Genomic DNA, 116,159 nt, shown 5'->3' on the forward strand with positions numbered 1-116,159 from the left:
TTAGCCACAATCTTTAACTTCAGTGTCGCTTTTTTTCTTACCGCAAACAATAAATATTGAAGAACTCATAAATTATGTTTCCCATAACAGGATGGAGATGTTATAGGATGATAGCCTGCTTTGGCTTTAGCTCCTCTCACACTAGCTGCTAGCTTCCGACTCCGTGACCAAGTAACCTGGAACTGGGCGACATTTACTTATTTTTATGGACGCTGTCCCTTTCTATAAAACAGAACAGAAAAAATTAAAATGAAGACATGAAAAGAGTTAGCTATTGCAGGTAAGATATAAAGTGCTTATAATATCTCAACAAAACCTCTTTAAAAAAAAAACCATTAGCTTGGGAATAGTGTATCTTTTGGATTTGCTTTTATTACCTTGTCACTTTATAGATATATTATGTAGTTTGTGCCATTAAAAATTCATATTTTAAGGTTGAAAGATCCTTAAATTCTTCACATTTTGCATTTGATTTAAGTGTTTGATTTTGTTAATGTGATAAACGTTGACGGGCTGCGGATGAAAACAGTAAAAATGCCTTTTATGAAAGTGCCAAATAATTTTACTCCGTTAGGGTTTGTAGAAACGAACCGACCGCAGCGTGTTGCTCCCCCCCCCCCCGTGATGTAGTAAAGGAGATAAAGGAAAAGCAGGAGCCGGTGTGCGGCTCTCTGTGCATAGCATATAAACTGAAGGCATCACCGTTTCATCGGGTTATATTTTGGGTCTCCATCCGTTTATGAACTGCATGAGCTTCTTCACTTGCAGCTTGCTCAGCTGAAAGTCTTCAGACAGAATCTCCTCGGTGAGCTGCAGGAGGAGATTCCCGTCGATCTTCTCCGACACGAAAAGAGAAACTATGTCGTCCGGCAGGCCGATGAACTTCAGACATTTGGATACCTCTTCGATGGAAATGCCGGACAAGTCTGGAGGCGGCTGCCACTGCGTGGTGGCAGAGAGAAAGGGGCAGGTTAGAGCTACAGAGTTGGACCCCATCTCATTGGTGCCCAGCTCAGTTGGAGTGACGGCGCCCTGCGGGGCGTCACAGACAGCATCTGGATCTGGGCACTTCTTGATCATGCTGGGTTTAGGTGTTCTTGGTGGTAAGATGGGGCAGGATAAGCTCTGTTTAGTGTTTGATTCTTTTATCGGCTTGTTTCTGTACATCTCAGAGTTATAACTGGAAGATTTGGTGCACGTCTGGGTTAGGGCTTCTTTCTGCGAGCTGAACTCTCCGCTGCGGTGTGCGTGCTCTCGCCCGTCGAAGTCGTCCAGGCTGAAGGTGCAGGTTTTCGCTGAACTCGGGGTCCTCTTCCTGGGGTAGCTGAAGTAGCTGCGGCAGCTGGCGGGGACGAACTCCTCCGTGCAACGCGAGTCTCCTCCGGTGAAGTTGTTGGGCCAGGACAAACGGGACGACACGCGGTCTGATGGCAGGCTTCCACAGGGAGAAGCCGCTCTTTTCTCTGCGCTGGCGGATTTCCCCCAGCTGCAGGGGTAGCAGACGGCGCTTTGCTCCTGCAGGTCGCCTCCCTCTAGCTCAACTGCTCCGCTGATAAGCAGAAATACAGAATTCATTAATTATTCTTTCCATAACCCTGAAAAAAAACAGAATGTTTGAAACCCTTACATGTTGTGGAGCCCAGAAGAATAATAGGAAAGCGTCGGACTTGGAGACCGAGTGTCCTGCTGGCGGGGCTTGGATGGGATGGGCAAAGATGGCAGCTGCTTCATACTTCTAGGAGGGATGGGGGGAGCATTCAGAAGCCGACATTCCTCCCTCACCTAAAGGCATCAAATCCATTTAAATCATTCTGAAATATAAAAATTTTTAGTTGACAATCATTTGAAGATCTAGGATGCAGTATGAGGGGTAGGGATGTGCCGATACCAGATTTCTTCAAACCAAGTACGATTACAAGTACCCGGTACTTCAACTTCAGTACTTGCCGATGCTGAGTACCGATACCGAGTAATATTAAGTGCCATTAACTCCTCAGAATTAATTTGAAAATTTTTTATTTTCATTTGGCTCAAACAGAAATACACTTGGTGTATTTTAATTGTATACATCTGTCCTCTTTTTATATTTTAAGACATAGAACATCACTTTTAGTCTAACCAACCCTGTTAGTTTAACATAGATTTTAACATTTACTGAATAGTTTTAACAGCCTTGTCACAGTTTTTACCTATAGGCAAATTAAACATAACTGAACATATAATGAACACAAACTGTGAATGTGCAACTGATTATTACATAATGCTTTTTGTAAAGCTTGTCTTTTAGGTTGGAACCTATTTTAAGAAAGTGAGGGGCAAGTTTTTCTTGATGAAAAGCAACATCTCTGCATTTGCTGCACTTAATCTGTTTCTTTCTTCATTTATGATGTGTGAAACTGAGCTAAAAAGTCTCTCACTTTCTACACTGGTACATGGAGCTGAGAGGTACCTCTGGGACATTTTAGCCAAAGCAGGAAACCGAATTTTATTAACACCCCAGAACTGCAGTGGGTTTTCTTCTCGAGCAATTGTAGTCTCTCCAAGGTAGGTCTCTAACTGAATGGCAGCACCCACTGGGGTGGCATGGCTTGTTGAAGATGACTGTTGTTCTTCCGTTATCTCCTCAAAAACTCTGTCCAGACTGCTGCTAGCTTGTGTCATACGAAGCCTTCTGGCGGGTGGCTCTTCAAGATTCTCCTTTGGCTCTCCTGTATTCACACTCTGCAACTCCACCTTCAGCATTTCTTTGGCATCCATGGCAATGTTGACGTTTGAGAAAAAACGATCTTTGTACCTACAACAGAAAAAAATAAAATAAATTTCCTTTTTATGGATAGGCTAGTGTTTAAATTGTTAGGTAAAAATTTGTAAATCATATAATGTAACTTAAAGTAAGCTTATTGTGTAGTATGTTAAATACCATAAGTGCAATTGCATTATTCTAAATAAATGTTTAATTACATTTTTCAAAACGTTTTAGCTTAATTGATTCTGTTTTGATCATATTCTAATATGCTAAACAAAAATGGGCAGACTTTTACCTTGGATCCAGTAGAGTTGCAATGCAGTAGAGGGGGATCTTCTCCATGTCAGTGAAGCGCCTCTTCACAGCTGCAGCTAAGGTCGACTTCATTGTTTTGATACCCTGATCATCATCAGTTTCTCTGTTCAGGATTCTGAGAAGCACAGTCACAGCAGGGATCACATCTGATGCCAATGCATCAGAGCAGCTTACTTTTCTTGTAAGCTCTTCAAACGGAGCCAGAACAGCGACAGTTTTTTCCAAAAGTGCCCACTGGTGAGCGGCGAGATTCTCTGGAAGCTCGTTTTCAGATCCATATATTCCAAGAGCACGCTTCTGCTCAATGAGAGACTGTATCATGTAAAATGTGCTGTTCCAGCGGGTCTGTACATCCTGTTGCAATCTTTTTGTTGGTTGGTTGAGCTGCAGCTGAATATCTTCCAGCCGTGAGTAAGCTAACGTGGAGTGTTTAAAATGTCTTACGATTTTCCGGCCGATAGCGACAGCATCAGTCACACTCCTCTGGACCAGAAGCCCTTCGTTAACCACCAGCTGGAGTGTGTGCGCGAAACATGGAAGGCTCTGAAGTCCGGCATCCGTCATGGCTTTTATCATGTTTTTAGCATTGTCACGTAGCACAACATGAATCAAAGTTTTAGGAACGCCCCACTTCCGGAGCATCTCATCAAACACATCCGCGATGGCTTGGCTAGTGTGTGATCCCCGAAATTGTTTTGCATGCAAGACAGCCCTCTGCAGGGTAAAATCTTTGTCAACCCATTGCGCAGTTAGGCTAATGAGTGACACCGGGCTAACGCTGCTCGTCCAGATATCAGTTGTCAAGCTAATCGCTGAGACATCTTGCAAAAGGCTTTGAATATGTCTTTTCACAAGGTCGTATAGTTTCGGCAGCTCCCGGTCAGTGATGTATTGGCGACTAGGAATTTCATACCTCGGCTCCAGTACACTCAGAAGACGTCGGAATCCAATATTTTCAACGACGGATAATGGCTGGTCATCCAGGGCAATGTATTGGGTAAGAGCTTCTGTTATCTTCATTGCGTGTGGATTGTCTCTGGACATCTTCTCCCGCTTCTTCAGCGTTTGCTGCAAAGTTGGTTGTTGTAGTTTCCCACCGCCGTGAGAGAACTCCTTGTATTCGGCATCATGTTGCGTCTTAAGATGTTTTATTAGGTTACTTGTGTTGTAACTATTAGGGTTTGTTCCTCCCCTTGAAAATTTTGATATGCATATTTTGCAAACAGCCTTACTTTTGTCGTCCTCGTTCACTTGGAAATATTTCCAAATAGCGGACATGCTAACTCTCTTTTTGTGTTCGCTCCCTCCTTCTCTATACTCAGTCTGGCGGGTTCTTGACGTCACACTGCGGTCTTCTTCGCTGCTTGAAATGTATGCTAGTATCCGGCCCTGTAGTATCGGTACACATTTACCGATACAAGTACGAGTACAAACACGTGGTATCGGCATCTGCTCTGCAGATTCAGGAGGATCTCTTCCTTCCTTCCTCTCCTGAACTTCTTCCAAAGATCTGATCAAATCAAACATTTCTTATATGAAATCTATTACAATGATCTGCCATCAGCTCTATATTGCTGGATCCAAATCAAGAAACACATTGCAAACTCCCTGCAGCGTGAATATATCAGTTATTAGCCTATGAAACCGAATTCATGGTACTTAAAGGTCTGTGGTTTTTGCTCTTTAGTCTTCATCCTCATTTCTGCAGAAGCTAAAACCTCCTAAAGACCAAAATTAGACCTTCTTAAGGCAAAACTTGGAACAGATCAAAGCTGCCTCTCTCTCTAAAATCAAAGGCTGGGTTAAGCATGACGTGCCGAAAGCAGCGAATGCAGCATATAAACTCTGTGCTGCTTCCCCCCCCGTACCTTATTCTATTCTGATAAATACATATTCCAGACATATTGAATCTATATTAATAAAGACATTTGTAATTTCCATTTCATTTTTTTATTCAAGTATTTAACATGAAGGATTTGTTTGATTTTTCTTTACCGTTTCTAAGCTATGGTTTGGCTAAGGTTATTTTTAGCACCGCTCCATTAATCTATAGCTTGAGAAAATGTTTTATAACTTCCTCCTGCTTCAAATATCTCCAAATTTACCTTTGACCTCTGTGCTTCTTTGATTGGATTTATACAGAGGTTAAATCAAAGACCTGATGCAACCATGAGCATATTTTAAAAACCAGGAATCCTTACCATCCTGGTTATATACTGCCTTTTATTGATCAATAACTGAGAATGCTTAACTTTTCTCTTATCGAAGTGTTTCAGCCTGATCTGTGGCCCCTTATATCAGGGACAGCGCTGCAGGGTTGCAAAGCAAACTGCACTGATGGCTGCTGAAGGTGTTGAAGAGCTGAGAAATCAGGATGCAGGAATTAGTGACGTTTAGGTTGTGGAAAAAAAATAAGATTTCCTCTCTGGAACACAGCATGACTTGTTCACTACAGGAAACCCGATTATAGTACCGCTTATTAGTAACCGACTGCTTTATATAGAGGTTTCAGCATAGATTGAGCAGGTTTTCATTATGAACACTGGAAAAACGATCTAGAAATAAGTAAAAAAATTCTTAAACTAAATGTATTTACTCTTAATTTGAGTAGGTAAATGAAATAGTTTGCCAATTAAATCAGTATTTTTACTCTTAAAATAAGATATTTAGATAAATTGCACATGAAATAAGACAATACGATTGTGTTTTCTTATTTTAAATGTAAATTGTCTTGTTCCATTGGCAAAATATCTCTTTTACCCTCTCAATTCAAGAACAAATGCACTTATTTTAAGAAAAATTGACTTATCTAGAGAGTTACTATTCAATCATTAACTCTTCATTAATCAAACAAGCAGAAAGGAATCAAAGGTTTATCTCTGATGTTCAGCTACCACTGAAATGTTGATCAGAGAAGATATTCAGGTTTCTTTTCAGTGATTTGCTTGATGATTACAGAGCATAACAGCACCGTGGGTTACGCTGCATTTTGTTGGCTCCATATTAAAAGATAAAAACTCTACCTTCAGCTTCTAAGATAAAACATTTAATTAAAACAAATTGTGATTTATTGCTGACCATTGTCACCGAACAATAAAAACCGCCTTGTTTGTAACGCGAGTGTGGATGAGAGGATGGATGGAGCTAATTAAAAGGCAAAAACTGGATTAAAACCTACTAAAGCAGGCCAGTGACTATGAATATACTGCCAGAGCCATGATGGAAAGGTTTATATCAGAGCGTATCTGTGATTACGGTCAAAGTCCAGAAGGAAATCCAAGTCAGACTCTTTGAAAACCAGATGAGCAAAGCTACTGCAGACGTTCTATTAAAACCAGTTGATTGCAATCTTTAAAAAGCTCAGAAGACACCTGCAATAGTTCAATCTTTTCTTGAATAACATCAATCAAGTAACCATTAAACAATTAAAACTTATCAAGCAACTGCTTTCAAATATGAACCATTCGTGTGACTTATATTTACAGTTATTGATTAATAGTTAAAGATCAAAGTTTAGAGGAATTACAATGGGTAGAGTTAGATAAGAATGATGGATCAATATCGGCTGATAATAACCCATCTCCCATAATCTGATCTCTTTCTAAACGAGGACTCGGTGACCGATGTGCTTCTAAATAATTAGGATCTTAGATTATACTCACAGCTTCAGACTTGGGTGGGACAGGTGGAGGAGTAAGAGGAACATCTAAGCTTGTTATGGCACCAAGAGGACATGTGACTGGATACGATGGCGGCGCTGTTGTTGCGCAGTCGCTGTTTGTGGCTCTTATGGCCTCACCAGGAGAGGGTTTTGCATTCTGCCCTCTCAGGTGATCCAACCACAGCTCCTCATAGGGAACGTCCAGCTTGTTGAGATTTGCATGTTGGCTCGTGCAGTCCAACAGCTCGGGGAACGAGTGTTCGTTTTCCCCGGATTCGAACTGGCTGCTGTCCGACGGCAGCAGGGCCCAATCGCCGCACAGCGTCATGCACCCCTGCAGGTTGACTTCGCTGTTCCCGTGCAGGTTGCTGCCGTAGACGCACACGGAAAGCCGGTGGAAAGACTGCGTGAGTTCGTCCCGGGCGTAAGTCAAAGAGCTGGGGACCCGTTTGTGGTTGGGACAGCCGTTGGGGCCGCCGCTCCCACCGTTCCCTCCGCAGCTGCCGTTTCCGCTGCTTTTCTTTGGGCTTTTGCCGTCGTCGTTCCAGTCGGCCCGCATGTCGCGGACGGCCCGAGAGTAGTCGTCTATGTCGAACTGCTCCTGGCAGAAGGAAAACCAGCGGTGCACCATGGTCTCCAACCACAGCTCTCCCAGCAGCAGCTCCTCTGGGACGATGAACCTGGGCATGGCCATGTGGAAGGGGAAATGGAAGGGGATGATCTTGTTGCTGCGCAGGATGCAGCACACAACCACCGTTTTGGTTTGGATGTTGACCAGCTTGTAGCGATGGCCCTCCCGGATGAGGTGCAGGTCGTACTGGTTGCGGGGCGGGGTGCTGGGCACCACCACGTTCACGGGGAGTCTGGTTTTCTCCACGATGTTCCGGATGGTGTGCTCGCCGTCCTGCATCTGGAGCTCCAGCGGGCTGCAGGTGCTGAACCAGCCTTTGCACTGGAAGGGCAGGCTGATGCTCTCATTGGTGCGATGGTTCATGCAGATCAAACAGGGCATCTTCCCTCGCCCGATCTTACTGATAGAATTCAGCTTGCCGATCTTCTTGAAAATCGTATTGAGCCTGGACTTTTCTTTAGAGCTCTTTGCATAAAGGATCTCAGCCTGGCCCATTAACGTCAGTTCATCCCCAGTGCTTAGCGTTATGTTATAAACTTCTGTGTCTTCGTTGCATTCCCCGGATGCCATCTGCCAACAAAGTAAAGCAGGAGACCAATAAACCATACAAATTTAAATGTTTATACACGCTTTATGAAAACATCACCTTTTCTACCACCCAATATATCATATCAGGAAAGCTTGTTCTTGTTTTAGGTTGGTTAGGATGACTAAAGTTATTTCCATTTACTGACAGGCAGAATAAAGAAAACCTTAATCTCAAAAGCATTTGCTTTGTATCTTGTACAATTATAGTTTAAATTGCAAAAGTCAGACAGAGCCAAGTTTACAGACCACTTTCCTCCATAAACCATTGATTACCATCTCTGCCCAAGCTTCACAATCCTTACGAATGTCTTATTGCATCATCGTCTCCTCATCATGTCTGCGTTTTTCTTGTTTTTGTTTTTTTTTAAGTCAACTGCTCTGCCCTGCAGTAAAAACTCCAGACCATGATGCTGCCACCCCCCTATCTCAAAGCTAGAAAAAAGGTTTGCAGTCGTCCTAATTTCACCTTGACTACATAACTTTAAATATTAAGGCCTTTCTTCCAGATGCAATTTGCAAACTGGAATCAGGATTTAAGTTATTTCTAAAGTACTGTATTCTTTCCAATGGGAGGTTCTGACCCCTGTACTGAAAGCAAACACTACAAAAATGTTAAATATAAGTCCATTATTATTATAAAAAAAAAAACACAAAAAAACTATTATCTCAATTATCTTAAGTGGAGAATATGCAATTATCTTATTTAGAGGACAGAAATCTTAATTCCTTTGGCAGAAAATTTTTTTTTATATGCACAGTTTAAGGACAAATATATTTATTTAAAATTTGCACTGAACTAAGAGGCGTTGATCTAACAGTCTAAAAATCTTAAATCTAACCATAAGGTCTTTTTGAGATCGTTTTGTGATTAATATCGTTTTTTTGTTTTGAGAATATATCATTAAGTCAAGAAGTTTTACGAAGTCCAACTGTCCTACTTCATCGCAAGATTATTTCATGTATTTTTAAATTGAATATTTAAAAAAAAATAATATGATTCAACAGAATCATATTATTGATAAATTTAGCCTAGAACAGCCGCAGCTTCTTCCTCTCAGGGTGGCTTTTCAGCATAGATTTCACTGTGACTAAGGCTACGTTCACACTGCAGCCTGAAGTGACCCAAATCCGATTTTTTTGGCCCATATGCAACCTGGATCTGATCTTATCATGGCCCTCTGAACAACACAGATCCGATTTTTTCCAACACGACCCAGGCCACTTGGCTATGTGGTCCTGAATCCGATACGAATCTGATCTTTTCAAATGCAACCTGTGTCTGAAAGGCCAGGTCGCATCTATCCGACCTGGACGTCATTAATCCCTGACAAAGGTTGCTATTCTGCGTCTTGCTACGCAGAAGCGGCAAGAAAAACAACAACCATGGCAGATGATGATGCGGAGAGCAGTATTTATGTTTAACCATATTGAAAAGATTGTGTTTTTATGGTTGGAAAAGACCGCTAGAAGCGCTCCGGCACGGACAGCCATGTTTCCTTCCGGAAAAAAAAGAGCATGCTGGCCTGGGACGTCATTGCGTCCACTACTGCGCATGCGGGTCACTTACTTTGTATGACTGCAGTTCACACAGGAGCTCGCATACAAGTCACATATATTTGGAAGTATGAACGGCAACGCAAAAAAATCGGATTTCGCAAAAAAATCAGAATTGAGCATCAAGGCCTGCAGAGTGAACGTAGCCTAATTCTCCTTCCATCTTGATACATGATGCACATTTCTTTTTTTAACGTCTCCCTGGCTCAGTGCCTCTGCTTGAACATAAGTGAATTGATAAATATGGCACCATGGAGCCTCTGGGATGTGCATCCAAAGACAAACATTCATTTACAGATACCTTGGCTTACATTTTTTCTTTCTTTCCATCGTATCATATAAGAGAAGCAGTGTGTTTAAAAAGGTTATGTTTAAAATGTTGTTCCTCCACATCATTTAAATATTTTGAATTAACAAATTAGATGTTTGCTCGGCTGTGAAAAACATCATCCCAGAGCATTGAAGGGCACAGTGATCTTAGTTTTTGTACACATCTGAATATAAAGTAAAAAAAGTTGTCCCCTCAAAAAACAAAATAGCTTTAACATAAATCTAACAATAAAATGATGATTTTTAACATTTTGTCAGGAGGAATCAGCCGGAGTTACTTGCTGCCTGAAGTTCACAGAATTGCTTAAGAAAGTATTTTTAACTAAAAAAAATGTAACAGGCGACACTTTTCTATTGTTCAGGTGTCAGCCTTTACAGTGTGCAGGTGTAAACCAGTGCAGCCGACATTCCTTAAAGGTAACTAGTTAATGGTATGAGCTTATTTTGAGTATCTAGCATCACAAAAAGCATCCGGCAGAAACTGGCTGATTTACTTGAAGCTATTAAAGCTATTTATTGTTGGAGCCAAGGCAGCCATAAATAAGCTCTAAAAGGAATGCTGCTCTTTGTGTAGCTTCATAGCTCCTGCTAAACATGGGCAGGTCATCAACATCCAGGAAGATTAAGCCTTTGAAAAGGTTTGTTTTAAAAGGGAAAATATTTCCTGTTGTTTTAATCTTATGGTTGAATTCCAAGAGCAGACAGTGTGCTGCGGTCGTGGTTTTCTCACTTTCTACAGAACATTGTAATGAAGGGCTGAAACAATTAAATGTGGTAATCGATTACTGAAATTATCGTCACCTCATTTAGTAATCAATTAATCATTTCATGGAGTATAGAGACTCTAAAACACGCCTTAACTGACAGAGCAACCTGGTTAGTACAGTAACTATACCAAAACTGTAAAAAAAAAATGTATATATATATATAGATATATATTTATTTATTTATTAGGGATGGAACGGTTCGGTTCGCATGTGTTGCGCTTGGTTCATGCGCTGCTCCTTTTTCTCATAGGCGAAGCGTTTACACTCCAGAGCAGAAGGTGGCGGTACTGTGACCAAAGCCAACCACCAGTGGTAAACAAGAAGAAGAAGAAGCGAAGCAGCATAGCCGGGTGTAGCAAAAAAAAATCAGTTGTTGTGGAGAATTGTGTGGCGAGTGGGAAAGAACAGGAGTTGGAAGACGCGCCAGCAGCACTTTATAGGTCTGCTGTATGGGACCACTTTGCATTTAGAGTGACCTACGATGACGGTGGAAATAAAGTGGTGGATAAAAATGCAACATTGTGCAAGCATGACCAACATGTCATGCTAACCCCGAAATCCCACATACTCCGTCAGCGCTCCGCCCAACTGCGCTCCAGACCGCCTGCACAAAGCAAAGCATACGGGAGCCACAGTGGAGGCACTGTGGCTCCCGTCCGCTCCCCTCTGAGTTCCTTGGAGATCGTAGAGGGCATGCGCCAGATGATTAAATTCAAAGCAGCAAAACATGCGGAAATGATCCATGGTTTCCGCGAATCATTAAAAATAATTACAATTCATTATTTTTTTGGGGATTTTTTTCATTAATTTCATTTTTTTTTTAAATTCATAAATTTTTATTATTATTTATAAGTTTTTTAATTTTTCGGTGTAACAATAAAGGATAGTTAGGATTATTTCTTCCTGACAGTTTTATTTTGTTTTTAATCATTACTTTTATCAGTTGATGATGCTACATTGTTCAGGGCAGCAGCTCGAGTTTTTAGCAGTCAGTTAATCTATTGTTTATTTTTCTGAATGATCCAAAAGGAAATAGCTAAAATGAACATTCCACAATTAAAAAATACTTTTTACAATTAAGATCCAGTCGGATCAACAATCAAACGTTGATCAATTATTGATTGTTCACTAAGTTACAAATCGTGGATTAATAATTTGGTAGCAAAAGGTGCGTATGATGATTTTTTTCCCAGGATTTGAACCAGGGGAAACTAAAACTACAAAATAAGATCATATTTATTGCACAATGTTGTAATTTTCTCTGGTATGTTCCCAAATGAAGAGGTATTCCCACCAGATGACGCTGCTACTTAAATGATTCACTCATGGTGATTAAACTCATGGTGTGTTTTAGTCTGTATACAAAAGTTAAAGATTTTATTTGATCACCAAATTAGTTGAAGATCATGTTTGCAAGCTTCAGTGACTGGTAATGTCTATAAATAATGAGATATTTGTTGTGACCATATATTCCAGCTTTTAAGTACAGACTGAATGTACCTTAACATTGAAAGAGATTTCCTCCATGACGTAGACTCTTTCAGGGAATGCTTTGGCCACCTCCTCCACGCTGCTGAAGTACTGCACAGGCTCCTTGACATCTCTGTCCTGCTCGAGTAGCTTAAACTGACCTTAAATTGATATAAGAGAGAGAGAAAAAAAAAAAAAAAATTAGTTCAACAAAACAGGTCAAGCATGCTATAAGACATCCACAACAGTGTTTGAGTAGCAACACCTTGTTACTTTTCCATGGTGATAGAGAAGTACAAAAAAAGTACAAACTGCAGCGGTGTGGTGACAGAGAGATACATGAAAAATGCGGATCATTTCATACTTTGGCAGAATTGTTCATTTTTATTTTAACCTTTTAGTGGAAACTACCACAGCATCTAATCATTTATGTAAAGCTTAAGCTGCGCCTTTAGTTTCTGGTGTAGATACATGCTAATCATTGGTGTTGCATCGATACCAATACCAGTATCAGGCCCTGATCTAGCACTAAAATTGAGTACCAACAAATAGGGCACTGATACCATTTTGAGAGCCAAAAGTTTATTCAACTATTGTCACCCATTCCAGGTAGGCAATAAAAAGTTCTACTGGATTCACCTTGTATTAGTCTTTTTCCTGCTTCACAAAGGTAGGCAGCAGCTTGACAAAGCCATGATGGTGATTATTTTACATCCAAGTAGTATGCAGTTTTTCATATAAACACACACACACATCAATTTCAGACAGATGGCACCGGTATCGGCCAATACTGCACAGTATTATTAGCCAGGTATCTGGTATCGGGGCCAAAAAAATGGCATCAGCACAACATTACTAATCATTAAGCAGAAATTAAAACATGCAAGTTGAGCATTTCTTTACACGTTTTGTCCAACAATTCTCAAAAGTACTTAGTTACCGATAACAATGAAGTTGTACAATAATTTCATATTACCACTGTCCTCAAATTATCAGTGTGTAAAACAAAGCAACTTTTAAAGGAAGGTCTTTAGTTTGCATTTTAAAGCTCTTTAAGCTCACTTGGATTGACTTAATGTTGAAATCGGGCATAGATAGTGATGACAAAGATACTGAATTGCAACGATATTTTAGACCAAAATTATAATGGGGTAAAAGAAAGAAAGTGAAAAATTTTGCATTTCTATTTCAAGTATGTGAGAGCATTTTTTTCTCTAAAAAAGTTATTACATTGATGCAGATAAAGACAAAATAGTTCCTGGTTGGTCTAAAGTAGGGGTGTAAATAATAATCGTTTGTATCGATGAATCGATCCAACAGGTGACGATCCAATGCATCGACACGTCCGCAAGAGTATGGATTCATGATTCCTTCCGGTCTCTTTTTATCCATTTGCTCAAGGAACAACTTTGCAATTTCTGTTACTATAACGATATTACAGCTTTCATTGATTTATTTCACATTTGTAAGGCTTAAAAAAAAAAAAAAAAAAAAAAAAAACAATTAATCAAATCGTGGCGTTTTCTTGAGTATTGAAAATAATCAAATCGTTGATGCGTATGATTTACACCCTTATAACAAACTGTTGATATGAATAAGTTAACCTACATGGATCCATTATGCAACCATGGATTTAGTTGGAGCTTACCTTCATAATGAACAGGGATCTCTATTTTGGGTCCAATAACGTAGTGTCCCTCCTCCAGGCTGTGAGCAGTTATAGTTGTCCACTGACGGCAGGAATGAATCAAGAGGTAGTCATTGTCTCGAAGCCCTTCCACCAACTGACCTGCACAAATTAAAAAGTGACAGATATTCAGGATCTTCAGAGCAGACAATTTTCCCCTAAAAAATAAAACCTTATATGATTCAAATTGCCCTGTTGAGAAAAAAGTTTTCTGTACTGAAACAAAGGTTAAAATAGCAGCCTAAGTTGCATTTTGTGTTTAATCCATCAACATTATTCCTGAAATAACTAGCTTTAACACAAGTTAGCTTTAATTATGTGGATAAATATACAGCAGAACAATTGTATCCTTCACATTAAGATAAATATCCTGTGTTATTATATTGTTACCTGTCTACTAGCTGCCTATTTTAGAATAATTAAACAAAAAATGTCTAAAAAATGGGTTGTAAACAACTAAGTCTGGCAATAAGTATAAAGCATAATAATTTGTTGCTAACAAGCGCAAAGATAATAGCTTGAAAAGTCTCAAGGCTACTCACCGTTATCCAGCCTGACAATCTGTGGCAGCTTATATGCACTGACCAGCTGGTCTAAAGGTAAGGATGTGGTGCTCCATGTAACATCTTTTAGATTGTTGTACAACATTGTTCCAAGGTCCATTTTGCTACAGCTAGCTTCCATTAGCCAACTGTGGAGCTAGCTGCATGTAAACACGGCTACGGAGAGGCTCTGTGGGAAAAACAAAGCAAATATACCGCCTTTCTTACGATATAGTGTCATATAACAACTAACATTTCGCGTTTTATCTGTTGCATGTTTTCCCTTTTTGATGTTTGCCTACGTATCATAAAGGTCCGTTGTCCGAAAAAGTAGCAGAGCCATGTTTGTTCAGCTGACGACTGGCTAGCGGAACAGAGTATCTACTCTTTCAGAATAAGATGAGGGCTTATTTAAATCTAAAGAAAGAAAATAGTTTTTACTGTTTGACAAATTTATATACAATAAGAATATCTAAAAAATTTATATTATATTCTCTATCACACTGGAACGAAGCGTATTTTCTTAAATATGACCTCTGGTTGTTTTCATGTGATTTACTTTGAAAGGTATAAACCAGATGTTGTGTTTTATGCAGTAAGTTTGGCACAGTAGCGATGATCTACTGATCTACTTGGGAATAATGGATTTTTAAAGCATGGGCCCCGCTGAGTTTAATCACCTTGAGTGGGACATTGAAGTAGCAGCTTCATCCATGCGAATACATCTCATATATATATATATATATATATATATATATATATATATATATATATATATATATATATATATATAGCTAGGGGAAATTAAAATCAAAATCTAATCAATCTGTTATTCAGAAAAAAATATTATTATTAGCTGTATAAAATTAACAAATAAATATATAATGCATTCGGCTTTCTGTTCAGTATCTGTTCCCGGGACATGAATGCCAGAGAAGAACACTGTCCTATCATATCATACTGATATCAACATTACTCTCTCAGTAAATTCATTTGCAATAATAATAATATGTGGACAATTTAAAAGAGCACTCGGTGCTGCTGTGGTGGTTGGAAGGGTCTTCAATCAAATTTGTCATAGGAACCCAAATAATGTTGATTTTGCTCTGGATTTAACTCCTTTTATAAATGCTCTTAATATAGAAGCAATTCTTTGACTAGTTGTGGTGCAGGAAAATACTCAACACTAACATGTCATCACACTTCCTGATCTCACTGGTACAAATCAAAGAGCTTCCCTAATTCGGTCTCAGTGTGTTTGCAGCCAGCGAACATGTCTTTCGTGGACACTCTGCGGCAGTGGGATGAGGCTGTGACCTGTGCTGACAAGCAGGACTGGTCGGAGGCTCTCAGCATCTTCCTGTCCATTCAACAACCAAACTCCAAAATTTGTTTTGACATCGGCTGCCTCCATCTTCTCAATCAAGACCTGGATGCTGCAGAAAAGGTACATCTGAGAGAAATATCGCCCATTTCTCTCCAGCACAACACATTTTTTTTCACAGTGTTGCTCACATGAGGCAGTAAAATCCTCCAGATTCAGCTGGTGCACCTGTGAGATGAAACAAACACATAGACTGGTGTCTGAAAGTGCAAGTCACCCCGAAAGAAGAAGTAGTTCCCCATTCTTCTGTTCTTATAGAGGAAGTTATAGTGTTTTCTGTTGTTTCTCAGGCGTTTGATTGCAGCATACGTAAGGATGAGCATTTGGCAGTTGCCTTTTTTCAAAGAGGAATAACCTTCTTCAAAAAAAAGAGGCAAGTAACTCAACGTTTCTCAATAAAAGGCCCTCCTTCCTGCTGTTTTATTTATGCCTGAGTCTAAAAAAATGCTTGGCACAGTTTGCTTTTTTAATGCTGAGCACCAATTATAGATTTAGCTGTCGACTATCATGTCTAATGGACTTGCTCACTTTGTCTTAAGGTACGAGGAGAGCTCAGCTGATTTTCAGAGAGCTTTCAAAGCACTCAGAAACAACCAGCTGATAGATTACAAGGCACTCGGGCTCAGATACATCCTATATGCATGCGAGGTAAGCAGTTTTCTAGATGCAGCTCAACCCTTGTCAAACAGAAATTACTGGAGCTCAGCTCATTTCCAGAAGACAGGCAACCAGTATTCAAGAACTAGTTATAATCTACATATAAAGTTCTTTTAATCTTAGATGTTTCTGAACCTAATGATAAAAATCTGTATAGTTATACACTTATTAATAGATATCCAAGTATTTGTTAAAAGAAAATAGTCGTTTAAAACCTAGAATAAAGGCTATAAAATGGTTGGTAATTAATCTTTGGATCATTTATCTTTTTAAAAGGGGCTTCAAATCCCCAATTCAGAACTTGAATATTAGAATAAGGAGCTCCAGCCATCTTATCTAGTGTTTTTGGAGCTGTCATCACCTTAAAAATGAAAAGGGTGCTTAAAGATAAATGATAGAGTTGCATGTTAAACTTGATTACGTGATGTGAGAGGAACAAATATTGATCAAAATCCTCCCTTTGTTACTTATAACCTCCTGATGACATCTTGTTGGGTAATTGTGAGCCAACTAATGCTGAATAATAGAGGAGTTTGGGACTGATGAGGCTGTGAAACACTTTGCATCATCATCTGCCTCTGAGCTGGATTCTATTTATACGGAAATTCAGCTTTTCCAACCGGATGACTTGTTGCACTGTTTGAGATTCTAGAGGGAGAGGCACCACCAAGATGTCGAGGCTATACCACAAACCTACAGCCTTTCAGCTTTAGTCTCCTTCCTATGCAGATAGGAAAGCTGTCGAAGAGGAGACTGATATCCCTCCATCTGAGAGAAAGAAAAGAAGTAAAAGAACTAGAGCAAAAATCCATGATGGTTCCTAGAAGTTAAACACCATCTTATCCCAAAAGGTCCTCCTCTCTTTCCCAGAGTAATGATCGCAGCAGCTCTGCTCAGTTTCTCTTTTTGGAATTCATGGCCATCCACATACATCCACATGTTTGGCAAGACCATTAACCAGACAAGCACATGAGAAGCCATTGATAAACCTTTGGGGAGCTTAGGTTGAAGAATCAGTCGACACATTTAGGGAACTAAAAACCAGTAATAATGTAATTAATTAGATAAAAGTATATCTGTGTATGCCAACCAAAATCTAAAAAAAAATATGTTGCGATGGTTGAAAAAGGCGTCCATAGACATTCTTTCCAATCTGACTGAGCTAAGGCTATTTTAACGAGAAGAATAGAATAGAAAAGAATTTGACTTAATCGTCATTACATTGTCAGAAGGTAACGAAATAGTTTGCATCTATCCAAAAGTGCTATACAGGATATACATATTTATTTACTTGTGCATAGAGTCTACGTTTGCATCGGCTATTAACAGAGAGTAATTGTAAGAGGCTACAGATAGAGATTATACAGGGAAGTTCGGATATGGATTATATATACTATATATATTAGTGAGGTTATAATACAGGACGGTCATAATGTACTAAGCTGGAAGAGGCAAACTGTCATTTGTAAGATTAACAACTCTGTAACATGGTGTTGGTCTATATTATCCAATATCAATATACAGAACAAGTCAATTTTGTGTTGGTAATGTGACAAAAAAAAAGCTAATAAAGATGGTTTTAGAAACCAATTATCTGATATGCTTCCCCAAAAAAGAGCTTTAAACCAAAAAAAAAAAAAAAAGAAAGACAAGTGACTTAGTGGGCGGACATTGATATTTGATTTCACAGGTTCTCCACAACATAGCTCTGGCTGAGGCTCATTTGGGTAACTGGGAAGAAGCCCAAGAAAACCTGGCGAAGGCCCTGGACTACAAAACAGAGGCCAAGCTCAGTATCATCGACAAAGCCCTGCAGGTGACTCTGGTCAGTCCACAGTTATCACTGTTACAATCACAAACTACTCGTCTTTAGTCTTTTCAAATGTACTAGACCGCATGTGCAGCCGCATATTCCTGATGCTCGTGGACTATTTTCAATTGCTCTCCTTTATTTGCAGAAACAAAAGCTTTTCAAACTAGTCGAGTTCCCATCAAAAATACTGTTTAAACCAAACAAGAACTACGTAGCAGAGCTGGAGAAGAAGGACTACCTGGGAAAAGCAAAGGTATCATCACATGGATGAGTTACAAACAGAAAAGTCAGCTACTTCTGCTTTTTTTATTTATATTTGATTAACTTGTGTTAAAACAATATGGTCTCTGTTGCCATTAAATTGAAAGAAAATAATTCTATTATGTTCAAAAGTGATATCTAAACCCTGCTGTTTAATAAATCCTCAGGTTGTTGCTTCTGTTATTCCACAAGACGAGTTTTCTGGGTTCGCTCCGTTGCAGCCGCAGGTGAGACAAGGGTTCATATAAAAATTAGAAGCCAATTATGTCTAATAAATCTGGTTTGTATTCACAAAAAATGTAAGATTAGCTCAATATGATTGAGGAGACCAGGTAGAGGCTGGTGTGAAATTCTCACTGCTTTAAAATCTTACTGTTTCAATCACACACATGCGCAAACACCAACATGTGCTTAAAGGTTATGTTAACCCATGGAAAGCAATTCACAATCTCCAGATTATAGAGCATGCAACAAGCATAATAGGAAGTGATACATTCATCTTTACCACAGCTGAAGCTTTAAGACAAAAAATGGAAAATAAATGACAGCTAAATATAGCAACAGTTTGCATGTACAGTTCTGCTCTTTCCAATGAAGGACTTATCCAAGCAAGTTATTTTATCTAGTTATTGGTCTATTGAGGTTTTAGTCACTGAAAGAGAAAACAAGCTATTTCAAGTTTAACATTTAAATCATGCAATCTGAAATCCAGTTTGAAAAGCATTTTCTAATTGCACATTTTAAAGAGGAATCGTGAATTGTATTTATTACTACATTATTAAATGTATTTTCAAAGTCCACTTCTGGGACCAGAAGGGTCACGGTAAAGGTAAACTGAACTGATAATTCATAAAGAAAAAGCTATTTCAAGAAGGATTTGAAAAGGCAAGTTGACAAAGAAAATGTAAATTAGATCATTTTGTTTTTTAAATTTTTTTATTTAGGGATAGGATTTGAAAATGCATTTTAAATATCCACTATCTAACAATGCATTACTTAATGCAGTTTGCAATTCACCATTATTAATTAAACTTAAAATTTGCAATAAGAAAATTGCTTTTCAAATGTCCTATTGGTCTGGACAGCAGCTATAGCTGCTTTAGTAACTAGCCTGCTACTCTTAGCGTATTGCAATTACTTTCATTTTAAGGAAAACATGGGAAAAATTATAAAAAAAAAAAAAAGGTTTTTCTAGTTGTCTGACAGTGAGCAGCCATACAGAGAGGGTTGTTGCTTCATTACTCAAGGCTTCACTGAGTCATAGTAAATTACAGTCTTCTTGGAATCTTCTTGATTCCAAGTAATGACATTTCTAGAAATAGAAAAAATGTCATAAAAATTTGGTGATTTTGAAATACTGATGACCAACCCATAAGTAAAAGAGACCATGATTGCTTCCTCTTATTCTCACATCCTGCACATTGGTAAGAGCTTTCAGAGGTGGGGTGGAGTACTCTGAAAGTCTAGTCAAGTCCCGACTAACTAACCATAACATCTAACGTTTAAAATAATTTTGATAAAAAACAGGCCAAAATGTAAAGTTTTGTTCAAATTCTGACATTTTAAAGACTATAATAAAACAATTAAACGCAAATATTGTTACCAAAAATAACAACTGGAAACACGCCAATTTTCTCTCTAAGATATATAAGCATGTATATTAGCATGACCTCCAAATGTTGCCGTAAAATCAAACAAGCCTATGTACAAAAAAGACAACTAATTTTGACATAAACATGAACTGTTTCTATTTAGAATAGAAAAGAAAAATACCTTTATGGTCCCACAATGGGGAAATTCTGGTGTTCACAGTAGCAAAAAAAGTATAGAAAAATTTTTTTACACAAATGTGGACCTTTGAAAAATTTATAAGAATAACTTGATAGTGAAGAGTTACAATATAAACAATAAAATACTGTACTGCTAAGTGTTTTAACAAAATCAAAATGTGCACCTGGAGAATAAATAACCAATATCCAGCTATGGACATTTTTACAGTAATGGATATTGGATAATAGCAGCAGCATCAGAGATGTGGAAAAAGCAGCAGCATGTTATTTAACTGACTAAGGTAGCAACTGTGCAAAATCAGCATGAATGTAACAACTTATTGAGGTTGGTGGGAACACTAATGGTTATAAAGTCTAACAGCTGTTGGGAGAAAGGATCTGTGATAACGCACCCTGGTGCATTTAGGGTGCAGCAGTCTATCACTGAAGCAGCTCTGCAGTTCTGCAGCAGCTTCATGCATGGGATGGGAGATATTATCCAACAGAAATGTTAATTTAGTTAGGATCCTTTTGTTTCCCACCTCCTGCTCTGAGTCCAGAAGACATCCAATCACAGAGCTGGCCTTCCTGATCTGCTTCCAGCTGTTTACTCTCAGCTAAAGATAAGCTGATGCTCCAACAGACAGCTCCATAGAAGAATCTTTTGGAGCACTTCAAAAAAGAAAAAAAAGCTTGTTTTTTATTCAGTGAACTTACTCACACTGTATGAAGTATCCTAACATTTTATATATTGGTATAAAATATATATATTCTCATGATACTCTAAGTTCCAGTCAAATTTGATTAGTTTAATAATTATAAAGTTATTTACTTTGCTAATGCAGTTTACAACCCTTCATATAGATGAGTGTGAGTTTAATGAATAGTATGTTCATCACCTGCTCAAATGCATAATTAATCTGTCTAACAAGCCACACTGTGACCTAAACGTTTATTATTTAATGACTGCATGATGTGACGTTAACTTAGAAATAGAGAACTTTTATTTTTAAGTTTATACAAAAATGAATTTTATTTTGTACAGCTTTCATAACATTTCCATTCCTTAAATTGCAAAATGGTGCTAAAAACACATTCATATGAAAGTTCAGAGCATTAAATACATATGGTGCAATAAATGCAGTGTTTTGGTTTGTTGTCAGGGTGATGCAGATTCTGTGACTTGATTTAGAGTTTTTGTTAAGCTAATTCTGGTTCATCCAGTCTATGATCGAATTATCTATGTTCTGACTGAAGGTTGAAGACGGTCCAGCTGCTCCTAGAGAACCAGAGACTCTGAGGTTTGTAAATTACTTTTGATTTATCTAATTTCATATTTCTTTCATACTTTTCTTTTCATACAATTTGAATTCCAACAAAATGATGGTGACACCATTGTTTTTTGTTGTTTTTTTTTTTTTGCAACTTCAGGAAAATAATTTTATTAAACTCTCTTTTTTTTTTTGGAGGTAACATAAAATCAACAAGTAAAAAAGTAGATTCATAAAGTAACATATTTTCTGCTGCATCTTTAGTATATTTTTCTTTTAATGGGAGAGTACCTTTGATGCCATGTGGACGCTGTGTTTTCACAGAGCTTTGGAAGGGGAGGCCCACACTGTGCTGTTTGAGTTTGTTCCTGAAACCAGCAATGAGTTGGCTGTAGTGCCAGGCAACATTGTGTTTGTGTTACAGAGGGGGGCCGACAACTGGGCATATGTGGTCTTCAATGAAAGGGTAAGACCCCAGACCTTCAGTCTTTGGTTAAAGGGCCGTTTGTATTCAGATTTGGTTCTTTTGAATGCATATAAAACATCCTCTAGGTAAAAATGTGTAAAAAGCTTTAAATGTTGTAAATAAATCTAGAACATATAGATAAAAAAAAAAAAAAAAAAAGTTTGATCAGTGGAGTTTGGGAGGTATGCCATTTGGAGAAATACCAGTAAAACTGGAAATAAAATGAACAAGGTTGAGACAAACCAGGCTTAGTTTTCCACCACATACAGAGTAAAAATCCACTGATACTGATTGTTTTGTAAATTTGATGCTAACTCTGATTATTTCTTAATATTACTCTATCATTCCAGCCTGTCAAAATCAAAAATGCAACAGACTGGCATCCCGTTAAAAAACATTAAATGACCTCACTCTACATTTACTTAATGAAAATTTTTAAATAAGTGTATTCTTTGAAAATAACATTTAAATATTGAATGTGTTTTATTATATATATATATATATATATATATATATATATATATATACACTCACCGGCCACTTTATTAGGTACCCCATGCTAGTAACGGGTTGGACCCCCTTTTGCCTTCAGAACTGCCTCAATTCTTGTTGGCATAGATTCAACAAGGCGCTGGAAGCATTCCTCAGGGAGTTCGGTCCATATTGACATTATGGCATCACACAGTTGCCGCAGATTTGTCGGCTGCACATCCATGATGCGAATCTCCCGTTCCACCACATCCCAAAGATGCTCTATTGGATTGAGATCTGGTGACTGTGGAGGCCATTTGAGTACAGTGAACTCATTGCCATGTTCAAGAAACCAGTCTGAGATGATTCCAGCTTTATGACATGGCCCATTATCCTGCTGAAAGTAGCCATCAGAAGCTGGGTACATTGTGGTCATAAAGGGATGGACGTGGTCAGCAACAATACTCAGGTAGGCTGTGGCGTTGCAACGATGCTCAATTGGTACCAAGGGGCCCAAAGAGTGCCAAGAAAATATTCCCCACACCATGACACCACCACCACCAGCCTGAACCGTTGATACAAGGCAGGATGGATCCATGCTTTCATGTTGTAGACGCCAAATTCTGACCCTACCATCTGAATGTCGCAGCAGAAATTGAGACTCATCAGACCAGGCAACGTTTTTCCAATCTTCTATTGTCCAATTTCGATGAGCTTGTGCAAATTGTAGCCTCAGTTTCCTGTTCTTAGCTGAAAGGAGTGGCACCCGGTGTGGTCTTGTGCTGCTGTAGCCCATCTGCCTCAAAGTTCGACGTACTGTGCTTTCAGAGATGCTCTTCTGCCCACCTTGGTTGTAACGGGTGGTTATTTGAGTCACTGTTGCCCTTCTATCAGCTGGAACCAGTCTGGCCATTCTCCTCTGACCTCTGGCATCAACAAGGCATTTCCGCCTACAGAACTGCCGCTCACTGGATGTTTTTTCTTTTTCGGACCATTCTCTGTAAACCCTAGAGATGGTTGTGCGTGAAAATCCCAGTAGATCAGCAGTTTCTGAAATACTCAGACCAGCCCTTCTGGCACCAACAATCATGCCACTTTCAAAGTCACTCAAATCACCTTTCTTCTCCATACTGATGCTCGGTTTGAACTGCAGGAGATTGTCTTGACCATGTCTACATGCCTAAATGCACTGAGTTGCCGCCATGTGATTGGCTGCTTAGAAATTAAGTGTTAACGAGCAGTTGGACAGGTGTACCTAATAAAGTGGCCGGTGAGTGTATATATATAATGAGATATGGATTACATCTAAAAACACTGTTTGCAGAATGATTAGGCAAGCTGTATTTTTTAGGATTATTTATATTATTTGGCCACAATTGTGTTCTCAATCAACCCAAAAAACTCCTTAATATCAAAGTTACGTATTTTTGGGAAGCTGATGTGTTTTTTTTGGCAGGTAAATATTACGGTGCAGAATTATTAGGCAACCTTATAAAAAACAAACATATACCCCTCTCATGTGTTAATTTTCACCAGGTAAACCAATATAACAACTCAAAATTCAGAAACAAACAAAGGAAAGGAAGTTGCCTAATAATTAAGCACACCTTATATAGGGTGTTTATGTCATTAGACCGCACCCCTTCTCATTACAGAGATGCACACCACCTGATTTACTTAATTGGTAGTTGGCTTTCAAGCCTATACAGCTTGGAGTAGGACAACATTTATGAAAAGGATGGTGTGGACGAAATACTAATTTGCCTAATAATTCTGCACACAGTGCATATTTATAAAAAAAAAAAGAAGAAACCTTAAATTTTAAAAATAGAAAAAAATATTCTAGTTATTCAATGGGATTCACATTTCTGTATTCCATATACTTAAATTTGTGTGAATACGCATAATCATCATTTAAGAACCCCTGGTCTAACCGATATGAGCTGCTGATTTGTTGGGACAGATTTTTGAAGCCATGTTATTTCTTCCTCTTCGTGATGAAAATCACACAATCATCACAAATGTCAAACTAAATTGTGAACAAATTGACCCAGAAAGGAACAATGGATAGCAAAATGAAGGGAGCAGCAATGTGTGCACTTCAGGTGACCTCAAAGCATGGCTGCTGAGAAAAACACACAAATTAACACCCAAAGCATCAGCTGGTGGATGTATTGGTGTCTAATCCAGAGAGGCGGGTGGGTTACGTTCTATTAAATCATGCTACAACTAGAAAACTTTACAAAACTACCCTTAGCAAAAAGTAGTATACTTGAAGTAAATTCTTTGGGATTGCCCAAAGATTAAGAAATTCTGGGAGGGAATTAGAGAGGAAATTTCAAATATCTTGCATGCTGATATTGATTGGAACCCCCGGATCTTCGTTCTGGAAATTCCACCAAATAATTTAAGTAAAGAAGAATAATACTTATTTGGTATTCTTGTTCTCGTAGCCAAAAAAATGATTACAATATGTTCGTATAAACCTTCACCCCCTACTGTAAATCAATGGAAAGAGAAACTAGTGAACGTTTTTACGATGGAGAAAATAACAGCAAAATTAAACTTGTCCACTGGTTTATTTGAGAAAAGATGGAACCCTTTGAATACATATTTCCAGTTAATATTGTAGTAAGATAAATGTAAACACACATATTTTAAAGGCATACTTAACATATATCTCTGTTATGAGAAAAATAAAAGTCACTCGAGATTTTTCCTTTATTTGATCCCCCAAAAAAAAAAAAAAAAAAATATATATATAAAATAAAAACAATTATAATAATAATAAAGAAAAAAAAAAGAAAAAGAAAAAAAAAACATGGATTTTCAGCTCGCCGAATTGTTTGGTTATTGTTACTCAATTGTTTGTATGGTTGTATTGGAAGTTGTTGTTTCTGGCTTATTGTATTAAGCATTGATTTTGAATATTGATCTGATAAAATAAAATATTTGTTCAAAAAAAAAAAAAGAATACTTAAATATAAGTTTAGAAAGTATACCGAACAATGTACTTTTTACGTACTTGAAGTATTACTAAAGTAATACTTCTTCAAACTAAATTCGGAAATTTTTAAGTTTAGTAAAGTATACTTAAAGTATGCTTTAGTAAATAGTATAGACAAGTACACTTGACAATACTATTGTTGAGTATATGAAATATAGTTTAGAATAAGTAAACTCTAAGTGCACTGCCTGACTTTAAGTATGAAATTAGTGCCCTTTTAGTATACTTGAACAAACTACTTTTTGCTAAGGAGATGGTCATCTTTACAGCTGTGCCAATGATGGCTGAAGATGCTGTTTAATTAGCCTAATAAATTAATAAATAGTCAATATGTCATTTGCAGAGGGGACTGGTTCCTTACAACTACCTGGAGCGTTTGGACATCTCCCTCGGTCCAAGAGAGATCAGGGTATAAATATTACATTTTAATGACTTATTTACTGTGATGTTTAAATGTATTTTGACAATTTTACACTAATTAATTTATCTTGAATTGACCCAATTAGCTGAAAATATCATTAATGGTAGATTTGACATTTCTGTTTCGTTTTCAATGGCTGTTATCAGGGTGTGTCTAGACTTCACAGCCGAGATGCTCCAAGCAGACCAGAGACGAGTCAAGGTAGATGTTCTGATTAAGCAAACCAGACTATAAAGACCTTCTTTAATATGGATGTAAATAGTTATTTCTCATTCTGTATATGAAGGTCCTGCTATGGAAGACAGCAGCAGCAAGAATACTCAGCACCAGGTTCAGAGGAAACCTTCAATAATCTGCCCTCTGCTAGAAGAAATGTTTGGATATTTTCATTTATTTTTACTCCCTTTATTTGCAGATCAAGCAGCCAACAGAAACCTCTTATTTCATCAAAATCTACTTCACCTTTAACTTCGCGGTCTCTGTCCCACACGGGTCTCCTTATGAGGTTCTGGAAGAGAAAATCAGTAAGAAGCTGAATCTCCCCTCCGCAGCCATCTCTTTGAGGTAAAAGCTTTATTTTAATATTTCATCACTGTGATTTTGGGCTTCTATTTAAAAAACGGTTTTGTTTTTTAGCTCAGATGCTCAAGGAAAAAAGATGATTGATAAAACAAATATGAAAGAAGTATGGAGGCGTGCTCAGGATGGACGCATCTCACTGTGGTGCACGGCCAAAGAGGTACGGTGGGAGAGTTTCTAGGGTTCTCCTTCCCTAATGTTTGAATTAAAAATTAAAAATCAGTAAGAATCTTATCAGATGTTTCTACAGAGAAGAACCCTAAAATAATAAAGTCAAATAAAAAATGTCACCACAACGTTATGTTTGTGCAGGATACAAGTAGATTTTGATGTGACAAAAAAAAAGATGAATTTGATTTATTTCTGTTAAAATAATTTGTTTTTTAATGACAGCAAATTGATGGAAAGTCACAGAAAGAGATTTACTTGGTGGCGCTTCATACCTACGAGTCTTCTAACCCAGAGGACCTGAGCTTTCAGGAGGGAGATAAAATCAAACTGCTTTCCACAGGTTTGGCTTAAACGTATTTGAACACCTTCCAGAAATCTTCATAAAAAGGTTCAGAATCATCTTTTTAAAGATGCAGGTCTAACCTAGTCTCTTCTCTTCCTTTAGTGAACCAGGACTGGTTGGAGGGGGAGTGTAATGGGAACACTGGTATATTTCCTGCCTCATTTGCAGAGGAAGTTCAAACAAACGAACAATAGTGGTTTCATGTTGTTAGTGTGTTGTACTCTACACACAAGGCAGAAAATCATGTTATATTAAATTATTCATTCGTTACAGAAATAAAAACTGATGATGGCAGATGTGATAAAAAAACAATCATTTATTATATGGATATAGTCCATTTATAAGCAAATAAATTATCCTTAAGATGCTGTGATGACATCAATAAATCATGATGTTCCTTCCTCTTCGTATGCGATAGCTATGCCTCTCCTGCCCTCTACTGCCTTCACTACAGGAGTCTCTCCCAGCTTCTGCTCCAGGCCCTGCCAGCTTCGACCGGACAGAAAAGATGCTACAAAACACAGAAAAAGAGAAAAGCCAAATGTGTTGGTTACCTCAGACTGTAGGACAAAACGCAACAGAAATAAACATATTGAATTGCAGCAGATGTTTTGGACTGTTCTGTACCTGCCGAGTTGGCGTTGGCTACAGTCAGAGTCTGGTTCCTCAGAACCACAGAGGAGCCAAACGACGACTCTACAGGCTCGCCGTTCAGCAGGTTCTGGCTCCGCAGGGCTCCGGTTATTAACGACACATCGGTTGAATAGTCATCTTCCTGCTGGTCACACATTGGCACGTGACTCTGTCCACCTGTACCAGGGAAAAGGAAACTTAGATGAAATAAAACGAGTTATTGGGGATAGAAATCGCAGGGAGTGGCATTCTTTTACTATTTTATTTACTCTCAAAGTAAAAGAGCAACATCCTGGCAGAATCAGAATACAGGAGAGGAAATGGATCTTCATTAGTTATTAAAAACCTTTCAGTAGTGAATTAATTTAAGCAACAGTCTTCTGATGTGTGACATTAATAGAAAAGACTTAATTTAATTTTACAGCATGATATAAACAGAATGCCAACATACTTTGTATTAAATAAACTTCCCAAATCCCAAGAGTTTAAAGTCAGTTTTTTTTCCTTCCCAGCTTTTATTGTCATTACACTGTAAAACGTACCGAGCAACGAAATGAACTCTCTGCATTTAACCCATCCCCTTGGGAAGCAGTGTGGGGTTAAGGACCCAGAGTGGCAGGCCTTGAGAGTGAGGCTTTGAACCTCAGGATTCCAGGTGCAATGCCCTAACCACTAGGCCGCCACTCCCAAAAACAGGTATTAGCGTGAAGCGTCTTGCCTGAGGACCCACACTGGCAGCTCATTCCCGCCAGCTGGGATATGATCCCAGGCTTCCTGTTTGTAGGTAACCAACTGCTCGTATTTTGGGTAGAAATGTGAAAGCTGGTTATGAATTTATAGTAGATAGATACAATAGGCAGACCATGGATGGCACATTATTGACTGATGCCTGACTGCCTAAAGAACAGATGGGCATAAAGAGAGAAATAAATAATTAAACCCATTTACTAGGGATGCACCTATCCACTTTTTTCACCTCCGATACGATACCGATATTTGAAGTTTAATATCGGCCGATACCGATCCGATACAGATACCAAAAACTGCACTGAATTATTACCTAAAAAAGGGTTTTAGTGTGTAAAAAAAAACAAAAAAAAACTGGGATCCTTCTTCTGTGCTTATGATTAGACTTCCCTTTTCTTAAAAAAAATAGGAAACAATCCAAATATAAATGTTATGACAAATTTATTTAACAACTATGCACACAATCTTAAACCAAATAAAGTGTCATTATCAAGTATCATCTCTCTGATTTTTTTGGCCTGTATACTGTTACATGGAAAAATTTCACTTCTTTCCTTTGCTTCCGAAGAAGTTAGCTGCTTCCCGCTGCTTCCTTTTTGTCTGCCGAGTCCGATAATCACAGCATCTTCCTTGTTATGACACTTCCGGAGGTGTTTCATTAAGCTGGTGGTGTTATAATTTGAAGATTTAACCCTCGGAACATTTCTCCCACAAATATTGCAAATATTACTAGCCATTGGGCTAGTAGGCTGAGAGAGCGTGAAAAAACCTCCACACCGCAGATCCTTTCGCTCGCTCCACCATAAACAATATGGCCATTGTGTTGTTGCAGTGCCGCATGATGGCAGAGCAGAGCATAGAGTTAGAATGAATAGATCGGCTTGTCACCGATACCAATCTAGTTCCCCCCCCCTTATATTTAGACTAGGGATGGGACGATTTATGAAAACCGTCAGAATCGTTCGGTTCGACTGTCTCGGTTCGGTTCGCGTGTGTTTCGTTCGGTTCATGCGCTGCTCCTTTTTCTCATAGAGGAAGCGATTACACTCCAGAGCAGAAGGTGGCGGTACTGCGACCAAAGCCAACCGCCAGTAGTAAACAAGAAGAAGAAGAAGCGAAGCAGCTTAGCAGGGAAAAAAATCAGTTGTTGTGGAGAATTGTGTCGGACTGGCGAGTGGGAAAGAACAGGAGTTGGAAGACGCGCCAGCAGCACTTTATAGGTCTGCTGTATGGGAGCGCTTTGCATTTAGAGTGACCTACGATGACGGCGGAAAGAAAGCTGTGGATAAAAGTGCAACAGTGTGCAAGCATTGTGCAACACGTTTTGTTTATGCTAACAGTAACATGTCATGCTAACCCCGAAATCCCTGATACTCCGTCAGCAACCCCCGCTCCGCCCCACTGCGCTCCAGACCGGCTGCTCAAAGCAAAGCCTACGGCCCCCACTGTGGCTTCATCTGCTCCCCTCTGAGTTTCTTGGAGATGGTAGAGAGCATGTAACCTGACAACAGCCAGATGCATGTCTCGCTCCGCGGAGCGAGACATGCATCTGGCTGTTGTCAGGTTAGAGAGCATGCGCGAGATGATTAAATTTAAAGCAGCAAAACATACGGAAATGATCCAGGGTTTCCGCGGATCATTTAAAATAATTACAATCCATTATTTTTGGGGGGATTTTTTCATTAATTTCATAATTTTTTATGGGATTTCGGTGTAACAATCAACATGTATCGAATCGAACCGAAAACCGTGACCAGAAACCGTGAGTCGAACCGAACCGTGGATTTTGTGAACCGTTCCACCCCTAATTTAGACTGATACACATATCGGATTGGTGCATCGCTACCATTTACACTGAAAAGAAAGCTAAATGAGACAGAGGATGACAGTGACCCTAAGCTACACTGCTGAGGAGCTCCAAGGAACAATAAAACAAACCAGATATTTTCTCTGGTTAAATTCTACATAGTACACTGGATGCAGAGACGCAATCTGTTGCTTATTTTGGTAAGTTTAATTTTAAATCGTTGCGATTTTATTACCCAAGATAATAAATGCAACTAATGATTATTTTGCAAATTGATTAATAATCAAAAGGACTAAATGCAAAATGTGTTTTTTTTTATCTTAAATGCAAAACGTGTTTTTTTTTTTTATCTTAAATGCAAAACGTGTTTTTTTTATATCTTAAATGCAAAACGTGTTTTTTTTTTTATCTTAAATGCAAAATGTGTTTTTTTTTATCTTAAATGCAAAATCTTTTTTTTTACTCTTAAATGCAGAATCAGTTTTTTTAATCTTAAATGCAAAATCTGTTTTTTTATTATCTTAAATGTAAAATCTTTTTTTTTTACTCTTAAATGCAGAATCAGTTTTTTTTTATCTTAAATGCAAAATCTGTTTTTTTATTATCTTAAATGCAAAATCTGTTTTTTTAATCTAAAATGCAAAATGTGTTTTTTTTTTTTGCTTTTTTTTTTTTTTTTTTTTTTTAACAGTTTTGATATTATTACTGCTCCAAGTAAATTTCCTCTGTACAAGAATATTTTACAGTCTTTACTCCAGTTAACGATTATTCAATAGTTGACTGTTGAATAAACGGCAGACAGACCTGGCAGCAGATGTCGAAAATCTGTGACGTATTCCTCAGACCACTCCCTCTTCCTGTTGCAGGCCACTTCCATCTCGAACGGCGTCACCACGGGTTTGTAAAACTCACTGGAGTCCAGCAGCGAGTTCTCCGGACATGCAATCAGCACAAAGATGTCGATCTCCAGGAAGTTTGCCAACTTAGGAACGTTGAGCTTCCCCATGGCAAACATGTAGCTCTTCTTGCCGGCCCGCCGTAGAGTCTCTTTGAGCTGCTGGATGACGGCGAGGTAGTCGGCGACGCCCAGGGTGCCAACGAGGATCCCGACCACGTTGGCGTCTTTGGCCCTTTCAATGGCATAATAGCGCTTCATTAGAGCACGGTTGACGTTAACAGATTCGGTCCTTCCCTTCATTGATACGGGATCAAAAGAGCAGAAGGAGCAGCGATTCCAGGTCATCATGAAGTTTCGTAATGTGGCGCCCTCCTGGCCCACATAGAACATCTGGTAATCCGTCAGAGAGGAACCGACTTTTAAGGAGAACTGCTGTCCGAAATGACAAACCACCTGGCTGTTTTCATCCTGAATAGGACAGGTTTGGTTATTTTGTCGTTTAGTCCGTCCATGACTGAAGCACTGCTCCCCTTCAACGACAAGCTCAGTGGCTGTAAGGTTTGGATACTCTGGTAAGAGGAGTTTTAGAAGATCGCCTAAAAAAAAGTAAGGACAAAAATTAGCTTTGAGCAGAAGTTCTAACAGATAAAAGCAAGAAAAACGTACCGATTGCGTGATCGTAGTTGACATCATGAAGGAGGAGGATGTTCATCTGTGTGTCCTGGTAAAGCTCCCTGAAAGAAGCGGCGCACATCTCCACATCGAGGGGCCTTTTCTCAAAGACGTACATGACGGGAAGCCGTTTGGACGGACTGAGGCAGGCGCCGCCGTAGTGCACTATGCAGTCAGCTCCCACGTGTTCTGCTGCCACCTCGTCAACACAGCAGCTGCACAGGACAATTCGAAGACAGAGAGGAGGTCACACAAACAGATTTAATTCATTGTAGACTAGAAATTAATCACAACAAACAAGATGTTCTGTAATAAAGATTCTTATAGGTAAATAATGACAACCCTCTGCAGCTCCTTGGAAGAGAACTCATCCTCTTGTCTTTTATTGAGATATTGATGAAAACAAAGTAGTGCAAATTTGCATTTCCAAAAGGAAAACAATGCATCCTTTTAGCATTTTTCTATTGATAACAATCTGAAAGGTGTGGAGTGCTTTTGAACTCAGCTTCTTTTAGCAGACATTCTGTAGAACCGTCTGCTGCTGCAGTTCCAGGAGCATGCCTGCATTAAAGGTAGCTCTATTTGCTAAATCGCTCATTAGCTCTCGGGACAATGCTATTATGGTAACAGAAACAGAGGTTGCGATAACACAAGAGTTTCCTTGATATCACTGAAGCTTCCAGTAAACCTACTTTGTGAAAAAAGCCTCAGTTTTCAGTCTTGGATGCATGTTCAATGTTTGTTGACCTATAGAAATGTGAACATCTGTCTGAATCTTTGGCAGCATCTTTGAAAAAGGTTTTCTTCAAGTACTACCCTGCATCTATCTCCTCTTCACCTCAGACAATCTTCCCTTACCCTGCAAAAGTAAAATATTCCCTCAGCATAATACCGCCACCACCTTATCAAACTGTTTGGATGGTTTATTAAAGCCCAACACCAACTGTGGTCTTAGCAGTCCAAAGCATCCTTTTCCATATGTTTAAGCATGCATAAGTTTGGGCAACACTGGAAAAAAAAAAAAGACTTGTCTCTTGGTGCTTTTCCTGCCTTACTACTATAGATCTATGTTTATAGACTGTAGGTTTTGTCACCAGATTCCTAATTTGTTTTCTCTCAGGATCTCTGCAGCTTCATACTTCATATTAACGTAACAACATAATACAGAAATGTTAAAGGTGTATAAAATACTGTTGCCAGGAATGGCATCAATAAAGAAATGTCACATTTCCCACAAATGTAAACAGTACCTTCCATACGACGTATCTCCCAAAATAAATGTTTTGGTTTGAGTGTTTCTCTCGATCTCTGCAGCCACTGCTGCTGAATCAACCAGCAGCTCGTCAGGAAACTGCAAAGCGACCTGAAAAGAAAAAACAAACATATGCATTTTAAAACTATGTTAAAGAGTTTCCAATCATTTCCCAAAAACTATTTTATTACCCCACATGACTTTGTTAATTATGGAAGAGGATTAGAGCCACTGAAAAAATGAAAAAGTAAACTGATTTTTACATTTTATTTCTGTATAATATGAAAGGAACAATTCTCAGAATTATGACTTTTTCCCTGAGAATTATGACTTCTTCCTCAGAATTCTGACTTTTTCCTCAAAATTCTGACTTCTTCCTCAAAATTCTGGACTTTTATCTCAAAATTCTGGACTTTTATCTCAAAATTCTGGACTTTTATCTCAAAATTCTGGACTTTTATCTCAAAATTCTGGACTTTTATCACAGAATTCTGACTTATTTTTCTCAGAATTCTGACTTTTTCCCCCCCATATTCCAGTGAAATAATATTTAAAAATCTGTTAACGTTTTTTATTTTTTCAGTGGCCCTAATCCTCTTCCGTAGTTAATGCATTAAGCCACCAGTTAAATGCTAAGGGCCATTTAACTAAATGCTGAGGGATTATAATTCTATTATATTCAACGTATGTAGTTATAGATATCCTTGATTGTCGATTTTCCCCCCCTCTCTTTTTGAAGTGTATTGCATAAACTTAACATCTGTTTACCTCGCAACTTGAACGAAAAGAAAAAATATTAAGAAAAGTGTTAGGAGGTATGATTGACTATATGTTGTGCTTTATTACACTGTATTAATTGAGTTTGTCATTGTTACTGTTCCAAATAAAGTTATAAAAAAAAAAAAAACTAAATGCTGAGGGCCTCACCTTTCCATAGCTGTGCTCCTTTATGAACGCACATGTCTTCAGGATCTCGTATAAATCGAGGAGTTTTTCGGCCGGAGTGTTTTCCTTCAGGTTAACGTCAACCACTCGCTGAATCACGGTGTCTGAGCTGCTACTGAACGCATCAGCCATGATAGCAGACAGCTAACGATGTCTAAGAAAACACAACAAACACTCCAAGGCTAAAACAGATAAGTCAACCTAAAACAGTTAGTGCTAGCTAAATAAAGCAGCATGTCTGATTGAATAAAAAATGAACACGTAAATACAAACACCAGCTGTCAACGGCTGGAGTTTCTATATAAAATATGACTTTCAGACAGATTTCATGCAGGTAGATTTTTCTGTAAATGCCTGTAGAACTAAACACGTGTCTAGAGTTCAACCGGAAATGTGACAGAAGCGCTTCCGGTTTAAATGTTTTTCAAAATAAAACTCAAGTCGCCCGAGCTCTGGATCAGAATCCTGAATCAGAATCAGAATAAGAAATACTTTAATAATCCCAGAGGGAAATTACTTAGGATCGAGAGGGGACCTTCTATACCTCGGGGGCCCATAGTATTTATTAGAAAAACTTCTAAAGAGGAGCATCAAATTTGTGAATCTTAAAAAAAACCAATAGGAGAGTCTTATAAACTATAATAGTACAGCTTATTTGTCTTTGCAAACATTTGCAGGTTATTCACTTATGTTTAGTTTTCAAATACATAATTAGATTTATACATTTTCAAAATAAATTGAGAAAATACATTCCAATACAACTTAATTAGGTTGCATTATAAATAATAATTTTGGCACTGCTTATGGATTTGACTCAAATTTACTTTTTTTTAATACAATGCTAAATTCCCTATTTGGAATTTAAGCAGAAAGATCCCCTTAAATCAGCTCTCCAATTTCTCACCAAAAATCCAGAACATGTACAGCATTGAAAACAAAATGATTTATAACAAATTAAATTCTTGACAAACATGGCAATCTGTTTTTTGTTGGATACGGTTATATTTAATCGGATTTAATACTCAGATCAAAGGCCAGTTAATTTGTGACACGCTCTCCTTGTAAATAACATAAGAATCTCTACACATGTAAATATTATTGCATACATTTTAAGATTTGCCCTGTTGCCATTTCTTGGCAAAAAGTTGCACTATCTTTCCTCTACTTTTAATAAGCCAGTGCAATCTGTATTTGTTTATTTAAATGATAAATTTCCAAACATAGTTATTAACATGTATGTTCATGCGTGAAACCGTATTACCAAAACAAATTCCACATGTAAAAAAGTACTAAGGAATAAAGCTTCTTTCAGTTCTGTAAAAGCAACATAATAGCTGGGATAAGAGGACATAGAAGTTAAAAACAGTGCAAAAATAAAAAGTAAATCACAATGATCAATTTAAATCAAATATATTTTTATTGTTTCCAAAGATACATTAAAAGTTGGGAGTAACAGTAATTTTTCCATAGATGATGATAGCTGTAGGTAGGAAGGATCGTCTGTCTCATCTTTCATCTAGATCTGAAGAAGCCTTTGACTGAAGACACTCTGTTGAGGTTTTAGCGGTCTTCTAAAGAAGATGCTCAGGGTTCTCCGTCATGTTTTATTTTTCATTTAATGAAGAATTAGTCTTTGTGAAATAATCTTTAGAGGTTCTAGAGGAGTTTCTAGAACAGAGCCGACCTTAAATAAACATTAAACCACAAAGAGAGAGATAAAAAAAAAAAAAGACATAAGGAATTGAAAAAGGACTAGAGATACATCCTCCTTCAATTTATCCTGCATCTACAAAAAAAAAATAAAAAATTTGGATTAGGAAGATATTTGGCCCCCCAAAATGCTTAAAATCTAGAGGTTTGGTTACATTTAGGCAGTTTGATCAGCTGGGAATCAAAACCATATTAGGGTGATGACAAGTTTGGCTCATGGCAGCTATTATTTTAATTAGATAAAGTAAAATAGAATGAGGGGGGTGCATGGGTAGTCAGTGCAACCCACACATATGGAGGTATTAGCCCTGGTTCTGATTGCGACCTTCTGCATGTCTTTCTGTTCGTTTATTTTAAATAGGTTACTAGTGCCACACCAAACTAAGATTACAAATCAAATCAAACAATATGCAAAAAAATACCCTGAACACTTCTCAGTTATATATTTACAACTTTACATGCATAAAATATTTACAGAATAAAATACATTTAATACAAATAAAGGTAATAAATTGGCTTTGCTGTTAAGAAAGTTAGCAAAAAAGATAAAGAAGCAGATCCTTTTTATTTATCAAAATGAGTGAAAACTATTTAAATAAAAAAAGCCAAACTTTTTAAAATCACATAAAACAAATGCTTTTAAGATATCCTGTAGTTATATGCATAAATATCTTTTTGCAGTGATATTTGCATCACAATATCCTTCAGGTTCCTAATGGCGCCTTGAGTGCATTGGCAACAAAACAGCCAGCGAAGCTCCAAAGGTTCATTTCTACCTCCATAAGCTTGACCATACTCCAGTCAGAGGTCACAGAGTGGACATGAATAAATGTTACCAGGAAAATTAGTGCATTGAGAGACTCAGACTGACCCACTGCACCGTCTGTAACCAAGAGAAAACGTCAATTCTCTTAATTAGCACAACTGGTTTTTACAGATAAGTTAATTAAGGTGGGAGGAGACCACATAAAACCAGAATGGGAGAAAAGGAGGAGATTCCCTGGTGAGTGTTGTTCCCATTTGGACTCTCCCTAAACAGAACACATCCACAAACCTTTCCTTCGCCACATTAGGAATGAAACACAATAAATGAGATCCAACATGATAAAGCTGTTCTTTGGTCGTAGGCTTCCACAAAGGAGCGCTCATCAACTCTTGGTCACATCCAAATACGATAAAATCCCAAGACTACAGTGAGACAGGTGAACACGGAGCCTGAAAGATCAAGAACAAAATGGAAGAAGTCATATGGGTTAAGTCGGAAAACACCAGATACAAAAGCAAGAAATGAAGCAAAACATCATAACCATTTTGGGCTGTTTTTTTTTATTTTGCTTTGCAAATAAAAAAACAAAGTACATTATTTTCTAGTGTTGCACCGATACCAGTATCGGGCAGGGCCCCGATCCAGCATTAAAATGGTGGCATCGGTATCGGTGAGTACCAACTAATAAGGCACTGATACTATTTTAAGAGCCAAAAGTTTATTCAACTATTGTCACCTATTCCAGTTAGGCAATAAAAAGTTCTACTGGATTCACTTTGTTTTAGTCTTTTTCCTGCTTCTCAAAGGTAGGCAGCAGCTTGACAAAGCCATGATGGCAATTATTTTACATCCAAATAGTATGCAGTTCTTCATATACACACACACACACACACACACACCAGTTTCAAACAGATGGTATCAGCCAATACTGCAGAGTCAGGTATCGGTATCGGGGCCAAAAATGGCATCAGTGCAACACTATTATACCCTATTTACACTACCCTTGAAAAACCGCGCTGAGACCGGTCCGAGCTCAGTAACTGAGATAACTTATCGTGTGTAAATGGAAAGCAAACTGAATGCTGATGAAGATTCCCAGTCATCCAGGTCATAGTCATTCCGTTAAAGTAAAAAAAATATCCACTGGACTTGGTTTCCAAGATTTGAAGACGTTTTGCCACCTCTCCAGGAAGCTTTCTCAATTTAAATGTCTGGATCCACAGTGAGTTTGAGTCTTATATAGACAAAGCCTTGTATCGCTTGGAAACATGCAATGGTAACTGATGAATGGGTCGTTTGGTTCCATTGTTAGCCTGTAATATCTGAAACCTGTCTATGATTGTTAAGGGTCGGTCGTTAAAGGGGTATTGTTCACCGGCTGGAGCGGGTAAGTGCTTCGTTCCTATGTGATGGGGTGGGGGGTGTGGTGATATCTGGAAGGGATCATGTCAATGATTGAATTGTATGACTGAACTGAACCGAGCTAGACACAACCGGACCGAGCTAACTGCAGACCAGTTCCAGAGGTTCACTCGGCTCGGTTTTTCCCTGGCTCGGTTCTCCTATAACAAGAGTGCATGAGCAGAACGTGTCATCTCCATCTGGCTGCACATCGCAATTCACACTCCATTCCAATAGTTGGCGGTAATGCCCCTCCGGAAACAGAAGAAGAAGAACAACTTCTTCAACTATAAACAACAATCGAAATCTTCTCCACGCAACATTTTAAATAATAACACCGAAGTACAGCAATAATAATGAAGCATAACTTTCTGAAGGTGACGGGCGCCGCCATTTGATTTGCTTGATTCCCTCCTTCTTCGTCTTCTTCTTCTTGTGTTTTATGGCGGTGGGCAAACAACTTTTGGTGCATTACCGCCACCAACTGCTTGATTTCCTCCTTTAATACTGGCAGTATTAAAGGAGGAAATCGAGGAACCGAGATAGCGTGGTGTGTAAACGGTCGTCAGAATCGAGCTCAGCCTGGTTAACTGATCCGAGCTGATCGGTCTCGGCATGGATCGGTTTTTCAAGGGTAGTGTAAATGGGGTATTATTTTCCAAAGGTTGCAAACAGCTTCCCAACAGTAAAGTTTAAAGCACAGTTGAGAAATCCCAAACTATTTTAACAAACTATGCATTGTCTTACCTGCAAGGTATTTGATAGTATCCAGTTTATGAGACTCCAACATGGTTTTTAAACCAGCCACCTCCGTGTCGATTTTCATGTTTGTATGGGTCAGATGGCGATCCTGCTCTGCTGTCTGCACCAAATGGCAATAAAGACAAGGAAAAAAAAACATTTTTAATATAATAAAAACGTTCAAAAAACAACCCAAAATCTGCATGTTTTAGAACAGAAAGAAAATTACAGTTTGTAACGATTCTTAAAAGGGGAAAAATTAATACAAACCATTTCCAGAATCTCAGTTCTTGTTTCCAGAAGCCTCTTCTCATGCTCCGCTTTCTGAAAATGTAAGGATTTATTTTTTATAATGTAATTAAAAAGAGCGAGGGTTAGATGATTTCTTTAAAACTTCACATGAAGAACCTTTCTTCAGTTACTCTAACAAATACATTTCAAGGTGAGGATACTAAGAATGTTTGTGGAACTTCAGTCTTATTCGCTGTGAAATGAAAAAAGGCAGAAGAGGTTTTTGTAGAAGCTAAAAGTCACTGTTTTCAGCGTGTGGTGTTATTTCTGCTACAGGAGAGGCAGTGATTTTAAGTTGTTGCACTTCAAGCTGGTTAGGTAAACTAGTTAAAGTGGTCATAACAGTTGTTTGGAAGGTCAGAGTTAATTCAGTATCTTTTATAACATTATAAGCCCATTCATTCATTTTCAACACACTGACTATAGATGTTCTGATCCATATTTATTCATTCAGTTTAACATATACGGATATTGCACCTTTGAGCGTTGATCGATTCTGATATTGGCCCGCTAACATATTAGCATGAATTATTCATACTTATTTTATAGTGTGAAATGTTGAAAAGGTTTAAAATGACCCAATTATTATTAACCAACACTTACATAAACTTTAGATGGATGCAGATGGTTTTTAACAGAATGCCAATATCAGATATTTTAGGTCCTGGCTGATATAATCAGATATAATTTTTTTGCTGTATAATCAGACCGATATCGATATTGGACTTCCCTAATCGACTGGGGTAATGATTCGGTCACAGATTCATCACTGCAGCAGACCAGAAACGTGTTAAGTAGCTTTAAGAAAAAAAAAGTCACTCAATAAAACTCTGTTATGACATGGCAGCCCATTAGATTGAACCAGTCACAGAGACACTGTGAGAATAAATAAAAAAATTAATAAGCTAAAATATATTTTTTAACTTAACAGTTTGTCTTAATGGGTACATTTCGTTATTTGATGAAATATTTAATTATTTATTTATAACATCCATCCATTTTCTTTACACGCTTGTCCCAAGTGGGGTCGTGAGGGGTGCTGGTGCCTATCTGCAGCTGTCAATGGGCGAGAGGCGGGGTTCACCCTGGACGGGTCACCAGTCCATCGCAGGGCAACAGAGACAAACAGAACAAACAATCATTCACACACACCTAAGGAGAATTTAGAGAAGACAATTATCCTAACAGTCATGTTTTTGAAGTGTAGGAGGAAACCGGAGTACCCAGGGTACCCACACATGCTCAGGGAGAACATGCAAACTCCATGCAAAAAGACTCCGGGCCCGGAATCGAACCCGGAACCGTCCTGCTGCAAGGCAGCAGTGCTACTCACTGCTCCACTGAGCAGCCCTTTTAAATAACAACATTTATGAATTCAGTCGTGATTAAAAAATGTTTCTGTGGGGTGTGCAGGTGCTGCAGTGGTTAGGGTGCATGACCTATATATGGAGGCCTTACTCCTCGACGCAGCCGACCCGGGTTCGAATCCGACCTGTGGTCCTTTGCTGCATGTCTCTCCCCCTCTGTTATACCCCCTTTAATGTCGGCCTACTGTTGAAAAAAATGAGCCACTAGTGCCGTAAAAACTAAAAAAGGTTTTGTACGCCTCAACTACATAGAGGAAACGAGTTTAGTGTCAATTAGGGCTGGGCGATAAGACGATACATATCGTACAGACGATAGAAAAGTGTCTATCGTGCTAAATCTTTTGTATCGTTTCTAACACAATTGTATCTCGTATTCAAGCAAATATTTTCCATGGTGGACTATGACGAATGTGTTAGTGTAGCCATGTAGCCTACACACAGCTTATAAGTGATAAACAAGATTTTTTTTTTTATCCACAAAGAAGCGCCGTCCTCTGGTTTTGCAACTTGACTCTTCTTTACGGCTTTTGTCTCACACGCGGGTTTATGACATGCATTACATTACTTAACTCATGAGAGATGTAGACGCAGGAGGCTGAAGTATTAAACCCGTGGTCGCGACAAACAGAGACACCTACGCAGGCAACCCAAGATGAAGAAATTTTACCAAAAAGAGGGGACTCGTCTGTGATTTGGTTACATTTTGGATTTAAGAAGTCCAACACGGAGCAGACAACGGTTATTTGCAAACTATGCTACAGTACTGTTCCCTTACCCGACAGCAACATGACAAACCTCTTCTATCACCTAAAGAACCACAGTAATTTAATTTAAATACCGGTAGGATTTTGAAACAATGTGAAGGATACTGTAGCCCTACCTCCGCCTCATCTTATGCATATATATTGCTGTACTACAATTTATTTTTCTATAAATGTCACTTCAAAATAAAGTTAAAAAAGTAAGCAATTATATTGCTCAGAGACCCGGAGTGCAGGCTGTGGGGGTACTTGCAGCACAAGCGCACTGCTGTAACCACTAGGCCGTAAACTCCCCAACCTCTTTTTTATTGTATTTATTTATTTCTTTAAGTAATAATAGACTCTACTTTAACTCTACTGTATCCCAGCTTCCCTCTTAAGTGTCCTATTATTAATCAGTTAAACACTGTTCAAAAAATTTAAAAAGGTTTTCCATAAAATCATAAAAAACTCAATTTGAAACCTATAAATTGGTAGAATGTCAGTTTTTTTTTTTATCCATTTCTGAAGTATATGGATCTGATTTCCATTAGCCTTATCTGACAGATTATACCTGTTGTTTCTTTTTGGGGGAAAGCTACCAGCATAGAAGTTGAAACAATTGTCAAAAACGATTATTTAAGTGCAGAAATGAGGTGGATCCTCAGTTTTCTGTGCCAGGATATGTACCAGTATATTATAAGTTTACCGTATAGACCTTTGTACAGCAGTAAGATTAATCTTAATCTTAGAACTTACCAGTTCCTTTACACGACTTTTCTCCCAGTTCAGGTCCATAATATTATCTGAGCGTACTTTATTCATTACATCCTGCCGGATGGGAGAGATGAAGGCAGACAATGCTGAATAAATACTTTTAAATAATCTAAACCAAATGAAAAAAGACAAGATTATGCTTCAAACAATGTTTCTGGAGATGTAAAAAAAAAACTGCAGCTTTAAAAAAAAAAAAAATAACTACTTACAGCCAGTTGGACCTTGAGCTGTAATAATTGGTTCTTGAGTTTCTGTAGAAATGTTAAAATACTTAAACCATCAGACCAGAAACATATGGAAAACAAATGAAAAATTAAGAAATACTCCAGTCATTCAGATTATTCCCTATAATAAAAGGTAGACAGTCATCCTATCCTATTACGTGCACAATTTAAACCATTATAAACCATTTTTTAAATGGAGAAAATAAAAATAATAATTTCTAAAATAGCAACATAGTTAGATCCTGACTTATTGCTGCTGCTGCTTGGATCTCACATTTTTCCAGCTGAAAAAAGCTTGATAATTAGTCTTACCTCGTTCTCAGCTAGAAGGGTGGAGAACTCGCTCTTCTCTAAGATAACCATGTCCTTCTTTACAGAAGCAATTTTAGACATTACTTGCTGCAACATGATTTCCTGAAAAAAAAAAGATTATTCATTAAAAAGAATCCCAATTCAAAGGAAGATAACCTGTGTATGCTACAACTAGGTGTTGCAAGTTATATAAAAAATTAAAAACAAATTCCAAGTTTGTTACTTTAAAATCTTTTAAAATCCAAGTGATGTATAAATATTAAAGGACCAAACAGTGTGTCACCAGGTCTGCATTAATGCTGTCATTGTCAGTTACCTTCTCTATCAACACATCTAACTGCAACTAACGATCATTTTCCAAAATATTAATCTGTTAATTATTTTTCACATTAGTAATTGGATGACAAAAGATTTTAAACAGGATTTAAAGCAAGTGCAGCTTAAATTATTCCACTTTTTTAGTTCTGGATAGAGCATGGTGATGGACAAAAAAAAAAAAAAAAAAATTGGAAATCTCTTCATTCTGATATAAAATGTGAAATTGCGTGAAATCAAGAACCATTGTAGTTGTACGGAAGAGTGTACAACGGAAGTGTTTGAGGTGGCCAGTGACACATTGGTGGAAAATGACGGAATTAGGCAACTTTTTACGTGCCCGAGGGGTCCCCTCATTAATATTTTGCTTACATTTGGCTTTTATGTGTGTGTCTTTGTACGTATGTAATGATGTGATGTAATTTTGATGCCTATCTTGGCCAGGTCTCCCTTGCAAAAGAGATTTTTAATCTCAGTGGGTATTACCTGGTTAAATAAAGGATAAATAAAAATAAAAATAAATAAAATGGAGGAGCAGAAGGTCATTAAAACAAGAGAGCTAGTCTCTAAAACAGACATGGCTACAGCTTGATGCTAACATGTTTATCTGTCAGAATTCTAAGAAAAAAGTCAGAATTCTGAGATTAAAGTCAGAATTCTTAGGAAAAAAAAGTTAGAATTTTGAGATTAAAGTCAGAATTCTGAGATTAAATTTGGAATTATTAGAAAAAAGTTAGAATTTTGAGATTAAAGTCAGAATTCTGAGAAAAAAGTCAGAATTCTGAGATTAGAGTCAGAATTCTGAGATTAAAGTCGGAATTCTTAGGAAAAAAGTTAGAATTTTGAGATTAAAGTCAGAATTCTGAGAAAAAAGTCAGAATTCTGAGATTAAAGTCGGAATGCTTAGGAAAAAAGTTAGAATTTTGAGATTAAAGTCGGAATTCTGAGAAAAAAAGTCGAAATTCTGAGAAAAAAAGTCGGAATTCTGAGAAAAAAGGCGGAATTCTGAGAAAAAAAGTCGGAATTCTGAGAAAAAAAGTCAGAATTCTGAGAAAAAAAAGTCAGAATTCTGAGAATAAAGTCAGAATTCTGAGATTAAAGTCAGAATTCTGAGATCAAAGTCAGAATTCTGAGATCAAAGTCAGAATTCTGAGAATAAGTCAGAATTCCGAGATTAAGTCAGAATTCTGAGAATAAAGTCAGAATTCTGAGATTAAGTCAGAATTCTGAGAATAAAGTCAGAATTCTGGCTTTTTTCCTATGTTAAACTGAAATAAAATTTAAAAATCAGTTAACTTTTTTTTTTTTTTCAGTGGCCCTAATCCTCTTCCATATAGATGGCACTTGAGGTTTACAATGGTAACGTTTTACGCCTAAAGTAAATGGTCTTAATTTCAATAACAATAATCCTAATTTCTGGGTTAAAGTCAGAATTCTGAGATTTAGGCCCCGTCCACACGAAGTCAAAACGAACACGAAACGCTGATATTTTCCAAAACGTTTGCCGTAAAGAAGGAGACATAAAATAAATGTGAGCGTCCACACGAATGCATGAAAACACTGCAAAATGTATGCCAGGCCTGTAAGTGGCGCTGTGGTGCCAAAGCAAAAATAAGCGACGAAATGTTGGGCATGCGCACTAATATTTATACATGGTTGCCCTGCGGGTCCATTTTCGTGGTTCAGTCAAATTCAGGTGCTGAACTATGTCGTCGATATAGCTCTGTTCTTCCTGGAGATATTCCAGAAGAAGATTATGTTGTAAGCCCGACAGCAGGGTGAGTAGCATTTGCAGCAACGGCGCCATTGTTGTTGTGATACTGTGTCGCGCATGCGTGTTTAGAGGCGACGCTATGACGCATAGGTGTAAAAAAAAAAATGCGGTTAGAGCGTAAAGATGGAAACGCGAAAACTACGTTTCGAAATCTTCCCACTCTGAAGGCTGAATAAAAAAAAAGATTGTTTACAGACCCCGGAAACGCCGGCTTCGTGTGGATGAGAGGCTGGTTTGGTTAAAAATTTGTGCGATTAGGCCAGGCTTCGGCTTCGTGTGGACGGGGCCTAAGTCAGAATTCTGAGAATAAAGTCAGAATTCTGAGAAAAAAGTCAGAATTCTGAGATTAAAATCAGAATTCTGAGATTAAGGTCGGAATTCTGAGAAAAAAAGTGGGAATTCTGAGAAAAAAAGTTGGAATTCTGAGAATAAAGTCAGAATTCTGAGAATAAAGTCAGAATTCTGAGATTAAGTCAGAATTCTGACTTTTTTCCTATGTTAAACTGAAATAAAATTTAAAAATCAGTTAACTTTTTTTTTTTTTCAGTGGCCCTAATCCTCTTCCATATAGATGGCACTTGAGGTTTACAATGGTAACGTTTTATGCCTAAAGTAAATGGTCTTAATTTCAATAACAATAATCCTAATTTCTGGGTTAAGAAACCCAGTTTTAAGGTTTCTTTTGTTACATGACTACAGCAGGGATTAAAGCAAAAAAAAAAAATCCTGAGCCTGAACTTTTTCGACACAGACAAGAAACACACACATATATATGAATTTATTTTCAAATGATTTTTTTTTTTTTTACCCCAAGCAATCGCTGGGAGCTGGAGATCCCAGCTAAAGTATGAACAAATATTTTTGTTGTTGTTGTAAAACCGAAACAGAAGTTCAAAGGTTTAAAACTAAAGAGTACTTGAGATATTCTGTCACAATCTTCCTTAGGAAGTCTCACCTGTTGCACCTTGGTCACCATATCACTATAGATAACATCCATAGTAGAGTTTGTTGTTCCAATCAGCACTTTAACCAACACTTCAGCTTGCTGAGTACTAAATCCTGATTAAATAAAGAGGAAAAGATCAGAAAGAGTGTTATATCTTTTATTTTAATACTTAAAAAGTAAATGAAACTGTATGATTTGCTAAGAAAAATAAATGAATAAAACCCAAACCATTTTCCTCAAGGATTCGCACAACTGCATGAGTGTCAAAAAACAGCTTCCGGCCTTCGGTTTTTGGTATGTCTGGTTTTAGATCATACTGGAAGGCCCTGGAAGAAGTATTGAGCTCTGAAACAAAACAAATATAAAGTAAATTAGACTGTTACCAATCCCTACTCAGCATAAACCACCTAGAAAACAGATGGATGAGTTAGTTTTCTAACAGAGACTGTCCACTGTGACAAACACACCTGGAAAATAAGCAACAGAGATGTATTGTGGAAACAGAATGTCCTATATGGGAATGGGTTTACATCAGAAACAGCATCAGGGACACTGTGTCGACTAATGCTTTATTTAAAAAAAAATCACTAATCTAAAATCAGGAGTGTCAAATAACTTTACTTAAGAAGCTTTTGTCAGTATCTATCATTTAGTTTAGATCAGGCATCCCCAAACTCGGTCCTCAAGGCCCCCTGTCCTGCGGGTTTTAGAGGTTTCCTTGCTCCAGCACAGCTGATTTTAATTGAAAGCTGATTAACAGGCTTTTGGTCTACTGCAATCATTATAACCAGCTGTGCTGAAGCAGAGAAACCTCTAAAACCTGCAGGATAGGGGGCCTTGAGGACCGAGTTTGGGGATGCCTGGTTTAGAGTATTTATTTCACATTTACTATTTGAAGACAAATATATGTAATGTTAACACTGATGGTAACATAGATGCAGACAGAGAGCGGATAATACATCAGATCCTCATACAATCATCTTTGTTAGAGTTTAAATCTAAATGTTGATTGTGTTTCAAAAACTATTTTGATTTGACTTTGATATAAAAGCATCCAGCTGCACACACAAAACCTATGATCAGTTAAATATTTATTATCTTATCGAGAATGTTTATTTTTACTTAAATTAAGGTGGAAAATTTTTGACACATTCGCTTACAAAACATTTTCTAATAATAAATAAAAAAATAATAAAAACATGACCTCAACTAACCCCATAAAGAGCTTTTATTTTGAAAGAACCTCCAGCACGAGTTCAGGATTTGGTGGAGTAAAGTGAAACTTCCGTGTTATGAAGTTTAAAAGTGTCCGGGGTAGGTTTAAAGCAGTAAATTACTATATTTAGGATTGAAATAAGTCAAGGGACCAAAGAAAGAAACGAACTTTTACCTCGGACGGAGATGTTTTTCACAGAAGACACATCCGTAACCTTCAGCCCAGGACTTCCTCTCCTTTTCAGTGGCTGCAGGTCAAAGTCCGCCAAACATGCAGAGGATGTTGCAAAGTGGGAAGCTGCTGAGGTGCTAACAGCTGTCAGACTCCACGGAACAAGAGAAATGCTCGATAGAACTGCGGCATTAGCCCTGTTCTGGTTAAGAGAAGCGGGGTCACAGCGCCTCTGTGACTGTTTCAGTCTAATGACCTGCCATGACAGCCGAGACTGGTTTAACACCATGGTCAGCGTGGTTGTTGACAAAACTTATATTTTCCCAAGACTGTAACTCGGTGTGATGAAAGTTTCTGAAGTGTTTACCGTGTCTTTTCGTGTTCTTATCGCCACTTTTCATCCGGTAGCTGACCGATTGTTGGTAAAGATGGCGGTGTCCTGTAGAACTTCCGGTCTTGCCTTTCAAAATAAAGCGCACACCCAACTTCATAGGAACATGTTTGGGTTAGCAATTTGCATGATCACTCTTAGTTCAAAATTCTGTACAGACTTCTCAGGGTATTCATTCTGAAAAAACCGAACTAAAAATATCTGCATATATTTAGTTTTTATTTCACTTTTTATTACAGGCCTCTGTGAGATTGTTCTGCCTATGAAAATAAACTGATTATCTGAAGATGATCTGATTTTCTGATTTTCATAAGAAAGCAACACAGAATTATGATAGATATTATGTTTTATCTTCCTACCTGCATATACATCAACACAGAACAATTAAACCTATGTCACCCCTTTAAAGAAAATAGAATTCCATTTATTGGTTAAATAAAAGTCCACAAAAAAAGGAAAAAATATATCTATCTATCTATGACTTATTAAAAAACTTCTTGTTATTAAAATTTGAGACCCTCAATCATCATTATTTCTTAAGCTTAAAAACATTTGGGGGGGGGGGGGGGGGGGGAATACATTTTATATTAAAAGTATAACATACTCCTTCATTGAATTAGCCATTTTCAGAAAATAAGGTCATGTAATGAACCCCTCAATATTCATTAACTATCAACTCTATTTTATAATGAAAAATTGTCAGCAGATATCCAGCGTAAATCTTTTTCATCATCTTCACATCTTCAAACAAGGCTAAGCTTCCTATTATCTTCCTTAGGTAAACCTATAAGCAGCCACTGTGGATGGCCTAAAGAACTACAGGTTGCAGATCCCTGACCCAGATTAAGAGATTTTGCAAAGATAAATACGGTAATAGATTGGCCACCATTTTAAATAAAAATAAAAAAACTGTATAATTTCCGTAAATAGTGCAATAAAAAAAGGAAGTCCCTTCATCATCTTGTATTTGACGGTGTGAGAAAAATGGAGGATTAAATAGGCTGATATCGCCAAACAAAACATATTATTAAAACAGAACATTTTCACAAGAACTATAAATAAAGGGAAACTGAAGGAAGAAGCAACAAAATTATGTTTTTAAGACAATGTAATTTCGTTTAACAATATGTTGCTTCTATTTCTATTCTGGACAAAAAGCTTTTTTCCCCTTTTCTCCTGTGTTTCACACAGGAAGATCATCGGTAGCGCACTGCCTCCATCAACCGCTTCCTCAGAAAATAATGTACTAAATTTTCTGTAAATAAACCCCCAAATGCTAGCATGATGATAGATGTCGGACACAAGTCCTTTGGTCTTGACTCCATTAAACTAACTAATTTGCATTTTTGTAATATAAATTCACAGGGCAACTTATCGACTGTGGGTAGAAAGCAGCTTATTTTAATTTTAATGAAACACATTAAAAACGTATTTAATTCAGATGTCGCTTGAGATTAAACAAATAGGGAATTAATGTTTCAATCATTTTTGTCCAATTTATTTTGATCTTTTGCAGATTCATTATTAATGTAGACTGAAAAAACAACAACAGGGTTTTGTCAAATTTGATATCTTTATAATCCACAGTAAATGTATTAATATTATAATAGTCCTTTAGAGTGCATATTATTTACAAAATAGTTTACAAATCTATTACATCCTCTACCAAGCATAAGCACCTATGTACTTACATTGGCAACAAGAAAATATAACAAGTGTCCTTCTAGTTTTTTTGTTCCCTCCATTTTTTTCCTTCCATGCATCATAAACCATCAAGCAAACTGTACAGGAAATTCTTTTTTCTTCTTTTTTTTTACATCTAAGGTCTAAACTAATCCAGCGTTCCAGTTGTGGAAGCTATGAACATGGATCTTGGAATAAAGTCAGAGCCAACTTTACATGGGCCAACTTTGAAGCTGCATTCAGTCTATGTCGAGAGGCAGAGCTCGAAGTCCAGTTTGTTCCTGTTGCAAGTTGGAAAACCAGTGAGACAAGCCAGCAACCATGTTTTTCTATTTAGTTGATTTGGTCAAACATGAAAAGGACATGTCCAGAAATTCATTTTTTAAAGTTCTTATGTATACCGTGGTTATATGAGACACAAACTGTGAGAAGATCACATGTCAGCTAACTGATATTTGCAGCTTTTACAAATGCACATGTCCCTGGCAGCCATATTGGATTTTGAGCTGTTAAAAGCACCAAGTCAGACCTCATGGATGTTCTTGATGTTTATACATACATGCCTACACCTTCTTTGCAACTAACCCTTAAAATCCAATTTGTCAACAAAAAGATTCCAGCTTTAGTAAATAGGCTAATAGTTATTAGAATATTATTTCATTCAGACACTCGAAGAGCATTTGTCAGAAAGGTCACAGTGCTCTGTGTGCTATTGATTTAATAAGATAAAATTTAAAGCTGCATTTTTTTTTTTCTTACTTTTACTATGTGTTATGTATGCAGAAGCTGCGTAAGATGCAATGGTACATTTTTTTTAGGGATTTCTGTCCTAAAAGTCCAATAGATTTTCCAAATTATACAGTCTGACAGCATAGTACAAAAATGGAAATGCACCTTAATAATCTGGTCTAGATGATTTCAGATTATGAAAAACATCCTAACTGGCAGACATGCATTTACATGACTAATCTGAACTTAAGAAGCATATGGTAGATTCCAATTAAATGTAAAAATGGGACACTAGCTGGCATATGGATTAAGTCTGGTGTACTGTTTATGAGAAGTTTCCTCAGTCCCTGAAAAATCAGTGAGGGATGTAAATGCAAAGCTTTCCATTTTACAGTCTTACTGAGTATTTTAGTCTGACTGAAAAAGACCAATAAGTTGAATTCATTAAGGTTTTGCTCATGAGAAAAGGAAAACACAGACAGATAAAGTGGTTGCTACGAAAATAACACCAAACAGCAGTAAGAGCACAAATATGTGGCTCCGCGGGCAAAGAGCTTGAGATCCAGTAGCCTGTTGCTCCTCGTCTACTGGAACCAGAGCCATGGAGGCGCTGTCAGTGCTGCTGATTGGGTCTGCATACTGCGGCCCATGGGGCTCCACCATCCAGCGCAGCACGTTGACTTTCATCTCCATGTCATCAATCATGCGGTCGATTTGGTTGATTTCTAGCTCCATGGTGTTGCGTTCTTGGCTCTCGAGGCCTTCAGGGAGTGTTTTTGTCTCAGCCTCATTCATGTCTGGCAAACTCAGAGCCCGAGCTGCTACCTCACTGCATCCTCCTGAGGGGCAAAAGTTAACAAATCTTTCTTCAAATTGATGTCTACAATTTCGATGTTTAAAAATAGTATAAAAAAGGTATTACAGTGTACTTTATAATTATTTCACTGAGATTATGATTCCTTAAAAACATGTTAAAAGCAAGCAAAAAGTTATATCTCAAACAAATAAATACCACTGCAGTTTCAGATTTTTTTCGATGTACTTTATATTGATAACAAAAATCCCAAATCATGCAGTTCTAAACATATGAAAACTAAGTCCTGTGACTTCTTTGAAGTATGGCTGTTCATCCTAGAGCAGCTTTGTTTTCAGTTGTACATACCTATTTAAATTAAGGGTGTAAAACCCACTGCATTATGTCAGAACATGGTACATTACTCCTCTTAGACTCAATTGAGCATATGAATAAAAGCTTTTCTCCAAGTGATGAAGTGATTATTCAAATCAATCATAAAGTAGGTAGGGCCGCCTTCAACTGGAAACACTAAAAAAAATTCACCTGGCAGAATCAATATTCATCAGTGCAGACAGAGTGTTTGCACAGTTTGACATGAGAGCTTGAAAAAGGAGTTCATCTGAACAGTGTTTTGTGCAAATTCTCAGATTCGTATATTTGTGGCACTCTGCAGCATAGATTTGTGCATTTCGAAATGATTCGTGTTAGTGCTGAATAGATGGAGATTAATTGTGTTTAGCTGCATTATTAGGTGCATAAAAAGTATTATCAGAGTATCATTTAAGTGGTTAAATAAGTAAAGTTATTTAACAAATTCACGCAATCTCTGATTAAATCATGCCCTACACTGCAAAAAATAGAAATCTCAATAAGTTATTTTTTCTTAAAATAAGTGTGTTTTTCCTTGATTTGAGGAGGTAAGTAAGACACTTTGCCAATGGAACAAGACAATTTCCTTTTAAAATAAGAAAAAACTATTTTATCCTCTTATTTCAAGTAAATATTATCTAACTATCTTATTTTAAGAGTAAAAATACTCATTCCATTGGCAAATCATCTTATTTATCTACTCAAATTAAGGCTAAATATACTTAATTTAAGCCATTTTTTACTTATTTCTGGATTGTTTTTGCAGTGTAGGCTCTTTACACGCAAAAAAATCAAAATCTTGATAAGTCATTTTTTTCTTAAAATAAGTGCATTTGTTCTTGAATTGAGGAGATAAAAGAGACATCTTGCCAATGGAAATAGACAATTTAGATTTAAAATAAGAAAACACTATTGCATTGTCTTATTTCAAGTGACTATTATCTAATTATCTTATTTTAAGAGTAAAAATATTGATTCCATTGGTAAATTATCTCATTTACCTACTCAAATCAAGGGTAAATACACTTAATTTAAGAAATTTTAATTATTTCTAGATTGTTTTTCAAGTGTATGGTTGTATCTTCACTGGCTGGTATAATCCCAGTCGCCAAAGTTTGGAAGCGGTTGAATAATCTGGCCCATTCAAGTAAGCATTTCAGTTGCAAGTCCCTCTGCCACTGGACATGCATGGTTAATACCATTCCCCAGTCTAGTGTCAAATCAGTGCAACAATAGCGCAATTTACAAACAACAACGATGATTGTCTAGGCTTCAGCAGAACAACTTTTTGTGCCATGTCTTTATTTGTCGTGGGTGGAGACATTTTTCTGTCTACCACCCACTGAATTAAGTGTAATGCCAATGACCCTGCCAGAACCAAACTGACCATTATTCTATGGACCTACCTCAGAGGTAGGACCCTGCAGAGTGCTGTTGAGTTCAGTTGTACGGGCCAGTTTAATAATTGAAAGACTCAAAATGATGAACCAGAAAAGATCCGCACCGACTATAAGTAGACTTTGCATGGACAGTGATAGGTGCAGATTCTTATTTACCTTCTACGCCAGTGTGCACGAGTGATGAGGAGTCAGCCAGTGAAAAAATCCCGCTCATGTTCCAAACTTTGCACATGTCGATGTGTAGAAGCTCTAGAGATGAGGAGAAGGCCACCCAGAGGAGCTCCATCTCCTTACGCTGTCCTTCAGGCAGACTCTTGTCCCGGAGGTGGGTGGTCAGGTGATTGCAGATGTCCCCGGCCAACTTCTGGGCCTTTTCTCTCGTTTGTCGGAGCTCATCGCGAAGCTGCAGGTTGTCCGTGCTCCCACCTACACACGAGGCTAAATGCCGATAACAAGCCACCACCTGCGAGAGGAAGAAATGTCAAACCAGGGTTCAGACAACCATAAAGAGCTGATTTCTGTAGCATACTTTTTTTTTCTTTAAACATGCCCTTAACAAAGGATTCATACACTTTCAGCTTTTTCAAATTTTCAATCACCAACCCTTATTGTGATTAAACCGGATTTGGCTTGATAGGCCAATACAAAGTAGCTCAAGGCTGTAATGAGGAAGACGATACAAGGTGGGCAGTTTTTTCTTTTTGTTTGTTAAACCATTTTCTCTGTAATCATAGCTGTAGATCTTTTTGGCTTTGTCTCTACTGGCTATGCACATCAACAGAAAGAAATTCCAAGAAGTAAGCCAGATTAAATGGAGAACATCGTGGAATAAACATTGCAACTTATCTGCAATTAATTTAGTTTCCAGCTTTAACTGAACCTTTGTAACATAAATATCTATTGTTCTAAACCAGTCCCTTATAGCTATGGCTTTAGTTTAGCATAATTTTTCCACTAGAACCTCCGTCCGAAGCTCCATCCATGTCTCCATCAACTCTGAAAAGCTTCTCTGATAGCATCCCCACAACATGATGCTACCACCACTATGTCTTATAGTGGGCGTGGTGTTTGAGGCTAGTGTTTAGCATTAGTTTTCTAATGGAAATATTCAGTTATAACCTAAAAGTCAATTTTAGGTCAAATCTATCTTCAAGCCCTGCATATGTGACTATTTATGGCTTTTTCCTAGCATATTTATGTCTGCCACTTTTCCATAAATGCCTAAGTTGGAGAAAATAGAAATAATACTTGTCCAGCGCAGAGATTTACCAACCTGTTTATGAAAACTACCTCCATAGCACTCTGTTAAGGCTGATAAATAGTCTATACCTCAACTTTTAAAATGTCTTTGATGGTTAGCAGCCATATTGGAATGTGGCTAGTCGCAATTCCCAATTCAATTATTTATATTTCTATCTGTAAAATATTTTGATAGATATGTACATTTATTTACTTTCTCTTAACTAAGCCCATTGAAGTCTGAGGTTGCATTGTGACAAAATGCGGAAAAGCCCAATGGGTGGAAGTGTCTTTGCAAGGCCCTTTGCATAAGCACCGATATGCTCTGGCACTTCACGTCACATAAACCACAGGACCAGTAATCTTCTTTAAACATAGTCCATCTATTAGTCATCTTAGCAACTACATAAACGACACAAATTCAAAAACGCATGACTACAGCTAAATACATGTAAGCAGCAGAGTAAGAATATCGTAAATCTAATAAAATCTTTGACTTTTAGACACAAATCTTACCGACAAAACATTTGAAGCCTATTCTACAAAGTTCTAGAGAGTCTGAAAAAAGACACATTTCCAATGAAATGACATTCATCATGAAGTTAGTGGGTTTTATTTATAGTTATTAGGTTAACCTCAGGCGATTAGCAGCAGTGGTTTCATTCATTAAAAATATTAGATATAATCTCATTATCATGGAGCTATTTGTAGATAAGCCAAAACAACCTTGCAGACCAGAGTACGAGTGGCCCTTTTTTTGAGATGCAATACAATAAAAAACAAACAAAACTCCCCTTTATTTTAACAGTCAGCCTTATTATCTTTAAATGTACTATTTTTAATCACTAAAATATGTAGCTTCGATTATTTAAACAATCAAAGGTTTGGTTATTCAAAGAAGACAGCGCTGAGAATTAACATGATTTACATTTTAAACTCAATTTAAAGGTTAATTTTCAGTTGGTTTTCTGCTGTTATTTAAAAGGGCGGCTCTTAGCACTAATAAAACATTGATTTTAATGAGATGGAAGATATAAAATGGTTTAAACTTGATCTTTACAGACAAAAGTATAAGACACTGTTCAAAATAACAGGAATATTTGATGTCAAGTGGGGGGACAGAATTGCATGGCATTACTATGGCATCACTTAATAGAGGAACCATAAAGATGCAGTGGACCAGCAGATTCTTTTTAAAGAGAGTGCTCTTTTAGCTGCAGGGGGGAAAAGATTCTTCTGTTTTTGTGTCATGTCTGGACATATTCCATGGATAAAGATGGAAATAAAAATAGCAAAATATGTATTAGTTTTAATACATATTCCAATAATAATGCAATAAAACTCTTTATGAAACAAAGTTCTTAAGATAAATCCCTAAAAAAAAATCACAAAAAGATACATTTGTGGTCATTTCAATTCTTTTTTCTTTTCTAATGCTGAGAGGAACCATACATATTGTGCTAGAATTGGGTCACCCATTGACTTTAGCAGTAAAACATTAATAAAAGCCTGCTGTAGCTTACCTTTATCAAAGAATCCACCAAAGCCTGTCCATCGGCCAAAGCCTTGTCTCCGCTTGCTGTGCAATCATCGCCAACTTTGTTATTTACAAGTGGCATGAGGATGATTTGCACAGAGTCTCAGACTCTGCCACAGCAGGCGAGATTTCGGCCCCTCTGCCCTTCACTTCTCTGGCTGCCCCTGCTCCTCTTGTCTCACTGGAAGATGCTTCATTCAGCGCCTCAGAGCCTGGATGCGCTCAGTCCCAAGGCAGCATGTTGCAGAGTGAAATACCCCATCTGCAAATAAACTGCAATTACACGCGCAGAACATGCTTTTGGAGGCCAGAGCGGGAAAGTCCAAGCAATAAAGAAAAAGTATAATAAACTGATGTAACTCTTAAGCAAGGTGCTAATCCTGTGATTGACCCCTTTGCACTGACGCAGGCTAAGACGGACTGCTAATCTCATTAACCATCACCGAGAGATAGGAGAGCAGCTGGCAGTCTATACCACAATGCTCCTTTCACTAACTGAGGAGGCTTGGCTCCGTTTCCTCAAGCGCTCCACAGACTACACCTCCTTCACTCATCTGTAAAGGTCAACCCTCTGCATGAAACATGCAGACTTTCCAGGGGTAGGGTTGTTAGTATACTGCATAGAATAAAATGTTAGTAAAATAGTAAGCAAAGATGGAGTTTTTCTTAACTTATTAACATGTCTCCTTTTTTCCCAATGACCTGACAAAGATACCTAGATAAAAACCAGTGTGACACAATATTTCAGAAGAAGACAAATTAGCAAAAAGTCTCCACTGCTATTAAATGTAATCTAAATAAACCAAGCAGCGGGGAGTGTTGGCCTAGTGGTTAGAGCAGTGCGCTTGTGCTCTGAGAAGGTTGCCTTCCCCGGTTCGATCCCCACAGCATGCACTCTGTGTCCTTGAGCAAAGACCCTTAACCCCACACTGCTCCCCAGGCGCTGCGCAATGGCAGCCAACTGGTCCCCAAGGAGCTGGGTTGAATGCAGAGAGTAAATTTCTTTGCTTTGTACTTTACAATAAAGTTGAATTCTTATATTCTATCAGTAGTACCACAACATGCAGTAGTACGGTCAGGGATACAGTCGCACAAAGGTTTGAAGCAAGTTCTGTTTTTAATTTGAAAAAATATTGCACAACTTTAACCCTACCAAGGCCACCCACCTATTCTGATAAGAGCATTCATTTGCTAATGAACCAGGTGGTTCTTGGTAACTTTGGAGGAGCAACGGAGCTGCACCGATAAGTTGGGAGAATCTGTAGACAGAATGACTATTGTTTTTTTTTGGGGAATAAACTTTATCATCCATAAAAAGACTTGCTAAACTCTAAAATACTCAGGTTGGTAAATATAAAACACATGTATTCCATTCCTTCTCCATTAGAGTCACATTAGTTGAAGCAAAGATCCTTTTTGTCAGGATAAATGTAAGTATCTTGATTGCTAAGTCACAAGGTTAGAAATCAATAGGAAGATTAGTAGCAGCGTTTATATATTTGCCCATACAGACATCATGGTAATAGAGTTATCTTTTCAAGAACCAGGTTTGATAAAACTGGACATTGTAATTGTGGCATTGAAAAGAACAGGTGACCGGATAATGACAACTTAGAAACTGGTTTAATGATATCAGTGATGTATAGGAATCCACTAGAACTGTTTTTCAGGCCTCATTTCATTGTTTTTTTTTTTTGCATCAGCGTTGACTCTACCACATAGGACCAGAAAGCAGTATGCCTCCAAGCGCCGTTGGAGTTAACATAGGGACCTCCTCTCATTCCTAGCCACAGGTAGATGTTATACAGCTGCCCTCTGTGTGACAGGAAATATAGACAGCCCACATAACGGAGTTTAACAAAATATATACCGTCCTCATATTTACTTAGTGTGACACATTCCAATCTACACACCTTTGTTTTGAGTTTTAAAATAGAGAGTTTACACCATCTGTATTAGTTTTTTTTTCAGAAGGCTGGAGTTCAAGTTTGACTCGCATCCTTCATGTACGCTTCAGTCAAGTAATGTTTCTAAGGCTAAATGCTGTCCAGATTTGGCAGCAGCCCAAACCCCCTTTCTATCCCATTCTGGTTCTCATTTAACCCCACAGAAGATTATTGAAGGACAGTTGCAACACCAATTTATTAAAGCAAATTCATTCTCGTCACATTTTTAGCTTCTTCAAATATTTAAATATTTTAAGTAATGTCTACAGTGCAACCAATCATTATATAAAATATTTCTTAAGTGCATAAACTGATATTTTAGGAGATTATGAGAATCCATGGCATAACCATGTCACAGGAATTAACCAGAGATGGTGAGAAGGGAATAAAAAAAATGCAGATCAGAGTTTTTGGTTGTGACTAAAATGTAATACCAGGAGCAGATTATTAGAGGGAGACCTGTGTTTCCTTTCACCATTTCATAGAACAGCCTACTGGAAAAAATGTTGAGGGAAGATATCCTGCAACTTTAAGGGTTTAAAGATCAACGAATAAAGATAAACGAATCCTCTATACACCAAGTTGACCCATTTGTCTCATCTTCGTTGTGGTCAGCTGCAACACCATGTAGGGACATTTACAAAAATATGCTGCAACCGTCCCTCCCTGCAACTACAAATTTTAAACTAGCAAAACCATTTAAAAGAAATGTTTTGGCCCATGACTGCTAGGGGCCAAGAAAATACCTGTTAAGCTATACTACAGTTACCGTTGTCTCCCAGAAGAAGGGAGGGGCTAATTGAGTATGTGCTGCAGGATTCTCATCTAAACGCTAAATTGACAATGTTCCCAAGTATAATAGTGCTTGTATTTTTTAAGATGGATAAAGTGATTACAACTTGAAGTGACAAAATTTTATTAAAATGTCATTAAAAATTTAACATCTAGAATTAAGTCATTTATAATCAAGAAAGTAAAATTCATAAAAATCCTTATAGAAAGAACAGAAGGTGGGATCTTCAGCTTCGGGGAGTTCTGGGGGTTTTCCTGAGACTGCGGCTGGACGCTCCCTTCCGAGGTGATGTGACAGCCTCCTTGATGTTGGCCAGGAAGCCTTTCTTGGGCTTGGGCTGCACAGGGGACTTCTGGGAGAACTTTTCAATTTGAGTCTTGAGTGAAGCGATCTCTCTGTCCTTCTCAGCATTCAGACGTACAGCATCTCCAGTGGACGCCGTCTGGACACCCAGCATAGAAAATAAACACAGATGAAGACTGTTTAAGAATTCTTTCCTAATTAAAAGCATCTCACCTGTTCGTCAGCCTTCTTCTGTAGAGCCTCAAGATCAGCAGATTTCTCCAGAAAACCAACCCTGATATCTTCCAGAGTTTGGCTGAGATCAATCAGCCTTTTCTCTAAAGACAAAATCAACTGAAGACCAAAGTTTCAGATCATTACATGTTCAGACATTCTACAAGCAAGCAAGTCTGACATTCCTACCTCTTGCTTATCCTCACACATTCGCTCAAGGACACATTTTTCTTTGTAAAGACGCATGTATCGATCATCTGCGAGGAAAGAATAAAAAATAAAAAATAAAACTAAATTGATCAAATTTGAGATCTCAGAATTGAGGGGAATCCTTTACCTGCCTCTACGTCTGTAAACGGTTCAGTCTGACATCCCTTCTCCACAGTTTGAAGAGGAGCAACTCTGTTTGTGCCGGACAGCAAGTTCTCCAACTCAGACACTTTACGTTTGAGAGACTATATGGTTCATAAGAGAGGAAAAAAGGCTTTTGCATTGTAAAGATTATCAGCGTCCACCTTAAAACATTCAGTGTTTTGACAATTTGAAGACTTGTCATTTTTTTTTGGTCATTTTGTATACACAAAGTATACAACATAAAATGTAATTTTGTACAGCTTTCAGGACATTTCCATTCTATAAAGTGTAGCAGTGATCAAATATAAAGAGTGTGGGAGGGAAAAAAAAAAACATTGTGCAAAAAAGGTATGGATATGCAAGTTCAGAATACTGATATACACTCACCGGCCACATTAGGCACACCTGTCCAACTGCTCGTTAACACTTAATTTCTAAGCAGCCAATCACATGGCGGCAACTCAGTGCATTTAGGCATGTAGACATGGTCAAGACAATCTCCTGCAGTTCAAACCGAGCATCAGTATGGGGAAGAAAGGTGATTTGAGTGACTTTGAACGTGGCATGATTGTTGGTGCCAGAAGGGCTGGTCTGAGTATTTCAGAAACTGCTGAAACTGCTGATCTACTGGGATTTTCATGCACAACCATCTCTAGGGTTTACAGAGAATGGTCCAAAAAAGAAAAAACATCCAGTGAGCGGAAATGCCTTGTTGATGCCAGAGGTCAGAGGAGAATGGCCAGACTGGTTGGAGCTGATAGAAGGGCAACAGTGACTCAAATAACCACCCGTTACAACCAAGGTGGGCAGAAGAGCATCTCTGAACGCACAGTACGTCGAACTTTGAGGCAGATGGGCTACAGCAGCAGAAGACCACACCGGGTGCCACTCCTTTCAGCTAAGAACAGGAAACTGAGGCTACAATTTGCACAAGCTCATGGAAATTGGACAATAGAAGATTGGAAAACGTTGCCTGGTCTGATGAGTCTCGATTTCTGCTGCGACATTCGGATGGTAGGGTCAGAATTTGGCGTCTACAACATGAAAGCATGGATCCATCCTGCCTTGTATCAACGGTTCAGGCTGGTGGAGGTGGTGTCATGGTGTGGGGAATATTTTCTTGGCACTCTTTGGGCCCCTTGGTACCAATTGAGCATCGTTGCAACGCCACAGCCTACCCGAGTATTGTTGCTGACCATGTCCATCCCTTTATGACCACAATGTACCCAACTTCTGATGGCTACTTTCAGCAGGATAATGCGCCATGTCATAAAGCTGGAATCATCTCAGACTGGTTTCTTGAACATGACAATGAGTTCACTGTACTCAAATGGCCTCCACAGTCACCAGATCTCAATCCAATAGAGCATCTTTGGGATGTGGTGGAACGGGAGATTCGCATCATGGATGTGCAGCCGACAAATCTGCAGCAACTGTGTGATGCCATCATGTCAATATGGACCAAACTTCCTGAGGAATGCTTCCAGCACCTTGTTGAATCTATGCCTCTAAGAATTGAGGCAGTTCTGAAGGCAAAAGGGGGTCCAACCCGTTACTAGCATGGGGTACCTAATAAAGTGGCCGGTGAGTGTATATGGCACAAATGTGCAACATCTCATTTTGTGTCAGTTTGATGCATAGTTTGTGACTTTTCTTCAACAGTTCAGCTGTCTAATGGCAGTGGGGAAGAAGATTTTGCAGAATCTGCTGGTCCTGCATCGAAGAGTGACTATTGTGAGGTAATGAACAGTGAGAAGGAAAAAAAAGGGGGGGGCATAGATACAAATAATGTAAATCTAGTTTAGTCTGTAATTTAGGAATTGGTGTGAAGTGAAAGAGTTCAATGTGACAGGTGATATGAAGTGATCTAAACCTCTTGTTACTGTCAAATACTTTTGCACACACCATGAACATAATATAAAAAGTCTTAACTATAGAACATACATGTAAAACTTATATAAAGTTGAATCTGTAGATAAATAGGGGCTGTTCACCATCATATTATTAGCTCTAAAACAAGGCACGTAAAGTATAGCAAAAGTATCCCAGGCTGCATCTCAATTTAATCCAACAAAAATATTAATGTAATGGTGTGCAGACCTATTCAACATTGCAAAAGAGGAAATCCAAGTCAGTCAACTTTTGAGACAAGTGTATTTTCCCCCTGATTAGAGTGAATAAGTAAAACAATCTTCCAATAGATCAATTTAATTACATTTAAATTTACATAGATCATTTTCATTTAAACTTTTTTATTTCAATTGCATAATATTTAATTAACTTATTGCAAGGCCACAAGAAGATTATTAGTTTGATTCTCTTCATTAGTGCAGAACTTTAATTCTCCCATCCATATCCTTGCTGAGTGAATAATTAAACAACTTGCAATGATCCAACATAAATCCTTACCTCAGCTTTCTCCTGTTCTTCTGTGAACTCGTCTAGCGGTACGTAGTTGTCCTCCAGATCGTTCATCGCGCACTGATAGGCATGCTCCTTGATTGCATCTTTAAACATCTCAAAGGTATCCTCCAGTTTTTCTGCATAACTTTCCTTTAGTTCTTCAATCTGTCGACTTGATAGATTGAAAAAGTAAACCTTTTAAACAGAAGGTTATTAAACTGAAGTGCAATCTACGTCATTAAGATTTGATTCAAAAATACTTATTCCAAAAAGGAAATCAACTGCAACTCATATTCAATAGAAAAACATACAGTCGAAGTTCTTCGCTCTCTAAAATCTGTTGCAACATGGCGTCCCCCATTTCTTTACGGATCTCCACTTCCTGCACCAGGTTCTTCCTTCGCTCTGCAAGAAGTCTAGTTCGTAGGTTGTCAATGATGTCCAGGAGCTCCTTACAAAGGGGATACATGTGGTGGTGAGTTTATACCGGATAGGCGCGAAGGTCAAAGATATGGAGCAGGAAATGGTTTCTAGCCGTACATTCTGTGGCAGCATAGTCATGTCAGCTTCATCCTCTTCATCAAGCAGGTTTTCATCAGGAAGGTAGCTTTCATCCAGCTGACTATCAACCGTGCCATTCATCAACAATGGCTTCCCATCCCGGCCGACCAGACAAGGGGCATGACACCGGTCTGGGATTACCTGCACCACCTGGGAAAAAGGCTCTGGTTGCAAGAAATCTCATTAAAATTCTGAAGAGCCTCAGTTTCCAGTTGCTCAACCCAACCTGTTTGGCGACGGCAGAGAACTTCATCACATGAAGCGTCTCATCATAGGTGGACGCGCACTGGTTGATGTTGACAATCATGGAAGCTCTTCCTTTGCCGCAGAAGAAAGCCTGAAATAGCTTTGTGAGTTTGCTTTCTCTGAAAGGAATGTGGCTGGACTTTCTGTTTAGAGAACAAGATGCTCCAATCAAATTCAAAAACAGATGTTTAGGGCTTAGCAGTGGGCTTCCTGCCTCCTGCTACCTACCCATCAACCTGACTGTTACGCAGAGCATTGATGCACTTTCCCAAGATAAGCAGGGAATTGTTGATATTTCCAGCCTCCTTCAGCCGCTCTCCGAACGTTTTTGTTTTGTTGCATCTTTCTGAACCAGCCAGGTCACAGAGTGAGAACCTGAGAAAGAGAGACCATTAGTAACAGGTCCCTACATTACAGCATTGTTGGCACAGAGCAAATAATGGAAATCTAAGTAAGTTTGTCTTAAGATAAAAGCATTTCTTTTTCAATGAAGCGGTTAAAGTGATACACTTTGCCAATGGAATAATGCTAGTTACATTTAAAATAAGAAAAAACTGCAGTCTCTCATTTCAAGTGCATAATATCTAATGATCTTATTTTATACTTGTCTTAGGAGTAAAAATGCTAATTTCATTGGCAGATTGTCTTATTTACCTGTTCAAATTAAGGGTAAATACACTTAATTCAAGGCATTTTCACTAATTTTTAGAAAGTTTTTGCAGTCCAAGAAACGCTCAGTGACGGCTCTTAAAAAAAAAAAAAAAAAAATGGCATCACAGATGCATAAAACATGCATGTTTGGAAATGGATACTTCAGAACCTACATAGCAGCCTTTACATCTCCTTCAAACCATCTGTGCAGAAGGGCTGGTCTAAGCTTCCATAGCGCTCGCCAACGAGCTCAGTTGCTGCAATCTAGTCTGCTAATTAGTTTATTCACACATACTATGAACTCAATGAAGCTCAGGCATAAACAGTTTTATCTGTATGAATCATCCAATGTTACTAAAATTAATAAAATGCACAAAATATGTAGTTTTTTTTTCACATTTTTAGCTGCAACAGCAAAAAAAGACTAGAGAGTAACAAAAAGTAGCTTTGATAAATTAAAACTGTACAATAAGAAACTAAATGAACAGTAAATATAAAGCTCATCTTTGTTCTCAAACTCCTTCCTTGTCTGTGCGTCAAATTGGTCCCCAAACCAATATTTTTTCATCTTCATAAATGAATGACTTATGTGGGGTTAAAGATATTTTGCTGTAAAACATTCATTATTTACCATCAAATTGTTTCTTACTAAATTTTAGGGCCATCAATTGTTTTAGTAATCAACTAATTTTGTTTTGATTATTCTGTAGAGTCACATTTAGTAAAAGAAAAATTAGTAAACATTTGGAATTTAGAAAGAAGACTAATTGTTCACTTGGGGGGGGGGGGGGGGGGGATAGAAATCGCATAAATGTAATCATATTTTTGTATGTAAAAAGGATGTTTTAAGGTTATGTTTAATATTTACATGTTTTAGAGTCTGTACCGTGACTGTAGTTTATCACTCAAGTCCATCACCAGATCAGTTTATGATCATTTGAATAAATGCAAATGATCAGATTAATCTTTTCAGACTCATTTCTATACAGAAGTCATGCATGCAAAAAATAAAAATAAAAATTGCTTTAGCCCCTCCTCCAAGTTGTCAAGGAAGAGTAACGATTTTTATCAAGGCCATTCTGTTATCTTTGCAGGGATGTTGAAATATTTTACAGCTTTTGTGTGTGGAAATGCAACATCCAGAAATCACGGACCATCACTATACGGAGCTCACTTTGTGATTTTAAATTAACAAATTTAAAAATAGTAGGTGTGCATCAACTGCTTTAGGCTACAAATAACATCTGTAATTTATTTTAGTCTTCTCTCTCTGCCTGCCAAAAAAAATAAAATAAAATAAATTTAACTAATTGAACCATGCTTTCTACAGAGGCATGGTTCAATTAGACAGGTATTGTCACCAGTTTTGATAAAACAAGAAGCATTTAACAAATCAAGTTTTTGGTTAAACAAAAATAAAAATAACATTTTAACATTACTTTGCAATGGGCAGTAACCCAGTAAAGCGGACTCAAAGTGGCTGTATTTCATATCTTATACTTGTATAGAAGCAAACCTCCAGCAGGAAAACAGATGCTCTTAGCCTCAATGCATGTAGCTTACCGTATATAGTTGGATAGTTTACCTAAAGCAGAAAGGATGTGACATTTCTCAGGAGTAAAAAGTGGAAACAACACCGATTCAGTATATTGATTCCCTTACAAAAAAAAAAAAAGAAACTGTTCTTTTCTCTTATGCCAAATGTTTTTCCTCAAATATTTAGCAGAAATTTTTGGTCAAACCCTATATTCTATCAATCTAATGCACCAAAAAAGCTCAGACAAAATATACATTTATGTACAGGCTGCTGTTTGACCTCCTCTGAAGGAGGATCTACCTACTTACTCAGAAATCACTTTCACCGTTTGTCCCTCAATCTTCAGTAACTTCATGGTGAATATACTGTGACTATAAAAGCAACAACATGGTCATAGATTTAAGAATAAGAAAAAAAGGAAATGCTGACAAAAATCAGTGAAAAAAATCAGTTTGCCTTCTGCTGGACGAATGGTTCATTTTAGTGGCTGCAGCACTTCTGTTTTTATTTCCAAACTGGACCAGTTTGTTGGCTTCACCAAGATTCTGGATGTTAATCCACCTAAGATCTGGAAGAAAGAAAAAAAAAAAAAAAAAAGTCTTTAAATGACTGTAAAAGCTAAATGCCTCATTAACTTCACTCCCTCCACACCTTTCACGTAAGCATTTCCAGCTCCATCATCACACACCCGTAGAGAGGAACGCTTCTTGGACAAGGATGGCTGGAGGAGGTCATAAACGCACTCGTTGTAGATTTCAAAGAAAGCCACCCACAGGGCAAACTGGTCTCCGGTGGCTTCTGCTGGACTGCTGAGGAACCCTGAGGAGGAAACAAACCAAGAACAGCAGACAACATGATTAGATTCCATGCAACAAACTCAAAAGCCAGTTTTAGACTCTACTTTCTATTAAACCAATAAAACTTTAGTTACCACTGCTAACCAATTAGAAAAATGCATAAATAAAAGCCTTTAAATATAAGAGAAAGAACACATTGAGGTTGCATCACCTGGTAAACTGCTGGATGAAGAGAAAGATGAAAGACTGGGATCATTGTCTGAACTGCCCCTTCTTTGACGATCACATTCCTGGAGAGATACAACAGTAAGGATACTAAAGACCATTACAGCAAAATTCTCTGACATCTCTGGATATTTGGAATAAATTCCAGGTTAATCGAAGGGTTTACTTCTTTGACTGAAGCAAGAATGGTGGCCTTAACAGTCCTCTCCTGTTTAACTTGATCAGGATCCAGAAACTGTGCACCATTCCTCAGATATGGTTTTAAGTCCATTTCTTTGTACTGATGGCCTCCGATGCAGTGAAAGGTGGCATCCAACACTCTCGGAAGAATCCCCGGATCTTTCGGCGTTCCTAAACGGATTTTAGTGCTGAATTTAATGCTTGCACTCGATTAGTCACGGTGTATTAAGCTCTTAAATATGGCCTCTGCTTCCAGGGTTACCTTGGATGGTAAAAGTTTTCCCAGCATTAGTTACTCCATAGCTGAATATTAAAGCATTTTTTCCTTCCAAGAAATCAAACACTTGGCTTCTCACTGTGTCCTCAAAAAGGTCGACTTGTGTCGTCTGTGGTCCAAAAACCTAGAGGGCAGCAAGATGGAAGGAGGTCAGTTTAATGCGGAGAAGATTCCCAAATAGTTGCAAAGCGTCATTCAAACTGCCCTGACCTTTGAGAAGGAGAATTTATGGATGGACAAGCCGATTCCTTTCTCGCTGCTCTTCATGGTGGCAGACCCCTTAGGTGCGCTCAGAGTCACCGTCTGGTCATCCTCAATCACAACACAGTCCTAAGGAGAGGAGAAGGTTTGGATCAGTTTTACGGTGGTGTCATTTAAGCTCATTTAAAGACTCAGATGATCAAAATTCCTTAACGAGTTACAGATAATCCTAATTTTGTATTTAAAAGGCTATCAAATAGGTTTCGATAAGCATCATTTAGGGTTCAGAGCCCAAAGCAATGAGATAGTAAAGGTGAAACTCACTAGTAGAATTCCAAGGGTGGAAAGTAATGAATTACATTTACTCAAGTTACTGTAATTGAGTACTTTTTATGAGTAATTTGTAATTTTCTGAGTTGTTTTTGAAATATGTAATTTTTACTTTTAATCAAGTAAATTTTAACCTAAGTAGTTTTACTTTGCTACATTTAAAACCCCCTCACGTTACGGAGTAAAAAAAAATAAAATAAAATACTGATGGTGAAAAAATTAAATGTGGCCCTTTGTATTGTCCCATAATCCAGTGCTGCGCTTCGGAAGATGGCAGTTGCTAATCACAACTTAGGGAGTATGGATGAGGAAAGGCCTGAAGAGGAAACATATTCTGGAGACGAAAGCCAGAAAAACCCTTTGCCATATTTGGAAGGATTATTTGTTTTCAAATGCACAAAAGGGAACAATGTGATAATGCAGTGCAACATGTGCCTGCCCAGCAAAAAGGAGCTTTCGGCTTTTAAAACATCAACATCCAATTTACGTAAAAATGTGCCGGTAAGTTAGTTATCATGGTGTTGTCTGTTGGACAGTAGGATTGAAAATTGTTTGCACTTTATGGTTCAGGTTGTGACTGTCCTTGTGCTGTGAGGAAGTATGTTCCTTAGCCCAGCTGATCTTTTGCAAGTGTGGATGTCCTCTGAAATACGCCTTGAAATCGATTAAAACACCTTGTGCTCAATTAGATTCATGACTCATCCTTGCTTTGCACTAAATAACTCAAAGTAACTTTTACTCAAATTACATTTTAAATTAAGTAATTTTGTACTTTTACTTGAGTAAATTTTGAGATGGGTAATTTTACTTTACTCTGAGTAGAATTTAGGCAAAGTAAAGATACTTTTACTTAATTACAATTTTTTTGTATTCTTTCCACCTCTGTAGAATTCACATGGGCTTAAATATTTAAAACATCTGCACAGTTATATATTAAGCATGATCCTCATGCACCAGGGTTATCTTTGGAGTTCCACAAGGCTGAGTGTTGGAGACATTTTTTTTCCCTCATTTTATTTTCTCTTCTGCTTATTTTCCATACATCTCCATTTGTAAGTTATCATCATCAAGTCATTTTTACTTGGCTGGGCTAAAAATCAGCTGAACTTAAACCTCTGGAAGAAACCTGACTGTAGGTAAGCCTTACTTATTGCAGGTGAACAAAGGTAAAGAAAACAATAAAAATGTTAGACACCTGATTCTCATTGCAACTGAGCTCTTCTTTGGTAAAAGGACGCACTCTGAGGTAAATTTGCATCATCCCCTGTTCAGCTCCCCCTGGAATCATAGCCTATCAAAGTAGGAAAAAGAAATGTTTCAGGTGGATAGGCATGCGATTAGAGATTGTTGCTATTATTTGATTGGAGCAGGATGCAAAACACCTTACCTGTTGGACTAAAGGATTGCCGCCAGAAAAATCTCCTGTCATATCCATATCAATAATCTGCATATTCGTATCTTCCATTTTTCTTAAATCAAAAACTGTGTTCCTACTGAAAAAAAGAGCTCGGATTATGCAAAAGACAGCAAATATTTTTCAGACTAGCAACAGCTGACCACTTTTAACACACCACTATATGCTGAACAAAAACTACTAATGAAAGCTCTGAGGGAACTTCCAATCACTTTTTATTGAAAGCAGGTGGTAGCTCCCACACATCATCATGTATGACCAACCAGAGTGGAGAACACTGCTCTAGATGCTTTAGGTTCATTCCCTAACAGTCAGCTGGAGAATAAATTGCCAAGAATTGATGAGGAACAGAAAAGGAGGAGTTTATTATGAGAGCAACATCTTAATTAGAGATTACCAATAAAAGGATTTGCAAATGTTATTTGCTGATAGCTGTTCTCCTTCCACAGCTTGACTTTGACTATGTCATTTTTTAAGTATATTTCCAGATAGGATTCATTAATTAAAAATTTAAATCATAAAACATAACAATGAAACTGCTACAATTCAGTAAAAACAGAACTTGCTCCATTGCTCTAACCTTCTCATACTGCATGAGAAATGGTTAGGTTATCTTGAGCTTTTTCTGTATTTATGTTCCTATAGGGTTAGGTTGCCGGAGGACATAGAGACCACTTTTCATCATTCTTAAGTATTTGTGTACTGACTTTGTAAATGTGTGTTCTCTCTGCTTTTTCTCATCACATTAGCTAGTCTGTTCCTATTTGGTTGCCATCAACACTTTCGATCATAGATGACAGAGTTGGGTCTGTTTTTTCAGTGTAAAAAGGGCAAATTTAAGCGCTAGGTTAAATTTTTTTATTTTTATCTCTGCTTCTTTTTCTATTTCTGCTTTTTTCTTATTGAACCCCTGTCAGCCTCTGCAGATGGCTGCTCACGATGATTTGCTGACACTTTTTCTTCCTGTTAAAATGGAGATTTCCTCCCCACTGTGAGCATGCATGCTCGGTGTGAGGGACGACAAAATGGCAAAATTAAAGATGATGATGGGTGTCCATTGCTTATTTGTTTGATTATAAGCTAGATTAAAGCCCATGACATGACTTTGTCATCCTATAACACATTTTTAGCTCAACCTACCAAGCCTTCAGCTTACTCTGCTTGTGCTTAGATGTTGCTGACCCACTGCTGCTAAACTATTTTTCAGTCATCCAAGTAGCTGTGCCTCATCATTCAAGTATTTGCATTTCTTTATTAGAAAATACAAGCAAACATCACTGGCTCCTTTTCAAGATAAACTAATAGACGAGAACTTTTAATCTAAAAGGAAGAAGTGTTGTTTATTTTAGCCAATTATTTTACCATGTAGCTTAATGAATAAACGTCTTTGCTGTCATAACATAACTACCCTGAAACTGGATGCGTCCATTGGTGTTTAGGTTTAAATTATTAAGAATTCACAAATAGCATTAAATTAAAAGTTATTTTCAAACCAATGAATTAAAATATAATATGAAATAATAGAAATGGTTTCTTAAGATAGTTAAAGGATTCAAAACGTTCAAGGCTGCAACAATCCTCCTTTAATGCTTGTTTTATTTGGTTAAAGAGTCATGAAAAACTTTAACTTGAATTTGATCAACAGAATGTAGAGTGAAAATAAAAAATGGGGAAAAGAAAATAAGCAACTGTTGTAGTTTTGCATCCATAAATTAATATGTATGAATATTTTCCTGTTTCCATCCTACAAATAAATGTATTAAGATCATTGACATGAGTATTTTTGACATTCTGTTAAGGCAGTGATTCCCAAACATGGGTAGTGGTACCCCTAGTGGTGCACCAGTGCATTGCAGGGGGTATGTGAAAACATTTAATATTTTATTTCCCAGATAAAGAGATACAATAAAACAGGTCTAGGATGTATTTTGCTCTGTACAACCAACCAAAAAGATTTTTAAAATGTCCTAATCGACATCTACATGAAAGACTAGAGTGGGTATTGGTGCTGTGCACCTGCACATCTGCTATGCCATGAGAGCAGGAAGACAGGGGCAAAGCCAAAGGTCACAAGAGAAGAAAGCACCAAAGCAGCTGCTGACAAGGATAAATGGCTAAAACATCCCATTGCTGGGGATTCAGGAGAAGGTCAGGCGACTCATCAACACATGGCTGATTGATGAAAATGACGCAGTGAATCTGAATATTATTTTATTAAGTGTTATTTTACAGATTTATTATTCACAAGAGCTAAGGTTTTTGTTAAAAACGTAGATTTGCAACTTGATTTGATTTTGTATTGAGTTTAAAACATATTCACTTTCCAGAAAACATATATGTAAATACAGTCCTATGAAAAAGTTTGGGCAGCCCTATTAATCTTAGATATTTTTATTTCAGCTATTTATATATATATATATATATATATATATATATATATATATATATATATATATATATATATATATATATATATATATATATATATATATATATATATATATATATATATATATATATATATATATATATATATATATATACAGGGGTTGGACAAAAAACTGAAACACCTGGTTTTAGACCCCAGTAATTTATTGCATTGTGTAGGGCCTCCTTTTGCTGCCAATACAGCATCAATTCGTCTTGGGAATGACATATACAAGTCCTGCACAGTGGTCAGAGGGATTTTAAACCATTCTTCTTGCAGGATAGTGGCCAGGTCACGACTGCTGGTGGAGGAAAATGTTTCCTGACACCCCAAAGTGGCTCAATAATATTTAGATCTGGTGACTGTGCAGGCCATGGGAGATGTACCGTATATATACATCTCCCATGGCATCAGAGTGGTAACTTTTATATTTTTCATTTTCAAAATAAGATGCACATTTCATATATTTTCATTAGCCTGACTTTAAAAAATGATTCTCTAACTGTGAATCGGGGCCACTTCACAAGATGTGAGCCCGGTAGCTAAAACATCTATCCACAGCTGATTTCTCCATATATAAGGTATGTGATCCTCAAAAATGGTGTGGTGTTGATGAGACAAGGACAAGTGATGCACACTTTAACATATTTTCTAGATGATCAGATGTTTCAGATTAAATGGATCCTGGAGGATGGCGTTTTAACACAGTAGCAATGGTCAACAGGGAAAAGGCCACTTTCAACATTTTTAAGGTTAATCTGAGGAAGTGGCTCACTGATCATCTTGTCAGCACCAACTCAATGAACTGTTGCATGATTTTTAATGTTTTTTTTTTTTACATAATGTAATTAAGTGTTTGTTTGACTTGTTTTTAGCATAAATGTTAACATCTGTCCAGGCACAGCAGATAAAAAAAGCTGCTAAGGCTAATTCTGGTACATTTACAGAAATTTTCATTATTATACATTGTCCCTGTCAATCTAATAACATTGTTGGCTCACCAGAACTAAATAGCTGCTATAGTTATAGCTTTGGATGATAACAGTCTTGGTTCCATCTCACTTTTCATAGTAAGGCTAGGTGAATTTTATGTTTGTAAACATTTATTTTTCAATAATCTAGATTTTTTTTTATTTGCAGCAATGCACTTCTTGGTATCAGTTCATCACTTTTTGTTTTTAGATATGTACTTATAACTGCTAAACTAGATTACTGTGTAACAGAACTAGCTGCAAAGATTATTTTCATTAAGAAACCTTTTTTTGCAGCATGAACTTCATTACCCAATAAAAGAAGGTCTCCTTCCAAAGGGGATAGTGGAATTAAAAGCTACTTTCTGACAGTGACGTGTTTTTCTTATGAAGAGAAAAAAATTTATAAAAATCCTTTAATATAATTTGTTTGGAAAAAATTTTTAAGCTAAATCACTAAGTCCTAGTTCAGTCATTTACTTTGTGACAACTCCTGAGGTTGATCAGGAGTGTAACCACAGACATATATACTGTATTTAGACGCCTCATTGAGGGCAGGATCGCACATCGACATCACCACCATATTGTAAGTGGCAGAAATCAGTTGCCAAACTGGGCACACAAAAGCTGCAGATCGGCAAAACTAGGAAAAACCTGTGCAAGACAATTCTTTTTCAAAGCTTTTAGCTTGCATACAGTACAGACTGTTTTTAAATGTACATGTCCATATATAGATTTTTAAGCATTAATAGGTGCAATTATATAAAACTATGTCAAGATTAAAGATGTGTGTACCTGTATATACATATAAACCTATTTTAAATATGTGAATATTTGTCACTTATTCTGTTATTTCTATACACATTTAAAGGACCACATTTGCTATAACTTTTGCTAGTGTAACACAATTACGCCCAATGTGGGACAATAAAGGGATTTTCTATTGTATTCTATACCCACATACGGTATGTGTGTGTGTGTGTTTTGAATATAAATTAAATGGTTAAATCTAAACATTAAACCTTTTAAGACCTGGTATAGGCACAGATTGGCAACAGACATTTTGGGGGAGTATTAAAGAGATAAAATTACTAATATGCGGGAAAAAAAGTCCTAGTACAATAAAATAAGAAAAGTGGTAATAAGAGAAAAGCATAAGAATTATGGGAAAATTTCCAGAATAGTCAGTTTGCAGAAGTGTTTCAGTTTCAGAGTAATAGCATCAGGCTAGATTCTTCATTTTGTTTTTATTCTTTAAGAGAATAAAGTCCGGAGAATGAAGCCAAAGGGATAAGAAAATAAATTTGGAATATTACAAAAATAAAATTATAAATATGTATATTCTGAGATTAAAGTCCCTCTAATAATGCTTAAATGTCTAACAACATATTTGTCACATTCGCAGCAGAGGCAGACCCTGTCTAACAAGGCATCCATGTATGTTATTTCTATTGGTTTAACACCAGTTGCCCCCTCGCAAACATCTCAGTCCATCAGTCTATTAAACACATTGGGTTTGGAGAGGGGTTAAGAACAATTATGGGGCTTTAATTTTTTATGTAATCCCTACTTAAAACGGTTTGGTGAATCAGGTTACGATTTACACCCTAATGTTACATTTTCATTAAAACTACACCTGAAAACCTGCATTTCTCATTTTGTCTATAAAGCCTGATGCTTCAAGAGGTCAGCTTAAACCCATCAACCTAACACTATTATTTTTTTCAGAATTAAAAAGGTGTACTTTATGGTCATTATTGGGTATAAAGGTTTCAGACACAGGAGTCAATGACTTTCCTTTTATCTTTTTATTAAAAAACAGCACTGCTTATGCATCTGCAATGGTAACTTCAACTTCTACGCCTGGTTCAATGCTGATGGAGGTGATCTGCTTGACAATTTCAGACGGACTGTGCAGGTCTATCAGGCGCTTATGGATCCTCATCTGGAATCGATCCCAGGTTTTGGATCCCTCACCGCAGGGAGTCTTCCTAGTGGTGATGCGCAGAGTCTAGAGGTGGACCAAAGGTGCAAATAAACTTCCAGATACAAACCAAAAGAATTTCAGAGTTTCTATCAAACCGTCAAACATCAGAAAAGGAAAAGCATATTTAAAAAAGTAATTACCTTGGTTGGCATGCGGACTGGTCCCTTAACCTTCAGGTTCTTGTCCTTGGCACCACGGATCAAATCTGCACAGACTAAAAAATAAAATAATTATTTAACATCCAAAGCACAACTAATAAATTGTTTTAACTTCATCCCACAGCTCAGAATAGCGTATTCAGTCACCACGGTTAATAACGGTTTAAAAAATGTTTATCCTCATTGCTTCAGTTTCTTTGAAATGCCACATTAAATGGGAGATCAGGTACCTTTCTCCAGGGATTTGACGTTGCGGCTGGTGAGGGTGATGCGGATGCGATGGATGGCAACCTCAGTCTCAGCAGGTGCCTTACCAGAGTCCTTAAAAGCCTGCAGTAGAAGAAAACCCAAACACATTAATTTGCAGAAGCAGCAACTCTAATAAAACCTTAACTGTTAAAACAGGTAGTATCTTTATCATTATATATATTATTTATTAAGATTATCACATGATTAATTCTACTGAAGTAAAAAAAAATTAATTAGATACATCTCTATTTTCCCAGTTGTTCCCATAACATAAGGGACATCAAACCAGTTGCTAGATAAATAACTTGCTTAAAATCTCATATCAACTACAAGTAAACAAAATCTTGTGTCTAAAATAATCTCACCTAAGACGATGTGTTCACTAAGATTTTAAGAAAAGACTGGATCAAATAATAGAGCTATTTAACGCGTTTAACAAAAACAGTAACGATTACTGGTTAAACTGCATTTATTTCCAGTTAGATTCGGCGGGAGGACCAACTCGAATTCTTGCTTTTGAAAAGTAAGCAGCAAATTAAACTATAGGTGTTTCAAATCCGATTTATACGGTATAAATCAATTAAATCAAACAAAATGTACCATTTTTGTTATTCCTGACCGACTTATTCGGAAGAAATTTCAGCGAACAGCGGTGAGTCAGGAGGAGATGCAACCAACGTGGATAGCTCCACAGGAAAAAAGGACGAAGCTAGGCCTACTGCCGGTTTAAGCTCCACATCCGGGTCACTGCTGCTGCTTCTTCTTCTATGGTGGCGACGCTTGTTTAATGACGAACAGCGACATCTCGTGGCCTTCTTATAGTTTGCCTGTTCAACTAAATATCGAGCAAAACCTTGAATTAGGAAGCGTTAGAAGAGGAACCAGAGAGATGTTCTCAAATTAGCATTACTGATATTATTCATTAATCTTTTTTTGGTCCATTTAATATTTAAAAATGTAATTTTCATCACATCTTCAGTTCTTTCTTGTGTCATGTTAAGTTTTTATAGAATCTACAGCCTCCTAGAAGGTCTGAATTGTTTAGCTCTTTAGCTCTTTTTTGTTTAGGTCTTTATATGTGTGTATATATATATATATATATATATATATATATATATATATATATATATATATATATATATATATATATATATATATATATATATATATATATATTTTAAACAAATAAGATAATGAGTTAAGCTTTTTAATCCTTTTCCTATCCATTGCACTGGTTTCTGTATTAGTGCCAGTAATTCACTAATAACTTATTAGCTTCCCATTTTTATTTTACTTTTTTATTGTGCCATAAGTACCCCCCCTTAGTCAAACATGTTATTTTCCAAAAATAGAAAGTACAACTGCTTATAAAAAGAAAATATTTATTTCCTTAACTTCAACATTTAATTCTTGAACGGTATAGAATTATTAATAGAGTTGTGAAATTCTTAGTTAACAGTCTATTTAAGATGGAAGTATTTTAGTAGGGTCCATTCTTCTTTACTTCAATTCTCTAAGAATCACCAGAATATAGAAAATATTGTATAGTGAGTGAAAACTTTTCCACATAACTACAGATAACTTATTGGTATTTAGTAACATTTACTGTGCTACAAAATTCCAAAGTTTGACACTTAGTTTCAGTTAAATCCTCTGAAAACCTACAACCTAAAGCTGCACCAATCCTCAGAGCCTTTCAATCTAACCCTGAGGGTTGCTTGTCCAAACTTTCAACATCTCACTCCACGTTTTGGTGAAAATTTGGCAGCCCTGCAACCTTTGTTACAAATATTTAGCTTATTCACTTATAAAAAAAAAAAAAAAAAAAAAATCATTGTGTTATTTGAATCGTTGTGAATCATCATCAATATTATATTCATTTTAGAGTTCTTTATGTGCCCAAATCCATATAGTTAAAGGGAAGCCCAACAACAGCCATGTCTCCCTCCGCCGCGGAGGGAGACATGGCTGTTGTTGGGCTCGCTGTCTGAATGACGGCGCGCACTGATACGAACAGAGAGAAAATAGGACCAATTGATAACGACGTGTGACTTTTTCCACTACAATGTTTTTGGGATGCGAAAATATCACTCTTTTGAACACATAATGTTTTGGGAAGAGAAAAGTTTTATTTCGCTGTTCCTAAAAACCTGCCGGACTACTTTTGGCTTGACCAAAACTGGACGATAACTCTGCTCACAGGACGCTGCCAGGGGTAAGTCAGTGTGATTGCATGACACTGGTGATGGGGATGCCATACAGATTCATGTCAAAAATACCGAACTATCCCTTTAAGGAAATTATACAATTAAAGAAAATCTTGAAAGTTTGAGCTCATTTTATGTAGTTCACATTCTTACCACTAGAGGGAAGCACAGAAACATATTTGTGCATCCCATTGGAGTCAGCAGAATCATGTCAAGGTAAAATAGGTAAAAAATCAAACCCTCAGCTTTCAAGATAAAAATGCATTTCCTGTTTTATCAGTTAGGCAGCAGGTTTCCTTCTGGAGTAATTCAACACGATAATGTTTTATATTTTATATAATAAATAACATAAATGACAGTGAATGAAAGCTGTAGGAGGCATTTAAAGGAAGTATAACAGGGAGAATTGTAATAATTAGATGGTGAATTTATGCATAATATCCCGTTTAATCTTTAAAAAGCTTGTGTTTTCTTATATCAGTGTACATCTGTGTTTAAATGTAAGGATTGGCTAAATATAGCAACAATTATTATGCTGTTGAAGATTTTCAGTCATCCAGGTCATGCAAGTTTGAAGACGTTTCGCTTCCCATTCAGAAAGTTTTCTCAATTCAAAATGTCTGGAGTAATGTGGATAGCTTTTTTAGAATAGCCCAACAAAGAAAACACGCAAATTGAACCAAAATAGTTCCAATCCTTGTAATGGGGAGTTGTTAAGGTGGTTGTTGGTAGTGTTGGACCAATACCGATACCGATAAAGATACCACCAGACACCATCACTAAAATGGTGGATCGGTATCGGTGAGTACCGATAAATAGGGCACTGATACCATTTTGAGAGCCAAAAGTTTATTCAACTATTGTCACCCATTCTAGGTAGGCAATAAAAAGTTCTAATGGATTCACTTTGTATTAGTCTTTTTCCTGCTTCACAAAGGTGGGAAGCAGCTTGACAAAGTCATGATGGTAATTATTCTACATCCAAGTAGTAGGCAGTTCTACATATATACATACACATCAATTTCAAACAGATGGTATCGGTATCGGCCGATACTGCACAGCCAGGTATCGGGGCCAAAAAAATGGCATCGGCGCAACACTCTGCAGATTTAACTGAAAATGGCCCACGTCTCTCTAATGAGGAGTTGTTAGGGTCGGGCTACTCCGTAGAGCAGTGGGTAGCACTGCTGCCTTGCTGCAAGAAGGTTCTGGGTTTGATTCCTGGCTGGAGATCTTTCTATTTGTGGGAAGTGTTTGCCTAGTGGTTAGAGCAGTGATCCTGTGCTCTGAGAAGGTTGCAAATACCCGGTTTGATCCCCACAGGTTTGTGGGTTAAATGCAGAGAGGGAATTTCATTGCTTTGTACTTGACAATATAATAATGACAATAAATAAAAAAATTAAAAATGACAATATTCTATTCCTTATTGGCCTGGCTTACCAGAGCGATGTTTTGCACTTACTGAAAACAATGTATAACATCGCTCTGACAAGTCACCCCGACCACCATAGGTGATCAAAGATCAATAACAACCCTAACGACTCCCCATTAGAGAGGCATCCCAACACAACAGGCCTACCTGCAGGCCAACACAACATTAACAATCCTGCATTTGAATTTGCATGTTTTCTAAGCCATAACAAGGCTTTTGTTGGGCTATTCTATAAAGCCTGGAGATGCATACTACTCCAGACATTTTGATTTGTGAAAACTTTCTGTCTTCAAACTTGGGGGGAAAAAAAGTCTAGTGGTTTTGTTATTAACTTTTTTTTTTCTTTGGAAGAAAGATTATAATCCAATTTGTAAGGTCACCAGCTGTCATGGACGCCTTTTCATCACCTGCCTGCTTTACCTGTATGGAGGAGCAATCCTGCCATAATTAAAAACAAATACAGAAATAAATACATTCTCCAAACATAAACAAGCATACAATTAATTGCCCCCCAAAAATACAATAAACAAATAAATGTAGATAGAAATTAAACCAAGCAATCTTGAGAAAGGATGAATAAACCAGACCAAAATATAGCATGCACAAAAATAAATACTTAAAGGAGAAGTTCGGTTTTTTACACTTTAAGCCCATTTTCTGTAGTGTCCAGAATAAAATCGAATGATCGACATTGAGTTCTGTAGGAATAGTCAATATTCCCCTGCCACCGGAAACGGAAATGGGGCCTGTTTACACAGTTGTAGTCTTTTCGCTTCACTCTGTGTACTCTGACGTCGAGGTGCTAACGTCTCTGTTAAACACTTTAAAAAACTCTGAAAATGGAATACGAAAGGTGGATTCTTGATTCTCGACGTCGGAGTACACAGAGTGAAGCGAAAAGACTACAACTGTGTAAACAGGCCCCATTTCCGTTTCCGGTGGCAGCGGAATATTGACTATTCCTACAGAACTCAATGGGATTTACAAAATGCTAAATAAAACACTACAGGAACGTTTTTTCTTCACGAAACTTTTTTTGGAACGTCATTGAACAGCGCTGACGACACGGTGAGTAGCATATTTTAAAAAAAGAATGTTTAAGGTTGTTTTAAGGACATTATCGGACATGCTCTATGCTAGCCATTCTAAAGCAGCCAGGGGGTGATTCTAAATGAGCCAAAAAGCAGAGACAGGACCAATTGTCAAAATTTTGGTGTCGATCATTCGATTTCATCCTGGACACTACAGAAAATGGGCTTAAAGTGTAAAAAACCGAACTTCTCCTTTAAAGAAATAAGCAATAAATTAGTTGCTTTTTGTATCTCTGCTTCTTTCTCTTTGAACCCCAGTCGCCCTCAGCAGATGGCCGCTCACACTGAGCCTGGTTCTGCTGGAGGTTTCTTCCTGTTAAAAGGGAGTTTTTCCTCTCCACTGTCACTACAAGCATGCTTTAGTGTGAGGGATTGCATTCAAGTCAATGAGTCAATGCAATCAACTGGTTTTCCTTAGATAGAAAACTTTAAATCAATTTGACTGTATGATCTGGTGAAATGTAAAGTGCCTTGAGATGATGTGTTTTGAATTCGTGCTATATAAATAAACTGAATTGAATTGAATAAATAAATAAAGTTCAAGATTATAACGGACAATAAATAAATAAGGGTGAAAAAAAGAAGCTAATTAAAAGAGATACATATATTTATGTCTCACTTTATAATTTAATTTCTATCTACATTTATTTGTTTATTGTATTTTTTTTTTTTGGGGGGGGGGGCAATTAATTGTATTCTTATTTATTTTTGGAGCATTTATTTTTTTCTGTATTTATTTTTAATTATGGCAGGATTGGTCCTCCATATTTTTGAGTCTTTTTTGCCTCTAAATTAGCGTTTGGTTTGATCACTGTCTTGTCTAAATTGCATCATTATTGGATTTTTGGTACAAAGAGGATATTTCCAAATTTTTATAATCTATAATCAAATTTAGACTGGTGCAGACCGATTTCTGTCAAAAAGCGCCACACCTTTCCAACTTTTTATCGCAACAATGTGGGTTTTATTTTGAAAGGTCAAAGCGGAAGTAATCATAGGTGTTTGATGCAACTTGTTGATGCTGAGCTTCATGTAAAAAGTAACGGAACCGGGCCGTTCCGCGGCTGCATGCCAGAAAGTTGTTTTTTATATACCTAAAAACATTTAAACTGATGAGTTTGAACGTAACTTTTGAAGTTTGGGAAAAGGCTGAATTGTCCCCAACGTGAGGAGTAAACTTTATTTATGTGCGCGTCATCATGAGCTGCAAACTCAGGCCAGATGATAGAGGAAAACAGGCGGAGCGCAGAATAATGGAGACGGACTGAAACAGATTAAAGATGAACTTCGGCGTCCCTGCCAACTCGCTGCTGCTCCTCCGTGCCTGCGATGAGGGGGACTATGAAACAGCGCGGGGCCTCCTGGAGCCAGGGGCCCCCAGAGAGTGTGGCCGGCAGAGCAGGCTGCGCTCTGAAGCGGGCTCTGAGTGCGCGGCCCCGGACGCGGTGTCCCTGGTACCGGTGGACTGTACGGACGAGGAAGGAAACACCGGCCTGCAGTTCGCCTCTGCCAGCGGCCACGAGAACCTGGTCCGGTTCCTGCTGCGGAAGGGAGCCTCGGTGGACAGCCGCAACAACTACGGCTGGACTCCGCTGATGCAGGCTGCGAGGTGGGGCTGGAGCTCCAGTCTAGATCTTTAGAACCCTTCACTTTTTAAAGATACATTAAAGGGATTTTAAATGTATTCTAGTTAAAGGGAGTTATATATACCATTTTAATTTCTGTGAAATCAATCAGATTCAAATAAGAGTCAGTGTTTCATCTTTGGCCAACATCCCATGACTTTTTTTTTCGACTGACTTCTATGGAAGAGGATTAGGGCCACTGAAAAAATAATATAATAAAATAATATGATAAGAATGTGGCGCAGCAGTGCCACTGGGTAGCACTGGGTTCGATTCCCGGCCCACGGTCTTTCTGCATGGAGTTTGCATGTTCTCCCTGAGCATGCATGGGTTCTCTCCGGGTACACCAGCTTCCTCCCAAAGTCCAAAAACATGACTGTTAGGTTAATTGGCTTCTCTACAGTCCCCTTAGGTGTGAGTGTGTGAATGGTTGTTTGTACTGTTTGTCTCTGTGTTGCCCTGCCATGGTCTGGCGAACTGTCCAGAGTGTACTTTGCCCTTTGACTGCTGGAGATAGGCACCAGCTCCCCTCGCGACCCCACTCGGGATAAGCGTGCTAAAAGATGGATAATAAAAATGTCAGAATTCTGACTTTAATCTCACGATTTTTACTTTTTTTCCCTCAGAATTCTTACTTTAATCTCAGAATTCCAACTGTTATCTCAGAATTCTGACTTTAATCTCACTATTTTGACTCTTTTTTTTCCCTCAGAATTCTGACTTTATCTCACACTTTTGACTTTTTTTTCTCAGAATTCTGACTTTAATCTCACGATTTTTACTTTTTTTCCCTCAGAATTCTGACTGTAATCTCAGAATTCTGACTTTAATCTCACAATTCTGACTTTTTTTCTAAGAATTCTAACTTTTTTTCTCGGAATTCTGACTTTAATCTCACGATTTATATATTTTTTTCCTCTCAGAATTCTCACTTTAATCTCACGATTTTTACTTTTTTTCCCTCCGAATTCTGACTTTAATCTCACGATTTTGACTTTTTTTCCCTCAGAATTCTGACTTTAATCTCAGAATTCTGACTTTTTTGTCAGAATTCTGACTTTAATCTCAGAATTCCAACTGTAATCTCAGAATTCTGACTTTAATCTCAGAATTCTGACTTTTTTTCTTAGAATTCTAACTTTTTTTCTCGGAATTCTGACTTTAATCTCACGATTTATATATTTTTTTCCTCTCAGAATTCTCACTTTAATCTCACAATTCTGACTGTAATCTCAGGCTTCTGACTTTAATCTCAGAATTTTGACTTTTTATCTCACAATTCTGACTTTAATCTCAGAATTCTGAGTTTTTCTCATAATTTTGACTTTAATCTCACAATTCTGACCCTTTCTCAGAATTCTGACTTTAATCTCAGAATTTTGACTTTTTATCTCACAATTCTGACTTTAATCTCAGAATTCTGACTTTTTCTCAGAATTTTGACTTAAATCTCTCAATTCTGACCCTTTCTCAGAATTCTGACTGAATTCTCACAGCTAACAAACATGTTAGCATCAAGCCGTAGCCATGTCTGTTTTAGAGACTAGCTCTCTTGTTTTAATCACCTTCTGCTCTTCCATTAATGAAATAGCATCACCGGGGGACCCCTCGTGCACGTAAAAAGTGTCCTAATTTTTTCCACCAATGTGTTACTGGACCTTCCAAACAACAAACAAATATTTGTCAGTGAAGCAGAATGCTCCCACATCTCTTCCTTCATGGTGCCCATCTACATTAAAAAAATAAAAAAATCTGAGATTAAAGTCAGAATTCTGACCTTTTTTCCTCATGTTAAACTGAAATAATATTAAAAAATCTGTTAACTTTTTTTTTTTAGTAGCCCTAATCGTCTTATCTAGACTTCTATTCTTACTTAAAAAATGCTTTTTTTTTAGGATAAAAGTTACATTCCCTAAAGAGCCTGATGACAACATATAAATCAAACAGTTCTTTTTAGGCTTGTCCCGATCCGATCCACGTATCGGATCGGGACGCCGCAAAAAAATGCGTATCGGCAAAGCATGTAAAATGCCGATCCAGACTGCCGATCCAGTTTAAAAAAAAAAATCCGGTCCATATTTTCCAGTTTCGCCGATTGAAACGATCCATTCCACTATTTTGCGCCAGTGTTTCCCTGTTTTGCATTTTTATTAAAACTTACAGTAATACTTGCACCTTTAACTGTTTACGGTTTTACTGTTCACTGTGCAATTTCAGATTGCTATTCGTAATTTTGTCCAGTTTGTGTTTATCTCTTAATAAACAGGTAAGTTTGTTGTTACCAAGCATTGTGTTTTATTCAATCTCACCTAATTCAGCTGGCTAGATGTTATCAAGAGTACTAAAACCCTTTTCAACATGAGTCTTACAACTAAGGCTAAATACTTTAACTTAAACTTAAATACATGCTCGGATAGGCTGGTATCGGCCAGTATCGGTATCGGATCGGAAGTGCAAAAACCTGGATCGGGACATCTCTAGTTCTTTTTTTTATAGCCTCATAAACAGAGATGCCTAAATGCATTTTTACTAAAGTATCCATTTAACCTCCATTTAACATGCATTGTTTAAGTTAAGTTTAAGTTTTTGATGAATGTTTCTGTCTTGTGTAGTGTTTGTTGTTATTGTGTCATAGATATCAAAATAATCAGTATTGGCATTGGCCTGGAAAAAAAACTATTAAAACTTCTAAGTAATGTTCATCAATCACAATTTGTTGTTAACTATCAGAAATGCTTCTTATTTAGCTGTTTTCGTTTATAAAGTTTAGCTGTACTTTATGGTGACGTTTTAGACAATTTAGGTTATTTTTTGGTTTTAATTTATATTGCACTACAGTGTTATTTTTTTACAATTTGTTCCTCTTTCATTGTTTTTTATATATATCATTTTTGTTCAATCTGTTTAAAGGAGTTTCAGTAATAAAGTCAATTTTAACAAAAAAACACCACAGTTAAAATACTTTGCGTTCTTCCTGTAGGTTCGGACACCTGACAGTTGCTCACATCCTCCTGGAGAACGGGGCGGAGATAAATGGCCGCAACAGGTTAGGCGCCAGCGTCCTCTCCATGGCGGCCCGTGGGGGCCACGTCCATGTGGTCAAGCTGCTCCTGGAGAGCGGGGCCTACGTCGATGACTTCGATCACCTGGCCCTAGCTGCAGAGGCCATCTCCAACGGCAACAACAACAACAGCTGCAGGTAATTTGACTGTCGGCAGCGGCTAATGCAGGGGAATGACGGGCGGCGCTCTGTGAGCGCTCTCTGATTTGGCTGTGTGTGTTTTCCAGCAGCGTCTCTGGATTTGGACCTGCTGAGGGCTGTCCAGGGGGAGCAGGAGGAGGCAGGGATTTCATGGACATCACGGCCCTGATGGTGGCGTCCCAGCATGGTCACGAGGCCACTGTCCGCCTGCTGCTAGAGTGGGGCTCTGATGTCAACTTTTCCCAGAAGACCACCGGCTGGGGACCGCTGATGGCGGCCACGCTCAGCGGGAAGGTGAGTCTGATTGATTATTCCCGCCCCTTTGTTTCACTCCTGGTATCTGACTCGTGCAACATGTTCTGAAGGAGGTGGTGGCCCAGCAGCTGGTGGAGCGGGGTGCCGACCCCGACCGGGTCAACGTTCTGTCCAAGACGGCTTTTGAACTAGCCATGCAGATGAAACAGAGAGACATCAAGGCTTATCTGGACCCCATTACCACCGTCAGACCTCAGACAGGTACAGCTTCACTAATATCGCACAACAAAAGTATTCACACCCCTTTAATAGCTATGCTTTTTATTCTTTTAGATGTTCTTTTGGTGCTCACAGATTTTCTCCATCCACTCTGATTGAGCTCATAGCAAACTAGAATATGCACAAGAAAGACTTGCAGCAAAATTCTGTTTTAATATAAAGCTGCACCAAATTTGTAAGATGTTTTTTTCAACTTTGCAATTGTTGGTTACAACAATGTGGCAACATCCATGTTAAAGGAATACAGTAGTACACCCAAAACATGATTAGCCTTCATTTTCTACTCACCCCCATGCTGAACAACACTCTGGAGTACTTTTATGATATCTCAAATGCATCTGGAGATCTGGGAGGCTTCTTGCTGTCTGCTGACATTCAAATAATGGAGGTCTACGGTGCCCGAGGCAGAAAGGTCCATAAAAGTCCACAAAAAACGTGTCAATATTCCTCCATACTGCTCGTCCAATGTATTCCAAGTGTCCTGAGTGGGTAGCGTCCATAATTTACTCGAAACAAAGTCATTTAGAATGTTTTTAGAGCATAAACAGTAGTGTATAGGATTTCCTAAAAGCGTGCGCCTGCGCGTTCACGACGCAACGGAAACTGCGGCAGACCAAACCAGACGAAAGTGCGCATTCAGCGTCTGCTCTGCCGATAATGCAAGCGTAGAAGAAGAAATGTGCTGTTTACCTGTGCAAAGAAAGAAACAACGAAAGAAAAATGTCTGAGGACTTCAGTGTTGAGGAAGAGCATGAGTTCTTTGCCGAGCTGAATGCGCACTTTCGTCTGGTTTGGTCTGCCACGGTTTCCGTAGAACGCGCTTTTAGGAAATCCTACACACTACTGTTTATGCTCTAAAAACATTCTAAATGACTTCGTTTAGAGTAAATTATGGACGCTACCCACTCAGGATACTTGGAATACATTGGACGAGCAGTATGGAGGAATATTGACACGTTTTTTTGTGGACTTTTATGGACATTTCTGTCTCGGGCGCCATAGACCTCCATTATTTGAATGTCAGCAGACAGCAAGAAGCCTCCCAGATCTCCAGATGCATTTGAGTAAAAGTACTCCAGAGTGTTGGTCAGCATGGGGGTGAGTAGAAAATGAAGGCTAATCATGTTTTGGGTGTACTGTTCCTTTAAACGGTTTTAACTTACCCAATAGGAGAACATTTAAGGTGTGAATATGTGGACAAAAAGAGAAAATATAAGCTGTTATCTCAGAATAAAGCATTAATTTCTGACTGGGTTACTGCAAAAAATATCTAAAAATAAGTAAGAAGTTTTTATAAGTTTATTTATCCTTAATTTGACTAGGTTAATTAGATGATCTGCTAATGGAATGATTATTTTTAGTCTTAAATAAAATACTTAGATATTATGCACTTTAAATAAGACAATGCAATTCTTTGCTTCTTATTTTAAATGTAAGTTGTTTTATTTCATTGGCAGTGTCTCACTTACCTGCTTAATTAAAAAGAAATCAATTTATTTGAAGAAAAACTGACACAGATTTAAATAGTTTGCATTAAGGATGAAACAATTAATCGGATTAGTCCTGATTAATCTACTATTGTCAACTTATATAGTAATTAATTAATCATAAACTGGAGTATAGAAAGTCTAAAACATGCCTTTAGCTGTCAGAGAAAAGCAATTATGCCAAAATTGCAAAAAAAATATGTAAACATTTTGCCTTTAAGATAAAAAAACAAACAAACTTTTGATTGGTTTAATTTCGTAAAAAGTCTTCTTTAAGGATCTTTTTGCCGTCTAATTTAAACAATTCATTGAAAAAATAATCGACAGATTCATCGTTTTGCAAAATAATCGTCATTTGCGGCCATAGTTTGCAGTGTTGGAATTTTCCTTAAACATTTACCACCCTGAAGGTTTAAAACAGCAGAGGAAGCCTTCCTTCCCACCTCTTTGTTTCTGTGACAGTGCAGGGCGGTTAACGGTAGCTTTACAGCGGATCATTACAGCCTGTGATCTTTAACAGCTTTTTAGCTTCGTTTACTGACACTAAGGCCATGGATCAGCCTTCAGCTCTTTATAGTTATTTTCTTTAGTCACTTTCCTGTTTCTCTTTCTCTACTCTGGTAGTTTTGTCCATATTTTCCTAAGCGATGAACTCTGCTGTAATCGGAATATGTGTACACAACCGCCCCGATGGCTGAGCTATGTGGAGTGTCGCCAAGCAGGTCTGTGTTTTTCTAGACGAGAAATCTGCTCTGCTCTCAGCTTTACTCTTTTCTTTTACAGACGATGAGAGGAAAAGGCCAGACGTGTTCAGTGCTCTCAAACTGGGTGAGCTCACTCCATCAAAGCACACCAAAATTTAGTTTTTGTGTGTTTTTTTGTTCCTTTAAAGTTTGCTTATGCATTTTTAAATGTGAGATTTGTCACATTTCTGACAGGAAATTCCCAGCTTGTGAAAGACATTTTGGAGGAGGATCCGGCTCAGGTGAATTCCTCCAATCAGGATGGAGCGTCGCCCCTCATGATGGCGGCGGTGAGCGGGCAGTTGGAGGTGGTGCAGCTGATGGTGGAGAAGAAAGCCGACGTAGACAAACAAGACTCTGTTCACGGCTGGACCGCGTTAATGCAAGCGACGTATCACGGGTAAGCAGGAGGTTGGCGGCGGGGGCACCGATAGCAGATTTCTGGCCAAAAAAATTTTTTAAATAAACTATTTTGGTAGATACAGGTTTTATGTTATATAATTTAAAGTATAGAGAAAGATTTTTGAAAAGACTCGCCCTCTCTACTTGCAAAAAAAAAATGTTTATTCACAATCCTGCCCCCGCTCCTGATAGGGAACGCTTATTAAATGCGTGCGATAGCGTGCAAGAGCCCATTGGAAGAGGATTAGTGCCACTGAAAAAAAAAAAAAAGTTAACTGATTTTTACATTTTATTTCAGTTTAACATGGGAAAAAAAGTCAGAATTCTGACTTTTTTCTCAGAATTCTGAGTTTTTTTCTAAGAATTCTGTCTTAAATCTCAGAATTCTGACTTTAATCTCAAAATTCTGTCTTAAATCTCAGAATTCTGACTTTTTTCTCAGAATCCTGTCTTTAATCTCAGAATTCTGACTTTTTTCTCAGAATTCTGTCTTTAATCTCAGAATTCTGACTTTAATCTCAGAATCCTGTCTTTAATCTCAGAATTCTGACTTTTTTCTCAAAATTCTGTCTTTAATCTCAGAATTCTGATTTTTTTCTCAGAATTCTGACTTTAATCTCAGAATTCTGTCTTTAATCTCAGAATTCTGTCTTAAATCTCAGAATTCTGTCTTTAATCTTAGAATTCTGATTTTTTTCTCAGAATTCTGACTTTATTCTCAGAATTCTGTCTTTAATCTCAGAATTCTGACTTTTTTCTCAGAATTCTGTCTTTAATCTCAGAATTCTGACTTTAATCTCGGAATTCTGACTTTAATCTCAGAATTCTGTCTTTAATCTCAGAATTCTGACTTTTTTCTCAGAATTCTGACTTTAATCTCGGAATTCTGACTTTAATCTCAGAATTCTGTCTTTAATCTCAGAATTCTGACTTTTTTCTCAGAATTCTGTCTTTGATCTCAGAATTCTGACTTTTTTCTCAGAATTCTGACTTTTTTCTCAGAAATCTGACTTTTTTTCTCAGAATTTTGGATCTTAATGTAGATGGGCGCCATGAAGGAAGAGATGTGGGAGCACTCAGCTTCACTAACAAAGATGTGAGTTGCTTGAGAGAGCCAGTAACACATTGGTGGAAAATGACGGAATTAGGCAACTTTTTACATGCCCGAGGTGTCCCCTCATTAATGGAGGAGCAGAAGGTTATTAAAACAAGAGAGCTAGTCTCTAAAACAGACATGGCTATGGCTTGATGCTAACATGTTTGTTAGCTGTAAAAATTCTGAGAAAAAAGTCTGAATTCTGAGAATATATGAAACTGAAATAAAATTTAAAAATCAGTTAACTTTTTTTGGCCCTAATCCTCTTCCGTACATTTCTCCTCGTGCACGCCCTGTATAAAAGTTGCTGTTTGCATCACTCATACAAGCTTACTTTCCAAAAGAACATTTGCAATTTTTCCACTATATCAAACCCACCACCGGTAAATGAAAATGGAGACGAGCACGTAGGAGGGCCTTACGTTACGGGCCTTACGCCCTTATTGATTTAGATGATCCACTCAGAAAAAGAACATCCTCCACTAAACCTTTAACACTGTTAGGTGTTAGTTATATGTCACATTTTAGCTTCAATGCTGAAATGTTATTTTATATTGTTAAAAAACATTGCATATTGCCTGTGAAATAATATAAACACATTTTATCTGCACAGGAGGCAGTGCTATCAAGTCTAAATAAAAGGATTAGAGCATTAGCTGTGGCTTAATTTCACGCCCTAACTGTCCTCCAGATACTTTCCAGAGACTTGCACATTTTTTCCAGTAGGTTTTTAAAAAAAAAATTTTTCCTGTGCAGCTGCAATTCGGTTCATATGAATGTAGGTATTTAAATGTGAAAATCTGGCCAACTTTCTAAACCTTTTTGTTGCTTTGTTGAAATAAAGAGAGCATGAATCAGAGCTACCATTTGAATAAAGTGTTTCTATTAACATGACCTCTTTCCTGTTTTAATTTGCTTATTGCTCTTCTGATAATAAAGAGTTTAATGGGAGGTAAAAGGATTAATTTTAAGGGTCAGTTTCACTACCTGATCCGTCCCAGACGCACGATCCATACCATCAGCTCATTTACTCATATGCTACCAAATATAAATCCGGGTCGCCCTCGATTCTAATTTGTAAAAAAGACCTAAATTACGTTCTTCCCTAGCTTACTAAACTATAATGTGTTAAATGTTAATAATGTATTTACTGAGTAAATAAATATCTTAAAATTGTTTGCATTTTCTCACTCTGTACTGGTAATGGGATCCTACGCTATGTCCAGGAGCTAACATTTTCGGCCCTGAGATTTAAACATAAATATATTTTTTTGAGTTTTTTTTTTGTTTCATGTTAACATTATGGTATACAGTGCATAACCGAAAGAAAGAAACAACTAAAATGCAGACAAACATGGTTTAATCATATTTTGCCGGACTGCTCTGGAAATGTCTGATGATGACGTCAGAAAAGCAGTTTAACGGGGAAAAAGCATAAAAATTGTCTCATAAAATACATCAAACATTTTTTTAAGATGTGTATTAGCATCCTTTATTGAGTTAAGGATAGAAATAAGTAACCTGGATGTATATCTGGTTGCGACAGTGCCTTTAGCTGAAAGAGCGACCCATTTAGAGCACTAATTATACCAAAAATGTAAAAAAAAATTTAAAATGTTTCATTTAAAATAAAAAACCTTTTTCAGCCGCCAATATGCTCTATCCAGAACTCCTCAAGTGGAAAAGTTTTAGTTCCACCTGGTTTAATTAAGTAAAAAGTCCTCTTTAATGAACCTTTTACTCTCCGATTATTAATTGATTAATTGAAAAAATAATCAACGGATTAATCAATTTGCAAATTAATTGTTAATTGATAATCTGCATCTTTGCTACCCTTTACACCTGATCATCTCCTTCTCCTCCTCTTTGTTCTCCCCCCCAATCTTTCATTTAGCAATAAAGACATCGTCAAGTACCTGCTGAGTCAAGGCGCTGATGTGAACCTGCAAGCTAAGAATGGATATACGGCCTTTGATTTGGTTATGCTGCTCAATGACCCAGGTAGACCTTCTAAATGTCACTCTTTTTCTCTCTTTCTTTTAAATCTGGTTACAGCAGATATATATAAATTCCTTCATAGTGTTAAAAAAATCATATATATAAGATAAAATGGTAAATTTGTGTACATCAGTCATACATTTGCATTGTTAGACTATCTATTCTCATTCGAGCCCAAAGGCAAACTTAGAAACCGGTATAAAGTAATCTTGCTAAAATAGTGTAATTTATGACTAAACTTGCACTTTGCACTTTATTCCTCATTTTTGCCAGACACTGAGCTGGTTCGTCTCTTAGCGTCGGTCTGCATGCAAGTGGACAAGGACAAATCCAAACAGCGAGGGAGAGTCTTTATCAGCCGCTCCAAAAGCAGACAGTCCCTCAACAACATCCCCGTCCCGCCTGATGACAAGGGAGGCTTGAAGGTAAAGGGGAAGATAAGAAGTATTCATCACTCTACTTTGTGCTGGTTTATCATGCAAAGTCCTAATAAAATCAGTTCCAGTTGTGTTTGACAATGTGTGAGAAGTTTCCAGAGGTGTAAATACTTCTGCATGGTGCTGAAACTGCAGCATTTTATGATCTACTACAACCTACAGAGGTGTTCACTGGTGATGGGTGGATGAGGCGTAATGAAGCGTTTCCACACGTTGCCAAACTGTATTGACACTGCCTTCATATTGGGTCACTCAATAAAAAAAAAAAAAAACTAAAAAAGTGACTGACCTACTGCAATAATATATTTTAAGTCATTTTATCTCATATTTCATCATGTATTTATTACCTCTGTTTATATTGAAACTGTTTGATATATTTAGATGCAGTCAATAAAAAAGTCTATGAGGATGATTGTGGACTAGGATTAGAAAAAGAATGAAACAATAAGTACAGTAATTTCAGTAAATAAAAAATCTGTTTGAATTTAATTTCAATTCTGATAACTCGTGTGATACCTGGGAGGAACGGGATAACACAACAATAAAATTAACTCAAATATGAGATTAAAATGGTCCAACATGGCTGAAATTGTTCCTTTGCCTTGACGCTGCTCCATATTTTTGATGAATTTGATAAAAAAAACCGACACAGGGTTTTTCGCTCAATGATCTCGCTTCATGCATTGATGCATTGGTGTTGCTGGACCCATCACTAGTGTTCACCTCTTGCAGTCTTGGTGGAGCAGGATGTCCAATCGCTTCCGGAGGCTGAAGCTGACTCACACTCTGAGGCACGGCCTGTCGACCAATCGTCTGGCTCCGTTTCCAGACGATGCAGAAACTCCGCTGGATTCTACAATGAGGGCCGAGGCGAAGGCGGCCGCCATGTCTAACGGTGCGCCGGCAGCTGCTGCTGCCCTGGGAGGGAACGACATGAGCGCCGCTTGGGCAGGCATGACCAAAGACGCTGGTGAGATGTCCTTTTTATTCATCATCCTAAAGCATGTGAACAACACTTGACTGGAGATGTTGTTGAATATCTACAGTGGAAAACTCAATTTAACACTGATTCGAATTTGTCTCGATCTTTTAGCGGGACACTGCAGAACATCCTCTGAAAAGGAAGACTTTCTAATAACCACAATGGTAAGAATCTTTGCTTTAAAATATTAGCTTAATGGACAGCTGAGTGTCTCCACTGTATGACGAAAAAGTTTGTATCTGTGAATAGAGATGCAATGATCAGAATCTTTAATCTTATTCCAATCTCTGCTTTTTGTTAAGATCTGTGTTCTTCTGAGCTCTTAATTAAAATTTTTAAATGTAAATATATTTTTACACTTCTGCTGCAACAGAATTAGTGTATGTTTTAGAGAACAAAGTCTGGTTATGCTTCCAAATTGAGACAGTTGAGTGCTAAGAAAAAAAACTTTGCTCTGAAATATTCAGCCTTCCTGTTATCTTCTAAAAGCCTTGCTCTCTCTCCTACTTTGCTGCAGCCTAAATAATTTGTTGTCTCAGGGTAGGATTGTAGATCTCTGTGCTTTCATTAAATTGATTTAAATACCTCGCTTTATTTGAAACAAGCTTCAGTCTTGGCACTTTAGAGATTTCAAATAAGAGCCTTTTTTTAGAACACGCAGTAAGTAGGGGAGCTGTAGGTGATCTATTTGCTACAAAAATGTTAAGATGTGCAAACTGGTTTGGGTCTGCTCATTATAATTATTAATTAAAATATTGGCCTAGTGGTTAGAGTTGTGTGCTTGTGCTCTGAGAACGTTGCAATTTCGATCCCCACAACCCCCACTCTGGGTTTCTGAGCAAAAGACTAAACCCCACACTGCTCCCTGGGTGCCGCACAATGGCAGCCTACTGCTCCCCAAGGGGATGGGTCAAATGCAGAGGTAAATTTCTCCAATGTGAGATGAATCAAGTTCTATTATTATTATTTATTAAAAGGAGCAGATGGCATATTTCACTGACACTCAGAGAGTGGCTGAAAAAGAAAGAAGAACTTCTAAGCCATGTAGTTTGAGGTAATAGTTATAATTGTTTGAAAAAAGGCATATATATATATATATATATATATATATATATATATATATATATATATATATATATATATATATATATTTGACATGTGCAGATCCGATATTACTGAATGCACTAGGCAGTATTAAAGAAAATTGTTGATCAAGTTTACATAAAAGGGGGCAGATCTATAGGGAAAGATCTACTCTGTCTACTTCTTGGACAGCAGGAATATTTCCCCTTTGATGGACACCTGTCTTTGATTAGATAAGTACTGTACAGTTAATTAAATCATTACAGTTAGATATTTGATTTGTTTTCCGGATGACATTTGTTTTCCATTAACACGATTTATTGTTTTTATGGATTCCTTTTCTGACCTTATATTAATGTCAGGTTGTTGAGACGGAGCTCTGATATCGGAAAACTTTCGGGTTCTATTTAAATTCTTGTCGGTCAGCAAGATCTGGTTGCTCATTGGTTCAGTGTGTTTTCAGATCAGAAATGGATATAACTTTTAACTGGGTTAATTTGTGTTAGTGGTTAATTTTGAATACTTTAACAATATAATATAATATAATATATGTATAATATTATATAATCATGTTCTGCATTTTGTTTCTCCTTAAGCTGAGGAGTGGTGCTCCTCTGACCCGGCTGCCAAACGATAAACTGAAAGCTGTGATTCCTCCTTTTTTGCCTCCGTCTAACTTTGAGCCGTGGAACTCCGACCGCTCCCATTTCCTCCGAGATGGAAAGAGCGAAGCTCCTCGCCTGCCGATGCCTCCTCAGAGGAAGCTCAACAGCAGTGGGAACTCGGATATTGTGAGTGGGAAGAAGTTTCCCTCTGGAAGCTATAAGGTTCATGTGTCTAACCTCAAGTCTGTTTCTGCTATCCTCTTCTATCTGCTTTCTTTTAGACGTCCATAAGTCGTGTCGTTAATAGGTCCGTTAAGTTCCCGAGCATCCCTAAAGGACCCTCCTCATCCTCACCCTCTAATTCTGGTCACTATCACTCTCCTCACTCCTCTGGAGGATCGAATGGAGTAGCAGGGATCAACCGGGAGTCTCACAACCGCTCAGGTGCAAACAAGCACGTTAGTAATTGGAAGCAATGGCCACTATGCTCTCTGATTCAAACCAGTGAACTTTTTTGTTGGGTCCACCAGGGGGCAGCGCAGACAGCGTTCTCTCTCAGATAGCGGCCCAGCGGAAAAGAGCTGCTTGTCTGCTGGAGGGTAAGACCCAAATAGCGGAGAAACAGCAGAACCCGCCTCCTGTGTCGGCTTCATCCCCCGTCAGACTGCCTGACATCCCGTCCAACCCCAGCCTGGTGGCCTCAGACCTCCACTCCAGAAGGGTTTGTTCTCTGATCACCTTTTTGGTTTTTTATGAAACTGGCTCCACCCTTACATACCTTAAACAGCTCTGGTCAGACATTCATACACAGTTGGTATCGGAATCAGTATCGTATCAATTCTACTTTATTCAGGGTTTATTTGAACAGCCATCTTGATCTGGAGTGAAACAAAGATGCAAAAATACAGCTTTAAGTGCAAAGGTTTGAAATCAGTGTGGATTTTTTAATTCAACAGGGAGTCAAATGTGCTCACATGTCAAAATCTAAACAGATAACCCCACTGATATTATGCTTAATAGTTTCAAGTTTTGGGAATTAATTTATTGTTCCCTATCCCGAACCAGTTTTGATGATGGCCGCTCACACTGAGCCTGGTTCTGCTGGAGTTTTCTTCCTGTTAAAAGGGAGTTTTTCCTCTCCACTGTCACTACAGTAGTGTTAGGGATTGCATTCAAGACAATGAGTCGATGCAATCAACTGGTTTTCCTTAGAAAGAAAACTTTAAATCAATTTGACTGTATGAACTGGTGAACTGTAAAGTGCCTTGAGATGACATGTGTTGTAAATTTGGCACTATATAAATAAACTGAATTGAAATGTGTGTTTGAGATGACTGCTCTGCTGTTAAAGGTAGCTTTATCCATCTGAGCCAAACAGCCCCCTGTTGAAGAAAAGGAGACTGGTTAGAGCGTTAAAGAGTAATTTAGAAACTAATGATTTTGGAGTTTGGAGCTTATATTTCTATAAAATGAATTGACATCAGTAGGATCTTTTAGCAAAATGCAAGAAAAGTAAAAGTTCCTCATTAACATACAAGCTGCTTGAGTTCATCAGTCAATATATTGATTCTTTTTTTCTGTTATAAATCCAGCATTGAAAAAAGGGATCCAAATATTACTGCCTTTTTCTTTTTTTTGCAAACACCCTCAACAGGAATTTATTGTATCCAACATTGTATCCGTTATATTCTTTCTATAGTAACAACAAACTATGTGATAATTCCTGATTGGTTTCCTGAAAAACCAACCAGAAGCTGCAGGATCACCATGAAATTAAGCCTCACAGTGGATAGCTACAAGTTTAATTCCAGGCCCCCGACCTTTAACCTCTTGAAAATATGTGTACTGGTTTTTAAAAGTTCAATCCGTGACAGCAAATATCCAGCTATGATAACTACAGATGCTGTTTTTCTGATGTATGTTATCTAATCATGTTAGTATAGTTTCTTCTATATGGTTTTTTAGCAAATCTACAGTTGAAATACATCATTGAAAACCCCTACAGGAAATGTAATTCATGACCAGGATGAGTTTTTCTAGCACCACATGGAGGCTGCACTCTGATTTTTTTCCTCTCTCTAGAAGATGGAGCTGAAAAAGAGATCCCAGTCTGGGAACTCGTCCACCTCCAAGAGCACATCGCCCACTTTAACCCCTTCTCCGTCTCCAACGCCAAAGATCCCTCCAGGCCCGGGCGACTCTCTGTCGTCAGCATCGTCTCACCCACGCTCCAAGAGCAGCGGGGGCTCCAGCAGCGGTACCATCACAGACGAAGGTAAGAACCCGACTGGCCTCGTCACATTCATCATTTCCTCCTACAATCTCTGAGTTTTTTTTTTTTGGGCTTCTTCCAGATGAGCTTTCTAGCATTTTGAAGAAACTGTCTCTTGAGAAATATCAGCCTATATTTGAGGAACAGGAGGTATTCTGTCTTCTTATTCTGACATGCAGTTTATTCTTTTCGTTGAACATCCTTTAAAGTGATTTTTTTGGAAATTTTCTTCCAGGTGGACATGGAGGCGTTCCTGACGCTAACGGATGGAGACCTGAGAGAGCTGGGGATCAAAACCGACGGTCCCAGGCAGCAGATCTTAGCCGCCATATCTGAACTCAACGCTGGAAAGGTGCCTTTAGCTCGTTGCAGCCCATTTTTATTAAAACCTCTTTGTGCTTTAGTCTTTATCACACTGAGAATGTAAGAAAAACTCGCTGCCCAGCGATCTGACGTTAGATTCTGGCTGTCTACAGGGTCGCGAAAGGCAGATCCTTCAAGAGACGATCCATAACTTCCAGTCGTCGTTCGGTAGCAGCGCCAGTAACCCGAGGCCACCAGGCCAGTCTCGATGTAAGCATCAAACACTTGACCAAAGATCACATAGGTGAAATCATCATAACATCTTTTTTTTTTTTTTATTCAGCTCCATCAACTTGGATGAGGCACCAGGTTCCTTCCCCCAGCAAACGATAACCGCCTTGATGCCCGACCTGCATTAGGGGGATTCCACATTAATGACTTTCTTCTAACGTGTAGAGGTTCCTGAACAGTAACGGATATTAGCAGACATGTTTGGGGTGTCTTTATAATACACAGCTGGAAAATGTCTCCTGTTATGGACTAGGAATCAAGGGAACGCTCACTGATTTAACTGGAAACAGGAAAAGGGAACAAGTAGAAGTATTAAGACAAAATCCTGAGGTACACTTTTAAAGAACTGACCTTTGAATGCATAATGCAACAAATGTATTATAAAAGCATCTTTTTTAGTAAAAAATTGTGATTGCAGAGATAAAAGCTGAATAAGTTGTTTTTATTCTACTTAGAAAGCTGTTGAACTGAGCAAGTTTCCTTCTTCATCATGTCCTCATCATTTTTACACAATGAAATTATTCCTACCTAGATTTTTTTTTGTGATCACATCTTCAAAAATTTCTTTTAGCCTTAATAACTTGGAGAGATTACACTTTATTTCTTTTTTTAGAGGGATGCAGCGTTAAAGCTACGTACACCCTTTGAAAAAAGCAGCTAGACGCAGTTCACTGTGGGTTTAATCAGCTCCGTAAAGCAGGTGTTTAATTCGTCTGCAGAATATAGCTGCTGCCCATCAGTCAGGAAAGGGTTAAGAGGTAATTTCCAAATAATTTAACTTGATAAAGACTTTTAACTGTTTTTTCAGGAGTGTTTTATCTTAACAAATTAAGGTACATGTCAGACTTTAGTTTCTAGGTTAAATATTAAAGTTTGGAACGAAACAATTTGAGAAAAAACTGAAGAGGCATTGCTTGTTTGGAAGGATTATTCCGAGAAATTTGCCTCTGTTTGGCTGCACAGAGTTATAGTCAAATGTGGATCTGTACAGTCTGAGGGTTCATCCAGAGATGCAAACAGGGTTTTATGGTGTTTTGCAATGTTTAATATAGATTAAATTTAGCAAGGCTATATATTTTTAATTTTTTCTTTGTTTAATCACCCATAAATTAGACATGGTGACATTTAAAACAGTGGCCCCACCTAAATAATATTACTCAATGCTTTTCTGTCATATAAATACAAACAATTGTATTTCCAACACATAGTTTGGGAGCTGTAATTGCTTTAATGCACATATGTAATTTCAGGTGGAACCCCAAAGGGTTTTAGGAGCAAATTCCAAAAGGTTAAAGTGGTTGAAAGTCTCTGGAACAGTTTCCTTTGGACACGAGACCAAAGAAGAAATGTGAAAAAAGTGGGCATGCAGGTGGCACAGTGGTTAGCGCGCATGACCCATTTGCAAAGGCCTTAGTGCTCGACGTGGCCGACCCAGGTTCGAATCTGACCCGTGGTCCTTTGCTGCATGTCTCTCCCCTTTCCTGTCAGCCTACTGTCGAAAAAACGAGCCACTGATGCCGTAAAAACAAACAAAAAAAAGAAATGTAAAAGAGTGTTTACACGCTGTACAATGGCTATTGATCTGTCGATAGTCATTATGTTATGGCTCATCAGTATAACATAAAACACTGTATTTTTGTTTGTGGGTAAACAGAGGTGCAAGTTCTTAAGGTACAAGTCCCACATCTCTCCATCCAATTTCCTGTCAGAATATTTAAAAAATTTGATAGAAAATAAGGCCCCGTCCACACGAAGACGAACCCTGGCCTAAACGCACAAATTTTTCACCAAACCAGCCTCTCATCCACACGAAGCCGGCGTTTCGGGGGTCTGTAAACGATCATTTTTTTATTCAGCCTTCAGAGTGGGAAGATTCTGAAACGCCGTTTTCGCGTTTCCATCTTTACGCTCTAACCGCATTTTTTTTTTAACACACATGCGTCATAGCGTCGCCTCTAAACACGCATGCGCGACACAGTATCACAACAACAATGGCGCCGTACTGTGTTGAATGGTTGCTGCTAATGCTACTCACCCTGCTGTCGGGCTTACAACAGAATCTTCTTCTTCTGGAATATCTCCAGGAAGAACAGAGCAATATAGACAACATAGTTCAGCACCTGAATTTGACTTAACAACGAAAATGGACCCGCAGGGCAACCATGTATAAATATTAGTGCGCATGCCCAACATTTCGTCGCTTATTTTTGCTTTGGCACCACAGCGCCACTTACAGGCCTGGCATACATTTTGCAGCGTTTTCATGCATTCGTGTGGACGCTCACATTTATTTTACGTCTCCGTCTTTACGGCAAACGTTTTGGAAAATATCAGCGTTTCGTGTTCGTTTTGACTTCGTGTGGACGGGGCCTAAAAGCCACTAGTCCCAGCAGATGATCTTCTTACTGCTATAAAATGCACAATCAAGCTGGGAGGCAGTTTAAAACAAATAGAGGGATATAGAATAATTGTAGTGGCAATTGTTTGTCAAACCAAACATCCAATTAAGTTCCAATAAGCCACTATAGGCACTGGGGTCACGTTTTCTTGACGCAGGCAAAAGAAGTGGAAGTCCAAACTTGTAGATGTTTAGTTGATTTATTTCCTATATTTTGTCACATTACAGAGTTCAAACTTTCCTTGCCCTGTTACCTCTCTTGCACTGGTAAAAACCCATAGGCCCCTAACCCAAATGCCTGCTGGTCCTTACCAGGCTCCTACAATTATAGAAAGTGGACCGCCCACATTTCTTCCTGTTTTACATAAAATAAAGAAAAATAATAAAACAACAAAAAATAGATGCACAAAAATGCAACAATTAACCTATAAATTAAGTCTGTAAATAATACAAAAAATATATAAGTTTAGGAATTAACACAATTCAAATGGATAAAGAAATAAAGAATAAATAGCTCCAACACTCCGGCCCCTAATTGTGAATACTGTCACAATTACAAATGAAGAAAAAGGAGCTATTCCCTCAAACATGTCCTTAATTCTTCAGGTTGATGCTTCCAGTAGCAAAACAAGTTTGGTCACGGGTCTTTCGAGAACACTGGTCTTTGTTTGTAATCGCACAGAGCGGACCAAGCCTTTTGCATCCTGGTTTACGCTCAAGACCTTGGCCATCATCCATGTTCCTCTTGGAGCTGTAGAGTCTGCAATTAAGACAACATCTCCAGGAGTGAGACATCGTTTAGTTCTTGTCCATTTTTGTCTTTCCTGCATCAGAGGTAAGTACTCAGAAAGCCATCTTTTCCAGAACAGCTCTGCCATGTATTGCACCTGTTTCCACCTTTTCCTGACAAAAAGATCCTTTTGATTGAACAATCCTGGTGGCAAAACTGGTTTGGTTTTTAACAACAACAAATGGTTGGATGTTAGTGCCTCAAGATCATTTGAGTCATCGGAAACTTTAGTGATGGGTCTGTCGTTTAATATGGCTTCAACTTCACAAAAAATTGTTTGAAGCCCTTCATCATCCAAAACTTGCTCTTTAAGAACTGAAACCAAAATACTTCTTATGGAACGAATCAGACGCTCCCAAACTCCACCTTGGTGAGATGCTGCTGGGATGTTAAAGTTCCATTTAATTCCATCCTGCACAAAAGCATTTTGAATTTTAGCATGATTCAGTTCAGCTAAACTCTCTTTCAGCTCTCGATTTGCACCAACAAAATTTGTGGCATTGTCAGATCTGATGGTGGAAACTGGGCCTCTTCTACAGATGAACCTGCGGACTGCATTTATACAGGAATCTGTATCGAGGGTGTAGGCCATTTCCAGATGCACTGCACGGCTGGTGAAACAAGTGAACAGAACTCCATACCTTTTCAGGAGGCTTCGTCCTCTTTTAACACTTACAGGACCAAAGTAATCCACTCCAACATTTGTAAAAGGAGCGGTGGCTGGCAGGACTCTTTCTTCTGGCAGATCTGCCATCTTTTGTTCAATAAACTTTCCTCTGTTACACCTGCAAACAACACAGTGAGAAATGATTTTTCTGGCAGCTGAATTAGCATTTATTATCCAGTATTTTTGTCTTAATCTTGACAGCATATGAGCTCTTCCTGCATGTCCCAACTGTTGATGAATATGGCGTAAAATCAGTGTAGACACATGCATATCCTTTGTCAAAATTGCAGGATGCTTTGTTTCGACAGGCATGGCTGATTTATTCAACCTGCCACCCACTCTGAGGACTCCAGCATCCAATACTGGGTCGAGTTTGTATAAAGAACTTCTCTTAGAGACTGCTTTAAGGCCACTGGTGATTAAAGCCAGTTCAGTTGTAAATTTCTGTTGTTGTGCAAACTGAATAATGGCTAGTTCTGCCTTGGCCAAGTCTTCAGGAGTCAGATTTTCTTTCTTCAGAGTGGTCTTGAATCTGTCTATCTGCTTGTCTAGGGCTTTGTTTTGCTTTTCTGGTTCATTTTTATTTAGGTCTGCAGCAGCAAACTCCTTCCTTTTCTGTTGCAACAGCATCAGAATGTTTTTCAGCTTTAAAAACCAGGCAACAGAGGTTTTAAGCTTTGTCCAAGATGAAAAATAATGAATCAGATAGCTTGTAGGATTTTGTGACTCCTTTACAAGAACACTCACGGCTAGGTCCCTTTTGACCTCTGGGTCATCTGCAGGAATTGCATGGTGATCCACATCCAGTTTAGGCCATTCCTCTTCTGATCTGTGGAGAAATTCAGGCCCATTTATCCATCTCCTGCATTTAATGAACTCCTCAGCTCTCATGCCTCTGGATGCATCATCTGCAGGATTTTCCTTGGAGGAAACATATCTCCACTGATTCACATCTGTTGCTTCTCGGATGACAGAGATCCTGTTTGCAACAAAGGTGTGAAATCTTCTGGTTTCACTGAAGATATATTTTAGTACTGTTGTACTATCAGTCCAGAAAACAGGTTTTTCCAATTGTATTTGCAGCTCCTTTTGCAGCAGTTTATTGACTCGGACAGCAAGAACAGCAGCGGTCAGTTCCAACCTGGGAATTGTTGTTTGCTTCATAGGAGCAACTCTTGCTTTTCCTAGAATGAAAGCAACATGTGAGATGTTATTCTTTTCCAGTTTTAAATATGACACTGTTCCATAGCCGTCTTGACTTGCGTCAGAGAAATGATGAAGTTGTCCTTTGTCTGGTTTCCTGATGCAGCTTGGTTTGATGCAACGATCCACCTTAAAACTGGAGATCAGCTGGAGGTCCTCCAGCCAGTCGAGCCACTTCCTACAAAGAGAATGGGGAATAACTTCATCCCACTTCAAGTTTTGTCGACAAAGTTCTTGTAGCAGCAGTTTAGCTGGCATACTGAAGGGAGCTAGGATTCCCAAGGGATCATATAGTGAACTAACCACAGACAAAATGCCCCTTCTGGTCTGTGGGCGGTCCTGCACAGAGGTTCTGAACTTGAACTCATCTGTTTCGATGCTCCACTGTAAACCCAGTACTCTCTCGACCGGAAGTTCATCTGTGTCCAAATCCAGATTCTTAATTTCTTTTGCTCTCCTTTCCTCTGGAATGGACATGAGCACTGTGCGACTGTTGCTTACCCATTTTGAGAGCACAAATCCTCCCTTAGAGCAGAGGTCCGTCAGCCTCTTCACCATGTGAATTGCATCTTCTTCTGTGGGAACAGATTTTAAACAGTCATCCACATAAAAGTTATTTTTGATAGTATCAACCACTTCAGCTGGAAACTGTTGTGCGTTATCATCAGCAGTTCTTTGCAGAGCATAATTTGCACAGCTGGGTGAAGACACTGCTCCAAACAAATGAACCAACATCCTGAACTCCTGTGCAGGTTTTGATGTGTTACCATGATGCCACCACAGGAAACGGAGGAAGTTGACATGTTTTTCAGAGACATAAACTTGGTGAAACATGGCATTAATGTCAGCCATTAGTGCAACAGGCTCTTTTCTAAATCTAATGAGAACTCCAACCAGAGAGTTTGTGAGGTCAGGTCCCTGTAAAAGCTGACTGTTCAGTGATGCTCCTTTATAGGTTGATCCACAATCAAATACAACTCTCAACTTTCCTTTTGTGGGATGATGCACTCCATGATGAGGAATGTACCACAGTTGTCCATTACCTTTCTGTAGGTCCTCTGCTGGTACAGCCTCAGCATGTCCTTGCTGCAGCATGTTGTTTACACATGCAGTGTATTCCTCCTTGTACTCAGCATCCTTTTCAAATCTCCTTCTGAGGCTCTGGAGGCGCTGCTCTGCAACACAGATGTTATTTGGAAAGCAGGGGCTTTCACTCCTGAAAGGTAAGTCAATATTATAATGACCTTTAATAAGTTTTGTAGAGTTATTGACAATGTTCATGAAATGCAAATCCTCTCTAGACATTTCAGTTTTCTCCTCTGATGATCTTTCGTTAAAATCATCATTGTACTGTTTGATCAGCATTTCTTCAAGATGCTCAACAGAGATCCTGTTGGCTGTCACAGCAGTGCAAACATTTCTATTTTTGCTGTGGCTTCTAGTGTGCAGGGGACCATTTATGACCCAGCCAACTTTAGTTTTTACAGCATAAGGCCCACCATCTACACTGTTGATCACCTCCCAGGGCTCTAAAACATTTGAAGCATCAGTTCCTATCAGTAGTTCCACATCTGCATTGATGCTATGAAGCTTAACAGGTTTAAGATGAGGCCACTGATCAATGTCCTTTTGCTGGGGAATATTCAATGTAGAAACTGGCATGGTACTTTGAGTCAAAACATCTGGTAGCTCTATGAAATCATTTGTTTCCAATTCAGAGATTTCTAAACCAGACAAAATTTGTACATTAACAATCTTATTTTGACTCATTGTTCTCAGCATAATATTTGTTCTTTTGCCCTTTAAGTTCAGACTTTTTGCCAGAGTTTCTGTACAGAACGTACCTGAACTTCCTGGATCAAGAAATGCATAAGTTTGCACAACTTTGTTGCTCTTTTGACTTTTAACTTTAACTGCAACAATAGAAAAAACAGCATTATCATCATGACCGGCCCCAATATGCCCACATGTCTGGGTGGTTGCAGTTGAGAAGTTGACATGAGAACTTGTTGTCTGTTGGCTTTGTTCTGAAGAGGCTCCTGGCTCCTTTTGTTGTATGTGAAGAACCCCTGGATGCTTTTGGTGACACACATTGCAATCCAAACGACTCCTGCAGTCTTTGCTTGTGTGACCAACTTTCAGACAACCGAAACAAATCCCCTTTTGTTTAATGAAAGTCAACTTGTCCCTATGCATTTTAGCTTTAAACTGCACACAGTTTTCCAGTAGATGATTTCTTTGTAAACAAAACAAGCAGCTGTGAAGAACAGTAGACTTGGTCCTGTTTTCAGTTGAGTGAGTTCTGGCTTCTGGAATTGTGCTGACATTAGTGGCAAAACTGCTTCCCTTTTTTCTTTGCTTGCTGTAACTTGGAACTTTGGAGTTGTTCCCTGTTGGTGGGTCTTGGATATTGCCAAACACTGGATCTGATGCTACTTTTACTTCCTTTGTTATGAAAGCAACCAGATCAGTAAACAACGCTCGGTGACCAGTTTGCTCCTGTAGCTCATAAGCAGTAACTCTCCATTTTTCCCTCAGTTTATATGGAAGTTTCAGGACAATTGTTCTCATATTTGAAGGTAAATCCAACTCCTTCATGTAAACAATTTGTTGTGTCAGATTTGAACAACCTTGAAGAAAAAGAGAGAATGATTGTAGACTTTTCACATCATCCCCTTTTATTGGTGTCCAACTCATAATCTTCTCCATATACGCAGAAGTTATTTTATTTTCATTTCCAAAATGTTCTTCAAGAAGATATTTGGCTTTGGAATAACCTTCCTCAGAAGCTAAGTGTTGACAACTATGCACGAGATCTTTAGGCTGCCCCCTGGTGAACTGCTCTAGGAAGTGCAAACAGTCGCTGCAGTTGTCAGTTTTAGCCTCCACTCCATTCTCAAAGGCATTCATAAATGATCTGTACTGTAGGGGGTCCCCATCAAACACAGGGATGTTTCTGGATGGGAGAACAGACGATAAGTTTTGTTTTACTAGTAAGGCTGTAATGTCATTTTGTCTTTGCATGATGTTTACAATATCATTCTGACAGTTCTCAGTCAAAGGAGGAGATTGAAGTTGCGTCTGCTCTGTTGCTTGAGTTGAAGAATCAACTTTAACTCTCATCTGATCCATTTGAAGTTGTCTCTCTCCTTGTTTAAGTCTGACAACAGGGAAGTTGGATGAAGACTTTTCTTTTTCTTTCAGAACAAACTCATCAGCGAGAGGATTTAGCAGGGGCGTGTGCTTTCCTTGGGCTCTTTCAAAATAAGAGTTCATCCCATCAGATTTTTTAGAACTAGCAACTGAATTTATTTTTAATACATTAAGTTTTGCGTTAGTTGCTGCCAACTCTGTTTCCAGGTCTAACTTTTCCTTTTCTTTTCTCAGGTTTTCCTCTTGAGCTTCGATCAGATGTTTTATGTCCAACGCGGCGAGTCTCTCCATCAGCGCTGCCTTTTCAGCCGCAGCTTTAATGCGTGCAGAAGAGGTGGATGAAGCCCGAGACTGCTGTGAAGATGTTTTTGAACGTGGCTTTATGCTTGTAATATTAGAAACATTGTCTTCAGGATTTATTTCATCAGGATCTTCAACAACCTGATCATCAACATAGTTTTTCTGTTCCATATATGGATCTCCTGCTTCTGTCAACCAAACCTTTACATTGTCCACAAAATCAGAGAAAGTCGTCACCTTGGACTGAAAATACACAGTTTGTCTTTTTACTTCTTCTTCTGGCAACGGCAAACCTAAAAGAGATTCGTGTAAATCAGTTGCTTCTCTATAGCATTTAATAAACTTTGCAAAGTCAGAAGCCACTTTCTTAACATTTTCTTGTGAGCTCATTAATGCAGAGATTTTCTCCATACATTTTGAAGCTTGTTTACACTTTAAACTTCGTTTTTCTTGACATGTTTTTATATAAAACTCCAAACCCTTTTGTGTAAATTTGATGGTTCTTTTGTTTTGTGACGTCTGGGTGTCATCCTCTTTGCTCTTTACATCAGACATTTTTGCAGATTCTTTGAATCATTTCAAACATTTAAAGCGTCATAGTCCACGAATAATCCACAAGGAAAAGCACAAACGTATCTCTTTGTTTAAAGAGATTGATTCTTGTGAACAAACATTTCCATGTTGGGCGTCGGCTCACGGCTTGATCCAATTACGCATCAATTTGTCACATCAGACTCATCTCATCAGTCTTTGGAGTGAAATAATGTCTTAAACTCCAGTAGATTCACTATTTTCCTTTATAGCTTGAACAATATTGTCACATACCAGCTTGATGAATGAGTGACGTGTCCATCCAAGTCTGACGCATCGAGTCGCTTGATTTAATCAAAGATGATCCAAAACCTTTTGTTTGAAGGGAATCCTTGAGATCCATAAATCCAGCATGTTGATTGGTGAGGTATTCCTTTTAGTCCATGGGCTGGTTCCTTACTTGTTCCACAGGGTGTTTTTACTTGATCCACAGGTGGGTTTTTACTTGATTGTAGTGGCAATTGTTTGTCAAACCAAACATCCAATTAAGTTCCAATAAGCCACTATAGGCACTGGGGTCACGTTTTCTTGACGCAGGCAAAAGAAGTGGAAGTCCAAACTTGTAGATGTTTAGTTGATTTATTTCCTATATTTTGTCACATTACAGAGTTCAAACTTTCCTTGCCCTGTTACCTCTCTTGCACTGGTAAAAACCCATAGGCCCCTAACCCAAATGCCTGCTGGTCCTTACCAGGCTCCTACAATTATAGAAAGTGGACCGCCCACATTTCTTCCTGTTTTACATAAAATAAAGAAAAATAATAAAACAACAAAAAATAGATGCACAAAAATGCAACAATTAACCTATAAATTAAGTCTGTAAATAATACAAAAAATATATAAGTTTAGGAATTAACACAATTCAAATGGATAAAGAAATAAAGAATAAATAGCTCCAACAATAATGTTCTTTCCTTATTAAAAAGTCTAAGCAGTGCTTAAAATCAAGACGACAGTCACACAAATTTAAAGACTTTAAGCAAACTACCTGAAAAGAAAACTAAAAAAAACAGAAGACCTAAAAGTCATTAAAATCTGTATTTATCTGAAAACAGAGACTTTTGAGAGAAAGATTCTCCATGTGGTTGTAAAATCACACCTCCTCCAGAAGGAGGCAGTGAACATCCGGCTCTTGAGCTGATTTACTTCTGTCTTCAACCCCTTGACTTAAAATCCCTGCAGTCTTTATGTTTATTCCTTAACGTTCATTTAATGCTGCTTCTACAAAACTTTGTACAGGACAGATAAATTATAGAGGGAGCAGTTACTTACTGTAGTTCAGCAGAACTAAATCCTAAAGTGATAAATCTGCTGTTTTGGTGTTTTGTGGTTTTTATTTTTTATTTTTTTATACTTTATGTTTATTGAATGTGTTTCGTTTAACAATCACATACAGAACACAGAACGGAACCACTGTCGACAAGTAGAATTACTTACATTCTGACAAAGATGAAAAGATACAGGATGAAAACAGCAAACAAATTTACATTTCAATCTTTGTTTTCCAGAAATCTAGTCCATTTGCTCCATCTCTTTTTATAAAGCTTTGTGGTTTTTAATGTTTAACATGAATTACACTTAACCCTTTATAGGGCACTCAGTGAAATACTTTGAAAATCTAAATTTCAAGCAAATAGTGGTATTGGAATCCAGGACAAGACTTTATTACTTTTGTAAGATTTAAAAAAATAAGGATAAATAAGAAAAATAACAAAAGTGCTTTCTTAGGAAATTCATGAAAAGCACTCTGAGAGTGAAAAAACAAATTTTCTGGTACAACATAACCTTAGAGGCATTAATGCTGATACTGGCACTTAATTTTTTTTACCTTATAAACCTAAATATAATGCTAACTAGGCTTATTAACTTTTAAACTTTACTTTTTCACTTTTCAAATACCCTTTTTTCGTGACTTGCTAACTTTTTTAAACTTAATTTACAGTAGGTAATATATAATTTAAGGGCTCATCTAATTGGTCAAATACCAAAATAAGAAGTAGAGCCATGTAGCAGGATCTTTGCTGAATGGCTGGATATAGATCTAGTGCTTCTAGACATCACTGAGGGACGGAGGGGGCTCCATTTGTAAGGGGTATGCAAGTGATAAAAAACAGTAACTTGCTCTATAAAGGGTTATCAGCACCGCAGGTCTACACATACTCCATGCTGCATCTGTAGAAAGACAGTGTGCATATTCCCATCACAAACACTGCTTTAGAGCTGCTCAAGGAAAAAAATAAAATAAATAAAAATCAGAATTTCGCTGCAAAAACGGAAATATAAGCAACATTTTCTTGAAATAATTTCCCTAGGTTTCAGCAGGTTAGTAAGGCAATTTGCGAGTTTAATAACATTATTTACATTTAAAATAAGAAAAAAAAAACAAGACTTTCTCTTTTCAAGATTATAATATATAATTAACTCATTATAAGGGCAAATATACTAATGTAATTGGCAGATCATCCTATTTACACTGGAAAAACAATCTAGAAATAATTAAAAATGTCTAAAATTAAGTGCATTTACTCTTAATTTAGGTAGGTTAATGAGATGATATGCCAATGGAATGAGTATTTTTACTCTTAACATAAGATAATTAGATAAAATGCTCTTGAATTAAGACAATGCAATTGTGTTTTCTTATTTTAAATGTAAAAAGTTTTGTTCCATTGGCCAAATGTATCTTTTACCTTCTCTTTCCAAGAAAAAATGCACTTATTTTAAGAAAAAATTACTTATGTAGATTTTAATTTTTTCCAGTGTAGCTGCTCAAATTAAGGCCAAATGAATGTATTTCATAAATGTTTAGTAATTTCTAGATCTATTTTTTCAGTGTTTAGCCTACACAGCAAGATCCCTATACAAATATACAAGTATATATGTCTGCCTGCTTTAATTAGGAAGTTATTGGTTTTAAACCAAGAAATACCACATTGTTATCTTTTAGGTCACATGAAATATATTAAATAAAAGTCAGACGTACTAAGCTTGAATTTTGTCTCCAGTTGTATACTGCTATCATAATTACTCCTTTAGGGCTATATTTGCTCTGCTTTTGCAGACAGACATTTTTTAGGGCCCAAAATGTTTTGCATTGAAACTGCAGCACATCCAGCCAACATTTGTTCTGTTCTTTTTCAAGGCTTAGAGTTTATGTGGAATTTGAAAGCTACAAAACTAGCCTGCATGCAGATCCTTGTAGATCTACTTCAAATATCAGAAAAAGCCGTGCAATCACCAGAGATAATAACGTATTGAACAGGTAATTTTTCCACAAACTGCTTTAGTCTTTGTTAGTGGATTGTACTGAAATTTAGCTTAATAGACATAGATAGGTTCTAACTTCAACAAAAAAAAAAAAACTCTGAAATGATTTAGAAATTAAATAATAGCACATGGATAGTAAATAAAAATAAGCAGTTTTAAAAAGCTTAGATTTGGGGAACCTATGAGTAGCATTAGCAGAGAAGTTGTGTTAAATATTTTAAGAGTTGTAAGAGTAAATCCCAGATTGTACATTATCTTTAAATGTTTCAGATAAAAACAGCAATAAAACACAAGCACTAAATGGAAGGAAATAATTGCATTGTAGCTATAAAATATAATAGATTTTAGGGGTTAAAAGAGTGAGTCATGCTTAGTTATTGGGTTTACCAAAAGGTTGCACATTTTAATAAAGTCTCCAAACTGACTGGGATAGACTGCAGCAGTGTAATTCAGTCATTTCTGATCGAAAAAGGCATTTCAGTGTTTTGAATTATGAAAATGCTCTTTTTCATAATCACGGTCTAAAATGGATAGAGATGAATCATAACAGACAAATGAGATTAGGAAAAAACATGGTCTTTAAGCTCTGGTTTGGGTTTTCTTTCATTTGATTGAGGGACCCACTGTGAAGTGGGCGGCGAGTCCCCGTGACCATGTAAATTTACCATATAACTGTACAGATTTAGATTTGAGTGGCTTTTTGGTTAAAACTTTCTGCCCAAGTGTAAAAAAAAAAAAAAAAAAAAAGTTTCCTAAACAAGTCCTGGTTTAAAGCCTCTCCGTCGAAAATTCTAAAGAACATCAATGCCCACAATGAATCCAGACCCCGATCAGAAACCAATTTTTTGATGACCTGGATATGGACGAAGCCGACAGGCAGGCGACAGAGTTCTTGTAGCGTTTAATGAAAAACATGGCTGCAGAGCTGGACGGCTTCCCTCTCCTGCTGCCGTTGCTGCAAACCCGGAGCTCAGATGTACCTTCATAGGGAGGAATCTGCAGGAGCAAGAGCCACATTTGGAACATATTAACATGGCTGTGGCATGTGGGAACCAAATGGAGTGACTCATTCAATTTCCTCATAATTGTTTTCATGATCATATGCTTTTGATTAGATTGAATAACATTAAATAATATTGTTTGTAGCTGTCAGTACAGTAGTTGTGCTGTGGTTGGAAACAAGAGTCATGAATAATGGCTGCTTTCTGGAAACTAACCAAACACTGTGACTGCTCAAAAATGGATGCAAAAGGTTTTGGTGAATTTTTAAAGGGGAGTTATGATTTTTTTTTTTCTTTACATAAGATCTGAGCCAAGATGTCTACCATGTGAGTCGAGATTTATGAGATACAAGAGGCTGAGTGAATGGACTAGCAGAATGTCTGCATGAAACCTAAGCTGATTTGACCAGTATGGATCAAGAGTTTCTTTTTTCCTTTAAGTAAAAGAAAAAGTGAAAAAATATGTCTGAATGTAATCTGATGAAATACTAATACATTTCAAAATTCATATATTTAATGGGTAAAATATGACCTTATTAGATAGATTCCCAGCATTCCCGTTGATCTATATGTAGATCTTGATCCAAATAAGGCAGAAAGTCCTTTCTGTTGCCACAGCTGGGTTTGTAAATAAGACCTGAGCTGACTTCGATTGAGTGGAAAGGCACAAAGAGGCGAGATTAGGGTTAGAAATAAAATTTTATACTAGGTTTTCCACAATAACTTCAAATCATTACATTTGAAAATGTAAAAATACCAGCATACACAGACTTAATGGGAATTTAATTAGAAAGAAATATGTTTTTTTAATGAATATCAAATAATGTTGAGATTTGAATCTGTCATTAAGCTGTGAAATGATCAGTCTAATCTGTGCAGAAAGGATCTGATTAACCAATAACCAAAATTAGAATACTTAAATAAAAAGCACTGATTTAAATAAAGACAAATATTGCTTTCCTAAAATCTCCAAAGCAGAGAAAGATCTCCATCTTATTAAGGATCCTTAACTTAGGGGTAAAGAAAAGGTGATAATAATCAGCAGTTATCTGGAGATTTTTTGTTTGGTAATGTCAGCCAGTACTAAATGATAGAAATACTTCTCTAAGTTTATCAAGTTTTAAACTGCTCATTTGCTATTTACGGATCTTTAAACCTTTTTTTTCTTGAACAAAAATGTATCCTAATTTGAATCTGTTTTATCAATGTATGTCCATTTATGTCTCTTAACAGATTCAGTGTATTTGTTTGGTAAAATGTCTGAAGACAATGTTTGGTTTCAATTGGGACTATGTTAATTATTTAAAATGAACCGAACGTTTGAGGTTCATTTTTGTTTGAGGGTCTTTCTGCATGGAGTTTGCATGTTCTCCCTGAGCATGCGTGGGTTCTCTCTGGGTACATGGCTTCTCTAAATTCTCCTTAGGTGTGTGTGTGTGAATGGTTGTTTGTCTCTGTGTTGCCCTTAGATGGAGATAACAGCTGGAGATAGGCACCAGCACCCCTCATTTGAAAATGGATGATGAATTTCTGAGTAAAAGAAGTAGAGTGCTGAGCACCAGCCCTTAGGAGCCCCATATATTAGTAGAAATTTAGCATTTAATTGGTTATCAGTCCAATTTGACCCTTATTAACAAATAAGATCTTTTCATACGCTCCACCGCTGAAGTAGATCTATTGAGGTTCTCTTTGGCGCTAAGAAACACAGCCATAAGAAAAATAAACTGCTTAAAAAAAAAAAAAGCTATCTATAGGTATTCTAACTGCTAATCTGGAAGATATGCTAAGAGGAATGGCGGCCTAGGGATTAGGGCATAGAGCTTGGAATCCTGAAGTTCTTAGTTCGAGCCCCACTCCCACAGACTGCCACTCTGGGTCCCTGAGCAAGACGCTTAACCTCACACTGTGCCAGGATGGGTGAAATGTAGAGAGTTCATTTCATTGCTCCATACTTGTGAGAGTGTAATGTCAATAAAAGCTGGAAAAAGAAATAAACATGCCATCATGGACTCGAACAACTTCAATCTATATAGAATAATCATCTTTTGGTCTGAAAATACAAAGAGAGCTTTCTAAATATTTAATTAATGGTTTTAGAGATGGAGGGGGATCTTTACCTGCTTTACAAACGGCTATGAAAACCTTACACAGAGTGTACTGCATGGCATTAGGAAGTCTTTAAAATATATTTTTTATAAAAAAAAAAAAGAAGACTTTAAAATATCAGGACATGCAATAAAAATATATATATCATTGGGCAGAACAGGCATCCAAAGCGTACGAAATAATTTACACTCAAAGAGAGATAAAATCACAATCCTCAGAATCAGACTTTAATAGAAACTCTGGCATCATTTCCTTACTTAATGAATGTGCTCAAAATGAAGGTTGAATTTTTTCATATACCGTATATATTTACTTGAAATTAACCCACTCTTTATTGCAATTATAGATTATTGATTGTATTTCAATTTTTAAATCTTCCCCAGAAGTGCGGAAGCTGCTGTAAGGTTCTCATATTCTTCTTTTTCACTAACCCAAGGATCTGTGGGTTATAATTGGTTGTAAATAAAGACTCATTCCCACTAAATACCCAGGATGCGTGGGTATAACCCGTTTTCCATGTGTGCACACAGAGTTGAAGCATTTAGCTGCTGTCGGGTTCTACACTCATCTTCCATTATCATTACTCTATCAAGCAAGCTCCACTGTATGCTATCCTGGGTGTTACGCAACAGCGCTCTGCGTAAGCCCTTCTCCCTCTGATTCTTGTGTAAAGTCAAGAGCCCCAAGCAGATTACAGAATGATCGAGGGACGCAGGAGATAGAAGACAATCTCTGTTTGACCCTCCATCTGCCCATCAAATGACCCTCGAAAAACCCAAACGTCAACAAAGGATTATCTCGAAAATCCCCAAACACTTTTTATCTTTTTTAGCGGTTGACGCAAATCTTAATAGAATCAATGACAGATAAAAAAGAAAAACCAAAACAAACTAAAACATGTGTTTAAAATGCATTTATTTCTTGGCTACATCAACGTTTCAGCATTTGTTGCCAACAGAACACCTTTGTTATGGTAGCAGATTATTTAAAACTTAAATAATCCAAAAACTGAACCTACATTAACAAAGTTGACCTACTTTGTGACATGCTGTTTGAACTTTCCCATTTTGATCCATTCCGTCATTTAAAGGGATATCTGTGTATAAGGTTTTGCATTCATTTTATGAAGTGATCTTTATTAAAATTTAGTCCGACAATGTTACAAATCGGCCTTCTTTAATATTATTTCACGGTACATTCAAACAGTGTTCTAGATTTGAGATTTACCGTCTTATGAGATAAAAGAAGATCCGCTTATTGCCCCAAACAAACATCAGCCTGATAAGATGTGGTATTAAACACTTTATGTTCAGTGAGTGGGGCTGTTCAGCAATGCTACCACTCAACTAAGATAAAACGAGAGACTCAAACCTTTGCATCAGAGCATCTTCTAACAAGGTCTGATTATTGAGCAGGTTTTTGTTTCCCTCAACAACATCATACAGTGTACAGTGTGCGCTTGTGACAGTAGCCTGGTTCTAACTTGGCTACTGTTTATGGTGCACACAGTTACCTGGTTGTGTATGCTATGGATGCACTGACAATATGGGGATTACTCAGTCTTGGTGACCATTTCCAGTCGAATCAGCGTGCACAACAGATTCCACTTCAGCTTCCTCTGCTCGTTAATGAGCAGTAGGTTTTAAACTTTTTCAGGTGCTGTTGCAAAATTAACCACAAACACTTCATCATCATTAAGTCGAAAGGAAATAGTGAACGTTTATGTTAATTTCTTTTTATATCTGAAGGGCAAAAAGATGGTGTTGTAAAGAACAATGTTAAAATTAACAGACATATAAATTCATGTGAAGGAGTTATGGAAAAAACTCAGACTAAATCCCCTCCTCAAATATTGTATTCGCTATTTTTATTTTTATTTATGAATACACTCTTTATATATTCAGTTGATATTGTTGCTATCATGCTTTTTTTGTGTCTTCTTCTTGTGCGCGTTTTGCCTTTTCAGTATTTATGCAGATATTTAAAGTTGTAATGATGTTGTATGTGAATGTTATTATGTAAAAAAAATCCCTTAAAGTGGAAATGGAAACAGAAAAACACGCACACAAAAGTATGCAAATACAAATTAAGAAAGTGTCTAGAAAGATTTATTGATAGAAAAACAAAACAAAAAAACTACCCAGGCACCTCACAAATCTGTTCTTTATTGACGTTTGGAAGGAGAAAGAGCTCTAATGAAGGAAATCCATAATGAAATCCTGGAAAAAATGAACAATATTGCATGCATACTTGCACTCTGGGTTCCTGAGCAAGACTCCTAACCCCTGATTGCTCCCCCGGCACCACACAATGGCAGGTCACTGCTCCTCAAGGGGATGAGTCAAAATGCAGAGAACGAATTTCCCCATTGTGGGACAATAAGGGGATTTTTATATATGCATATATATATACATATATATAAAAAAAATAAATGAAAAACAGAATTAGGCCCCTGTGGCAAAAAGTCTGAACCTCAGTGCTATAGTATCTAGAAATCTACAAAGACCTAAATCCAATTGAGAATCTGTGGTAAGATACGAGAATTGATGTTGACAGAAACTCTCCATCCAATTTGACTGAGCCTTTTTTGAAAGGAGCATGCTGCATATTGTGTCCTTTGTTCTGCAGCAGCCTTACTTCCATCTGAGCAGTCATGTGGTACTTAATAAGAAAAAGTTTGCTCTTAATGATAGTAACAAGGGAACACCAAGTGTGTGCTAACTACTATCCAATACTGGCCCTCGCATCAATTATGAATGTCCATTACGATGAGACTTGTCATGTCACAGCCCTGCATGTCTCCTGAAATCCCACTGTGATGCTAATGGAGACGTCTTAATCAATGAAAGCCACACTATAGCATTTGGCGGTGGGCTTTTCTGCAGGTCCTCATTTGTCTCCCTGCTCCTTACTCCTAAAAGCGCATTTAGCCATGAACACATGTTGTGTGGACACATTCGGGGTTGCGTGCGAAGGTCAGCCCTGGTAGGGTTCTCGAGAGTTTAAGCCTGGGCTAATCTGGAAGGCAGCTTGGATAATGTTGACTGTGGATTTGTAACGATACCAAAGCTCCCTGTAGCTTTAATGGCAGCCGCTGACAGTCTTAACAAGGCCTCTATGGATCCACGGCTCCACCTGTCACAACAAATAAAACATCTCCCCTGATAAAGTGCCACGTGCCTTGTCACTAGTGCATCCTGACTGCTTCATGCTCAAGATCACAAAGTCAGACCTAGTAGTAGGGGCAGAACACATGGATTTGATTGCTCCTCTTATAGTAACTCCTCCACCATTACCCTCTCTGTTTTCTTTCCCATACTGGCATGCATTATGTAAAAGAAACACAGATGATTGTAGCTGTTTTAATCAACTCTTTTGCTCCCAAAATGTGCTGTGACAGCTACACACTGTCAGCAGGATTTATTAGTAAGTAGATCAAGGTTTTAGCAAAAAAAAAAAAAAAAAAAAAAATTCATGCAAAACTATTGACAACTAGTAAAAAAAAGACTGCATGAAACTTCCTTAGCCACATCACATCCAAGTACCTATCACCATGGCTGACAGGTATCAAAGATTATTCAAATCATTCCCTTGTGCACATGCTTGTACAATTTTTCCACCTAAAGTATAATTTGACGCCTCGAGGCAATAAAAGATGAAATGCATAAAAAAATGACGTAAAAAAACCCAAAACATATAAAGGTGAGTCTGTGTGTACTTGTGTGTTTGCTGCTTGTTTTGGCCAGAACTAGAACACTAGGGGGCAGTAGAGAAGATAACAGCAAAAGCTACTGATGCCAAGTTTGTATCTTTATGTGTATTTTTAAAGAAGAAAATAAGCCAAATCAGCAGATTATGTTATTTACAGTTTAAGTAAGTACATGAGACACTAGAAGAAAAAAAAAATCTCAAGTACAGCTAAACTTGCTTGAAAAATACATGACTTTTTATGGCATAGGTAAGAGAAAAAAAATGCAAATAATACATATAATATTACATGTTTAAAATATTGTGTAGCTTAAAATCTAAGTTTAGCATTTAATTTAAAAGGGGGAAGCTACGGTGGCTGAGAAGTGCAAAACACATTTACAATTCAAAAACACATTAACAAATAAAAAACAAAATAACATTTGAAGAAACAAAATTATATTTTGTGAAACAAATGTATTTTTGAAAAAAAAAGTTTAAATTTTTAAAAACAAATTTACATTTTAGCAAACAAATTTACATTAACAAATAAATAAAATAACATTTGAAGAAACAAAATTATATTTTATGAAACAAATGTATTTTTGAAAAAAAAAGTTTAAATTTTTAAAAACTCATTTACAATTCAAAAACACATTAACAAATAAAAAACAAAATTACATTTGAAGAAACAAAATTATATTTTATGAAACAATTTATTTTTGAAAAAAAAAGTTTAAATTTTTAAAAACACATTTACAATTCAAAAACACATTAACAAATAAAAAACAAAATAACATTTGAAGAAACAAAATTATATTTTATGAAACAATTTATTTTTGAAAAAAAAAAGTTTAAATTTTTAAAAACACATTTACATTTAAAGCTACAGTGTGTAATTTTCAGCGACATCTAGCGGTCAGACTGCAGACCGCAGCAACATGAACATCTCCCCCCCACCGCTTCTCCCCCCCAACAGTACGGCGAGCGTTACGGGACAAAATTTCTTCCACGACGTCCACATCACCTACCTTCTCAAGTGATGAGGTTTGTTTACATAGATAATTTTACAGATAGTATTTCATTAGTCTGAATAGGGTATAGATTTCATGTAGACTTAAGATAATAAATATACCCGTTATTTTTTCTACATCGTTGTGACGTTTTGGTGAGCTGCTTTGCATGGTGATATAAACAGACGAAGTAATTGTAGTCATTAGTTTAACAGCGAGATTGTGTTCGCTGGAAGAATATATTCCCCGTTTACAGAGTCTAAGTCATTTTGGTGGCACGGGGGTTACAACGCGAGGAAGAGGGAGAGGACGAGGGCGAGGGCAGGGAGGCCGTGCAGCTAGGGCCAGGCGAGAGAGGGGAGCCAGCGGGGTGAGAGCAGAGGAGGAAAGGCTTGAAGATCTCCAAAGGAGCCGGAGAGAAGTAACCGAGGTATATATCCAGAAAATTATTTTACAGAAAATTACTGAATCATTACCTATGAAACGTCAGGGACGTTGCTGAATAAGTATACTGGAGAGGAACAGCATCAATACGCCGCAGCATGTTATTGTTTTAGACAGGTCTGAGCATCCTGTACTCCAAAAACTGCAGTGATATTAGACAATTGTGTGTGTAGGATTAATTACCTGTCCAAGAGAAAACTGGCAACTTGAGCGTCACTTTGAAAACCTTTTTCCTCCATCAGTGACTTCCATCGTGTAAATGCCGTGCCAATGTTGATCCGTGTTTTTTGCCGTTTCTTGTCACGCTTGCGTTTATTCTCGTCGTGTTTCCGCTTCTTAGATGACGGGGGTTCGGTGTCCGCCGCTTTTCGTTGTGATACAGAGTAGGCATGATCCTCCATTCGTCTGATGTTTGGCCACACAGTGCCAAACAGTTTGCAAAGTCACTCACGCCTGCCGCCTTGTTCACCTTTCTTGTTACTGAGGCGCAGTATACCTGCTTCTTCTTCTTCTTCTTTGGTTTCAGGCAGACTAAACGCTTCTCAGGCATAATACTGCCATCTACTGTTCAGTACCGTCTCAGTTCATCTCTCTCAACTTGCCGTAGTTATTTTTGAGCATCATGGGAGATCTCGCAATCGCTAGTTTGTTGCCTCTGCGCTTGCCGTAGCGCAAAGATGTCAGCCTCCATGGCTGCGAGACCCGCTCCTATGTAATTATAAATAACGAATTCTAAGGCAACGCAAATATTATGGTTAAAAGGCTGAGCTCA

At 37.7% G+C, this 116,159-nt stretch overlaps 10 protein-coding genes and 1 non-coding gene across 13 annotated transcripts; 2 read left to right on the forward strand and 9 right to left on the reverse strand.

Annotated features, from left to right (window-relative positions):
* Window positions 1-215: 215 nt before the first annotated feature.
* garem (GRB2 associated, regulator of MAPK1) lies at window positions 216-14,656 on the reverse strand. Its single transcript, XM_038304249.1, has 6 exons — window positions 14,292-14,656; window positions 13,711-13,851; window positions 12,093-12,223; window positions 6,724-7,923; window positions 1,628-1,782; window positions 216-1,549 (listed from the first exon to the last, which is right to left on the reverse strand). Exons 1-6 carry the CDS (start codon window positions 14,431-14,433, stop codon window positions 715-717), a joined length of 2,604 nt encoding a protein of 867 aa, XP_038160177.1. The 5' UTR covers window positions 14,434-14,656; the 3' UTR covers window positions 216-714.
* On the reverse strand, window positions 2,000-4,254 carry LOC119795980 (zinc finger BED domain-containing protein 4-like). The gene is made up of 2 exons (XM_038304250.1): window positions 3,042-4,254; window positions 2,000-2,794 (listed from the first exon to the last, which is right to left on the reverse strand). Exons 1-2 carry the CDS (start codon window positions 4,103-4,105, stop codon window positions 2,296-2,298), a joined length of 1,563 nt encoding a protein of 520 aa, XP_038160178.1. The 5' UTR covers window positions 4,106-4,254; the 3' UTR covers window positions 2,000-2,295.
* An 893-nt stretch (window positions 14,657-15,549) lies between the features above and the next one.
* Window positions 15,550-28,018, forward strand: ncf2 (neutrophil cytosolic factor 2). The gene is made up of 15 exons (XM_038304252.1): window positions 15,550-15,738; window positions 15,966-16,048; window positions 16,215-16,323; window positions 18,023-18,157; window positions 18,291-18,398; window positions 18,574-18,633; window positions 21,433-21,476; window positions 21,771-21,912; window positions 25,734-25,799; window positions 25,958-26,012; window positions 26,098-26,141; window positions 26,233-26,375; window positions 26,448-26,550; window positions 26,784-26,901; window positions 27,007-28,018. Exons 1-15 carry the CDS (start codon window positions 15,565-15,567, stop codon window positions 27,096-27,098), a joined length of 1,476 nt encoding a protein of 491 aa, XP_038160180.1. The 5' UTR covers window positions 15,550-15,564; the 3' UTR covers window positions 27,099-28,018.
* dph2 (diphthamide biosynthesis 2) lies at window positions 27,201-34,243 on the reverse strand. The gene is made up of 6 exons (XM_038304251.1): window positions 33,841-34,243; window positions 32,912-33,024; window positions 31,656-31,876; window positions 30,896-31,585; window positions 27,532-27,714; window positions 27,201-27,415 (listed from the first exon to the last, which is right to left on the reverse strand). Exons 1-6 carry the CDS (start codon window positions 33,988-33,990, stop codon window positions 27,291-27,293), a joined length of 1,482 nt encoding a protein of 493 aa, XP_038160179.1. The 5' UTR covers window positions 33,991-34,243; the 3' UTR covers window positions 27,201-27,290.
* Window positions 34,244-35,989: 1,746 nt separating this feature from the next.
* Window positions 35,990-47,066, reverse strand: mcur1 (mitochondrial calcium uniporter regulator 1). The gene is made up of 9 exons (XM_038304245.1): window positions 46,613-47,066; window positions 45,451-45,567; window positions 45,232-45,335; window positions 42,188-42,289; window positions 41,861-41,902; window positions 41,634-41,705; window positions 38,747-38,800; window positions 38,483-38,597; window positions 35,990-36,783 (listed from the first exon to the last, which is right to left on the reverse strand). Exons 1-9 carry the CDS (start codon window positions 46,896-46,898, stop codon window positions 36,728-36,730), a joined length of 948 nt encoding a protein of 315 aa, XP_038160173.1. The 5' UTR covers window positions 46,899-47,066; the 3' UTR covers window positions 35,990-36,727.
* Window positions 47,067-48,806: 1,740 nt separating this feature from the next.
* Window positions 48,807-55,235, reverse strand: LOC119795973 (regulator of G protein signaling 9 binding protein). The gene is made up of 3 exons (XM_038304243.1): window positions 54,740-55,235; window positions 52,134-52,440; window positions 48,807-50,251 (listed from the first exon to the last, which is right to left on the reverse strand). Exons 1-3 carry the CDS (start codon window positions 54,833-54,835, stop codon window positions 49,869-49,871), a joined length of 786 nt encoding a protein of 261 aa, XP_038160171.1. The 5' UTR covers window positions 54,836-55,235; the 3' UTR covers window positions 48,807-49,868.
* A 2,415-nt stretch (window positions 55,236-57,650) lies between these two features.
* On the reverse strand, window positions 57,651-67,317 carry zgc:56231 (uncharacterized protein LOC406257 homolog). The gene is made up of 18 exons (XM_038304235.1): window positions 67,158-67,317; window positions 66,966-67,061; window positions 65,450-65,569; window positions 65,225-65,363; window positions 64,949-65,133; window positions 64,769-64,847; window positions 64,412-64,579; window positions 64,217-64,328; window positions 64,069-64,131; window positions 61,801-61,947; window positions 61,553-61,715; window positions 61,306-61,476; window positions 61,077-61,216; window positions 60,772-60,937; window positions 58,346-58,463; window positions 58,198-58,265; window positions 58,009-58,128; window positions 57,651-57,934 (listed from the first exon to the last, which is right to left on the reverse strand). The coding sequence occupies exons 1-18, from the start codon at window positions 67,233-67,235 to the stop codon at window positions 57,719-57,721; spliced, it is 2,349 nt and encodes a 782-aa protein (XP_038160163.1). The 5' UTR covers window positions 67,236-67,317; the 3' UTR covers window positions 57,651-57,718.
* Window positions 67,318-72,376: 5,059 nt separating this feature from the next.
* On the reverse strand, window positions 72,377-73,735 carry LOC119795995 (40S ribosomal protein S20-like). The gene is made up of 4 exons (XM_038304282.1): window positions 73,578-73,735; window positions 72,959-73,058; window positions 72,711-72,784; window positions 72,377-72,594 (listed from the first exon to the last, which is right to left on the reverse strand). Exons 1-4 carry the CDS (start codon window positions 73,578-73,580, stop codon window positions 72,412-72,414), a joined length of 360 nt encoding a protein of 119 aa, XP_038160210.1. The 5' UTR covers window positions 73,581-73,735; the 3' UTR covers window positions 72,377-72,411.
* On the reverse strand, window positions 72,847-72,917 carry LOC119796010. Its single transcript, XR_005282404.1, has one exon. It is a non-coding gene; the product is annotated as a small nucleolar RNA U54 (small nucleolar RNA).
* A 4,969-nt stretch (window positions 73,736-78,704) lies between the features above and the next one.
* LOC119796002 (ankyrin repeat and SAM domain-containing protein 6-like) lies at window positions 78,705-95,193 on the forward strand. Of its 3 annotated transcripts, none has more exons than XM_038304297.1 (18): window positions 78,705-79,316; window positions 82,313-82,531; window positions 82,621-82,828; window positions 82,903-83,050; window positions 85,339-85,383; window positions 85,494-85,698; window positions 88,691-88,797; window positions 89,068-89,219; window positions 89,964-90,201; window positions 90,325-90,377; window positions 91,893-92,087; window positions 92,183-92,345; window positions 92,432-92,622; window positions 93,984-94,176; window positions 94,256-94,323; window positions 94,409-94,525; window positions 94,650-94,746; window positions 94,820-95,193. In XM_038304297.1, the coding sequence occupies exons 1-18, from the start codon at window positions 78,988-78,990 to the stop codon at window positions 94,867-94,869; spliced, it is 2,778 nt and encodes a 925-aa protein (XP_038160225.1). In that variant the 5' UTR covers window positions 78,705-78,987; the 3' UTR covers window positions 94,870-95,193. The 3 variants fall into 3 exon arrangements, with proteins under 3 accessions (XP_038160225.1, XP_038160223.1, XP_038160224.1); XM_038304295.1 differs by having other exon boundaries at window positions 78,706-79,316; window positions 82,900-83,050; XM_038304296.1 differs by having other exon boundaries at window positions 78,988-79,316; window positions 82,900-83,050; window positions 93,987-94,176.
* Window positions 95,194-97,759: 2,566 nt separating this feature from the next.
* Window positions 97,760-101,190, reverse strand: LOC119796000. Its single transcript, XM_038304294.1, has 3 exons — window positions 99,860-101,190; window positions 98,597-98,740; window positions 97,760-97,925 (listed from the first exon to the last, which is right to left on the reverse strand). Exons 1-3 carry the CDS (start codon window positions 101,188-101,190, stop codon window positions 97,760-97,762), a joined length of 1,641 nt encoding a protein of 546 aa, XP_038160222.1.
* Window positions 101,191-116,159: the final 14,969 nt, after the last annotated feature.

The sequence above is a fragment of the Cyprinodon tularosa genome, unplaced genomic scaffold (genome assembly GCF_016077235.1).
Source record: "Cyprinodon tularosa strain WSP-4 unplaced genomic scaffold, ASM1607723v1 ctg53, whole genome shotgun sequence".
NCBI lineage: Eukaryota > Metazoa > Chordata > Actinopteri > Cyprinodontiformes > Cyprinodontidae > Cyprinodon > Cyprinodon tularosa.

Excerpts from the sequence above, each read along its gene's own strand:
- dph2 (XM_038304251.1), bottom strand. The coding sequence starts at position 33,990 with ATGGCTGATGCGTTCAGTAGCAGCTCAGACACCGTGATTCAGCGAGTG. Across the intron at positions 33,025-33,840 it reads AGGAGCACAGCTATGGAAAG|GTCGCTTTGCAGTTTCCTGA; the intron begins GTGAGGCCCTCA and ends TTTTCTTTTCAG. Across the intron at positions 31,877-32,911 it reads GGAGATACGTCGTATGGAAG|CTGCTGTGTTGACGAGGTGG; the intron begins GTACTGTTTACA and ends TGTCCTGTGCAG.
- LOC119796000 (XM_038304294.1), bottom strand. The coding sequence starts at position 101,190 with ATGCTGATCAAACAGTACAATGATGATTTTAACGAAAGATCATCAGAG. Across the intron at positions 98,741-99,859 it reads CAAGACGGCTATGGAACAGT|GTGTAACAGAGGAAAGTTTA; the intron begins GTCATATTTAAA and ends TGTTGTTTGCAG. Across the intron at positions 97,926-98,596 it reads GGACGAAGCCTCCTGAAAAG|ACTCTACAGCTCCAAGAGGA; the intron begins GTATGGAGTTCT and ends TCTTAATTGCAG.
- LOC119795973 (XM_038304243.1), bottom strand. The coding sequence starts at position 54,835 with ATGCCACTTGTAAATAACAAAGTTGGCGATGATTGCACAGCAAGCGGA. Across the intron at positions 52,441-54,739 it reads TGGTGGATTCTTTGATAAAG|GTGGTGGCTTGTTATCGGCA; the intron begins GTAAGCTACAGC and ends TTCCTCTCGCAG. Across the intron at positions 50,252-52,133 it reads CGTGCACACTGGCGTAGAAG|GAGGATGCAGTGAGGTAGCA; the intron begins GTAAATAAGAAT and ends TTTGCCCCTCAG.
- LOC119795995 (XM_038304282.1), bottom strand. Across the intron at positions 72,785-72,958 it reads CGTCAAATCCCTGGAGAAAG|TCTGTGCAGATTTGATCCGT; the intron begins GTACCTGATCTC and ends TTTATTTTTTAG. Across the intron at positions 72,595-72,710 it reads CAGTCCGCATGCCAACCAAG|ACTCTGCGCATCACCACTAG; the intron begins GTAATTACTTTT and ends GTCCACCTCTAG.
- ncf2 (XM_038304252.1), top strand. The coding sequence starts at position 15,565 with ATGTCTTTCGTGGACACTCTGCGGCAGTGGGATGAGGCTGTGACCTGT. Across the intron at positions 21,913-25,733 it reads ATGTGGTCTTCAATGAAAGG|AGGGGACTGGTTCCTTACAA; the intron begins GTAAGACCCCAG and ends TGTCATTTGCAG. Across the intron at positions 26,902-27,006 it reads AATCAAACTGCTTTCCACAG|TGAACCAGGACTGGTTGGAG; the intron begins GTTTGGCTTAAA and ends CTCTTCCTTTAG.
- zgc:56231 (XM_038304235.1), bottom strand. The coding sequence starts at position 67,235 with ATGGAAGATACGAATATGCAGATTATTGATATGGATATGACAGGAGAT. Across the intron at positions 61,477-61,552 it reads TCTCTGCCGTCGCCAAACAG|GTGGTGCAGGTAATCCCAGA; the intron begins GTTGGGTTGAGC and ends CCTTTTTCCCAG. Across the intron at positions 58,129-58,197 it reads TGTGTGAGGATAAGCAAGAG|TTGATTTTGTCTTTAGAGAA; the intron begins GTAGGAATGTCA and ends TTTGGTCTTCAG.
- LOC119796002 (XM_038304295.1), top strand. The coding sequence starts at position 78,988 with ATGAACTTCGGCGTCCCTGCCAACTCGCTGCTGCTCCTCCGTGCCTGC. Across the intron at positions 83,051-85,338 it reads CACCGTCAGACCTCAGACAG|ACGATGAGAGGAAAAGGCCA; the intron begins GTACAGCTTCAC and ends TTTCTTTTACAG. Across the intron at positions 89,220-89,963 it reads ATGACAAGGGAGGCTTGAAG|TCTTGGTGGAGCAGGATGTC; the intron begins GTAAAGGGGAAG and ends CACCTCTTGCAG.
- LOC119795980 (XM_038304250.1), bottom strand. The coding sequence starts at position 4,105 with ATGTCCAGAGACAATCCACACGCAATGAAGATAACAGAAGCTCTTACC. Across the intron at positions 2,795-3,041 it reads GCAACTCTACTGGATCCAAG|GTACAAAGATCGTTTTTTCT; the intron begins GTAAAAGTCTGC and ends TTTCTGTTGTAG.
- garem (XM_038304249.1), bottom strand. The coding sequence starts at position 14,433 with ATGGAAGCTAGCTGTAGCAAAATGGACCTTGGAACAATGTTGTACAAC. Across the intron at positions 1,783-6,723 it reads TCCCACCCAAGTCTGAAGCT|GTGAGGGAGGAATGTCGGCT; the intron begins GTGAGTATAATC and ends TGATGCCTTTAG. Across the intron at positions 1,550-1,627 it reads TCTTCTGGGCTCCACAACAT|CGGAGCAGTTGAGCTAGAGG; the intron begins GTAAGGGTTTCA and ends TCTGCTTATCAG.
- mcur1 (XM_038304245.1), bottom strand. The coding sequence starts at position 46,898 with ATGGTGTTAAACCAGTCTCGGCTGTCATGGCAGGTCATTAGACTGAAA. Across the intron at positions 38,801-41,633 it reads AAAGTCGTGTAAAGGAACTG|AAAGCGGAGCATGAGAAGAG; the intron begins GTAAGTTCTAAG and ends TTACATTTTCAG. Across the intron at positions 36,784-38,482 it reads TACTATCAAATACCTTGCAG|GCTCCGTGTTCACCTGTCTC; the intron begins GTAAGACAATGC and ends TTGATCTTTCAG.